General features: G+C 37.8%; 3 protein-coding genes and 1 long non-coding RNA gene across 5 annotated transcripts; 3 read left to right on the forward strand and 1 right to left on the reverse strand.

Annotated features, from left to right (window-relative positions):
* Positions 1–57,418: 57,418 nt before the first annotated feature.
* On the reverse strand, positions 57,419–113,838 carry LOC132092553 (transcription factor IIIB 90 kDa subunit-like). Its single transcript, XM_059498834.1, has 19 exons — positions 113,632–113,838; positions 112,860–113,060; positions 105,385–105,465; positions 103,170–103,343; positions 100,658–100,689; positions 99,443–99,515; positions 91,591–91,740; positions 88,163–88,256; positions 87,804–87,930; positions 87,153–87,192; positions 86,692–86,787; positions 86,242–86,532; positions 76,154–76,218; positions 75,581–75,662; positions 75,151–75,203; positions 74,225–74,496; positions 61,467–61,521; positions 58,998–59,181; positions 57,419–58,629 (listed from the first exon to the last, which is right to left on the reverse strand). Exons 2-19 carry the CDS (start codon positions 113,038–113,040, stop codon positions 58,592–58,594), a joined length of 2,088 nt encoding a protein of 695 aa, XP_059354817.1. The 5' UTR covers positions 113,041–113,060; positions 113,632–113,838; the 3' UTR covers positions 57,419–58,591.
* LOC132092554 (BTB/POZ domain-containing protein 6-B-like) lies at positions 93,980–98,353 on the forward strand. 2 transcript variants are annotated; one of them, XM_059498836.1, is made up of 5 exons: positions 93,980–94,156; positions 95,677–95,962; positions 96,051–96,141; positions 96,232–96,350; positions 96,916–98,353. In XM_059498836.1, the coding sequence occupies exons 2-5, from the start codon at positions 95,766–95,768 to the stop codon at positions 97,946–97,948; spliced, it is 1,440 nt and encodes a 479-aa protein (XP_059354819.1). In that variant the 5' UTR covers positions 93,980–94,156; positions 95,677–95,765; the 3' UTR covers positions 97,949–98,353. The 2 variants fall into 2 exon arrangements, with proteins under 2 accessions (XP_059354819.1, XP_059354818.1); XM_059498835.1 differs by lacking the exon at positions 93,980–94,156 and having other exon boundaries at positions 95,190–95,962.
* Positions 105,809–110,885, forward strand: LOC132092552 (uncharacterized). Its single transcript, XM_059498833.1, has 17 exons — positions 105,809–105,916; positions 106,013–106,077; positions 106,156–106,245; positions 106,330–106,451; positions 106,579–106,722; positions 107,056–107,127; positions 107,244–107,417; positions 107,701–107,797; positions 107,895–108,118; positions 108,204–108,369; positions 108,612–108,820; positions 108,905–109,022; positions 109,109–109,314; positions 109,547–109,664; positions 109,747–109,916; positions 110,543–110,640; positions 110,750–110,885. The coding sequence occupies exons 1-17, from the start codon at positions 105,894–105,896 to the stop codon at positions 110,868–110,870; spliced, it is 2,217 nt and encodes a 738-aa protein (XP_059354816.1). The 5' UTR covers positions 105,809–105,893; the 3' UTR covers positions 110,871–110,885.
* Positions 110,981–112,261, forward strand: LOC132092555 (uncharacterized). Its single transcript, XR_009422234.1, has 2 exons — positions 110,981–111,932; positions 112,060–112,261. It is a non-coding gene; the product is annotated as an uncharacterized LOC132092555 (long non-coding RNA).
* Positions 113,839–138,835: the final 24,997 nt, after the last annotated feature.

Raw genomic sequence — 138,835 nt, forward strand, 5'->3', positions numbered from 1 at the left:
TATTCCAAATAAATAGATTATGATCCACAAATAAATGTAACAAGATTCACAAAAATATATCAAATTCACAAATAAATGTACAGAGTTTAAAAAAAATATATAAAACTCACAAATAAATAAAATCAGATTTGCAAATAAAAATATATATATTTACAAATGTGTTTAATGTCACAAACACAACTCTACCTGGTATTTATTTGTGAACCGCTGTCTGTGCATTTGTAAATCACTGCACGCATTTGTGGATCGGTTCCTGTGCATTTGTGGATTTGAAACACTTCTAGCGTCGACGTGCAGATAAATCCACAAATAAGTGGACTCCACCCACCGTTTACTCAAGCCAATCAAATAACGGCCACATTGAGCTGACCAATCGTAGCACGTTATCGCTTCAACCAATCACGTTTTGGCTTAAATCCAGGGGGGGGGGGGCGTCTTGCCTGATCGGCCATGTTATGCGTACTTGTCTGTAACGTTACTTGTGGACTTGTGAAATGTCATCAGTCGCTGCCCAAGTACTGTTTCCCTTTTCAAAGTTCACATCTAGCCAAGTCCAGTTCAAATCCCCGGATGTGTTCTTGCTCCGCTCCTTTTACCGAGGATGCATGGAGAGGTGACTTGTGCGGACTTGATACGGGCCATAACCCAGAATTCAGCTCGAACCAGGTTAGCATCAATGGCGGAGGAGAAAACTCACAACTGTAAGTTATACATTTCGAAATACTATTGTTGTTTTATCACAAAATGTAACGTAGTTCTAAGAGTTTTGATGCCAGAATGTTGTTTAAACTTCAAAGCTACCGTCGAATTTTAAGGAACTATTTGAAAATTTGCTCAGACGATTTCGTTACGAGTTGAAAAGTAGCCTAACCCTCGACAAGTCCTCCAAAAAAGTAGCTAGGCCCTGTAACATTTTGTAAAATATGGGGCTGCCTGTGTTGATTCTGTAGTGGATAAACATTTGATATATTTTGCTTTGGGTATATCTAATGGCCAATTGTTTTGCCTGAGGGAAAAGTTTCCTAACTAACGTTTGCCTAACGATACTTATATCAAATGCAAACCTTATTTTAGAGTGCTCTTGTCATTTTAACCAAATAGTTTGCTTGTCTTTATTTAAATTTTTTTTACAAGTTCTTTTATAATTGTATTATTTTTCATCAACTTAAATTAAGCATTATTTTTTATCAAGGGACTGCTGAGGAAACTCGGGCCTTGATAGAGTGGCGGGCGGCCAACGAAAGGCTTTTCACCGGGAGGCGCAATTCCTCCAAAAGTTGATGGGAGTGAGTATTCATTTTGAGTGCTTGTATAATTCCCTGCATGTCTGAAGGTTTGGAGCTAGATTTGGACAGTCTTCATCCATAAGAATGAATACGTTATTGAAGTGGAATCATGTAAATCTTTATGGGTTTGTTTTGCCTATAGGCATTTTGTTCCACTTCTGGTTTGGCCATAACTGCCAAACAGGCAAAGAAAAAATTGAATAACCTAAAAGATAAATACAAGGTAATCTGCCTGTTTCTCTACTTTCTGTTACTGAAAGAGGCTTACCAAGATGTGTGTAAAGACTTTCCGGTCATATTTGAAACCTAACATAGATGCATTGGCCCTTACATTTTATTTTGTAAAATGTAGTTTACTCCGTTTACATTGTTTACTCTAAGACTGTAAAAAGAATAGTTCACCCCAAAATGAACATTCTGCCATTCACCTACAATTTTAAGTTGTTTCACACCTGTATACACTATTTATTTATTCTTTTTTTTTTTTTTTTTGCTTTACACAAAGGAAGAATATTTGTAACCTAAGAGTTCTGGGGCACCACTGACATGTGTAATTTTTTGGTGCCTCAAACTGTTAGGTTACAAAAATTCTTAAGAATATCTTTCTCTGTGTAGAGCAAAAATAAAAAATGTCTAAAAGTGTGGAACAACGTGAGGTGAGAACATGACAGCATTTTGCTTTATTTCAGGAGCTTAGGGACCCACCCACAGGAAAAGGGGTAGAGGCCGGTAGTGTGACTGCTGCCACCTGGCAGTGGTACACTGCAATGGATGCTGCACTCCAAGGGCAGCACTCGGTTACTATGCCCGTAGTTGTTGCATCAAACCCACTGCCACTACAGGTGGCTCAGTCAGCACACCAGGTTCTACCCCTTCTGTGGAAGCCAGGAGTAGCCAGCAGTCAAGAAAGAGGCGACGGGACAGCCAGGCTCTTCTTGAGTTTCTAAAAGAACAGGCAGAGAGGGAAGAGAAGAGGGAGAGAGAAGCATTGGCGAGAGAAGAGGAGAGAGAGAGGGCAGCAACAGCCAGAGCAGAGACATATCTGTCTCTGTTTGAAAAACTTAATAAATTCTAAATTAATGTTGTATTTAATGATAAATGATTTTATATAGATTATTTGAATAAAAAAAAAAAAAAAATGAATGTTTCAATTTCAACCCTGGCAAATCATTGTTATAGCAACAGTGTATTCTTTATATTTACAACAAAAACACAAATAATATAAAATAATGTAATATCCAATGTCTATAGTGGTATACAATTATTTACAATCATGCAGTTAAATCTCAAGAAGAACATACCAAAATTAAGAAAACGTATAAATGTATCTATACCCATCTACTTGCACATTTATTCATACCTATCTTTCTAATTAATGTCATAGCTATTTCAACTGTTTATGTTGCTCTTTTAATGAACATGACAACATCTGGAAAGGTTTACTGTCTAGATGTAGTACTGTTCAGTTAGACACCCAGGCAGTTCCACGGGAGAAGAAAGCTGCGCAGCCAGACGTCCTCGGAGATGGTTCTCTGATAGGTCCCTCTCACCCACTGCTGCATTCTCACCATCCTCGCGGTCTTTTTGTCCTTGGCTTTCCTCCTCCTCCTCCAAGAGATCACCTCCCATCACACAGATGTTGTGGAGGATACAACAGGCACCAATCACCTTTGGGGCGAACAGTGGCCTGATCTCCAGGGCCCGCAAGAAAATTGCACGCCAGTGAGTTTTTAACATCCCAATCATCGAGTATATATATCCCATCATCGAGTGCGCTCGATGATGTTCCGTGCTTGTGCATAATGCCTGTTGTATCGGGCTTCAACTTGGCCTGTTAATCAAAAATCGTGTAGAAAATGTGTAGTGTATTGCAAATTCATAACAGTAAAAATTTGGTTTATCGTGTGTGTCTGTCTGTCTGTCTGACATAAAAAAAGTGTTCTTACTTGCGACAGGCTGGCGGTATGGGGTCATGATTGCAATAGGATGCTGCAAGCAAGGGTATCCCCCATCTCCCAAAAGATAGTATCCAGCTGGTGAATACAGAGCCTGCTGGTACATTGGTGATCTGCGCAGCACAAGGGCATCGTGTACAGAGCCTGGATTGCCAATATACACATCTATAAATATGCCTTTAGCATCACAGGTGCACTGTAGAATGATGGAAGGGGAGATCTTTCTATTTATGTAGCATCTTTTTTGTGGCATTGCAGGAGGAACATTCCTGATGTGGCACCAGCAGCACAGCGGAATGCCTCATGGCCAGCAAGGTGAGCAAAGCCACCCCCCACCTCATCCATTTCCTCTGCTTTTGGAAAATGAATAATTTTGTGGAGGATGGTCATCATCTCCTCCACAACATTGTGAACAGTCCTACAAACTGTTGAAAGTGGCATGCTGAAGTCATCTGATGTGACCCTGTAGGATGCTCCACAGGCAAGCCAATAAACCGTAACAAGTACTTCAATTTCACGGCTCCATCCATGGGCTTTTTGACGGGGCAGCATCTGTACCAGCATGTTGATGCTGTTCCTGGAGAGCCTGAAAGCTGGCTTTAAATCCTCTCCAGAAAAAAACATGACCAGGATTGGTACCTGGTCATTGATCTGTGAATACCTGCGAGTGGGACTTTGTTCCTGTTAAAATATATAGATAATATATTAAGAATGTTTTTACTTTTGTTGTATTATGTATTTGTTATATGTATTGCTTTTAAAAAGTTGTTACTATATGTACTGTCGTTGCATTGTATTTATTATATTTTTGGATTTAATGTAAGCTATATACTCAGTTGTTTTAAGGATTTTGTCTCAAATTTACTAAAATCTGCCATAATTAAATCTCCCTCTAACATTTGCTCTTTTCGTGAAGTATTTCTTTATACTCTATTTCGGTTTCATTCATTTATTGATAAGCTCTAGCACAACATTCATCCCAGAGTCTAAAAGTTGTAGCCTATATGATTATTATAGATATTAAATTGTCCTGTTTGTGTTAATGCAGTAATATGATGTGCACCTAGCTATATAAAGATGATAAACTATAAACTTATTTGAGCACCACAAAGACAAATAAAAGGTGTGTGAAGTGTAAGCTAGTTAATTTAAATGTTATCAACTGTCAAACCTATTGTACTTGTCAGTTTATTTGGTATACTGAAAAATCTAATGTAGTCTCATTACATCCCTGCAATAGTTTACATAACTTTTTGTGAGATAGTACTTTGTAGTCTGTAAATAGGGTGCCTATATGATACATTATAATACATTTTTATTATGACTTTTCATTTGGATATACCTAACTAAGTCCACATAAGTATATGGGCAGTTTATGAAGAAAGAATAATTAGAAAAACATACAATGCTAGAGAGACATGCTAATATGGCACCTCTCTTCGCCATCCTCCGCTGCATCCTGGCTTTTCTTTGAAGGATTCGTCTCCTCCGTTCGGCAGCCTCCTCTTCAGCATCTTGATAAATAGCAATTGCAATGGCAATCCTAAGCTGTTCCATTTTGATTTACACTTATTTACAATTGATTTACACCTTTCAACCGTTTTTCCCGCTTTTTTATTTAAATTGTAGCTGAGTGGGTTTATTGCTAGATTGTTCTTAATGAAAAGAGGCAGTTGTTTCCACATATTTTATTTATTTTGAACGACGTAAATATAATCACAGTATTGATGTTACCTGAACCACATATTAATGTTTAATAGTTTTTAAAATAAAAAAGAGACAGTCGTTTAATATTATATTCAATTTCATTATAAATATAAAGTGAAAATAATCAGAGTAGGTACATATTAGTTTTTTAATACTAATATATTTAATATATTGAAAATAAAAAAGAAGTTAATTCAAGTAAAACATGCATGCTGAGTGAAGCTATCAAGTACGCTGCCGTTCCATTTGTAGAATGACTGGACTCGCGTCCTCCCGTCCTCGAGAGTTCGTTCTTCTGAGTCCAACTTGGCATGTCCAAACTCGGAAGGACGGAAGTCCAGACTCTGCGAACTTGGTATTGAGAAATGCCCTGACTGTCTGTTGTTGGTCTCAAGTTCGGTGTCTATTCCCGCAGTTCCCCTGGCTGTAAGCCAAAACGTGATTGGTTGAAGCGATAACGTGCTACGATTGGTCAGCTCAATGTGGCCGTTATTTGATTGGCTTGAGTAAACGGTGGGTGGAGTCCACTTATTTGTGGATTTATCTGCATGTCGACGCTAGAAGTGTTTCAAATCCACAAATGCACAGGAACCGATCCACAAATGCGTGCAGTGATTTACAAATGCACAGACAGCGGTTCACAAATAAATACCAGGTAGAGTTGTGTTTGTGACATTAAACACATTTGTAAATATATATATTTTTATTTGCAAATCTGATTTTATTTATTTGTGAGTTTTAAATTTTTTTGTGAAACTCTTTATATTAATTTGTGAATTTGATATATTTTTGTGAATCTCGTTACATTTATTTGTGGATCATAATCTATTTATTTGGAATAATGCAACAATTCTAACCCCATAAATAAGGATCTCCATCGCAAGCAATGGCCTTTGCAGATTTGCTTTCAATTCAGTGCAGTTCCATAGCCACGTTTTCAACGCTGCTGATGTTAAACGTTACAACTCTGAGTGAACCACTTCAGACGCTCAGCGCGTGCGGCAGTGAACTGAACGACTCATTCAAACTGATTCATGAACCAATTCACTCGTTTGCCAATTGGTTTGATCAAGCCTTTGAACAGAATTGACTCAAAAGAATGAATCATTCGCGAATGGGCATCGCTCATTACCCAGAGAAAAGTAGACGGCGCGTTTGGAATAAACTGAAGCATTTATAACATTTATTGCATTAAGATAAAGTAACGAGAGGAGCGTCGCCCACAGTAACGAAGTAAAAGTACAGATTTTTCCCCAAAAATTTACTCAAGTAAGAGTATAAAGTACCCATCTTTAAATATACTCCGAAAAGTATTAGTTACCCCAAAAAATTACTCAAGTAAATGTAACGAAGTAAATGTAACTCGTTACTACCCACCTCTGATATCAGGTTACACTAGCTACCAGTAGCTGCTCACATCACATTCAAGGTACTGATGCTTGCCTACAAGACGACCACTGGCACGGCACCTACTTACCTAAACTCATTGGTTAAATCTTATGTGCCCTCCAGAAGTTTGCGCTCTGCAAGTGAAAGACGCCTTGTGGTGCCATCCCAAAGAAGTTCAAAATCACTCTCACAGACCTTTTCCTGGACTGTGCCCAGCTGGTGGAATGACCTCCCAATCTCAATTCGTACAGCTGAGTCTTTACTCATTTTCAAGAAACATCTAAAGACTCATCTTTTTCGCCTGCGCTTGACCAACTAACACTAGCACTTTTCCTTTTCTTGTCTTTTCATTTATATATATAAAAAAAAAAAACCTGGCTGTGTGTTCTGTATTAGACTAACTGAGACTTGTCATGGCACTTGTATACTGTAGTTGTTCTCTTGTTGACCTGACTGCTTCTATTGTTCTCATTTGTAAGTCGCTTAAAAGCGTCTGCGAAATGATTAAATGATTAAATGTAAATATATATATATATATATATATATATATATATATATATATATATATATATATATCTTGTAGATTAGCCTACAGCTTCTGCTAAAAATATCAGCATAAACAAATGGCCTAACAACAAGACAACAACATTACATTACATCTGTAATCTAGAGCTGAAACAACTAATCGATTTAATCGATTAAAATTGATTATTAAAATAGTTGTCAACTAATTTAGTCATCGATTAGTTGCTAAATAACTTTTATTTGCCGTAAGCGGCTCATTTCGTGCATATTTCAAATCTGCGGTGACCAAAGTGTGGCAGTAATGAGCCACCGGAGGTTTTACTCAGCCAGTACAGCAGGAGAAGTAGCGAATAGCCAATAGCTGGCCTCGTTTTATGTCACGTGCTTCCCGAACAGCGTCTCTGCCATAGACAGTAAAAGTTCAGCGGGATGAGTAAGTACTTAGTGATGGCAAAATCGAGGCCTCGTGAACCAATGAAACAGTTGAACCAAATGTGCCATATTGTTTCGAGGCTTCGAATCAATCCGACACCCGTCTCAACGGTGACACCTAGTGGTCACTTGCAGGTGTTGATCTGAAACAACCTTGACGAGCCATTAAAAAAATGTGTTGTTTTTTTATTATTATAATGTTCTAATATGTGAAGCTTGTAACCTATAGGCTCCTCACTGTGCATAATGTTATTTTGGTTATGAAAAATGAATATTAATAAAAGAAATCAAGCCACAATGTCTCACTTTTTTAGAGATTTTTATTCAAAAATATTAATTTATCTGCTGTGGAAGGACTTAGCCTACTTCTTTTTTTACAGATAATTTCTCCAGCCTTTGAAAAAATCCTCTCACAAGGGACACTTGTTGCTGGTATACAAAGATATTTTTTTGCAAGGACATACAAATGAGGAAAGATTACTGCTCTCTCTTTCCAGTGGGTTAGTGGATCATGAGTTCTGGGCAAATACGCATCGTTGATGTATTTTTTCACTTCCACTGTGGCATCAGCTGTAGCATTGTGTATCATCTTGGTTTGATGGATGCGAGTATCAAAAAGTTCCCATAAACTGTCCTGTGTTTCTACTGGTGTTGATGTTGATGGTGATGGTGATGATGATGATGATGGGTGTGATGTTGACATTTCTGGGTCTGAATAAAAATGAAAACAGCAATTAGTAACAAATCCTAAACTGACGGCATATATGAAGGATATATTATATTACATGATTCAGATTACATAACATAACACAGACTGAAACTGCTCACCAGGATTTGTGTTTGAACGCATCAGTGAAGCACACTCCAGTGTGATATGCTTTTCAGCTTCCTGGGCTTTGGCAGCATTTCCAAATGCCACATTTTTGAACCTTGGGTCCAGCAGTGTAGCCAGTGCCAAGGCTCTAAAACTCTCATAACCTCCACATCTGGAGTGCAGACCTTCTTGAAGATGTGAGCCTATGAGCCAAAACAGGAGAAACACATATTTATAATAATGACAATAATATGACAGTTATGGCCAATCACATGGGAAGTATGGTCATTGTGGCCTACCTAATTGAACAGTTGATTCCTGCGTTGCATTTCCTTTCTTCTGTGCAAGCTTGTGCTGCAACATCCTGTACAGTGGTATAAGCTTTGAAGCAGACACTCTCTTTTCCTCTGACATCTCTGTTGTTGCGAGTTTGAATGGTTGCAGTATTGACAATGATTGTTCAATAATGTCATAATCAATACTTGTCAGGGGAGCAGTATCATTGTTTAAGTTGGAAAGTGCAGCAGCCACTGGTTCACATTGGTCATACAAGCGCTGTAGCATGTCAAATGTGCTGTTCCATCTCGTGTCAACCTCCTGTATCAGTTTCAGAGTTGGTCTTCCCATCAAGCTCTGCATCTCCACAAGCTTGTCCTTTGCTTTGCAGCTGGATCTGAACAACCCCACTATCTTTCTGGCCTTCTGGCGTATTTCATTGATAACTGGGGTTTGATCTAGTGCCTTTTTCACAATCAAATTTAAAGTATGAGCAAAACATGGGACATGGCGAAGGTGGAGTAGCTGGGCACTTAGGATCATGTTAGATGCATTGTCAGTCACCATGCACTGAACTTTGGAGGTTATTCCCCACTCAGCCATTAGCAAGGCTTTAGCCTCCATGAGATGCTGGGCTGTGTGGGTTTGGTAAAACCTCCTTACACCCAGTACAACAGTTGCCATTTTTGCCTCTGGTGTTATGTAATGGCAAGTCACACCAAGATATCCATCCATATTAATGGAGGACCACATGTCAGCTGTAAGGCTAACAAATTCGGCCTTTTGTAGGTCCTCCATTGTCTTCTCCTTGGCTTTGTTGTACTTTTCGCTGACCATTATTTTAAGCACCTTCCGGGATGGGAGGACATAGCTTGGATCAAGCTTGTTCACAAATGCCCTGAATCCCTCATCGTCCACGATGGTGAAGGGCTGCAGATCCTTCACCACCATGTTTATAAGAGCCTCATCCAATTCCCTCTGTCTGACTTTTAAAAGAGAAGACAAAACATACTTTCAGACAAATACATTGGAAAAATACAGCTTCAATTAGTGCACATTTATTAAAAGTATAGCCTACTGGTTCATTATTTGGAAACCTTCCAGTGTTTATAATCAGTCCTTTATATAACTTATAAACTTTATAAACAGTGTCCCAAAAGGTTGTAATTATATTTCAATTATAATTATATCCCAAACAATGCATACCTTGCTTAGATGGCCCAGCAGTGTCAGTAGCAGGCCTAGGTACATTTACATTTACATTTATTCACTTAGCTGACGCTTTTATCCAAAGCGACTTACAATTTCCACATATGTCAGAGGTCACACACCTCAGGAGCAACTAGGGGTTAAGTGTCTTGCTCAGGGACACATTGGTGTCTCACAGTGGATTCGAACCCGGGTCTCTCACACCAAAGACATGTGTCTTATCCACTGCGCTAGCACCACCAGGTACAGGGGGAATGCCATCCTCTGCACCCTGCAAAATGGCAGGATGAGTGCTCCTCAAATGGCGCATCATGGATGATGTATTGTTGCAGTAGGCTAGCTGCCGATCACAATACACACATCTCACTTTATTTGGGGTTTCTAAATGGAAATGCTCCCACACCACAGATGTACGGCATCTCTTCTGGGGAGCTTCCATTTTATCTATCTATCCAAATCTATCTATCTATATATGAATCGATCTATGTATCTAGATATGTATCTATAATCTATGTATCTATATATGTATCTATCTATAATATATGTATTTATATATGTATCTGTAATCTATCTATATATCTATCTATTAATCTAGCTGTCTATATATATTTATATCTATGTATCTATTAATGTGTCACTATATGTATACTCTGTCTGTCTCTAGCCTCTCAGTCAATGTGTTGTGTAAATTTAAATGTAAGTCTAAATTGCCTATAACTAATCAAATCGCACTATGTCACTATATCACCAAAAATCCGCTATCTCAAAGTCAAACTCCTCTCACAAAAACCCACGAGGTCAAAATGCGTTTATTTCACTTTTATACAGATGTGCGATTGTGTGGTCTGTTCCCGACCGTTCCAATCAAACGCTGATTCGGCGGACCACACCTGATGAAACAATTAGTGAAACACTTCGAGGCTTCGTTTGGTCATAGTCACGTGACATGGGTGTTTCGAATCACGCTTCGGATCAGTGTTTCGACACATCTGCGCTTCGGGATCTCGCAAAGCTTCGGAACGACTGTTTCGCTTCAGCCATCCTTATAAGTACTTTACTTTGAGCCATCAAAAAAGAGGATTAACCTGTAAACTCTGCACTACTGAACTGTTTAAGGGGCCGTTCATATATCGCGTCTTTTTCATGCTCAAGTTCCGTTATTTCCAATGTAGGCGCGCGGTATGCGCGCTCATAATGGAAGTTTTTCCAGGCGCGTCCGCACTGCATCGAGTTAAAAACATCTCAACTTTTCAGAGAGCCGCAAGCGCAACGCTGGTGCGATTTTTAGAGCTTATCCTTTGCTGAAATGTCTGCCTCTTCATGGAGAGAGCACGTCATGGTTGCTTAGCAAAGGCAGACGCGCTTCTGCCCGAGCGCTTTGGAAAGAAGGAGAAAGCGGTGCGCCTAGCGTTTTCCACACGTTTTTAGGCGCGATATGTGAACGGCCCCTAAGACTTTTATTTGTGCAGATTCTCCAGTACAATGTTGTTTGCAAATGTTTAGTCGTAACAAACGAGTCGTCATTTTAACAGTTAACATTTGAAGCTTTACAAACACGTTCTGTGATCAGTCTGTCGTTTACCAGTTCATAATTCAGTCTTGCAGCCTAATTATGACTGAATGAGAGAGGTAAATGTTTAAAGATATTTTAAATGCACTTCTCTTTTTCACACAGCAGTTTTTTGTGTGTCCAATTTTTTTTTTCTGGACAACCTTCTGATCGATTTTACTTTAAATTGTGAGTTCCATTCAGGTTTCATGCCATTGGCACTTTATTCGAAGGATTGTATAGAATTTCACAGCATAAGCTATAAAGCTGTTTCCCAGTAAATAATAAAATGCAATGTACTGCAATTTTATTCTGTTTCATCCTTCTTCGTGAAAATATGTTCTGAAAGATTCCTTAAGCTTTGTTTGGGATGTTAAACTACTTTAGGAGCTCTAAGGACTGCCATGGTGAAAACATTATTTGAAATCTTCTTGTGAAATTTGCTAGAGTATGGGTCAGTGTTTTGATTGCAGAAGAGTTCGACAAAGGATTACTGACACATAATAAAACAACTCCAGGTATATTTTTGATGAGGATATGACAATGCAAAATGGTTAAAATCTCTTAAAAATCTATGCTGAATGATAAAGACCCTTTATTAATAATTTACTTGGGGGAAAAGTGGGCAAAACTAAAATATAAGTACATAAACCGATTAACCGATTAATCGTAAAAATAATCGACAGATTAATCGATTACCAAAATAATCGTTAGTTGAAGCCCTACTGTAATCCAAATAGGAAAAATAGGATCCATTTTTCTAGTAGTTGGAGTAGGAGTAGTTGGTTAGCTAGCTAGCATCTTTAGCCACAGTGTAATGTCTTCTTCTATTTTAAGTTTTCTTTCATCACACTCTTTATTCTTCTGATTAGAAAATTAACTTTGTATGATGAATTGATATAAAAAGAGAAGGACCACAAAATGGCATAAGAAATAAATAGTTTAGCAGTCATTATACAACATTTTTTGACTGTTCAAAACTGTGCTTGACTGATCAGAATTTAGAAATTATTTGATTAAAATTCAGCATTCTGTAATTACTTTAACAACCCCACAGCTGTCCTAGCTTAAAAATTTGAAAGCATAAAAACAGAAAAAAAACATTTACTATTGCGCTGTCCAACAATGGTATTACATTTATTAATAACTGAAAATGAAGAACAGAGATGTTTAATGGTAGAAAGTCTCTTAGAGGACCCTGAAGATGTGTTACATTTTGATGACAAAAAAAAACATGATATTACAGTTAGCACAGGAATGCAACCAGCATTACAAAGACCAACAAAGCATCATGGAGCATTACCGGTTATAGTGCAAGTGACTAATGCCTCACGTTTCTTTGCAAAAGGTAATTTTCAGAGAGGGAAGTAGCTTTTATTATTTTGTTTACCTTATCAGCAGTTTGCGCAGTGTTGGTTGTTTGGAAACGGACCTGAGAGTGGATTGTCAAACTTGATATTAATAGTTAATATTTCCTAACTAGAGATAAGATATAGCTTTTATTATTTTGTTTACCTTATCAGCAGTTTGTGCAGTGTTGGTTGTTTGGAAACGGACCTGAGAGTGGATTGTCAAACTTGATATTAATAGTTAATATTTCCTAACTAGAGATAAGATATGATTTTATAAGATAGGATAAGAATCACAAATCAAGTTAAGATTTGCTCCTGTAATATGAATTTCTTAAAAAATCCTAACTTAACCTATGAAAGTGAAAGTGACGAGACATACAGCCAAGTATGGTGACCCATACTAAGAATTTGTGCTCTGCATTTAACCCATCCAAAGTGCACACACACACCGTGAACATACACCCGGAGCAGTGGGTAGCCAAAAAAATAAAATCTTCTGATATTAAGTTAAGACCAAAGATAAGAAACTTTCTGTAATACGCCCCCAGTTTTGCACACATCTCAGGATTTTGATCCACTCCTCTTTACAGATCCTCTCTAAATCCTTAAGGCCAATTTATACTTCTGCGTCGAGGGTACGCCGTAGTGTACATCGTAGGCTACGCACGTAGGTGACGCCGTCGTGAGCATTTATACTTCTGCGTAATGTCTGCGTTGCTCTGCAGTTGCACCGCCGAAACGCTAGTTGGCGGGGGCGGGTTTTAATGTTCCACTGTGTTTAGATTCCTTGCGGGTGTTTTGAGTTTAGGCTACTACAACAAGCAATGGCGACTGAAAGAGAGCGGATCATGTTGGAGTTGGAGCTTATTGAGGTTGAAAAACAGTTAATTTTAGTGAAATTACTCAAATTAAAAGGCAGAAACGAGAGAAGGCGTCAGAGGAGATGGTACGTGCGACCCGTGAACCTGATGAGGCAGAAGGAGGGTGAATTTTCTGTGCTTGTCCGGCCACTGAGAGACATGGACGAGGAAATGCACTTCAGATATTTCTGAATGTCTGCAGGTAGATTCGACGATTTAGTTCGTCGTGTGCAGCCATTTATCGTACATCAGTGTACGCACAGTATGCCTGTAGACATTACGCAGAGACTGGCAGTCACCCTTCGAGTTTTAGCTTCAGGTGGAAGCCAACAGGCTGTAGCAGCTAGCTACAAACTGTCGTCCAGCACAGTGTCTTCCATAGTCGCCGAGGTATGTAAAGCTTTGTGGAAAGCACTGCAGCCAGAGTTTCTTCCCTGCCCTTCAGTCGCCCAATGGGAAACTATTGCTGCCGATTTTTGGCGACTGTGGAACTTTCCGAACTGTGTTGGCAGCGTAGACGGAAAGCATGTCAACATAAAAGCACCACCGCACGCAGGTAGCGACTACTACAACTACAAGGGTGCACACTCCATTGTTCTGATGGCTACCTGTGACGCCAGATATCGCTTCACCATGGTGGATGTGGGGGGATACGGACGGGAAAGTGACGGTGGTGTCTTCAAGGAGAGCCGATTTGGTTCTAGGCTTCTTGAACACAAACTGAACCTGCCCCCACCAGCCAATCTGCCTGGAACAGGAGTCAAAATCCCACAAGTGATCATTGGTGATGCTGCATTTCCCCTACACAACAACCTCATGCTTCCCTTTCCAGGTATGTCACAGACAAGATTTATTTAATGTAATAGTACTTCATGTATGTGTATATATGGTGGTGAATTCAGGTTGAGTGGGACACTTTTTGCCATTGAGATAACTTGGAAAAAGTGTCCCAATCAACCTGAATTTATATATATATATATATATATATATATATATATATATATATATATATTCATTCCTGATCACAGCTACATTGACACTCAATGATTGCCTATCAATTAATACTGTTTTATTTTTCTACATAGGGATGAACCTACCAATGGATAAGCAGACCTACAATTACCGTCACTCCAGAGCCAGACGCGTGATTGAGAATGCATTTGGCATTTTGGTTGCAAGGTGGCGAATCCTTGGACAACCTCTAGAATGTCTGCCAGACAAAGCAGTTGATATTGTGAAAGCTTGTTCTGTTTTACACAACTTCCTGGCCTACACAGATGAGGTCAGCACACCTGTTAGCAGATACATCCCTGCTAATTTCACAGACACTGACACTACAGGGTCACCTCAGCTCGGGGAGTGGCGCAGAGTGGTGTCAGGGGACACAAATCTTTTGGAACCACTAGATCCACGTCACCTTTCAAGGGCCCGCTCCACCAGAGCTGCAGTTGGTGTACGGAATGACCTGACGGCCTTCTTTCAGTCACCCCACGGAATTGTGCCATGGCAGAACAACATAGTGTGTCGTGGTCAACTTGGTCAGTAAATTGTACTGGTGTAAAATATATACACCAATAAATGACATGCAACCATGTAAATAAAGACCAGTTTTAACTGTTCACGTTGTTTCTTCTTTAATTACAGTAACCTGCACAATACAATGTGCAAACTATGTATAAAATAATGTAACATGTAAAGGTGCAATGGTCTAGAATTGTTTATATTAAATATAGATGCAAAAGAGCAAACTATACACAAATAAATACTGTTATTGATCTTAATTTGCTGTAACCTGAACCATACAATATGCATACAGCAGGAAATGACATAATTGGTTTCAAACTATATATACAAATAGGTTAAAATATGTAAAAGTGCAATGTATAAAGGTGCAATGGTCTAGAATTGTAGATTAAAAATAGATGCTAAAGAGCAAACACACACAAATGGGTAAACTATACATTAATCTTTATTTGCAGTAACCTGCACAAAACAATGTGCAAACAGCAGGAACAGGCAATTTTTTGTATGCAAACTATATACACAAACGGGCATACTATGTACAAGTTAGTGCAAAGTATTAAGGTGCAATGATACACTATCAACAATAAAAATGCACGAGAAAACTGTACACAAAAGCTACAAACTATATAGTATAACCTGCACAAATAGGTGCAAACAGACAAAATTATTAAAAAACAAAATGCTAAAGTGCATACTATTTACAAAAATGTGCAAACAATAAAACCTGCACAAATAAGTGCAAACAAGCAAAATATGAATAAATGCAAAAGTGCAAACTATATACACAAATGTGCTAACAGACAACTTACTAAAAGATGCAAAAGTGAAAACTATATAAAGATGTTGTAGAAGTAGGCACAATTGTTTATTTTTTCTGCTGCCATTCAAACAGGACCTTGGACACATCAAACATTGCCTGCGCCCTGTGCTCCTCCGGCACCCTTCGCAGCATGTCGGCAACAGTGTGCCCAAACCGGTCGCTCTCGTCATTTCCATGACTCAGTCTCTGTTGCAGCTCGACCCGCCGTTCCTCCAACTGAGCCTCCAACCGAGCAACTTGCATTTGGACCCAGTCCTCTTGTTCCTTCCTCTTCCTTTTCTGTGCCATCCTTGGACTGGGGGACTGAAGAGATGTCTGGGGGGACTGAGATGTCTGGGGGGACTGAAACGATGTCTGGGGGGACTGAAGCGATGTCTGGGGGGGCTGAAGCGATGTCTGGGGGGACTGAAGAGATGTCTGGGGGGACTGAAGAGATGGCTGGGGGGACGGTGGACATGCTAGTTGGTCGTTATTGGCTGAAGGTCTCACAACAGCCGAACCATTGGAGTTTGAGCTTGAATCGCTCCCATCCTGCGATTATGAAAGAAATAGCAAAGAGTGTAAGTTAGTCTTTTATATATAAAAGCTGATGCATCCAGTGTTAATTCACAGATAAACAGAGCTATGAATACTGCATATTCCTACATTGCAAATGCTACGTTGTTGCGTTTGTATTATCTGCAAGCCCAATATAATTACAATCTATTACATATAATATAAATACAATAAAATTAAAACCCATTACACATGCTTTTTGTTTCCCAGGTATATTATTTTTGCACTAATCAATAACGTTACGGCGTGGTAGCATTGCTAGTTAAGTTAGCTAACCTAAAAACAACAGAGGTTCATAAAGGACGTGCATTATTTACCTTATCGTCAAAGTTTGACTCCGTAAGCCGGTGTTTCACATGAGGTGCCAGCCAAGACAGGAATAAATAAAACGCTGGGACTTTTTTCCCTCCTGGATCCCCGCTCCTTGTGGCGAGCTTTTTACGGAGGCGAACGTACTTGTCTCGACAGTTCTTCCATCTCTTCATACAATCCGCTACATCCAAACCGACGTTGGAGGAAATCTCTCTCCACGAATTCGCTGCCATCTGGCAGTCTTTGTATTCTGCAGAAGACGAGTCATACAGATGGCTGTATTTCCGCACTTCTTCCACTAATCGCTCGGTCACTTGGTCCATTTCCATTTTCTTCACTGAACTTTCACCTGAACTTCTGAATTTAAAAATGGCGGGCGGTGCAGAAGAACACGCCGGAAATGCGTAGCCGGAAATGCGATGCTACCAAGCCGACCAATCACAGATCTTGCGGTCCGCGTCGCCGCGACGCGTAGTTATATTTTTGAGGAGGTGCGCGTCAGGGTACGGCGAAGGGTACGACGTATGGTACACGTCAATGCGTATGCTACGCCGTACCTTCTACGCGCACCCGACGCAGAAGTATAAATTGGCCTTTAAGGTTTCTTGGCTGTCATTTGGCTGTCTATAGGATTCAGGTCTGGAGACTATCTAGGCCACTACATGACCTTAATGGTCTTCTTCTTGAGCCACTCTTTTGTTGCCTTGGAGGTATTTTTGGGATCATTGTCGTGCTGGAAGACCCATCTATGACTCATCTTCAGTGTTCTGGCTGAGGGAAGAAGGTTCTCACCCAAGATTTTACAGTACATGACATTTCATCCATTTTGCCCTCAATCCGGTGAAATCATCCTGTATTTTTAGTAGAAATTAAGCCCCAAACCATGATGTTTCCACCTCCATGCTTAACTGTAGGGATGATGTTCTTGGGGTGATAGTCAACATTCCTCTCACTCCAAACACAGCGAGTCAAGTTAATGTCAAAGTGCTCAATTTTGGTCTCATCTTGTCCACATCACTGTCTCCCAAGCCTTCTCTCAATCATTTAAATGTTCTTTGGCTAATTTTAAATGGGCCTGTACATGTGCCTTCTTGAGCAGGGGGACCTTGCGGGCGCCGCAGGATTTCAGTCCATTGTGGCATGTTGTGTTACCAATGTTTTGCTTGGTGACTGTGGTCCCAACTGCCTTAAGATCATTAACAAGCTCCCCCCTTGTAGTTCATGGCTGATCCCTCACCTTTCTCATGATCATCCTTACTCCATTAGGCAAGATCTTGCACAGAGCTCCAGACCAAGGTCAATTTATGGTTGTTTTGTATTCCTTCCATTTCAGAATAATCACACCACCAGTTATCTCCTTCTCACCAAGCTTCTTGCCAATGGTCTTTTATCTCATACAAGCCTTGTGCAAGGTGAGAGTGAGAGAACATGTTTACCTCTCTTCCTCTGAGGAGGTTGAGGCGGTCAGCAATGGCTCCTGGGCGGTAGCAGTCCCAACTCTACCGTATTCCAGCTACTCATGCTGATACTCCACAGAGTCTAGAGTCGAGTGGTGATCCCAGGCCAAAGGCGGTTCTGTGGACCGTCATTATTGCTAGATAGTCTTCATCTTAAACATCCTGACACCTAAGGCCTAGGACTTTCTGAGGGCCTGCTCCCTATGGGCAAGAGCTGTGTACACCGCATTTAATGGTGCCTGTCTATCCTCAGTGCCCTCAGGAGATCATTCTGCCAACCCTGCCGGGGGGGCAGCGGTCTCCAGCGAGCGTTTCTCTCAGTTACTGCCCAGAAAAGTAGCGGTACTAAGAGGCTCGCTACCTCTACGGAGGTCTTCAGAGCAGCTAGTACGGTCGTCCCCTGCTGGTCCGCCGCTTCAGGGCACTGAGCTAGCCCACACGGCGGTGTGGGAGCCCCTGCCAAGTGTACTTCATTGAGTCCTGCCCCAAGCAGGCTCTGGTCTAGTCTTCCTAGCAGACAATGTGGTTCTGAGGACCGTTGTTTTTAATAGGAGACTTCAGCTATGAGAGTCCTGATGCTGTGGCTCAGGACCTTGGAGGGCAGGCCTTCTGGGGAAGAACAGTGTACACTGCATTACACAGTGACCGCCTCTCCTCAGTGCCCTCAGGAGATCGATCTGCCAACCCTGCCGGTGTTCCAGGGCGCAGTGGTCTCCAGAGTGCTTCTCTCAGTTACCACCCGGAAACATAGTTATGCTAAGAGGCTGGCAACCTCCACGGAGGTTTCCAGAGTAGATACTTCAGCTGTCTCCTGCCAGTGCGCCACTTCAGGGCACCGAGCTGACTGCTCTGATGACACCAGAGATCAGTCTCAAAAGGCTGATTCCCTCAGCAGACTATTTGGCAGCATGAAAACTGCTGCCAAATGTGTCTCAGTGGGCCTGCACATTGTAGTGAGAGGCCACACAATCCAGTTCGGTTCTCTTCCGCCTCAATTCAACATGGCCTTTCCCACCCTGGTTGGCCCCAAGCAGGCTCTGGTAATGGAACAGAAGTAGACACTCTCTGAGGACGGAGGCCATTGAGGTGGTTCTTCCTTATGTTGCAGAGTCCTGGTCCTACAGTCGATCATTAGCCCAGTCACGACAGTCAGAGAAGGCTGGTCATTCACTGTCAAGCAGTTCCAGACTGATGGGTCTGATGGCAGCTGCGTCCAACGTGAAAACTCTTGGCTTGCTGTACAGTCGTGGTCAAAAGTTTTGAGAATTACATAAATATTCGTTTTCAAAAAGTTTGCTGCTAAACTGCTTTTAGATCTTTGTTTCAGTTGTTTATGTGATGTACTGAAATATAATTACAAGCACTTCATACGTTTCAAAGGCTTTTATCGACAATTACATGACATTTATGCAAAGAGTCAGTATTTGCAGTGTTGCCCCTTCTTTTTCAGGACCTCTGCAATTCGACTGGGCATGCTCTCAATCAACTTCTGGGCCAAATCCTGACTGATAGCAACCCATTCTTTCATAATCACTTCTTGGAGTTTGTCAGAATTAGTGGGTTTTTGTTTGTCCACCCGCCTCTTGAGGATTGACCACAAGTTCTCAATGGGATTAAGATCTGGGGAGTTTCCAGATCATGGACCCAAAATTTCAACATTCTGGTCCCCGAGCCACTTAGTTATCACTTTTGCCTTATGGCACGGTGCTCCATCGTGCTGGAAAATGCATTGTTCTTCACCAAACTGTTGTTGGATTGTTGGAAGAAGTTGCTGTTGGAGGGTGTTTTGGTACCATTCTTTATTCATGGCTGTGTTTTTGGGCAGAATTGTGAGTGAGCCCACTCCCTTGGATGAGAAGCAACCCCACACATGAATGGTGTCAGAATGCTTTACTGTTGGCATGACACAGGACTGATGGTAGCGCTCACCTTTTCTTCTCCGGACAAGCCTTTTTCCAGATGCTCCAAACAATCGGAAAGGGGCTTCATCGGAGAATATGACTTTGCCCCAGTCCTCAGCAGTCCATTCACTATACTTTCTGCAGAAGATCAATCTGTCCCTGATGTTTTTTTTTGGAGAAAAGTGGCTTCTTTGCTGCCCTTCTTGACACCAGGCCATCTTCCAGAAGTCTTGGCCTCACTGTGCGTGCAGATGCGCTCACACCTGCCTGCTGCCATTCCTGAGCAAGCTCTGCACTGGTGGCACTCCGATCCCGCAGCTGAATCCTCTTTAGGACACCATCCTGGCGCTTGCTGGACTTTCTGGATGCCCTGAAGCCTTCTTTACAAGAATTGAACCTCTTTCCTTGAAGTTCTTGATGATCCTATAAATTGTTGATTTAGGTGCAATCTTAGTAGCCACAATATCCTTGCCTGTGAAGCCATTTTTATGCAACACAATGATGGCTGCACGCGTTTCTTTGCAGGTCACCATGGTTAACAATGGAAGAACAATGATTTCACGCATCACCCTCCTTTTAACATGTCAAGTCTGCCATTCTAACCCAATCAGCCTGACATAATGATCTCCAGCCCTGTGCTCGACATTATTCTCACCTTAACAAGACGATTACTGAAATGATCTCAGCAGGTCCTTTAATGACAGCAATGAGATGCAGTGGAAAGGTTTTTTTGGGGATTAAGTTAATTTTCATGGCAAAGAAGAACTATGCAATTCATCTGATCACTCTTCATAACATTCTCGAGTATATGCAAATTGCTATTATAAAAACTTAAGCAGCAACTTTTCCAATTTCCAATATTTTTGTAATTCTCAAAAGTTTTGGCCATGACTGTACATGAGACCCCTACAGTGGAAACACACTTTGCATGTTCAAGATCACAGGGAGGTGCCTACGTGCCTTAGACATGTGGAGGAAACCTTGATTCTTGTCTCAGGGCCTGGTGCTGGGTGCTTCTTGTCACCACGTAATGCTAGTGATGGATGTATCCCTTACTGGTGGGGGTGCGGTTATGAGTGGCCACCCTGCCCGCAGTCAGTGGATTAGTCGCCATCTGACAAGGCATTTAAACTGCCTGGAGATGCTGGCTGTGCTTCGAGCACTAAAACACTTTCTTCCAGACCTAAGAGGTCACCATGTGTTGGTGCACACAGACTACATAGCAGTGGTCTCTTATATCAAGCACCAAGGGGGTCTGCGCTCATGCCGTTTGTACAAACTAGCGTGCCAGATCCTTGTATGGTCCCATGGGAAACTCCTCTCGCTATTAGCAGTTCAAATCCCTGGGAATCTGAATATGGAAGCTGTTGAGGCAGGGGCTGAGGCCCGGGGAATGGATGCATCACCCCAAGGTGGTAAAGCAGATATGGAGATATTTGGCCATCACACTGTCCCCTCTGGTTCTGTCTCTGACTCATCCAGCTCCACTGGAGCTCTGGAGAGAGTGCGCCGGGAAAGGGTCCTTCTGCTGCTAGTAAGCCCTTTTCTGGCCGGGCAGAGTATGATTCTTGGACCTGATTTCCCTCCTAGATGGCTCTCCAGGGGAGATTCCTGTCAGGAGGGACCTCCTCTCACAGGCAGAGGGAATACCTCCACTTGGAGTTGGAAGTTATGGGTATGGCCCCTGAGGTTGCTGCGACCATCCTTCAATCCAGAGCTCCCTCCACGAGGAAACTTTTCACCTCCTAGTGCAGAGACTGCCAGCTCGACCCAGTTGGTACAGTTCTGGAGTTGCTGCAGGGCCTTCTCTCCGCAGGGTTGACCCACTCCACCCTAAAGGTCTATGTGGCAGCCATTTCAGCCTTCTGCGCCCCTCTCAGAAGCCAGTGAGTGGGCAGGCACCCTCTCATAACATGTTTCCTCCGCAGTGCACTGAGGCTGAGACCTTCTACCAGAAGAAGCTTATGCTAAGCTGTGGATCAGGATACTATCCTAAAGCCTTGTGTCCTCTGATCTCCCCTCCCCTCAAGTCTCACTCCTTCTGAAGTTTGGCCATTGGGCGTGTTGTCCCCGATTACTTGTCAGGCCCCTGGCTCCTTCTCCCTGCTTTAGCTGTGCTCTTCCACAGTAGGCAGATTTTAAAGTCTGGCTGCGTGGGCATAATCACTTCCAAAGCATCCTCTGACGCAGCTCGAGTTCCTGAAGAGGAACGTCTCAGGCTACGCATATAACCATGGTTCCTCAAAGGGACGATATGCTGTGCCTCAGGGCCATACTTCTGGCATGCCTGCCGGTGCTTGCTTTCATGGTTAATTTTCCTTTTTCTTGCTTTGGTTTCTCTGTTTATTTCTTACACAGAAAGGTGACTGCAGTGAAGGAGAGACAAGCTGTAATTAGACAGTCTGCTCACTCTTCACATGAACTGTGAGTGGCCCCCCCATTGGGAACAATTGGCCCAAAAAGAGAAGTTGGTCTGCAGGAAGACCTTCTGAGTGACAGGCAACCCCAGAAACACATTCTTCTTACAGACCTATTAATAAGGCTTTTCGATTCATCACAGGGCTGACAGATGCCTCTCCAGAGGCAGAGGAGGGTTTAGACCCTTTATTCATGAGGCCAAGAGAACAGTATTGATTAAATAAGGCAACAGAGCTGCTAACATAATTATTACATCATTCAGGGGTTACATAGGTCTGTCAGACTATATATATAGTCACAGTGTGAGTTATTCACTAAAATAAATTATCTTTATAATTTAGCCAAATTTCAACTCAATATTTCCAAGAAAGCTCTGTTTGTGTCCTTGAAATTTACACAAAGTAGTTCAAAAGACCAAAGAAGTCAGGGATACACCTCAAATAGGTATATGTCCCGCTGTGAGAAAGCATCAGCACACATTATCAATTCCCCATCCCTCCCTGTCTCTTTCCCCGTATCTCCGTCTCTCAGAGGCTGGCTCACATACTCAGTTAAGAAGATTAACATCAAGCAGGAGGGCAAGTGTGTTTTGAGTCTCTGTGACTGGCTGAGAAAAAAAGGGAGGAAGGAGCAAGGCCATTCACTCTGGAGAAAATCAATGCAGCAACACAACCCGAGTCGCAAAGAGTGCAGGGCGATACCTATCAGCTGAAGTGACGGCCACGCATTACAAGAATGATGACACTAATCCTTTCCAGCAAACTGTTGCAAGTAGAGGCTTTTAGAGAAAAGACACCCATGAGCGAAAAGGAAATAATTGTGTTTTCAAAAAAAAATCTGTGAAAAAAAAGTAAAGATGTCATGCCCATCCCAATGCATTTCCAGAAGGAATAATCTGGTAAACATAAGAACACTGAGCTGAAAAGCTGCTTTTCTGTGGCAAATACTGTATGGTAAATATTGGCCAAGCATGTGACAGTTCCTCAAAATATCTTTCAAATATTTTTTCCTGGATCAAACCTTAAAACAGCAATGCACTGTATAGTTAAAGATGACGTTTCCCCAGCCACTACAAGGACCAACAGAATACAAAAAAATAAACACAGTTATCAAAAAGGCTGCTGAACACTCTCCCCATCTGCCATTGGTTGAACAACAACAACAAAAAAGTTCTGCCCCAAACCACTGTTTAAGTCAGAGATGCTGTGTAGGTCTGTTCAAGATGTTCAGAGTACAGATGTAATATTAAAACTCTTGCCAATAATTATTTTCATATTATGGCCCATAGCTAATAAATGACTGACAATACAATTCTACACTAATTTGTCTAATAAATACAAATAAAAAATATGGTTATAAGTGGTTATCAGCCCCAAGATGAAAAATAGATAAAAATTCTGAGATTTGCTAAAATATTCAACATTTAACAATATTTAACAATATTATTAAGTTTACAGATTGAAGATTAATTTACTACTAAATGATGCAAAAGCAATCTAAATGTAAAAAAAGAGTAAAATAAGCATGCACAACAAAATATTAATATATATATATGTTTAAAACACTATTTATATATATATATATATATATATATATATATATATTATAATTAATATTATTTTATTTTAACTACATAAAAAAACAGTATAAACTATATACATTTATAATTTAGAAACATAAATAAGTAAATATAATAATTAAAACAATCACTTCAATCAGTCACAATGTATCCCGCAAACATCATGCATCATTAACAGTGTCTAGTCTTAACAGTAGGAGTGCACATGCTAAATAAAGTTGGTTTGTTTTGATTTCATCTGCGCTCTTCGCTCCTCTCATTGTTGAGTATCAGAGAAGCGGGTGTGAGCTGAGAGCAAAGGCTAATTGCAAATCAGTAGGTTGCAGTTGTATCTTACGATTAGAGAGTGAAAAAACAAGCTTTCGGCTTCACCACGTGGCAGCTAGTCATGTGAAACATCCATAATCATCTCCACCCTTGCTCATCATGGGGAATTAAGCTTTGGATCATGGAGCAATCCTTATCACCCAAAGACCCATTAGGCCAAGGACAGCCACACACATGCACACTTCTATATAGGCTTTCAGTATACTGTACATTTAAATGGAAAACATAAGATGTGATACTAATGGATAGCTAAAGGGGTGATTGGAAAATGAAAGTGTTGTAACCCACAATTCATCACACCACATGATCTTTGCTCCTTTTATGTATACATTATGTGTTGAGAATATGTTAAAGGGGCATTTATCACAGAAAATCTGTCCGTTTCGATGTCTGCTGCATGAAGGTTTAGTGCCTACTGAAACTTAAGCACAGATCTCATGTTAAACAGAGGACTTTATTGTGGAGTTATCTTCTTATGAATGTTAATTACTTAATTAACTTAATTAAATTAACACTTAATTACAGCTTTTTTTTACAGGATAGAGTGGAAAGGAGCAGTATAATCTCTCTAGCTGTTGTGTAAAGAGATCCAGTTACACCATGGAGAACAGCATTTGTGCAAGAGCTTGTATTTATAGTTAATGGTATTTGGTAGGGATGTACTAATTATAATTTTTGGAGGCAAAAAAACAATTAACTTATAATTATTTTCACCATTTTAAAATGTATACTATTTATATTATTGTACCTAAATAAATCACTAATTTTTTTTTTTATATAGCATTTATAAAATGTGAGTAAGAACTTGGTCTTTTGCTCACTTAATTTTACCGGGGATTCATTTACAAACAATGTACAAAAGGTGACCCAGAATTTTCAGAAAGATTGAAACTAAAAGATGTAGGCTGTCAAACATACAAAACTGTTAGCCAATTGTAGTTTATGACCCCTTTAATTCTAGTTAATGCTTATCAATAAAGAAAATACAATTGTTAATTTTGTTCATGTTAGTCCACGCGCTTTACTTTTAAACGTTACAACTTGTAAAAAAAATTGTTTTATTTATAAATGTATAAATTAAAATAAATTAAGATTATGCTGTAGAAGTTTTTTAGCTCATATTAACTAATGTAGTAAAGTTAGCAAATTAAACCTTATTGTTAAGGATTAACAAAAATTATAAGTCAACACAATCACAACATCATAAAGTATGAAAATATATTAGTTTCAAGATTTTTTTTTAAAGATTACATTTGACTGATTAAATTATTAGTGCTTTGAAAGATAAACTTTAAGTGAGCATTCAATGAAGGCAAAGGTCATCTTAATGTAAAAATAGCAGAAATGATCATGTTCAACTAAATATCTGATATCGGACCAAACGGATATGGGTAAAAAATATCTAATATCGGCTGATAACCAATAGGTGTCACCAATATATTGTGCATCTCTAATAGAATATATGCTGTTCATTGTAATTGTTTAAGAATTGCATGATTTAAAAAAATGGTTAAATGCAAACTAGAAAATGTAAACATTGGTTACATCATCCTTATTATGTAAAACACATTGCTGCAGCTGCTGCTCTAATCACAGTAAGCTAATATCGAGCAAAATAAAATATCAGAAGTCCCACAATGACATGCCCACATTTTTACATATTTCACATGCCTTTTACATATTTTATATAAGATAGTTTGTCAAAGCACTTAAATGTGAACTAAGCAGTAATTTGTTCCACTTCAAATTTGTTCCACAAAATGAGCAAAGATGGCAGTACTTCGAGGGACGTCATGCATCAGCTGACCAACTATTGGTTGCTGACGAAAAGCTTTCTTTGAATATTATTCACCTCCTTTGGAAAGGAAAACACTGCACCTTAAAATAAATCTATGCATGTACCAGTGTTATTTTAAAATTATATATATGCTATTAGGGCATTTTAAAAATATTTTAAATTAGGCGCCTCAGTCCGCAGATTGTGACAGTGTCACAGCAAGTTGCCATGGAGACAGCCTTGATCAGGTCCCAGACAGAGTCAACAATCAACAGGTGTCTGTGGAAGTGGGGGGAGGTACGCAAGAGCGTCTCACTGCAGTGCTCCTCTGAGAGAGTTGTTATTCCAACTGGCCAAGGCCAGCGCTGGTAAAGGGAGCCGAAAGAAGATAAGATACCAAAGATACCAGGGAAGGCAGGGAGGAGATGGAAGAAATGCGTCCGCCTCCTTTGAGAGCCAAGAAGAAAAGCATAATATTTCTTTTTAGATTCAATTTTTTTTTTTTTTAGTTTTAGTAATTTTAGTACTCCAAATTAAACTTATTTTGGTTCAGTTTTAGTTTTTTATCTGATATTCATATATTTTACATTGACAGGGTCTGTTGTGTAATTTCTCACCAAAAACACAGCATTTCTTCCAGCTTCTATTCTCAAAAGATTTCTTTTAACACAAACATAAAGTCAATAATCAACATGAAAAGTGTCATTAATATAATTTACTGCAATATACTATATCTAGTGATCAAGTCGATTCCATATTATTGCATATAACAGATTGGCCTATTAACATACGGCTTGACACTTTCAGCCTTTTATAGCTTTACTTTTTTATACAGGCAGTGTCCAAATGTGTTCTTGATGGATCTACTGTACGATCAGCTAGTAAGATTCATTTATTTTATTGTTTGGTTACTGCCTGCACTGTTATGTGTATCTTTTAATTTCATATTTTTTTAATATTTAAATGCTTTTAGATGCTACTTTTTATGGCGCTATATGAAAAAAAGGTTATTATTATTATAGACACATTGGATTACACCAAATAATTTTCTTTTTATCAGCATCATATGACCCCTTTAATGTTACACAAAGCCAAGCTACAATTACACTGTTTAGGTCTGTTAATCTTCAGAATCCAGACTGATATGAATGATACAAATAAGTAAACAATTATTTTCTTTCCACCTAATAATAGCTCTGGGATCAGAAACTGAAATGTCTTAAGTTGTCCCAACCTGATGCCTTTTTCTTCTCTGTTCTACAGAATAATTAAGAACAGCTGTTATAGTAAAAACTATAGAAAACGCTTGTGCCTCTACATTTTCCTCTTTCTCACCAGCCTCTGTCTCCTGGCTTGCTGTTCCCTGCTCCCTTTCTGTCACTTGTGCCTCTACATTTCCCTCTTTTTCTTCCTCTGTCTCCATCTCCTCATCTGGGGCCCGTTTCACAAAGGAGGTTTAGTGAAAACTCTGAGTATGTTTACCCTGAAATGAGGGAAACTAGGTTTTCGGTTTCAGAATGGGAGGTTTGTCAAACCTGAGAAAGCATGGTAAGTCAAGCCGTTTTCTGAAAGAGAGGTAACTTACACTCAGAGTCAGTTACCATGGTAACTTACACTATGAACCTAACCTGGTTGGGAGCAGGTTTTCTTCGATAAACCCAGAGTTTATGTCGGTCTCCTCCCCCTTTTTAAACACTTCATTAATGCACTCTGGAAAAATGCTCTTCTTACTAAGTGTTTTTTTTTTCTTCTTTTTTTGCCCAAGTACAAATATAAAAAAGAATTATAAAATAAAGATTGATTTTCTATATAAGAAAATGATATAAGAAATTTTTTCTTGTTTCCTGGGGGGGGATCTAAATTAAGTGCATTTTACTTAAGCAAAATTATATGCCAGTGTGGTAATAAAAATAATCTTGTAAACCTTATTCTGCGGGTCTATTACTAAGTGCAAATCTACTGTAGCTCCGCCTTCCATCGACACATAAGGTTAAATATGACACATGTGAATAACGGCTTCAGTGGTGTAGGCACTAGGCAGTAATGTTTTTGGCACGGAAACTAGCTTGTAACGTGATTGATTGGGTTAGAGTCCAGCTTTTGCAGAGCACATTCTTCTCACTTTACCCATCACATGTCACATTAGAATTTATTTTCAATAAAAATGAACAAAATGTTCTAAAAGTGGAAGTAAAGTGCCTAACGAGTGTTTAATAATGATACAACTATTTATAATTGTAATAAATATAATCATTTACAATATGTTATTATTGCATCCTGTTAATGTATAACAATGCTGTGGTGCAAATGTATCTGCCAGTATAAAGTATAACTAGCATTTAATTATTATTTACACTTAGCCTGTTGCAAAGAACTGCTACTTTTACATGGTAAATAGAATATATCACGATTTTCACTGTACATTTTTTTCTGTAAATAGTATCTAGAGCTACTTGCACTTAGCCTACTGTAAATAGGATCTATCGCTAAGAAAGTATGTTAATTCCACTTAGTGTAAATAGCCACTGCCGTATTTTTCTTACTCTATTGGCAGATCATTTGTAAAATTAGAAAAATACACTTAAAATATTATTATTAATATGATTATCTTATATATTTTTTTTGCCCATGAGATACCATAAAATGATTAGCTATTAATTCATTAATCTAATGTTCTGCCAGTTTTCACCTGTGATATTATAACACTGATAAGAATAACATTTGTATCGAGTCTGAAGTATGCAGATGTATTTTTGGCGGGAGCTGTTGCCATGGTGAATCGTAATATCGGTGCTCCATTGATACTGGCTTTTTGTAGTAATGGTGCACGCGCTTAACTCAGAGTCAATCAATTTAGAGTTGATTAAACCAACTCATTTCAGCTGTTCTGTAACCGAAAACTCAGAGTTTCCCATCTCAGGGTAAGTCAACTCAGAGTTCAAGTTTAAACCCAGAGTTGGTTGAACCTCCTTAGTGAAAAGGGCCCCAGCTCTATTACCTTCAACTCTCTGTCCCTTTAGAAACAAGGCATAATTTACTATTTCAGCATTAATCTATTATTTTAACCATCACTATACTGTCTACTCTTGCATCTAATCAATAAGTCCACCTTAAATATTGATACAAAACATTAAACAACTGATACACTGGAATATAGTGATTAATATTATTATTACTTTTGTAGTTGTTGTTGTCTAAAATTGAACACCTTTGCAATGTAAACAAATGACAGACTACAAGTTTTATTCATCTCCTTCACACTGCACTTTGATGTCAGGTGTCAGATGTCAAAATATATATATATATATATATATATATATATATATATATATATTTGTGTCACATTTAAATATAATTATATTTTAAATCATTTCTTAATTGTTTTTATTTTTGTAATGATAATTCAGAGAATGAGAAAATCTGAATAAACCTTACCATTGTTGTGATAATTATTTTTGTTAGCAGAGTAACTCACGCAGACAACAGGATTACTGTTTCACATCAACCAGTTTTGTTCAGACTGGCGCACTTTTATTTAAACAGAAACATGTGCATTCATTCAGTCACTGATTAGGTCACATGACATACACTCTGCAATATGATTGCCTGGTTCAAGGAAAATAAATAAAAGGTAAACAAACCAAATATAAATGACAGCACAATATTTATAAATCTCAACACCCCCAATTGCTCTCACATTTCTATTTCAACATTTCCAGTTCATCATCCCAATACAAGTACAAAATTCATACACCAAACATAAATGAGTTAAATTTCATTAACTTGAGCTTTGTTGCTGGTTTTGTTAGCACATCTGCAACCATATCACCAGTTGGACAGTATTCCAGACTAATTCTGCCCTCCTTTATCACAGATCTCACAAAATGGTACTTAATGTCCACATGTTTACATCGTTGTCTATACACAGGATTTTTTGCTAAAGCAATGGCACCCTGATTGTCCTCATACACTCTCGATTCATATTTCTGACCATCAATGTTTTCTAACAATTGCTGTAGAAATAAACACTCCTGTACAGTCGCAGCTAAAGCCATATACTCTGCTTCACAAGTCGACAGAGCAACATTAGGCCGTCTTTTGGTCGTCCATGAGACCAGTGGACCATTTTTGTTTAGGCTAATACAGTAACCTGTGGTACTCAGTCTATCAGTTACATCAGCTGCCCAATTCGCATCGCTGTACGCATGAATCAAGTTATCATTTTCACCTTTTTTGTAACACAGTTCTTTGTCTTGTGTCCCTTTTAAATATCTTAAAACATGCTTGACAGTGTTCCACTGTTCTGTGGTTGGTCTAGTAAAATACTGTGACAGTTTGCTGTCGGTGTGGTCTTGTGCATGTTGCCAGGTAGATTAAGCTACCTACAACCTCCCTGTATTTTCTGACATCACTCATTTCCACAGCATCATCAGTGTAGTTTAGTTTCTGTTCACATGGAGTTACTCTGGACTTACAATTCGGCATGTCAAATCTCTCAAGTATTTTCTTAATATACCTACGTTGAGACATTGTAACACAATCAAAATCTTGCTCATAATCAATACCAAGGAAATTTGTTAATTTTCCCAAGTCCTTCATTTTAAATTTTGCACTGAGTTTCTCTTTTACATGATTAAGCACATACATATTGTTGGCTGCAATAATCAAGTCATCAACCCATATGATTATAAAAACTTTCTCAGTTTCTGTAACCTTCGTGTAAACACAATGATCAGCTGGGTTTTGAACAAACTTCATTTCACAAAGATACTCATGCAACATTCGGTTCCAGTTCCGGCCCAACTGTTTAAGTCCATACAGTGATTTTTTCAATTTATACACCAGTTTTGCAGTACCTTGAGACTTTATCTCGTAACCCTCTGGCTGTTTCATATAAATGTCACACTCTATTGGCGCATGTAAGTATGCAGTGGTCACATCCATTTGATGAACAATCAAATTTTCCTGTACTGCCTTCTGTATCAACACTCTGATGCTTGTCATACTGGCAGTTGGAGAAAAAGTCTCATCATAGTTCACACCTTTCTCTTGACTGTAACCTTTGGCAACATATCACGCTTTGTATTTGTCTGTTCCATCACTATTTTTCTTAATAGCGTAGACCCATTTACCCCCCACTAATTCTTTACCTTCAGGTAGACTGGTCAGGGTAAAAGTTACACTTTCCTTTAATGACTACATCTCTTCATTCATAGCCTTAACCCATTCATCTGCATTCACTGATGTTACTGCTTCTTTGTATGTCTGGGGTACATTACATACAAGTCTGTAACAATAATCAATGTTAGCTCCGTCACCATCCAAACCACAAACATAATCACTTAAATATCCTGGCCTTTTCCTCTCTCTGGCAGGATTTCTCCCTGTTTCAGGTTTATGATCTTTTTGTGTTTGGTTTTCGCACATTTCTGGCTCTTTTACTGTGACTGGTTCTTGAGAATTCTGCAGATTAATTTCAGAACCTTCTCTTTTCGATTCTCTAAGATTATTCCCAACCCCAAAATCGTCATAATCATCATCAATCGAAATCTCGTCTGCCTCAGCACTCATTTCAGGTAAAAACTTAACTAGTCTGCGCTTCTGTATTTTCCTGCTATCAGGATAGTAGATCATATATGCTGGACTATTCTTGTCATATCCCACAAAAATGCCCTTCTCACATCTAGAGTTCAGCTTACTTTTCTCATGTTGATAAGCGTAACACGGAATACCAAACTTCTGCATTCTAGAAATGTTAGGTTGCCTGGCTGTTAACATGAAGTAAGCTGTCTGTTTAGTTCGGTTATTAAAACATCTGTTTCTAACTACAGCCGCAGTCTGGACTGCATAGGTCCACAATGTCTTTGGTAACCCACTTTCTATTAACATGCACCTAGCCATGTCAAATAATGTTCTCCAGTTACGTTCCGCAGTGCCGTTTTGGTGTGGAGAGTATGGTGCAGAGGTCTCATGTCTAATACCGTTTCTACTCAATAATGCCTGGTACTCCCTTCCTGTGAACTCTGTCCCATTATCAGACCTGATGCATTTAACTCTGCCATATGGAGCCATATCAGCAAGAAATTTCTCTGTGGCAGTTATTGTGTCGCTCTTGTTTCTCAAAAAAATATACAAACACCACACTAGAATAATCATCTGTGAAAGATTATGCATATTTATGGCCGTCTTTGGACATTGGGTCTATAGGTCCTGCTAAATCGGTATGTACCATTTCTAGAGCTGCTTTGGCTCTTGCATCTGGCTCTCTGTTTCTAGTCTCAATAAACTTGCCTTGTATGCAAATCTCACACGGTGGGGTTGGTTTGTCTGCTCTATTCTCAATTTTCATACCGTCTACAACATTCTCGAGCTTAATTACATCCCCATAGTTTCAATGACCTAATATCTCATGCCATGTCTGCAAGTCATAACATTTTCTACATTGGTCATCACACTCGTTGTCTTTTGTGTGCAAATAGTACAGTTTATTGTGCACGTGTATGGGGAATTCAGTACCGTCTTTATGTAGCAGAACGTTCTTCCCTTCTCTGAAGATCACGGTTGCTCCATTCGAGGTGGCTGCCTTCACAGAGAAGATGTCCTGTGGGTACGTGGGGATGTACAGCGCGTTCCTTAGCGTTGTCTTGAAACGTCGTCCAGTGCTGTCCACCAAACATACTGCTGCGTCTCCTCTGTTCTTAGCGACTCCGTTGCACCTCGTGCCGTCAGCCAATTCCACACAGTGTGTGTCAGCCTGGAAACTGCTGTCAAACCACTGGAACTTTGCGATGTCTGTGATGATGTGTGAAGTTGCACCTGCATCCACCATTAGGCCCTTTCTTTCATCCTCATGCCTCCACATCTCAGCGTCGCTTGCCCGAAAAAAAACATATTCTTTGTCACCCGGCTCCTCGGACACTTTTCTTGCGTTATCCCGCGGCTTTCTCCGTCTGCAGGTTGCATCGCGGTGAGTGGTATTTTTACATTGGCTGCACCACTGTTTACGTTGGCATGTCCTTGCTTTATGGCCTTTTGTGCCACACCGGTAACAGACAATGTCAGCACTTGCAGCTGCACAGTCAGCAAAAGTGGATTTTGTTCCAAACTGCGCTCTTGCTTTCATTACATGTCCCCGGACGCAGTTGTATTTTCAATGTCCTCATAACTTCGAAGTCTTGTCTTAAATTCGGCAAAAGTCATTTTAACATCACTCTGAGTAACAAGGATAGTAAATGGCTTAAATGACTCTGGAAGTCCTTTCAAAACCATTGCTGTCAAAAGTTCATCACTCAGATTCTCACCTGCATTTCTAAAGGCATTGTGTTTGTAGTTTCAGCTCTGATGACATATTCCGCAACACTCTAACTCGACAATTTTTGGAGTGAAGTTAGCTCTGTGTACAAGCTTATTACCCGGGGCTTCCCTTTGCCAGCATAATATCCACGTAAAATCTCCAACGCCGCACGTCCGTCATCTGCTGCTTCTCTCATGACCAGCGACAGGCTTTTGTCATCCAGGAACTGTATCAGCTCAGCATAGGCTTCGGCGTTTTTCGTCTCGTCTTCCTCATCTTCGACAGAAGGCTCATTCAAAATAGTCTCTTTCAGTCCTTGTAAACAAAGGTGACCCAAAAATTTCGTCTCCCATAGCTCATAATTTTTCTCATCTCCGTCAAAGACAAGCCTTGACCAGCGGCTCGATGATACCGCTGCTTTTGTCTTTCTGCTCATGTTTGCAGCCTCATGTCATTTCTCTTACAAACTCGGGTACACGCAGTTAAGTTTTCGTTGCGACTATTACCCAGCGACTTAACACCCGTATTCTGGGCCCATAACCTGTTAGCAGAGTAACTCACGCAGACAACAGGATTACTGTTTCACATCAACCAGTTTTGTTCAGACTGGCGCACTTTTATTTGAACAGAAACATGTGCATTCATTCAGTCACTGATTAGGTCACATGACATACACTCTGCAATATGATTGCCTGGTTCAAGGAAAATAAATAAAAGGTAAACAAACCAAATATAAAGGAGAGCACAATATTTATAAATCTCAACAATTTTTAAGGCACTCTATGTTTTAAAAAATAAATAAATACTGTAATATAATACTAGTTTAGTCAAATAACATAAAAAAGACCATACCCCTAGATGCCTGAGAAACCTTTCACCCTCAAACAGCACGCTAACGTTACTTCTACACTACAGGCTACACACAGCAATATAAACAACATATCTGCATGTTCTCACATCACATCGTTCTTGTAAAATAATAATAAGTAAATAAACATCAAAATCACTTCGCCGAGAATGAAACCACTTACCAGCTGCCGCGGTGTTAATAAAATCCTCTAGCAATTAAAAAATGCGCGTGCAGCTTGAGAGGAATCGTCCCGCTCGGAGGAGGTCCGCGTCGTCAGGTTAAAGGTCATCATGTGGGTCATTTTATTTACGGCTAAATTATTATTAATACATTTTACTAATATTTAGATTGGGCATGGGCAGGCATTCACAAAAGGGCATGTTATTACAAAAAATTTGAGGAAAATTTGCTTTGACAAAAGGGCACTTTGGGCACCAAGGGGCAGGTGCTCAAGCAAAAAACAAATACAAAAAACAAAAAACAAATACTAGATGGAAACTTCAAGATGTGCATAAAATCTAAGCACAGTTGAGGAGGAAAGATGTTTTTATTCTGATAAGAAAGCTTACTTAATAAATTTCTCACTGCACAATATGAGTGCCTCAACAGATCATGTGATTGGATATCTGGACTAACCAGCAAACCATTCACATTGCACACCATCTCAAACAGTGTTTTAATCATTCTGAAATAGAAAAGAGTGCCACACTCTTCCCCGTTTGCAGTACACTCTTAAAAAAAAATTCTAAACAGTACCAGAAAAGGGTTCTTCAGCTTGTAACAATAGCAGAACACCTTTTAGTGCTAAATATAACCCTTTTTATAGGGTTCCATAAAGAACCATGCTTTGAAAATGTTATATAGGACCTTAATGGTGTTATAAATAAAAATTTTAATGATAGTTCATTTTCATTAATATTAGTATATTAACATATTTATATCATTATTAGTATTATTTTTATAAATTATTTATTAATATTGTTTTTTACTCCTCTAGCTATCTGATATTACAATATCCTGCAGTGTCTGTTAGGGTTTTACTTTAAAACAACAACAACAGCAACGTGTCAATTAGGTACTTTTATTCTTTAATGACATATGAATATATCCCAAAAATGACAGTGCTCTAACAACAGTTATTAGCAAAATACATTAATAAATTGACAATTGACTTTGAACATTAATAAATACTTCAAGAAGTAAAACAAAATAGAAACTGGAAATAGGACAAAACAAAAAAGGACCATAAATTAAATATATTTGTTTCTTACTTATTGGTGAAGAGGATAGAAGTATATCCTTAACTGAACAGGGCTGGTCACACTTGCATGTTCTCTTAAACTAAAAAGAGAAAAATACATGATTTGTAAGAAACCAGTTAAAATTTGAAAGTTTAAAATTATAGACATTTTAAAAAAAAAATAATATACCTGCTGAGAGTGTGTTGAAAGTCGGTGTAGTGGGATAGCTGAACTCCAGAAAATCTGTATCCAGAAACTCCAGAAAATACAATCTTTTTTAGAGTGTAACCTCTGTTAGTAATAAATAAATGTAAATTTGCAACTTTGGATTTAAACATAGCTATGGTCAGTTCTTTCATGGTACAGTGCATTTCAAAATATTGACTGATCAACTAGCATGTACTGTACATTTCAAATATAATTCTCACCAATGAATATGTTCACAAAAGAAAAACAGAGTGATAGAGATTTTTAAGTGTAAGAATACCAAATGGGCTCCTCAACTTCTGGAGCAGCAGTGTTTCACCACCTTCCAGAGGCCCAGCAGATTCATCGGTTTCAAGCTGTGATTATGAGCACATCATGGGAAACAGAAGCAATGCTTTTCTTTTGGGGACAGCTAAGAGAAAAGAAGCATGATAAAGAGATACAAAACACAAACACGCAGCGTTATTTAGATATTTTCTTTGTCATTTAGAAATTTAATGAATGTTACACAACATTTGGCCACAGAGATTTATGGAGAGCATCTGCCTTGATGCATCTGAGTAATCTGTTTAAATAAGCCTTAATTTATTTTATGCAAAATTAAGTGTTGTTTGACCCATAGAAACAGACAAAGCAATCAAGGTAGTTAAAAGCAGTCTAGATCTTCCATGAATCATACTAGACAACCCAATAAGGTACAAAAATAGAAAACAAGAAGAATACACTGCAGACAAATACCATTAAATTTTGTGAAACAAGGAGGCCTCTTTCTACCTTTAGGTTTTTATTTTCTAAATTTTTACATATTAATATACCCAGGGCTGGAAATGGGGGGGTGGGGTGCAGGAGGACAAAGTGAATTTCAAGGGGACTGCGTTTCATTCCAACTGGTTAGGTTTATTTAGATATTAAAGTGATTTCTATATTTCATCCATTAAAAATACTATGAAAGCGATGCCAGTGCTGCACATAAATCTAGCATGATATATTTGTGTCTATGGTTTGCTGTGCAATGCTGTCTTTTTTGAGTTGCCATAATTCCTGCAGACAGCAGGATATTTTTACTGGAAAACAACAAAAATAGAAAGAAAAAATGTTTGCAGTGTATATGACACAGGCAAATCTGCAAAACATTTCCAGCTAAATCCAGCAAGAACATACTTTATAATAAGATCAACATTTCCATTCAGTCCACTTAGAATAATATTTTCTATTTTTTGCATTATTAATTATTCAAAATAGTTTCTCAGCTTGTAAAATAAGATGCCACTCATCAAAAAGTCTCTGCAGTGGGCAGGGTCCGTCTCACACTCTGTCATCTGTCCTATAAAGCTTCCTGGCATACTCTTCTCTCTCCATCCTCAGAGCCGTAGGGGGGAACAGTGGACGTCTTAGCTCAGGCGTATCATGGTTAATGCCACATGTGGTGATGCGGTAGCCCTTGCTGAATTGAGAAAGAAGAGAGAGAGAGAGAGAGAGAGAGAGAGAGAGAGAGAGAGAACGAGATGGAGAGAGGATGAGTTCTGGTTTAGTGGAGCCTGGGGAGCTCTGGCATCCCCATCATGGGCAAGTCTCCGTGTGCCCTGCTTCAACATAACTTTAGCAGCTTTACTGAGATTTGCTCTCCACAGGTTTCAGCTCATTCATGCCCAAGAATCCAACACCCCTCTTGTTCTGCTGCAATGTCAAGAGGTTGGGACAGAAAATTGCCTTGTGGTGAGAGACTCTGGGGTTTTGCCACGAATTCTTAGAGATACTTTTGTGAGATGAATGATCCCTTCATCATGCAGACTTAAGCAACTCAGAGTTTCTAGGCTCACTGTGTGGACTTTCTGGATCAGAGATACCCAAACCAGGGCCTGCTGGCCAAAGTCCTAATTTATTTTTTTTTTTTTTTTTTTTTTTACATTGAAATGTAGAGACTTTAATTTATTTTTATTTTTTAATTGATTTTTAATATAATATAATTGGATGTAATACAACATTTATTTTTTAGCCAAAAGCCATTTAATATATTTTATTTTTAGCCCTTCAGAGTAAAAAATATGAGCACCTTTGTTCCACATCATAAGCACCCAAGTCATTACTATTACTGCAAAACTTGCTTCTGTTCTGATTGGTCAGTCTGCAGTCAAGTTCTTTCCCCCAAAGTTAGAATCTTGAGAAATATTGAATATATAAATTGAATAAAGAAATATTAAATTAGAAATAACTAAGTAAATAATCTAGCATGAATGTGCCTCCATTTTTAAGGGGTGTTCACACAGGATATGCTTTTGAATTCCATGGTGCTACTCATCCATTGTTTTTCTATGTAAACGTGCCAGACATACATCTTTGACTATCACATCTTTTGTCGTCTAGCACATGACATGGTGTTCCAAAAACACGGTGCTCAAGTTCAGCTTTTAAAAAAATGTGTCAGAGCCTTGCAGTTTTTAATTCTAATTCCATTTTTAATTCCACTGCCCTACATCTGTTGTTTTTAAATGCAAAAATGTGTGATTGGCTCCTTACACTGTGCATCGTTTGAAATCCGTTAAGCTATCTGGTCAGTAAAAATTAATTCTAGCCGCATTTATAGAGGTTCTATTTTTTGTTTGTTTTAGAAACATTTAAGATTTGTTCTTGATTTTTTTTGCCCAGTTGTGTCTAATGACCAATGCTGAAAACAAGTAATTAAACTGTGTGATCATAGTTTTGTCCATAGAAAGTTAAATAAAGGCCCTGTTCACACCAAGCTCGATAACTATAAAGATAACGATAAAGATATAGTTCTAAAAATCGTTCTCAATATTAAAGAATAGCAGAGTCCAAACTACAACTATAACAATAAAGGCATAGAGAAATGGTATCGTTGGAATCATTTTCAGAACGATTTTTTTCCAGCTGATGAACGATACAAACTGACATCCAATCAGAATCCATCCTGCTATAACAAGCTCGAGGATTTAAAGCGGCAGACTCATGTGCACTCAGAATAAACAGACGATATCGTTCGCTGGTGTGTACGCTAATATCGTTATCTTTATACTTATCTTTATAGTTATCTTTCTTGGTGTGAACGGGGCTTAAGACAGATTTCTTCCTCTAAAACCATGCTCTTGATCTAAATCCCCTATAAAAAGAAAGCAAACAAATTCCACAAGCTGTATAAATAATGTGTTGCCATAAGTGAGGAAATCTGTTGTTTAACCTCCAAGGAAGAGTTAGCATGAACCAACTTCTTATCACGGTGATCTTGCCCACTCAGGCAGTTCAACTTTCCTGCAGGCTGTGCACAAGGTGGCAGCCAGGAGGCTGTGTGAGGAGGAGGCACTGGAGGGCACTGCTGGCATTAGAGAGCCAGGCAGATTCAAGTCTTCAGTGCCCAAATGTCGCCCCATATTGGTGTCTGGCAGTGGAGTGGCAGCAGAAGGTGGCATGTGAAAGGCAAGCATGTTTGTCGCCACTCTGCTCCACACAACGCAGACAGATGTCTTCATTATAGTAAGGAATAATTATGAAGGGTTTGGATTATGATCTGGCAAATAAATGGGAAAAAAAAATATGGATACGAGCAGGAAACTGAAACATACATGCTCTCCGTGGTGTGCACAGACCTCCGGAGGGGCAGGGGAGAAGTGGCGTGATGAGGGCGAAGGGTTCCCCTTCGGTATACAGCATGGTCCAAAAGGGCACTTTAGCATTGGCGATTAAAGGGGCAGGGGCTCGAACCCCTGACATTCCAAATCATTTCATGTTTACTTCAGCCATGATACAGAAAAAAAATAAAAAATCATCTGGAGGACTTGGATGGATTTATTTCAATGGAAATAAAAGAATGTGCAGACTTTCTCACTAAAATGAAATGAAATGTGTGGCCAGTGAAGTGTACTGTAAAAACAGCAGAGTGAGCACCATTTCCTGTTCAAGTACACCGATGGTCACAATCTTTCTTGTGCTTCAGTGTTTTGCAACCTTTATATCTGGGCGTCTGACAACCTTACCAAAATGATGTCCCTTTTCTGAATCTATCCCATTTTTTTTAAAGCATAAATAGAGTGATTAGTGTGTTCTCACTTAAAAATCCTAAAAAGTAAAAATGCACTTCAAATACCCAAATGCACTTATTTATTTAAAAAAAAAAAAACGACATTTGAAATATTGGACTCTTCATGAACTCAGCTGTCACAGATTTTAGTACATACTTGAAGGGCTATCAGATGCTGATGTTAGATGACAAAATAAATTTATATAATTTGTAAACTAGACACTAGAGTACATTGTGCATTTAGTAAGAATGTGTAGTATGTTATTTGGGGACAAAATAAGGCTGCATCTTAAATTAGCTCCTATTATACCCCACAATACCTGTTACATTAGTCCACTAATAAGGTCTGCCGAATGCGTAAATTCAGACACTGTGGGTGCCTGAAGTGCCGCAGATGTCATCTTCATGGCAAGATGGCAGGAATTCAGTTGATGTGATGCTCACAGTGTATCATTATTCTCTAGCTAGCAGCTAGGTGTTAAGTGTACATCAGTTGTGTTTTGAGGTGCAATGTGGGACTGAATGAGTGCACTTCACTATGGACACTATTTCAACTAAAACACATTTCCATTCTTATTTCATTGCCTTTATCAAAGACCCTTTCACGGATAGTTCACCTACAAAATGCAACTAATTTACTCATACTCTCTCTCATGTCATTCCATTCTTTTATGTCTTAGGGTTTTTTTTTTCCTCCATACAGTGCAAGTCATTAGGGTTAAGTGTTGTTCTGGGCAATCTGAAGGTGAGTAAATGTTGGCAAAATATAAATTTTTGAGTGAACTGTCCTTATACGTTAAGACAGTTTACTTGGCAGCCATCTTGTTTTTCACATTTAAGTAGTGATTACCTATAGAAAATGAACAAAATGAACTGACCTGGAGTGAAATTAGTTAAATACTAAACCATTTTCTTTGGATAATTGCTACTAGAATGGGGGGAAAAATCTCCACTACCGTTTGTCAGGATTGTTTCAATACCATATTGCAAATCAGCAATAAAATGAAAGGGGTGGTGTTAGCGCAGTGGATAAGACGCATGCCTGTGGTGTGGGAGACCTGGGTTCGAATCCACTGTGAACTGCCAGTGTGTCCCTGAGCAAGACACTTAACCCCTAGTTGCTCCAGAGGTGTGCGACCTCTGACATATATAGCAATTGTAAGTCGCTTTGGATAAAAGCGTCAGATAAATGTAAAATCTCAAATGTTTCTTCTTTAGCTCAAAACAAACTGATCTATTACATCCTTGAGGCTATTTTAACTAAAAGGCAGGGTTTCCATTTCTCCTTTTTGTTTTTCTATGAGTGGCTAGTCTTCTCCGTCTTATAGACTCTCTTGTTCCAACTGTAGACAGCATCCGTTTCCACAGTGTAATGTGGAAGTGTGTCAGGAGGAGACCCACAGAATGCAGTATGGGGAGAGGCCATCTGCTGATCTGCACCGTCTCTTTATCCTCAATTAAACACTCACCAATACATGCACATTTACAGATACCCGTTGAAATCTGAAACACCCTGACCTTAGTTGGGATGCCATTCAGCACAATTAGCAATGTCAGTTAGTCTGATTCCATGTGTTCCCCATGAGTCAACTCAGTTAATAATGAGCCATATCATTTGGCAGCAAAGTGACTTTTGCTGAATACCAAAAAGACCTCTGTGACCCTGGATATTCATATTCAACACCAATTATACTGTGATCCAAAGTGTACTGGAGCACTGGTGTCTCTCATAAATGGATAGATCACCCAAAAATATTATTTCATTACCATCATTTATTCACTGTCATGCTGAACCAAACCTGTATGGCCTTCTTTTTCTGTGGAACAAAAAATTATTGGAGTGCCTGGACATGGATTATTTTTGTGTCTTGCAATGGGATCCACTTTTTGTTAAAAAAAATATTTTTCAAAAAATTTCTTTGAAAATGGTTTTTAATATGTTTGTTTATTTTGCCCATTCAAGTCATTGGAATCCAGAGTGATTTTGGAGCCAGTGAATATCATTGTATGGACAGAATATATTCAAAATATCTTCTATTTTATCTATCCCTTTAAGGGACATATATACATAAAACAATATGCAGTGTCTACAAATCATTAACTTTCAATGTGAATTTTTGATTGATGAGTAGAAATTATAGAAAATATTATAGAAGTAACTCCCTTTGTTTGTGTTTTCAGCCTTCAGCAGCTTTTAGCTTGGCATAGCATAAATTATCAAGAAAAGTTATTTTGATTAGCTAGAACAAGACATCTCAATAACACTGTTTCTGATCAGGCAGAGGGGATATTATTTGCCTACTTGTAACCAATAGCGATCTTGCCATCTTCAGCAATAAAATCATTGTCAGTGTAAACAGGGCATTACAGTGAGCGAGCACTTCCCTCTCAAAATTTCATTCCTTCTTTCTTTACATACTGTTAACAAAGAACAGCAGATTGTGGCAGAGAACTAGGCTGACAGCTGGTACTGTACATCACATCATACTCTTAAATAACAAATATAATCATGTCAGCACTGAGGAAAATGTTAACCGTGCATACAGAGAACAGAGAGCCCCTGTCCATGAGTAAAAAAAAAAATTTTTTTATCATAGAGAATAATATGACATGAAATCTGCCAGTGTCATGCTTGAAATTTTCATTTAACCTGCAAGTCTTATACAGGTCTAGCGTTCCTTAATTATCCTGAGACCAGGGGAACTGACTGGGGATCAAAATACAACACCACATGCCAGGTGGAAAACACAAGAAAAACCCTTCACATAATGAGCCGCCATATATCAGGGACATAATCAGTTAATTTGAGATTTGGGGTGTGTTTACTCAGAATTGTCTGAATTGTGAGATTTAAAGTCACCATTACCTTTTTTTATCCCACTGCAGAAACAAGCTTACATAATATACAATACATATATTAAAGGGGGGAAATAAATAAAACGAATGATCTGTCAAAAAATGAAACAAATTGTTTTTTTCTTTTGACATGAGCAGTCCTGGGTTCAAGACCCTTTTACAGTAATAAACCAAGCAAAATTTCTACTACATATAATTAGATATAGAAACTAAGTGCATTTGAACTTTAAAGGAACATACAGTAAATGAAATGGCATAATAAACAGCTTTTCTAGGCACTCAAAGCGCTTTACATTGTCAGGGGGTATCTCCTCATCCACCACCAGTGTACAGCATCCACCTGGATGATGCGACGGCAGCCATAGTGCGCCAGAACGCCCACCAGCTTACTGGTGGAGAGGAGACAGCGTGATGAAGCCAATCAGCGGATATCGGGATTGTTAGGAGGCCATGATGGTCAGAGGCCAATGGGCGAATTTAGCCAGGATGCCGAGGTCACACCTCTACTCTTTTCGAATGACTACAGAGAGTCAGGACCTCGGTTTAACGTCTCATCCGAAGGACGGTGCTTGTTGACAGTATAGTGTCCCCCATCGCTACACTGGGGTGCTAGGACCCACACAGATCACAGGGTGAGTGCCCCCTGCTGGCCTCACTAACACCTCTTCCAGCAGCAACCAAGTTTTCCCAGGAGGTCTCCCATCCAGGTACTGACCAGGCTCAGCCCTGCTTAGCTTCAGTGGGCAACCGGTCTTGGGCTCCAGGGTGATATGGCTGCCAGCATTAAATAAATAAATAAATAAATAAATAAATAAATAAATATGTCATACATACAGTTGTTATACATTACATAAATGAATTATATACATGTGCACAAAGCTTTGTTCAAACGCTTTGTGCAGACTTTCTATAAAAACAACATCTAGCATTTGTGCCACACTATCTGCTCGCTCATTATATATGAAAGTTCTCAAAGGTGATCCATGCATTCTTCTGCTAATATAATTGGTTGGTATCTCAATAATTAAAGAGCCATTAAAGGTGCAACAGTCCTTCCTCTCCTCATTAAATGACACAGTAAAGTAATGATGTAGGTTTTAAAAACAAATCTGTAATATGGTATCATAGTGCTACAAGGTCTTTATGGTACTATTAATTATGTATTGGCATCACTGAAACATCACCTATCATTTCTGAAGCAGTATGTCAACCATGGAGGCAAATTTGTCTACTGCACTGCATTAACATTCATTTTATGTGATACATGCTATTATTTATAAAATGGAATCACTGTATACTTACTGATATGGCTAAAAATAGCATATATGCATGACTCAGACGGTTGTGTAAAAATATGAATGGTTATATGGAGGGTGCAAATTGTGGTGAGGATTGCGTAGTAACAGCCTGTCAGCTATGATACAAAATGAGTACCTGATTATATGGCCTATTTTTTCTGTGCATAAAAAAAAAATTTATTACTGTACTTTTATACGTTTTTATATAGATTTTTTTCCATGACCTTAATATCTGCATATATAAAATATAATACACAATAAAACATTTGAACACACAAAACACAACACTGTAAAAAAACATATTTTGAAGTACATTTTAAAAGAAAATACTGTCTGGTGACATATCTTTCTACTTCAAAATGTCATGTTTAATTCAGTGTTACTTGCCAATTATGTATTTATTGGTAGAATTTACCAGCAATTGATGAATAAATTTATTTCAGAATAAATCCTACAAATGTTCTTTTGTTTTGATTGTTTAAATGAGTGAACTGTTCACATAACATTTGGCTCATTGCCAATTTAGCCCGTGCTGGTACTGCACTTCTTGAAAACTACAGACCGGTATCCCTTCTTCCATTCATTGCAAAGACACTTGAGCGAGCTGTGTTCAACTAGCTTTCTATGTTCCTTGTACAGAACAACCTCCTGGACAGCAACCAATCTGGCTTCAAAAGTGGCCACTCAACTGAGACTGCTCTGCTCTTGGTTACTGAAGCCCTAAGACTAGCAAGAGCAGCTTCAAAATCCTCGGTACTCATCTTACTGGAACTGTCTGCTGCTTTTGACACTGTTAATCACCAGATTCTCCTGTCCACCCTCAGAAAGATGGGCATCTCTGGAACTGCACTCCTGTGGGTTAAGTCCTACCTCTCTGACAGATCCTTCATTGTGTCTTGGAGGGGTGATCTTTCAAAGTCACACCACCTTGCTACTGGGGTTCCTCAAGGCTCAGTACTTGGACCACTTCTCTTCTCCATTTACATGACATCATTAGGATCTGTCATTCAGAAGCATGGCTTTTCTTATCACTGCTACGCTGATGACAGCCAACTCTACTTCTCATTCCAGCCAGATGACCCGACGGTAGCTGCTCGCATTTCAGCCTGTCTGAGTGACATTTCTAGCTGGATGAATGACCATCACCTTCAGCTTAACCTTACGAAGACGGAACTCCTGGTGATTCCAGCTAACCCATTGCTTCATCACAACTTCTCTATACAGCTGGGCTCATCAACCATTACTCCTTCGAGGACAGCCAGAAACCTAGGAGTTGTGATGGATCATCAGTTATGCTTCACAGACCACATTGCTACAACGACCTGGTCCTGCAGGTTTGCCTTATACAACATTAGAAAGATTAGACCCTTCTTGTCAGAGCAAGCCACCCAACTTCTTGTCCAAGCTCTTGTTCTCTCCAGACTGGACTATTGTAATGCTCTCCTGGCGGGCCTTCCTGCATGTACTGTCAAGCCTCTGCAACTGATCCAGAATGCAGCAGCGAGGGTTGTCTTCAATGAGCCAAAAAAAGCTCATGTTACTCCTCTCCTCATCAGGTTACACTGGCTACCAGTAGTCACTCGCATCAAATTCAAGGTACTGATGCTTGCCTACAAGACGACCACTGGCACGGCACCAACGTACCTAAACTCACTGGTTAAATCGTATGTGCCCTCCAGAAGTTTGCGCTCTGCAAGTGAACGATGCCTTGTGGTGCCATCCCAAAGAAGTTCAAAATCACTCTCACGGACCTTTTCCTGGACTGTGCCTAGCTGGTGGAATGACCTCGTACTCTTTTACATATAGTCGGCCAAATGTTTGGAATAAATACAATTTTATAATGTTTTTATGTCTTATGTTCACCGAGGCTGTATTTATTTAATCAAAAATACAATAAAAACAGTAATATTGTGAAATATTAATATTATAAACTGCTCTTTAATTATATATACTTTAAACTTTTTAATTGTAGTGTAGTCCTGTAGGCTATATACAATGCAAAATCTAATTAGTAAACCTTAATTAAAAAAGCATGCAATCTGATTGTTAAACCAACAGGTAGCGGACACTAGAGATTAAGGCTTATAAAGTTTTACATATGGATATTTTTCTTACACAAATGTGTCACTTCACTTCAGAAGGCTTGTATTAACCCCTCATGTGGAGTCATGTGGCCATGTGCAAACTTTTTGTGATGGATGAATGCACTTTTTTGGGCTTCAAAATCTCGGCCACCATGCACTGACATTATAAAGCTTGGAAGAGCCAGGACATGTTTTAGTATAACTCAGATTGCAATCGTCTGAAAGAAGAAAGTCATATACACCTAGGATGGCTTGAGTGTGAGTAAATCATGGGGTAATTTTCATTTTAGGGTGAACTATCCCTTTAAGTAGACCAAGTAAGTGCAACTGCAGTCAATGCTTTTTAAGCCACACAGTCTCATATATGGTGTCCAGCAGAACCCCTGTAGAGTGTGCCCATCTGTTGCATCCCACCCTCTCTGGTCTCTCTGGTCTGTGCAGGGCTCACCTCTCCACCTGTACTTCATAAAAACACTCAATATGACCTCTATTGTTCAATTTATGTCAACACAGGGCAGAGGTTCAAAGTTCAGCCTAGGTCACTAAACCCTGCTCTCAGGAGAAATCTGAGAGGCCCCACATGGAGTTGCCATGGAGCTAGACTGATCAGAAGTGATCAAAACAGACACGGTGTGTTTATGAGGGTGTATGATTAGAGTTTAGTGTCTGGATCTGAGGATTTACCCCATCTAGGATCTGGGGACCAAAAGGGGCACAGTGAAGTCAATGGCCTCAGGGGGCATTTCAGCTCCGGGGCTCTTAATCTATTAATGAATTCAATAATAACAGCCACAGCATGGCACAAATGGCTGAGAGATGTCTAACTGGCCCAGAACTTTACCACAGAGATTGATGCATAATCAGGATTCTCTTTCCCCAACAACCAACAGGAAGGGCAATGTCAAAGACTAGCGTTAAATAGTATATTTAAAACACACACACACACACACACACACACACACAAACTTATATATATATTATATATATATATATATATATATATACAAACCCGATTCCAAACAAGTTGGGACACTGTACAAATTTGAATAAAAACAGAATGCAATGTTTCAAATTTCAATATTTGATTCAGAATACAACATAGATGACATACCAAATGTTTAAACTGGGAAAATATAATTTTAAGGGAAAAATAAGTTGATTTTAAATTTCATGGCATCAACACATCAAGTTTAGGAATAGGAATGTTGTCCCATTCTTGTCTAATAAAGGCTTCTAGTTGCTCAACTGTAGGTCTTCTTTGTCGCATCTTCCTCTTTATGATGCACCAAATGTTTTCTACGGGTGAAAGATCTGGACTGCAGGCTGGCCATTTCAGTATCCGGATCCGTCTTCTATGCAGCCATGATGTTGTAATTGATGAAGTATGTGGTCTGGCATTGTCATGTTGGAAAATGCAAGGTCTTCCCTGAAAGAGACGACGTCTGGATGGGAGCATATGTTGTTCTAGAACTTGGATATACCTTTCAGCATTGATGGTGCCTTTACAGATGTGTAAGCTGCCCATGCCACACGCACTCATGCAACCCCATACCATCAAAGATGCAGGCTTCTGAACTGAGCGCTGATAACAACTTGGGTTGTCCTTGTCCTCTTTATTCTGGATGACATGGCGTCCCAGTTTTCCAAAAAGAACTTCAAAATTTGATTCGTCTGACCACAGAACAGTTTCCCACTTTGCCACAGTCCATTTTAAATGAGCCTTGGCCCAGAGGAAAAGCCTGTGCTTCTGGATCATGTTTAGATATGGCTTCTTTTTTTACCTATAGAGTTTTAGCTGGGACTGGCGAATGGCACAGTGGATTGTGTTCATTGACAATGTTTTCTGGAAGTATTCCTGAGCTCATGTTGTAATTTACATTACAGTAGCATTACTGTATGTGATGCAGTGCCGTCCAAGGACCAGAAGATCATAGGCATCCAGTATAGGTTTCTCAGCTTTACCCTTACGAACAGAGATTGTTCAAGATTCTCTGAATCTTTAGATGATATTGTGCACTGTAGATGATGATAACTTCAAACTCTTTGCAAATTTTCTCTGAGAAAGTCCTTTTTAATATTGCTCCACTATTTTTCACCGCAGCATTGGGGGAATTGGTGATCCTCTGCCCAGCTTGACTTCTGAGAGACACTGCCACTCTGAGAGGCTCTTTTTATACCCAATCATGTTGCCAATTGGTTGCAAATTGATCCTCCAGCTGTTCCTTATGTAGATTTAACTTTTCCGGCCTCTTATTGCTACCTGTCCCAACTTTTTTGGAATGTGTAGCTCTCATGGGGAAGTCGTGGCCTAATGGTTAGAGAGTCGGACTCCCAATCGAAAGGTTGTGAGTTCGAGTCCTGGGCCGGCAGGAATTGTGGGTGGGGGGAGTGCATGTACAGCTCTCTCTCCACCTTCAATACCACGACTTAGGTGCCCTTGAGCAAGGCATTGAACCCCCAACTGCTCCCTGGGCGCTGCAGCATAAATGGCTGCCCACTGCTCCGGGTGTGTGCTCACAGTGTGTGTTCACTGCTCTGTGTGTGTGCATTTCGGATGGGTTAAATGCAGAGCACAAATTCTGAGTATGGGTCACCATACTTGGCTGAATGTCACTTCACTTTCACTTTCATGAAATCCAAAATGAGCCAATATTTGGCATGACATTTCAAAATGTCTCACTTTCAACATTTGATATGTTATCTATATTCTACTGTGAATAAAATTTAAGTTTATGATATTTGTAAATTATTCCATTCCCTTTTTACTCACAATTTGTACAGTGTCCCAACTTTTTTGGAATCAGGTTTTTTATATAGTAAAATTAAAGCATACAAATTATAATAATAAAAATACTATAGTATCTCTATGACACTGAAATAACTCTGATATGGGTGTAGCACTATAACATACTCTTGAGTGTTTTTCGCACCTGTGTGGCTAAACTAGATTGCATGTAGCTAATGAAAAAGATGCAGGTTTTTGCAATGAAATAGTGCACAAAAAGAAACATAACTGTTTCTGAATTCACACTTGAATAGTAACAAGCAAACATCACTTAGCTCAGCCTTTTTCAGCTTAAGAGAACATCTTGTTATCTTAAAAAACAGCTGACAGAAAACACATGAACCCCACAGGAAGGGCAATTTTTGCACAAAATCTGCCAACACAGAATTTATTCTCTTGGAAATTACTCTCAGACCATAGGGTGGTGTTGAGAGAAAGGGTAATTTAAGAGTGACAGTGCAAATGGATGAGAGCTGATCCAGGCAAAGATGGAGGCACTGATTTATGAGACCTGAGGGGGGGAATCAACGCTAACCTCTGCCAAACCTCCCTACTGACACCACAACCACCAGAGCATCCCTGAGCCCTTACACTGAGGTTAAGAAAGGGATGAGGGGAAAGTGAAAGTCAATGCTGAGTGAAAGTCAATGGATGGAGGAGCCAGTGCCAATCCAGGAGAGATGTCTCTTTCATCTTGTTCTCCTCTCATATTATTCCATCTATGTTTCCAAACACTCACACACACAAGCTGGAATGCATTTCCAACATGCACATATGCTGTTATAAACATGCTTAATATGCAGTGACTATAAAACAGTCTTTTAAGTGTCTCCTTTGATCTATAGCATTAGTCCTCTAAGGAAAGTCATTCAAATCCTGGCAGCTGATTTATTGGCCCTGCGCAGGATGGAAAAAACAGCAAATGCCTGCCTGTTGTTTGAGAGGTGGTGAAAAAATTCATATTTTAGTAGTGGGTTATGTAATGTTAGGTGCATCAATACATGAGTAAAATATAACATTTTGAGCTAACACATCATAGCATCCAATTCCATCATACGGACAACAAGAATATGTTGTAACAAAAAGCCCTGAAATTTTCCATGAAAGCCAATCAATTTCTCAGCATACGTCTATGTTCATGTTGCATATTGGCATTATCAGGTTTAATGCAGGAAGGTTGTAAACATTTTAAGTTTTAAAGTACACCATGTATCAAAAACTAAAAATAATTATCATTTGTTTTGTTTTGTTTTGTTTTAATTATATTATATTATATTATATTAACTAGGTTTTTCTGAGAAGCAAAGTAAGTTAGGGTTAGGGTTATAATTATTCTATTATATTATAACCCTTTTTGTCATTTGTAGTTTATTTTAATTAAGAAAAAGGTTTTTTGACAACACTTTTTTTTAAAGCTACACTCTGCTCAGTCTGTATGTCACAAGACTATCATATTATTTTTCTACAGATTTTTTTACTTGCAGTGACACATGCTTTTATTATATGGAAAAGAGCAGGGAGAACATTCATTAAAACATCTTTTGTTTTCCACAGAAGAAAGTCACACATGTATGAAACAAGGGAAAATTACAAAAGTGAAGATTGTGAATTGTGCTTTAACTGTATCCTTCAACTGCTATTCATTCATTTAATGTACACAAGCCATGCAAGACCACTAACTGCTTTGATATAAAACTAATTTCCATGGAAAAAGGTTTTTATTCACACTCAATGATGCAGGTGAATTTGGACTAGAAGAGGATGATAATTATGTATTTTTGTTCCTTGTATCTGAGTAGACCTTCAGGTCAAAGAATAACCCAAATCAAAAACATCTATTTTATATCTCCCGTACACATGCTCATTATTTGCACACATCCTCAACGAACCATGAAAACGGCCATCACAACATTTTGTGAACAACAGACAGATGACACAGTCAAAATGAAGCACTTTTACCACATGTTAGAAATGTTCCTTTCCACACACAAAATGAAAAGGCCATGGATGTGTTGTTTCTATCTGATTAGACTCTTTAGGGACAGAGGAGACAGTAATAAATAACTATGATGAAAAACAGCATCAATCATGTTTAAGCATATGTACAGATAAAAGCTGCACACTTGTTGCCATCATTTACATCAGTTTATCAGCACTTGGGACTTTTTTTGCTAGCGTGTATATATATAGATGTGTGTGTGCATGTTTGCACTTTTGTGACTGAAGGGTGATGATGTGTTATGACTGAAGTGACGAATTGCCCTAAAATTGACCCTGATTCTGATTATCACATGGAGCCACACGCAGCTGAGCTCCTATTAACTAAATTAATGGTGTTCTGGGTGGGCTGTGTCTCTTACAGTGCTGTTGAGGTATCTCAAAAGGAACATAAGAAATAAGTATTGGTAGGCATATGTGCAATCCTCCAGAGAGTCCGAACACAATAAGTGGAAAAATAAAGCAATCCACAAGAACTCCAAACCAAAGATTGATACATGGTGGGACATGAAGTGGTAAGTATAAACACACAAATGAATGTCTGATGAAGTAAAACAGACAAAAAGGAACAAAAAAAAGATAAACAAACAAGATTTGATATGAAATTCTGCAGTTAGTAAACAATTTCATGCATACAGGCAAATAGATTTCAGCACTGAGCCCAAAACCGACTAAATTCTTCAAATATTTATATGGGAGAAGTAGTCTGTCTTTTTTTTTACATAACAGTGGAAACATTTTTAACTTGAATGTGTGAGTCTTCCAATGTTGGCCGCTTCCAGTTATTTAAGCTGTACAAAAACTGTTCATTTTACTGCTTGATGTTGTAAATTGTTTTTTCTTATCATATTATTTTGATTTATTATCATAATCAAGAACACTAGTTTGTAGTGCAATACTTTAAATGTTTACTGCACTGAATTATTCTAGTTATTTACCTATAGGGCCTAATGAATTGAAAGTCTTACACATTTAAAGGAAATAGCTTACATCTGCATTAAAAATAAGGTACAGTAGATAATATATCAGTTTCTCATTTAACATAAAATCACTTTTCACTGCTGTTAGTCTTTGCAGAGGCTAAGGACCAGTGTGTTTCACATTCAAATTCATATTGTTTTATTCGATTGTAATGTTAGGATTCAACAATACTCGAGTATCCTACCGAGTGCCAAGCATGACTCTAAATGTGAGTGGGTGAGACAATTAAGTCTGCTCAGAAGTGCGCTGAACAATTCAAAGTCAGGTTAAATGAAGTGTGCTACAGTCTAAATTGAATAGCCAGACTGAAACACATGACTTCCTAAGAACTCTCAGTAAGTTTAATATCAGCCGAACATTTGATAATTTTATCAGCTTCCCCCTGTGGTCCTACTTTAGTTAGGACACTCAGGCATCTCTGTTCAGCTCTGAAATAAAGCATACAGTACCTTTAGGCTTTCTTTAACTAAAACAAATAACTTGATCCAACAAAACGTGTTCTCAGTTTAGCGTGTCAGGCATATATTTCCTGTCTTGTCATGGTTACCTTGTCTTGATGATAAAGAAACCACTGTATCATTTACAGGCTACAAGTGAAGAGTCTGATGATGAAGAGGTTGCCGAAGGCTTTGATGATCAAAAGCAACATTATGTCATGATATTATAACAGATCATGGGACTTTCCCAAAATGTTTCCCACATAGATGGTGCTGTTAGACATATGACAAGGAAGAGCACTAAGACGAGGTAGGCCAAGGTAGCCGAATTGCATTGATTTTATACTATAACGAAAGGTTAACCATCATGTTATGTTTTTGTCAGAGACACCAAGTTCATTCTGCTTGATCTAAAATATACTTCGAAAAGGATAGTCCTCCCAAAAACGTACATTTTGTCAAGATATACTCAGTGTTACTTATTTTGGTTACCAAAATTCTTCAAAATATCTTCTTTTGTGTTCAACAGCAGAAAGAAAGGCAGGTTAGGAACAACATAAGGTTCAGTAAACAATGACAGAATTGGACATTTTTGGGTGAACTATCCCAAGTGTTAGATTGATACTTCATGGCTTTTCATAATTTTATGAAAACTGATTATACACATAATTTCAATACATTAGCAAGTTATAAAAAAAATACTAAATTTGGGGTCTCAGATACTCTAGTTATAAAACATAATAGGCCTATGAAAGATTCTCTGATTTATTTCGTCTTTTTTATACAAACTATTTGTGGCAGGGTCAAAATGACCAAAAAAAGAAACAATTGCTGAAATGCATACCAGCTGCAATTTAGAAACAAAGGTGCAGTATGTCTACATTGTGGTAAACCAAAATATAAAAAGTAAAATATTAATATAATCAAAATGATTTCACCAGAAAAACAAGTCAACCCTTAATGAGCATGAAATGCACATTATGAGAGAAACCAACCAAGATATAATTTGATGTAACAGATGTAAAAATAGATGTGGAAACATTGCTGATTTAATTTGCAGTCTTTTCATTTACAGACTGCTGTAGCAAAGTACATATGCAAACTGTTTTGACATTTACATGTTTTTAGAGAAGTATTTTTATTTAATAGCATTACATTTTGTAACCATGTACAATTGTGCAGTGACATTGCAGCTAATATCACATGTTGTCCACCGGTGTGTTATTACACTGCTTAATGTGCATGTAACATTTTATTGTCCACATCTTTGGGCTTTTGTACATAATTAAGAGGCCTCCCTTAGTGTAACTGTTTCCCAGAACAGCTGAGCAGTTACAGGATGCATGGAGCACTGCCCCATCACCAGAGCGTGTTAAATTTAGCAGACAACAGCACAAGACAACTCTGCAGGGAATAACAGTGCAGAGGATGTTTTCTACATAGTGTACAATTACAAGACGGTGATCATTTGGAGACGTTACAGCATCTCTGTGTGTCTGTGTGGGACAACCTCTGAACAGTTACATAATTGGTGCACTGCAGGAAAATAAGAGATAGGTTGCATATTTCTCTATTTCAGGCTGCAATAACTCAAAGAAATGTAGAGAGACATGAAGAGTATGGCAGAGCTAGGGCAAATGAGAGGACGAAAGGAAGGAAATTCAGATACTTACTATTAGAAATGGTAAACATGACTAAATACTGATTAATTAGGGGTCGTTCATATAGAACCTTTCGATTGCGAGTCCGATTTTCTAACCATTAGTGCACAGTTGAATAAATTTACAATATTAACATGATACCACAAGAAAAAATTAAAAACTAAAACACTAAAAATGTCAAAATATGTCAGCATTTAAAAAAGATACAACACCCCATTGATAATGTATTTTTGTAGACCAAACCTTAAAGTTAGCATTAACCTGATTCCCTTGACAAAAAACCTAATAGGATTTTCCAGTGCCTATTGGATTATTACAACAAATGAGCTATTACAACAAACCAACAAAAGTTTGATTCTTACACATTTCTTTGTTTATGAATTGTAAATCCTATAACTGCCAGAAGAAAAAAAGTCTTACATTTTTTATTTTATTTTTTTGAAGGTGTCCTTGTTACAATGTAATTATACATATAAGTACTGAGTAATATTAATTAACTACATGCACTTACTGTATGGTTAGGGTTAGGACTTGGGTTTGGCTTAGGGTTACTCGCAAGTAATTATACATAATTAATCGTTATTATAATAGTAATTACATGTTACGTGTTACAAGGGCACCTTAACATAAAGTGTTAACGAAAGAAGCTATAGGCTATAACTGAACTTCACCAGTTGCATGACTTCATTGTCACAATCATATAGCCTTCAACATCTCTTACATCCTTCATATTTTCCAAGAGTGATTATGATCATTTATGACGGACTGCTGACTTGTTAAAAAAATAATTCAGACTCCTATTAGCACAGAGGCTGCATTACCACCAACGGCCCAAAATCATTTATTCCTTACATATCAAACTTATAAGTTCAGACGTTTTGTAAGCATGCATGAAGTTTCTAGACTATTTTTTAGTTTATGTGGAATTTAGTATCAGTAATTGTATAAGATGGTGTGTGTGTGTGTGTGTGTGTGTGTGTGTGTGTGTGTGTGTGTGTGTCTGTGCGAGCTTTCCTTTCATATCCATGATCACATTTTTTATTTTAGTTTTTTATTTTTGGAGCTGTACTGTATATGCTTATGATAAGTTTATGTGTTGGCCTGGCCTGAATAAACATAGTGAAGATCAGTGAGGTCATGTTTACTCTCACCTGAGACCAATGGAGTGACTACAGTCAGAGGAGACAGATGAGCTATCCGCCAGCACACAGGAGAAGCGTCATATTGTATAAATCACACAGCCCTCTACCCTCAACCAGGACACAGCTGGTCTGTGGCTCACAAGAAAATGATTATGCACAATCTACAGACTTTACCGTAGCTCGAGGCAAAGAGCAACTCAAAACAGCATGTGTCTAGGAAGGGTGCAAACAGCATGATACGTTGCTTTTGCTGTGAATTCTAAAGGGACTGTATTAATCACTTACTGTATTCATCACAATCATCATCACCGTCATTGTATGTAATGAGTGTCATAAGACATTATCATCCATTATTTTCCACTTAATGTCTACAAGAAGCATCTGTGGCATGATGTCGATTACCAAAAAGATTCAGTTCAATTCATCCCTCAGCTGTAGTGAAGGACAAAAAGAAGCACATGAATTCTTAATGGGATAGTTCACCTAAAAAATTAACTTTTGTCATCATTTACTCACACTCATGTTGTTACAATCCTGTATGATATTGTTTCTTCTGTGAAGCGCAAAATAAGATATTTTAAGGTATGTTGGTAAACAAACAGTTTTGGTTCTCATTGACTTCAGTTACATGAACAAAAACAATGCAATGCAATTAAAGTCAATGGGAACCAAAATAGTTTGGTTATCAACATACTTTAAACATCTTTTATATAACGAAAAAAAGGAAGTTATACAGGTTTGGAATGACATCAATAGCCTCATAAAATAACATTTATAAAATTCTAATAAAAAAAAATATTGCTCTCACAGAATAAATTTATCCTAACCTAAAATTACTGAATAGGGTGTTTCTGTATTGGTAATTGAAAACTTTTGCATGATGATACATCCACACCACTAGGTGTCAGTATAACTGATGTGTCATTCACCAAAACATAGAAAACTGAGTGCACCGTTAATTAAAAACATGTTGGTTATTCAAAGTTACCTAAATCGCCTTTTTAAGTGGCACTACATTTTCAGGCAGACAAACTACGTTATCCGTTCATTTTTACGAACCTAGGGACAAAGTCAAACCTACAAGAAATTTAACAAAGAAAATGCACACCAACATCATACTAGAGAGTTGTGGGTGGTTTCCTGGGTGGTTGTTTAATAGCCCATGTCAAAATACCCTACTTTCTGTTCAACATATCCCTCGCAATTATGAAGCACAGTCCAGTGATAACTTGCGGTTATCTATGGGATGTTAAAATCTCAATGTTGATCTTGCTCTGAGAGGACTGTGTGATTAATATACCAGCCTGACTGAAACCAGAGTCAGTCTGCAGCCAGACAGAGTGGGAAGCTATTTGAACACAATGCTTTGAAGAACTGAACCCGATACAGCTGTAGTACAAGGGCATCCTGAGCCTGCATGGTTAGAGAGTCGGACTCCCAATCGAAAGGTTGTGAGTTCGAGTCCCGGGCCGGCAGGAATTGTGGGTGGGGGGAGTGCATGTACAGTTCTCTCTCCACCTTCAATACCACGACTTAGGTGCCCTTGAGCAAGGCATCGAACCCCCAACTGCTCCCCGGGCGCCGCAGCATACATGGCTGCCCACTGCTCCGGGTGTGTGCTCACAGTGTGTGTGTGTGTGTTCACTGCTCTGTGTGTGTGCACTTCGGATGGGTTAAATGCAGAGCACAAATTCTGAGTATGGATCACCATACTTGGCTGAATGTCACTTCACTTTCACTTTTCACTTTCATCTGTGGACGAATCAAATCAGATGAGTGACAGGCTGCAGTACTGCAGAAGCAGACATTATAGTGTCTTATTACCTTTCAGTCTGATCAGCAGAGCGGGTTAAATGTGCTGCAGACTCTCCGTACTCTCGAAAGCAAACACATCTTAAACCTCCAGGTAGCTGCATGCTGCTTTGCCGTGTATGAATACGGCCTTTCACACAGAGAGGCTGATGGTGGTTTAGGGGTAAATGGTTCAACTTGATCTCTCTGTGTCATTCTAATGATTTATCTGATGATGAGCTCTGTCAGGGTTTATGAGCCACAGGCAAAGGCCATCGCATTCATCTGACCGCAGACTCATAAAATATATATATCATTATCCCTTACAGTACTCACAAATGAAAACCGGTTTTGTATGTTGCAGCTTTTGTGGTTCTTGAATGCTCGGATCATAGTCACACAAAGACATTAAGCTTGATTCCTCTAATGTAATTCAGGAAACACTGATGAATCGAAGTCTTAAACCACCTTGACCATGACTCCTGAACAAATCTGATTTGAGACATTAGCAATTGTATCACAGACGTGTAGCATGTGGGAAGTGAGTCTGTGTAGACATGTAGCATACTGTGGTTTGTCAAACTAGGGTTTGTGAAGGAACTGCAGGTGGTTTTTGAGTTAAAGAAAAGCTAATACTAAATTAATTTAGTTATAAAAATTACAATCAATTAAAAAATCTAAATAAAAAATGCATTAGTTTACCTGCATGTCATGTGACCATTAACCAACATCAGAGAACTGTAAACATGAGAAAGTGTTGTTTAATTATTTAAATATTAATATAAAATCTTGGGGTACAAGCTTCAAGTAAATATTTCAGGTCAAAGGTGTTTGGCTGGCAAAGAACATTTAAGAATTTCAGCTGTAAGGAACTACTGTACAGTACTTGCTTGACATGAAAAATATAAGAACAAACGAGAAAGGAAATATTCCGTAGGAAAAACATCTGAATAAATGAACTGAATTCACAATTTAAATGATTAGTGCTACCACAAATGTACAATTCTGTTGTCATTTACTAATTTATAGTCATGTCGTTCAAAATCTGTATGACTTTCTTCGAATTTTTTGAAGACACTGCTGTCATTCTTGTCCATTGAACTACAATGAATTTTAAACTTCAAAATGAAAGCAAAGGCACCAGAAAACATCATTAAAACATCCTAAACATACATTAATTTATTTACATACACATTAAAATTAGTTCTTAGTTGTGTACTATGGAATCCACATCTGATGAAAACAGTTAAAATGAGGGTCATAACATTGCTGTAAAATACATGAATATTTATCATAATCCAATACAGATGAACATTACTTTTTCATGGAATTAGGAAATATAACAGTTCATCTAACAAAATACTATTACATGTACATATATACAGACATAAAATCGCAAAAAATAAAAAGTTAAAACACTAAAAGTGACAATTTCACAGCTTCCTACTGTTTATGTACAATCCTGTACAACAAGTGTAAATTTACAACAGATCGCTATTACATTTTCCCAAAATGCATTCAATATTATTAGCAAGCTAAGCAGACATCAATATGCTCACCTTTGAGGAATTACCAACAGGTTCAAATCCTGCACCCATAAAACAAATTCTCTGAGACATTTGGGAAACTCCTATAAAGTTTCCAGTCTCTTGAACTTTTAGTGGAACACTAACAAAGTGCTAAACTGGTTTTATGTTCTTCAGTCTAAAGCTGCCAGCCACCTTCTTCCATTGTAGCTCATTCATCACACAGATGCTGCAGTTTAACCAGTCATATAAAGCACTGTCAGGGAGAATGACCTTTCATATTATAGGTGTCTCAAATGTGCCTCAATTTCTCCTCTCCTCACTATACAGAGTGGTGGATAGCGGATAGGAGGATGAGAAGAAGTTCGGGAACAGACGGCAGTCTAAAATACCTCCTCTTCTTCAGCCTCACATCCGTAGTCTGTAAAAAGAAAGGTTGTCATGAATAGTGTTGTTTATGGATACATGTTGAAAAAAGAGAACGGTAAAGATGAGATATAAATTTTATTGGTAGACTGCTGCTAGGACACTACTGTGATAAGCAACTATTTGTAGATGTATGACTTGCAGAGGAGAAGAGATAGGAGCAGTTTATCAAGATGATAAACACTTCAGATGTAGTCTACCACGAATGCTAGAGTTACAGCACACTTAGCATTACACAATTTGTCAAAATGAAGAGTCAGACCTTGGAACTTATCTAGGAAACTCTTGATCACTGAACCCTTGAGCCATGACTTCTTTATCCTTCTCAGCGACATGACTACAAATTCGCTGTGACATACTGACCATTTCCACCAATCAGCTCCATGGCGCTAATGCAAGACACCTCTGCCTCTTCCTCATTCTCCTCTTCCTCCTCAGCGGGTTCATCATATGCCACAGGCCCACTTTCCAACACGGGGGGAGGGGTGGGGGCTGGAGGGGGCTCTGGGGCTGCAGGGGGCAACATCAGGGTGATGCTGGGAGTGACCTGAAATAGATAATGTTTTAGAACAGGACAACATATTAGTTTATAAACTAACAATGCTTCCCTGAAATTCTACTTTCAGATATAAAATGTGCTTGCGTTGGTGATGCCAGTTTGAATCTGGTCTGCAATCTTAATCCCATCTAACACATTGAATTGTACTGCTCATGTGGGTAATGCAGATTTGAATCTGGCCTGCAACAAGTCCCGATCCTATTTGCCCAAAATAATTTCCATAATAATGTTCAATATACAGATTCTTAGTTGGCACCATAGTGTGGTGACTAGAAAATATGCCCCTGACGTGTGAAATCATGTTCATGTCAATCATGCTCATGTGGGAAATGCAAGTTTGAATCTGGCCTGCAACACATTCCAAGCCCATTTCCTGTTTTTCCCAAATAGTTTACATAATAATGTTTAAAAAGGATTGTTAGACAGCACCACAGTAGCTACAATGTGTGCATATAACATAATAAATCTGCTCATATGGGTAATTCAGGTTTGAATCTGGCCTGCAACAAGTTTTTGTTTAATTTCCATTTTCCACAATCCATTTTCCGATTCCAATTTCCACAATCCAATTTAAATGCTGTTTTAGTTAGCATCATAGTGTGGTGGCTAGCATACATGCATCTGACATGTTGAATCATGGTGCTCATGTGGGAAATTAAGGTTTGAATCTGGCCTGCAACAAATCCTGACCCCCCCCACTTAATTTTTTTTCTTTTTTTTTTTTTTTACAAATATTTTCTATAGTAATGCTCAAAGCTGATTCTTACTCTGCACCATAGTGTAGTAGCCTGCATAAATGCATCTGACATGTTGAATCAAGCCTATGTTGGAAATGCAGGTTTGATTCTGGCTTGCAATGTGTGCTGATTCTTTTCTTCTCCATAATAATTCCATCATTCTCGACTATCTTCAAAAAACTAAAAATAGTGAAACTACACAGTCAAGGAAAAAACTAAGATTAAATCGAAAAAGAACGAGCCTAAGTGAATCAGGGCTACATTTCTCAGCAGGCATCTGTGTAAGGAAATACAGCTCAGGGGAAGCAGAGGCCTAAATCAATTATCATGTTGTGAAAACGAGGAAGAGCATGAAAGTCTCAGTGGTAATTATAGCAGAGACTTGCCGCTGTACTGTGAGGCCACTCTTCAGGCAGTGCCAGTTAAGGGCAAATGAGCAGCAGTGGGGTTCTTGTAATAGGGGTTGCAAAAGCTTGGCAAATGCCTAGAAGACTCCCTGCAGCTCACCTGTAGGTTACACCCAGAGTGAGTAACCCAGGTTGGGATCACAGACAAGCAGAGGCCTAATGAGTATAGAATCTAGGCTGGGGCATTAAGGATCTCATTAGGAACAAGAAAATTAAGGAAAAGATAACATAATATTCCAGCACTTTTCTGTGTAATGCTGTATAATTTCATTCTATGATTCATTAGTAATATTCATGACATCTGAACTAAGACCCCTTACGCATGTCTAAAGCACTGCATGAATTCTCTGCTCTTGTTTTGTGGGAACAAAGGGAGAATGGCTAATGTTTCTTTGTTAAGAATGACTCTCTTCTGAATCACTGAATCAATATATAATACTGATTTATTTCAGAACATATTGGCAGCAACCTGGATGGGGCAGAGAGCAAAGTTGACCCGTGCAATCATTTTGAGCGTGATTTTTCCCCAACAGCTATTTTGTCTGTTTGTACACACACTTCAGTATGGTTGACTTAAAGCCACATTGGTGCTTAATCAAGCCTTGAAGAGAGACACTAAGACCCAGCAACCACAGAGGCAATCCATCAACTTGGCTTGAACGTTATCACAAATATTGACTTTCAATTAAATGTATATGCCATATCAACCCTGTGTTGTGAAATATGCCGGTTCGCTATTTACTGCCGTGACATTTAGCTATAAAGTATTTGATTATCATGATGGATTTACCACTGAAGTCAAGCAGGATTAATCAAGTGAATTTAAGCTGATATTCATGAATTATTGTTCATTAGGTCAACAAGAAAACAGACCACAAACAATTCTGCACTGAGATGCCTTTCAGTAATCACATTAGATCTTGGGTTTTGAAATAAGGTGCAGAGTTCAAAAACATAAGAGAACATTTTTGCTATATATTTTGTTTTTAATGTCCAGGGCTGTAGGTCCAATCGAACTGGTTGCAACAAGAATTACCATAGTAATGTACCAATGCACCAATGTAAAACAAACTTTAAAATGGAAAATAAAACATTAACAGTAATAATACAGGGCTCTCATTCAACCTACCGGTTTGGCGGCTGTCCTCTTCTTCTTGGGAATGGATGATATTAAGGGGCGGAGTCTAAAGAAAGCAAGGCAGAAAGGTAAAATAATTGTTTAGTGAATCTTCAGTGGCATCCACCTTCTTCAGAGCAGCTTACACATTGACATGAGCTCAAGAACTCATAACCAGCCTAATTTTTCTTCTAATAATATGAAAATATGAAGCATACTTCCTGCCCCCCTCTTTTACTCCCACCCCACAGCAGATTACTGAGGCATACAGTATCTAAAGCAATAGATTTACACTGAGACCTGCGCTACTGGGGCTAAAGAAGCCCTGTGGTGCTGTTGAAATCCTTAGCTTACACTTCCCAGCAACTGGATTTAAACATCAAACACCAGCACTATTTTGGGCTAATATTAAAGAGACCAGTATAAAGCATTAATTAGTTTGATGGGGGAAGGAGAGAGAGGAGGAAGGCAACTTTCTGAAATGAGAATGACCTTGATCTGGCTTCATATTAGTCCAGTGTAAACTGTGGAGAGAGACTGTTATTTATGTCACAATTATGATAAGCTGGTTTAGAGCTTAAAGTGGTACAATTGCAGTGAAATGTTTAGTTTACTTCACGACTGTGCATTTTTATACATATAAGAGAGAAAAAGAATATGCAGGCAAGTTAGTGGAGTACAAAATAAGTATATGCATATATAATTATATGATACATTTATATATTTCATTTGTATAGCACCTTTCGTAAATAAAAGTATAAATCAAGAGGAAAAAATTTTAATATAGTAATATGTCAATACATTAATCATTATGATAATAATTTTATAATACATTTGTATGGCACCTTTAACACATAAAATGCAACTCAAAGTGGAGGAAATATATTAATAATTAATAACAATAATACTCTTATCAAAAGCTAACAAAAAGATTTGTTTTCACCTACTTTTTGAAAGTGTGAATGCTTGGAGCTGGCCTCATTTCAATTCAATTCAATTCAATTCATTTCAAAAGTTTTAGATTTGGAGGCATAATGTCTAAAAGCAGTTCTACCCGATCTTATACGGTTCACATTACAGTATGCCAAAAATCAGCAAAAACAGACTTTGATGTTCAAGGTATCTGTAAATGCTGAAAGGTTCACCTGAATGTGTTAGAATGGCAGTGCATAAAAAACAGCATTATAACTGGGCAATCACTTATATAATTTACAAAACAGCACTGACTGTTGATAGAAGGTTTCCTCCAAAAGATTAAAGGTGCTTTTACAGTAAGTTCCACTGAAATTGCAAACAAAAAAATCCACAAATTTTGGAAAGATTTACTAAGACAGACATGATTAATTCTGTTATGTTGCAAATACATTTTTATGTTTACATTTCTGGTATACTTGTAAAAGTATTGTTGAACGCTGCATATGCAAATACAGCTTTCACATAGAGTCTCAATATTGTCTGAATACACAGAACAACCCACACAAACACTCACACAGGCATATAGACACAAAGTAAAGTGCAAAAAAAAGATGGGCAGTGACTGCGCCTCCCTGGTGAGATCTCCCCAAGGACTTAGTGAGAGCACTTTGTTGGCTGATAAGGGAAAGAACTGCTAATTAATCTGCTTAAGGAAAAGAGGAGAAGGAGGAGGAGGAGAGAAAGAGTGAGTGAGAAAAAGAACATACTGAGAAAGGGGCTTCCTTTGTTGTAACTCATTAGGAGTGCTGGCCTACATTAGCCATCTGCAGCATGCTGGCCAGACAGAGCCCGGTCGAGTCTGTTCTGGCCAGATCTGCTCCATGCACCAGTGTCCTGGACCTGGCACACATCCTCAACATAACTCCAGCATTAGGATTATCCAACACATTACTGGAAAACACAATCACCCCCAAGCGGCCTCGCAGAGTGAATAGTCTTGGGAAGAGGCGCAGATCTACAACCCCAGTGTGACTAATACACTTACAAATCTTCAGCCATGGAAGTGAAATGGCCTCCAGTTAAATCTAGAGCTCATATTGTGCATCGGATCCCTCTGTTTGTGGGGATTGAGAAACGTTGATAATCTTACAATACTGAACGCACAAGCTCAGCTGAAGTGAGTGAGGATGCTGCTAAAAATGAGCCAGACAGAAGACCTGAGCAGAGAGTTCAGAAAGGTTGTTTTTCTTTCTTCACAGGCAAGTCAAAAGTCCCAAAAATCAAATTTTGACAGTAAAAAAAACATCTAGATATTTATAAAACAAGAAATATTAAATTGAGAAGCAAATTATGTAAAATAAGACTTTTTTTTCAGAGAATATATATGAAACTAACTTCCACCACTGAATTAGACCACCCATCTCTACAAAGTCCTGTCCTCCAAACCCAATGTCAGCTAACCTGGCTGCTCAAAATGACTGACAGGTAGAGAATGTGTTCAGATCAAAATTTTTGGTTAGATTAATTTTTGCAATTCACATGGGCTGTCACAGAGAATATCAGTCAGCTTTCAGTAATATCTGTCAGATAGTATTATGTGTCCATGTTAGTCCATAAAGCAAGATTCACTTTTCTAAATGGATCTTTCACTTCCCATAACATAACTTAAAACCCAGTACAACAGGGTTGTTTCAAACACTAGGCACCAAAACTGAATCCTTGTTTTGACCAAAATCTAAGGCATCACTAAATATTTTAAATGAATTTTATTCCATATGACACACTTCCACAGTTATTAACACTGTTATTCTATTTTTTTATATATTCATTTACACACACACACACACACAAACACACAAACACACACACACACACACACACACACACACATATATATATATATATATATATATATATATATATATAATCTTATTTATTTAAATTTTTATAATTTCACTTTGGAATTTAGCTACAGAAAATTAGTTAACACTGATGCTTGAGTATTTCTTATTCAACAGGTGAGGGAGTGCCAACAAATTTGGAATTTGCTCTCTTCTGACCAATGTAATCAATCTCTCAATATTTCTTCCTATTTTGTAAAGTCATAGATATGCTATCATGGCTTTATTCCTTTGCTATTAGTGCAAAATGGGAATGTAAAAAATACATTTATTGTAGTTTCCATTCCATGATGACTTCTGCTTCTAAGAAATGTGAAATGGGTCTGTTGTGGGTAAAATCTTGCTGTGCAAATAATCGTTATAAATCAGGATGTTGCCTAACATGTACTAAACAGATGTGATACAACAAATAACTGGCCAAATAGCCAACTGGAATATATTTAATGAGCAATGTGCAGTTACGTTGTAACCATTGTTACCATTGTGATTTCACAGTCAATGGTGTAGAAAAAAAAATATCTGCAAATTTGGCCATCGTAGCATGCCCTGGTTGAAACAAAACTTAGAGTTAAGGTGCTATAACATTTACATGTATACAGTGAAATTGCAAGTCATTTTAATAGGAATCCACAGGATTAAGATTTTTTTGAACTATTAAAATGTTAATTTATTGTTTTTACCAATGGAATGCTTTTTGGTGTGGAAGTAAGTGAAGGAGTGTTTAATGCATCACTACACCACTGACCATGTAACTACTTGTGTCTACAAAATTTCACTGCAGTTTCGCTAATGTGATGGCACTATTACATGAAAGAGATTAGAACACAGTGTTTTTGAAAGCAGCAGCCTATGAAGACAGCAGACAGCCAGGCAGCTCATCAAGATTTGGATCCGAGCCATTAGCTCACAATCTGATGCACATGTCAGACATTCCCACTCGAACACAGACATACACTGGCTCCTGAGTACAGTGAACACTGACCCTCCCATGGCCGCCGCTATAAATCACTGTTGCAATTTATGACAGACCGTCTGCTCTTCTCCAAACAATCAGCCGGCTAGGCACACAGACAGCACGAGGCCTTTTAACCGGGCAGAATTATCAGCCACAACTCCAGTGTCAGATGGGCAAAACACTGTAAACACATCCAATTATTTTTCAAGATCTCTTTTATGCCTTTAATAGCGGGCATCTGCAGTCTGGTGATGTCAGATCAGTGAGTGGCAGAGAAAGAGAGAGAGAGAGAGAAAGAGAGAGAGAGAGAGAAAAATACAAGATGCAGACAGAGAACCGTTCAGATGTGTATCTCGAGGACAAGCTCTAAATATGACCGTTGAACTCTGGTCTTTTCTATCTCTGTTTCCACAGCACTGCTCCTTTATGCCCAGCAGGGGATGACCACATCACAACCGAATCCCCCATAAGCCTCCTGGGCACCACACTCACATATTACACACATGACTGAGAGTGACACTGAGCTGAACGGCCTCTGGCATGTGACCTGGGCCACTGGGTCCTGTGGGGGCCCTGCATGCATTTGGAGGTTAGATGTCAAAAAGGGTCCTGTATAACCCCACATTCAGTTTTGTGTGTGCATACTCTGAAAAGTGAAGGGTAAGTGACCGATGATGTCAGTAGGTGTATGTTTGCACTGTGAGCTAAGTGTGATTTACAGTGGAGTGTGATGCAGTGGTGTTTACTAATGCACCTTGCTGGGCAGCTGGTCTGCCAAAAGCAGGGGTCACATTAAGGCCACAAACCATGTATGATATGAGATTAAGAACTAGATTGACTGAATTTACAGTCTTTTAATTTAAATTAAATTCCAGTTTTTGTATGCTATGTCTCATTATTTACCTATGAATTAGAGTATTGTGCATACCAATTTGGGTCCAGGCAAGGGTCTTGATTCTCTGTACACTGAGACCCTGTTGACATTAAAATGTTACCGTCGCTTATCAGCAACATCACTGTAAACCACTGTTCAAAGGATTGGGTTCGGGAAGATTTTTTAGTTTTTCTTTTTTTTTTTTTTAGTGTCTCTTACGCTCACCAAGGCTCTCAGCCTCCATGTCTGTTTGTTTGAGGCTGAATAAACATGATGGCAAATCCAGTTGGTGAACATATGCATATTGAGTATTTTTTAGGAGTGAACAGGCTGTGAGATCTTCTTAGCTAAGACTTTGGTCATGACTGACAGCACCGACTGGTACAGTATTTAAAGTCTTTAGAGTCAGTGTTCATTCTGACATCCAATTGAGATGATGACTGTGATATTGTTAAAACTTCATCTAAGACTAAGATATTGTGAAGGTGATTAATCAATTTGCATATGTGAACCAAAGCTTTCAATTCTGTCCTAAGGCAAAATGAATCTTTTATGATCTCCGAAATGTCCCTTATTCCACAATCGTGGCAAAAATCCCATTGAGCATTAGTTCATTTGCAGAATAAAATTTTCTGAAAATTTTAACATATAAATATGCATATAAAAGAAATATATGTATATATATTTATATGTATATAAGAGCATTACATGGAGAAAAATTCAGTAATGTTTTCCTCAAATACCTTACCTTACAGAAAGACAACATCTAACATCTTGGATGGAATGGGGATGAGTAAATTATCAGGAAATTTTTATTCTGGAAGTGAACTAATCATTTGAAGAAAGAATGATCTTTCAGCAGGACCTAAACAGCTGAATCTGAATTAAATATGACAGAACAGAAGGTTCTATTTAATACACTGGGAAATTAATTTAATTACACTGAGATAAGTCTAGCAAAATCAAAGTAAACACTGCATTATCTTCAGATATACTGTACACAGGAGGTCTGAGGTACATTCACACACTAATACATAAGGAAGCATCAGTGCATTGATTCCCCCTAACAGGATTTTCACAGGTGCCTGGCGCCAGGCAAAAGTGTCAAGTCAAAATTGGTACATCTGCAGGACAGAACTTTGACATCTTAACTGAAAATAAATCACCAGAACCAGATGGATGACCTGCATTATTGAACAGAGTGCTACATTTTGGGTGTCCCTTTTGTGACCTCTCAGAAGGAGATAAAAATGGGCGAATCAACAGGTCAGAAGGGTGCCCTCAGGGCTGAATGGGTGAACCTGGTGAAGACGCCCAGTCCTTATGCCAGGCTTCACACTCCCCCCGGCAGCCTGCTCCCGCCCTGGGCCAGATGGTGAATGAACTGGCTAATGGAGCGAATTCATGCAAGACAAATTTGCCCACTTAACAATCAATCCTAACACTGCTCTGTCATCAATAATTTCCTAGGCTCTCCCAGGACTCTTTCAAAGGCAGAATGAAGCACTGATGTAAACTCCATCAGGTCTATGAGAGATAAAGCTTTGAATAAACTAGCAAGCAAACGGATTATACAATTGTGCAATATGCTGTCCAAGAAATGTTTTCAATAATATATAAACATAGTTGAACCTGGTTGGATTTATTAGTTTAATGTATTAACTTATAGATAGATTATTATTATAATTGTAAACAATTTTATTTGGTGTAAGATTGTTCTGAGCATTGATTTCTATAATCATGCCACAGAACCATCTACTCAAGCTAAAATCTCTCATGGCTTTCTGCTTTAATAACATAGGATAAAAGCTATGATACTAATTTACACAGTTGCTTCCTCGTCCTACAGCTACAGATTAAACATTTATGTAATTCTAGTAACAATGTACAGTATAAGTATTTGAGTACCAAAGCTAACAGTCTATTCACATATAACACGTTGAAGGCTGTATGGCAGAAATCAAACACTTCCACTATTACTGGTGTGTTCTTATGTGCTTTGTAGCTAAGCAACATATTTAAATGGCTCTTAGTGTGATGTCATGTAAAAAAAAAAAAAAAAAAAAAGAGGCTGGCCCATTTCAGAGGGAGCACTTCTGTTCTGCCGGGCCGATATGCCAGTCTGTCAATAATGCATGTAGATGAAATCTGACAGGGGGAAGTAATATTTCTGTTGAGCCAATATCATACAGCAGCTGGCTTTCTGTAAATAAATCTAAGGGGGGAGAGATATGTAATGGGTGGAGGCTCTCCACCAGCTTCGGGTGCCACTATGCAGCTGTAATCCCTGCTCTTCAGCTGGGGGTAGAAGCATTTAAGTTTAAGTTGTGAATTATTACTGTAGGGGCAGTCGGAGAGCAGATTGAGGGGTAGGTCTAAACATAAAATTCAAATATTCATAAATAATTCAAATTTAATGAGCTAAAATATACATTTTTTAGGGCTCTTTAATGCCGCTAGAATGATAACAAAAAGCCGTAAAAAATAAAACACACCAGCATTTTGAACACGACATGAGCCATAATGTCTGATTCACAAAAATGCCCGTATTGAACCAGTTCTTTTAATTAGTTGGTTTAAAGGTGCAGGCAAAAAAGGTACATTGTGTGTCCTTTGAAGAAAGAAGCTATACACTCAATCTTTATAAGGCAATTCTGTAATTCTTTGACTTAAGAGTCATTTGGCGGTTTCATTTTAAAAGCCAAATGCTTCATCATCATTCAACAGCCCTGTTTATGCATTTATGATGCTCAAAACAAATATAAACCAAACCTTAAACCTTTATTTGATAAATAGCTTCTAGCAGAAACACAAGAAATATTCCCATAAAAAAGGTGAAAAGGTGAAGGATAGAAGGCATGTAAACAAAACCAAACCATCAGGCAATGGGGTTCAAATCACCGTCTAAACTACTTTACAGCTGGTCTCCAATGACCTATAATAGCCAAACCCACTATTACTCCTTTAGGAGTGAACCTCATTCCTCCTCAAAGTGGTTGCACAGCTAGAAAAATATCAGTTGTAACCATTAAATATCACTGAACTCATATAAATCAGTGGGGAAGCGTGCACAGAGTCTGTCTGCACTGAGAACAGCAGTAACACATTCCAAAAAAAGCTTCCCCTCAAATACTCACAAAGCATACTCTTTTCTGAAGGACAAAAGCCATTATGCATTCAGCTCCTTCTATCAGATCTAGGATGAGGGAGGAGAGACAAAGGAAAGACATGCAATCTGACCCTGGAGGAGGCAACAATTAGGGCCCAGTGGTTTCTACACCTCGTGGTGACAAGGCATCTTATCACACTTCCTGCAGGCCACTGAGGAAGGGCCCCCAGGGGTCTGACTCGGGGACAAGGCTTTGAGAGAAATAAAGATCCATGGAGGAGAAGAAAGGTGTGATTATCCTACTTATAACTCACCCTCCAGCAGTCCAGAGCAACAGAGAGGAGGTGGGATTTGTCCCCGATTTCACTATTGTGACTTTGTTCAGCATTGTGAGTGATTCCACCATGTCACACAGGCACAGAACTTGTAAAAGATAAATAATAATAATAATAAAAAATATCTAGATAAAAAAATTCAAATGTATATATATATATATATATAAATGATTAAACTACTAAATAAAATTAGCTTTAAATGAATGAAAAGAACTTTCTATTCATCAAAGTTCTTACTGTTCTTACTGTTTTCTGTTCAAATAAATCCTGCCTTGGATTCTGACCCTAAACTTTTTAAAAGTAGTCTATACATTTTCAACAGACACCCAAAAATTACTTATGCAATACATGCACAGTATCCTGTAAACTGCCTCCAACACTCATATTATTCACAGTCACCAGCCATGGCGCTGTTGAAGCGACTTCTTGATCATTGCCTACCACAAAACAGTGTGTGGGAGTGAGAACGCCCTGAACCGAAAACACACGAAGAATGTGACATGGAGGGAAGCCTACATGGAACAAGTAGCAATTTTCTTCTCATCAAAGGGACCGCTGCTTAGAAACAGCTTTCGCCCAAAACCTGTAGCGCTTTGTGTATGACTAGGTGATCAAAACCTGGCAGTGGCAAGGAAAGTGCACAGGAGGTTCTATCACCTGCAATCACAATAACATCTGTGCTTGCACATCTGCCCCATGGCACCAAGAGAGAGAAGTTTCCATTAATGGCTTTGAGTCAGTCACAGGTTGAAAAGTGTACTGTGACTGTGTCAGTCTCCCTCTGTGACTCTAGTGCACATGGAAGGGAATAGTAAGAGAGCTCGCAAAGTTGTTAACATGGCCTCTCGGCATCACCTGCAGATCTCTGGCCTTGTAACATCTGCTGAAGTGAGTGATGGGTGTGGAGGAGAGTCGGCGGGAGGCCCATAGAGCACAACAGGCAAGTTTTGAAAGGAAAAATCTCATTAATTTTCTACATATTTTAACAGAAACGCATAAACCTTTCAAGACATGAGATATGAGATTATTAAGATTATATATACACTACCGTTCAACAGGTTGGGGTCAAATAAATTGATTCAAATAAATACTGTTTTTTTATTTTATTTCTTTTCATCAAAGAATCCTGAAACTATTTTCAACATTGATAATAATAAAGAAAAGATTTCTGGAGCAGCAAATCAGCACAGAATTATATTTGAAGGATCATGTAACGTGACACTGAAGACTGGAGCAATGATGCTGAAAATTCGGCTTCATCACAGGAATTAATTATCTTTTAAAATATACAGTATTCATATAGAAAACAGTTATTTTCAATTCTAATAATAACTTTTGAATGGGAGTGCACATAGATGGAAAGAGTCTGTGAGAATTGTTTTTTATTTTTTATTTTTTAAATACTGTGGATAATATTATGGATAATGTGTATAATTTCTATGATAGTCTAAGAATTATGAATTTCCCTCCCTTATTATTGCGATTTCATTAGAGCCACTCTAAAATCCAGAGTTATTTTTATATTAAATGAAACAATCCAGCTGCTTCGCCTCGACCAAACAAGATTCCCTTCAGCAGGATGTGGCTCCTTTACTCCCACAACCAGACATCCTCAGGACTAACATATCTTAAACCACTGATGAATGGCATCCTCAAACAATGGAGAACTCCATGCTGAGAGACCCGGTCCAAAACCCTTTGACCAAGCTTAGAGGTTGAGAAAGAGGCACAAGATGAAACTAGGAGGTCCTTCCTACCGTCTTATCTCACTTAAGCCTATGAGTACAACCACAAAGTCTTTAGAGAATAACTTTTCTATACAGCCAGACGGTTCCACGCTGGTCCTGTGTCAACGTGACCATGCTAGAAACAAACAAAATGACTCATTCTGATGTTTTTGTTGCTAGGGGGTGGTGAAGGGTTTATGGCGACAAGGAGCTCCATTGACACAGACCAAATGACACTTCACAGTTGGTTGCCTTGGTTTCCTGCCCTCTAGAACACAAGTCGATAGGGCCAATTGACAATCGAAGCCTTCTCCTTAACAATGAGCGAAAAGCCATACTGCTGGAAGTGGACTAACGTTAGGGTGGAAACAATGACATTTTCATTTTGGAAACTGAGTTGGGTCATACAGAATGGGAGGATCTGCAAAATGCATCAGGGGCACCCAGGCTCATAGGCTATTTCCGGATGTGCCAGGCAAAGTAAATGATAGGCGCTGTGAACTTTACTCAGTGTAACTTTACTTAGGCCTGATGGAAAGCACATCTCAGGAACAACTCTAACTCATACAGTCTGATCTTAAGCTAACATTTACAAATCAATCTCCACTCATGTTGTCAAGGAGCTAAAAAAACAGCCTGGACCTGGTAGACAGCACAAATATTTATACTTCTACACTCCCAAATCCTCAGGGTCGATGCTGCTCCTCAAATAATGTGTCTGATTTCAAAGCGGTAGCTGTTACTGTAAAATGGGGATCAGAAACAGGATCAAGCAGCACGCTGGAGCTGGGAGGTGAAGCGTTCTGTCGGGATTTCACTTTTTCTGAGGTATGCCGAGAAGGGAATCATAGACAGGTCATCCTGAAGCAACAAGATCAGATTTACACTTCAAAAAGCAAATTCCAGCAGTTTTAAGAATGGCAAGCCTTTACCAAAAGACAAGGATATAAAAGGAAAAGGTACAGATGAACAGGTTAAAAAAAGGGGGAAAGAAATGACAGAACTTGAAAGCAATTATGTTCGTATCTTATAGGAGGAGTGCTTCACCGTTTCTGTTAGTTTGGAGGTCATGCAGAGGTTCAATCTGGCAGCTGGTGTGTGAGGCTGGTAAAGGGGGAGGGGAATTATCAAATTCTACCTGGTTAGCAGAGCGTCTAGAAGGGGTCTGTTAGCTAGTCAAGGCAGTGAAGAAGAGCAACAACAGGACCCATATAGACAAATATGAAAATATTTGAAAATATGTTTGAAGAAATGTGCTTTGATCAGTTGGAGTGCGAGTTTTCTGACAGAGAGCACTGCATGCATTGTGAACTACTGTATGAGCAATTGGGCAATTGTAGACATTTATTTCTACAAACTTAGTCCATCCAGTAGAGAAAAGCGGCTACTGGCTCTTTTGAACCATTTATCTCTAAGAGTACTGTGTAAAAAAACTTAGACAGTTGCTATTTGCAAGTCATGGTAACAAAACTAAAACTCTTTGCCCCCCCCTATGACAGCTCATTATAAATGTTCCCATGTTTCAACAGGAGTGGGAGCAAGCTCTTTCAACTGAAGCTGGAACTAAATTCAAGTTTATCGTCCAATTTGTTCCACAGTGTCAGCAACCTATGATGATTTAATATTTTTACACTGGCCTCTGCTAGTCTGCCTGCTGATGGTGAGAACAACAGTTCAAACTAAGTGACTACAACACTAGAGGATTTACCTGCATTTACTGACAAATACTGGCATTGAATTAACAAATGAAGTAAAAAAAAAACTATAGAACTATAAGCCTAACATACTGTACAATCTTCAACTCGGAATTCCTGAATAAAATAAGGAAAATACCATCATTACCGTTATATTTGCCACACAAATATAACACAGCAGAAATCTTTTTAGTATTGATAATAATAAGAAATCAGCTTATTAGAATTATTTCTGAAAGATCCTGGAGAAAATTCAGCTTCTGAAAATTCATCACAGGATTAAATTACACTTTAAAAGATATTCAAATAGAAAACTATTATTTTAACTATTATTATGTATTATTATTTAACTATTATTTTATATATATATATATATATATATATATATATATATATATATATGCATTATATTATATAATTTATATAACAATTAAAAAAAAATTGCAGTTCCACCAGACAAAGAAAGTGATAACACTAGCCGACTAAGTTTTTATATCTTCAGTATATTCACTACATTTATATTTCAAAAATCTCAAAAGTAATAAAAGAAATGTGAGAGTTGTATAGTTTGTTTCAAACACATTCATGAATATTCGATTGAAAAGAAAGGGATCAGTAAATTGCCTTTTGGAAGCTTGAGGATATGAGGTCTACGACAGCGCTCATATGTCTGATTCATCATCATCTCACCATTCAGTATGAAATTAGTAATTATCATTAACGAAATGGACTGGAGGAAAGACATCACACAATGAGAAATGATCTTTCAATGACAAAGTGTAGAAGTCATGATCTTTCGCTCCGTCTGTCGTATATTCATTACTTCTCTCACAGGGACGTTTGGAGCCCCGGAGGACTATTAATCGGACAAGGGGCAGGCTCCCAGCATGCACTTCAGGGTGCCAGGTGATAGTAGACAGACAGTCCTGGCACCGAATTGATGACAAGCTTTCTCCTGATGGAAAAGACTGTGAAGGTCAGCCAAAGGAGCAAAGCAAAGACAAAATGTTGGGAGGCCGACAAGAAGAAAAATGTAGTCCTCCCAGGGCAAAGGAACAGCCCTTTTGATCATATCCTTTGTCTGAGGAACAAAAGAGTCTCTTTGCCACTTGGAGCAGGTCCCTGTTACTACATAAAGACAGACTTGGAGGTTTCACAAAGTGAAAAAGTAAAAAAAAGTTGAAAGCGCACTGTGAGCCAACAGTAACCAAGTGAAAAATAAAAAATAAACAACAGATTCACTCTTCACTAAATCCTCACCTCTTGCCCATGAGGCTTGCAGGTTTAGCGAGGCCAAGATTGCTCTTGTTTGGCTGCTTCTTGCGGCGGGTCAACTTCTTGCGGCCAGAGCCACTGGCAGGCACATCCTCAGCTTGCTGGGTGGTGCTGCTCCCACTGCCTTTGCTGTTGAGGTCCCGCAAAACATCATAATTGATCTTACTGGAGATCTTTTTCTGCTCCAGCATCTTCTCAATGGCCTCTCCCGCAGTGCTGGCCAGGATTGGTTCTCGCTTCTTGGATGACTTCTTTGGCTAGACAAATGAGAATAGGAGTTGTTCACAGTAAAAAACAAACATTGGAGTCAGTGCTTGGATGGCTCTTATTTATAGAGAAGAGTCCTTTGGCTTTCTAAAAACATTTCTGAAGGCTAAAAGCATACTGGTAATCACTTTGGGCATCTGGGTATCATTTAAACAGTGCGTTTTCCCTACTAGGCTTCGATATAATGATGTCAGGCTAACAGCTGTCAACAATAAAGTGACAGAATCCCATTAGTAGCCTGGGAAAGCTATCAAGACCATCTGATCTGGTCACTGCTGACCGTGTAGTAAAGAGGAACAAGTCTCTTCACAGTCAGCAAGTGGACTAGTGTACCTGAAATTGCTATCAGGCTCAAGGCACCTCATTAGAGGTGCAGAGCAGGGCCAGTTAATCTAACCCCGACTGGGAGTCACGATGCAGATGTCAGACAGCAGACAGGTTAAGGACAGGCAACACTGAGAGCCCGGGGTGAAACCAGAGGAGCAAATGAAGTTAAAATGGAAAGTATGCGGTCTCTTAGGACATGCAGCTGCTGAGTGTCTGAAGACCCAGGCATGGGAGGAAAGCTCTTGTTGACAACATAAGAAAAAGGCAGACGTGCATTTACACACACACACACACACACACACACAAAACTTGCTCACCTTCTCCTTATAGGTCCCTTCCTCCTTCTCTTTAGCTATTCTCTCCTCTTTTTCTGAAAAAAAACACAATGGCTTAATCAAATGGAGTGTTTTAGACTAGACACAAAAAGCACATAAAAAAATAAAGGGCTTTAAAAACTCAGAACACTTGTTGAGCAGATTAACTTTAGGAGGTAAATCTTTTATTTTTATTTTTTTTAAATCAAACTTAATTTAGCAAAGTTCAATCATGGGATGAAATTGCAGTAAGTAGTTCACTGTGCCAGTATTAAAATAATAATAATAATAATAATAATCCTTCCTTACACTGAATTTTTTATCTCTGTGGCTGAGCAGTCCCTTGGTAGGACACATGCCTCTGACACCAGCATAGATCACGTGAATGAGCTTGTGTTAATAAATGCATTAATCTCTTCTCCTATTCGCTTACCTTTCTGTTCCCTCAAATACTCTTCATTCTGTTTCATCCACAGCTCTGTCTTGGCCTTCACCTCTATCTCGTTCAAAATGTACTGCAGAGAAGATAACAGGCCCATGCTGATAAGTAAGGCTAATAGGTGATAATTTGTAAATCTGGGATGCAGAACATCAGACAGTTTTTTGACCTTCACATAACCTGCTGAAGTTCAACCGAAGTTTCAAGCTCCATTTTCAGAAAACAACACAGTAATGTGCTACACTGCAAAAACTTTCTTTCTTTTCATAAGTATTTTTGCCTTGTTTTTTCACAAAAAAAGGACTTATTTGAAAAGCAAAGCTACCGTACATAAGACATAACACATGCTTTCAGAGATTATTATATTACAAGCAAAATATTAAGCACAAATCCAACATTTTGTGAGATTTATGTCTTATTACCTAGCAGACTTTTTCAAGTAAATGTGTCTTCTTATAAAGATGAAAGTAATTGACAGAAATACTGATTAAGAAAATAATTTTTGCAGTGTAAGTGAATATAAAAGTTAACCCACAAATCCATTAATAACTTACATACATACTGTACCTTTTCAATCTCTTCTTCATCAATCCCATCCAGATCTAGTTCCCCATTTTTTGATTTATCTTCCACTACAAAAAGACACAAAAATTAATAAAGTGAGAAAAACATGATAACAAAGGAGTCTCATTTTTGGGGGAATCAATAGCATGCAAGCTTTTCAGGTAAATTTCCCGTCTCAGAATTAAATTTGTCCTGCTTGACTGGAGTCTACAGATGTCTGATGGTGCACTACACAGAAAGTACTTTGGCGGTGTTCTCTCAATAATGCACGCACTGGCAGCTCTTTGTTGTGTAATTGCCATTAATAGGCTTAGCGGTGATGTGAAAGGATTTTGTGTTCCTCAAATACTTTCCCAAATTGTCTTAAAATCCACAGTGTCACATTTACTAATCCCTAAATTAAAATCTCATATCGAGGTAAATATGAAGAGCAATGCTACTGTATGCTAATACAATGGCCTGATGTAACCTCAGATTCACATGTGTGTTATAAACACCACCATATGTCTGTAGGAATATATAAATATAAATAAGATCAGGGAAAGACGAGATAGACATGATGAAGGAAAACGATCACAAAACAAAGCGCATCTCTGCCTGTAAATGGGAATCTAATGGGTAAAAATTAAAAACATATGTACATTTGGAATGCAATAATCAATAGTGTTTACTCATGATGGATCAAGAATAAACTATCTAGATAACACAAAAGAAACACTCTGATGCTGATTATCATTTGTATCATCTGATTATCATCAGTTTTGCGTGATATGCATGCTAACATTTTCAAAAACCTAGCCAAAGGATTGAACTAAAGCAGACAATGACACACACGCAAACCTTTCTCTGTAAGCGACTTGAAAGATGGCTTTAGTATGAAGACAATACTTTCTCCAAATGTAAAGAGCTGAAAAAGACAGCCTGGGAAAAGTGTGATTGGATTGGTGGAGCCTCTGTGGATCAAGACCAGATGTTGATTGACTGAACATAGAGAGATCTGAATGCCTTCTCTACTGTAGCCATCCGATTCACATTCATACGCTTTGACGTTCTCACAGCGAGACTGGCCAGGGAGAACGGATTTAAATATCTGAACTGAGACAAGAAAATAGGTCACAATCTGTCCCCATCTCAGATTCTTACACTTCCATGTGTGAGGTTTAAGACTCTTCACACTATTTCAAAGCCTGTAGTGTCCAGTATCATTTTAGTTGGAAACATCAGAGGCACCTTCTAAAATGTATAAATCTAACATTACTTCAATAATAAAATATGATCACTTTAAAAAATGTTATATAGTATTATGAAGAATATAAAAGCATGTCTTTATAAACAGTATGTTGTCTTGTTATAATATCATTATTAATTTCTTAAATTGGTCATTATACATGAAAATATGCAGTTGCCTTTATATTTTAGTTAGTGGGTACTTCATAAAAGGAGCACATTTGTAGGGTAAAAACAAGTTTAAAGACCGATTAAAAAGATTAAACTGTTGACAAATGTATAGCTAGCTTCCTGAATAACAACACATCCAGTTTAAAGGCACATACATCGGAAGGTAAATTTGTCCTCCCAATGTTGGTCAAGCAAATGTGTACATATGTACTTATGTACATGTTTTTGTCCTAACTCAAAATTTCAGTAAAAGGCCAGTTACTCATATCAAATGTTTGTGGTTTTTCTTGCTGCTTTCTTCATACCGTGTATTACATCTTCTACTATCTCCAACAGCCCGCTCCTCTAATACCTGGTTTTCAACTGGGAGGTGAATTCTAAATCTTTAGCAGGACATTAATTGAATCCAGGTATCTCATCCATAAGACGGATATAGGGTACTTGCTCAGGCATGGGCATACTGGTCTAAGAGGGAATCAGGCTTGTTTGCAGGCAGCTTGGAGTTGCTGTCACATATCAAACCCAGTGGAGCAAATCACAAAGTTTCCCCAGAGTGACTGCACAGCCGGCTTGGATAGAAGGGAGAAAGAAAAACAACATGGCGAGATCAAGTTTCTGCTCTTTAGAAGGTTGGAGTATGGCTGATTGCGATTGAATAGATGATGGTAGCCTCTTACAAAGAGCTCCAATTTCAAAGGAGTTGAAAACCGTGAAAGGAGTCACCCAAAGGTCACACAGGCAACCAGCAGGGAATGGTTATACAGCCCCAAGTCACCAATTTTAGTAAAATTTTGCAGCCCCAAAATTAAATAAATAAATCACATTGTCAAAAAAATTGTCTGGAGAATACAGAAATACAGAATGTAGCACTGTTCAGTCACACAGAAGTTACTTTCGAACTAAGCAGCTTTCTGTTTGTAATTGTTGAATTTGCGTGACCAACTGACCAAGCTAAATCTGCATGGGGAACTTTTTTGCCTTCACACTAAACTCCCAATTCCTATTGGAATGACTGGATTTCATCAGTGACATTTCACATGAGCAATGGTTTTAAATGCAAACCTCTAGGGTTAAGCATAATGTAGCTTTTCTCCAAAAATAAACAATCACATTATGTCTTCTTATGTTCATGGCAAGTAAGAAATAAGAATATTTTAATAATTAAACATTTTCCATTCATAGCTCTAAAATTGCAAAATAGTACAAAGCAACACGTCAAAAAAAAACAAAATTTATATACTGTGTGTACGTATGTACTGTATATATATATATATATATATATATATATATATATATATATATATATATATATATATCACTCTATAAGTAACAAAAAGTTAAAAAAGTAGTCCATATGAATTTCAAAGTAGCTATGTGATGAATAAACCGAAATGTAAGTTTTTACTGGTTCTCATATCAATTACGACATTTGTTAATGAGACGTGCAATCCAATGATTTGATATTATTCATGTCCAACCTGTGGCACCATAATTAATTTTCATTTTTTTAAAGAAAACCTCAAAAAGTATCAACTTTTGAGATGGCATTTATCATTTTGGATCATTTTGAATAAGTATGCAAAACAATAGCTGACATTTTCTTAAAAATTCTCCCTTTGTGTTCCAAATTTTTGTGTTTAGGGCAAACTGCCCCTTTGCCTTCTTCGGAAATGTGGCATTTTGTTTGCGTGATGAAATTAAGAACTCAAAACAAAATCGAACGCTCATAATTAGAGTTTGGAACCGAGAACCGGTTCTTATTTAGAACCGGAACTGTGAGCAATTTCTACATTTAGTTTCCGAAAAAGGTTCTGGTGCGACACCTGACTAAGCGCTGTGAGCAGTCTTGCGCTGGTGTTCTGATGATTCAGCATTTCCCGTAAAGGATGTCACAAACTGAATAACAGAAAAGTCACCCAGCCTCTTGAATTACTGAGCACATTGTTACCAATTCCAATTCCAAGCACTCCACAGATTTGCTGCGCCTTTAACTGCCGAACACGTTTTTTGTATACTGTAATATATGTTGAATTTGCCAACCTTTAAATTAAGTTGACAGTAAGTAATAAACAGCATTGAGCATTGAGTAGGTGAGTATTGTGCATTTTTCTTTACCAATATTTTTTTAATAGTTGTTTAATGGTTTTAATGGAACCGGAATCAGAATCGGAACCGTTAGGTGGAACTGGAACCAGAAAATGTTTGACGATTCCAAACCCTACTCATAATGCAATATGCTCCAACATATTTCAATGAGAAACGAGCCTCTAATATGAGAATGCACTTGACTGAACATAATCCAGATTACATAATGAATCATATGAATCATTATGCAAATGAACAGATCAGCTTGATGCTCCACTGTGAAATGCCACAGAGATGAATGAATACTGGGAGCAACATTTGCATTTTGAGTTTGAAAGGATGAATGTTTGTAGATTATTTTATAAGTCATTATATTATAAACTACAACCTGTGAATTGCTGCAATAAATAATAATACTGATTATTAAAAATAATATATATATTTTTCCATTTAATCAAATTAATTTAAAGTACAAATATTGTTATAATTTAAAGGATGAATTACGACTATGTTATGAAGACCCACTGAGATTTACTCTAGATGTAAACTAACTTCTTTTGCTCAAAGCTTGAAAAATAATTGAAAGATCTTGTGGACTGAGCATGTTTCAAGCTCATACAAAAACCAGGACAAGATGGGCAAAAAAAACCTCTTGCAATATGGCAAGATAACCTCTGAGGGCCTTTTCCAACCTCACCACCTGCTCACTCTGACTGTGCCATGGGCAAGCAGGCCAAGAAGAGAAGAATATATGTGTCTGTGTGGGTATTCTTGTCTTCGGGTCAGCTACAGTATCTTTTAAATCAGACTCTATATCTGCCCTAACACATTGACATTCTGCACATGCCGTTAACTACAGATGTGGATAGACTACAAAAGAGCCTTTTGCTCTCCGCTATCCCTCAGCATGTTTTGATCATGTCAAACACATCTGCTTGAAAGGTTAAATGCTGTATTTGCCAGCAGAAGCTGTGCTTTCCCATGCATCATTCAGTGAATGTCCTCCTAGACTAACTGTCATCTCCATCTACTCTGATCCCCCAAGCCATTGGTCAATCTAAATCAAGCACAACTGTCTGACTGCATTCAGGCCATTAGATCGATACTTTACACATGCAAGCAGGAGTGGTATTAACAGCAAAGAGAGGGAGGGACCGCGCTCAGAGCGCACTGGACCATAAGGCAGCATCATCACAGCCGAAGCTCAGTGCAAAACAGGAAATGCAGTGAAGCAATGCAGTATGGGACAAGTTGCAACCAGGTGTAATAAATCAGTGTCCCTGCTGCAAGTAAACTCATGGCATGCCCCTCAATACATACAGACAGGAGAACTTCACTTTTTTACCCCTGGAATAGCCACTTTAAACTGTAAGTTTTAGGGGCTGTTTACTTTATCTGTTTGTGCTGTTTTTTAATGTTTTTATGTAATCATAAACCTGGTTCTCACTGGTTTTTCATAGACTCAAATAAATGCTGTGTCTATTAAAGGGCATGTAATATTAATCTTATGGCTCTCCTGAATATGCCTGTGAAGTTTCAGCTCAAAATACCATACAGATTGTTTATTATAACGTGTTGAAAAATGTCTTTTTTGGGGTGGGTCTAAAAATGGCTGTTTCAGGGGTATGTTCCCTTAAATGACTTCCTGCCCGACTCCAGAAGGGAGCGGAGCCAAGCCGTCTCTACTTTGCATATGGCAACAAACAGAGAGGAAAAACACCATGAGTGAGAGTGAGACAACCGGTATTCAGCCATAGATGTACGAACCGGACTCAGACCCAGAACAAAAAGAGACTACAGCAGAAGAAACAATGCGAATGAACCAGAATGTCTCAGAATGTTAGTTTGAATCATTTATGTACTTGTAGTTTTTCACAGCCGCCTTGTAACGATGGATGCGACACAGCCTATCGCACGCAGACAAAATAGAGGACATGGCACAACACACTGAGAACTGAAGTTATATTAATACACACCTGTAAGTCAATAGCGGTGGGCTATTCTCAATATGATGTCATATCGCAGACAGGATCCAAACAGCTTGTTTTTTGTGCCTGGTTTGGTTTTATGAAGATTAAAAAAAAAAAAATGCTAGATGGATTTTTTTAAAATAAAATGTGTACACACAATTCCTACACACATTTCTGTCCAAACTACTTGTAAAGGTGGATTTTGCAAAATGGGCCCTTTAAAAGAGGTTAGAAAATTACACAGCATTTTAATTTAAAGTATGAAAAAATTTTAGTATTTAAAGTATGCATTTTGATATTTCGTAAGATTTTACTTTGAACAAGTGTTTATAAAGATAAATTAGTGTTAAATGACGGCAAAGCAGTGCTATTTTAGTGTTAGTTATCTACTGTTATAGCACTTAATATTTTTAATAAACTTTCATTTTTCCTTTTAGTAAATGTGCTTTTGTCATTTTAGTTTTTAATTATTTATATCTAGCTTTAATCTATTCTATAACAGTTTTAGTCATTTTCACCTAATATTTATATTTCATTCTATTTCAGCTTTATTTAAACAAACAAACAAAAAATTGTATTAATAGTTTTAGTTTAAGTTAACAATGATAATACAGTAAAAAGGCAATATAAATGTACAGATTGTACAACACTCAATTAAATATTTAGATATCGGCCGATACAGGGTAAAAAACTCTAATATTGTCTGATAACTACTATGGTTTCTATTATATTATAAATCCCTAGTAAAAATGCATTGTGTGTGAACAGCCTGCTATAAGTCCACGAGGGGCTGAGGAAACTCATTAGTATGCTTATTATAAAGCCATTAGTGTGCCACATACTAATTGGGTTTAAACCTACAGAGTCACATAACTGTCTTCAGTAAGATCAATATGTGTCTTTATTTTTCAAAATTTTATACTAGCCTTTTTTCCACTTACACTGAGGAAAAAAAGAAATGGAGAACAGGATTGTTAAATGTCACAACCTGGATACAAACTGTTTTGCCTACATGAGCACCATAGGTCAGCATATGAGCATGTTTGCTAACTGCTTGGTACCAAAACAGTAACAGTAGCCATTGATGATTCAGAGACATTTAGAAAACTTGATGAAAAACACGTTGTCCGTGCAGCGGAAAATTAAGATTCTTTTGAAGCCAGAGCGTTCAACTCTCTCCGTAAAAGCTGTCGGTACTGAGATTCTCAATGCTGCAAGATTGCTAAATAACCTGGATCCAGGAAAACTTTGTAAACTTCTCATTTGAGGAAAGTTCCTCTCTCCTCTCAAGACATGTTGGATAATGCTTGGCATTTGAAATGGCAAAGTTTAAACAAGGTTCATACAACCACAGCAACCCCAAGGGAAAATCTTTCCCGTATTTTTATCTTTTCTTTCTCTCTCTCTCTCTCTCTCTCTCTCACGCACACGGAGTCAATCTGAAATGCATTACCCAAGATCTGGTGGCCAGCTCTGTATGGGGTTGGAATATACTAAATAATGAAAAATAAAAATTGATAATATTTTCCCAAACCCCTTTATCATCATCAGAATAAAATTCATATTTCACTGCCCTTGCTGCTCTGGAAAATATATATGGATTAAATAAGCGGGACTCCTCCGATGCCTTTGGAGGGGGATTTCTGGGTTAAAATGCCAGTGGGAAGTGAACCTGTGTGGAACAGATGCTATTGATGGAAAGGAGGCTGATGAATTGGCCAGTCGCTCTCTTCACTGCACTGAAAGTTAGAGAGTGAAAATCTCATGTATCCCCAGAGAACTGAGGAGACAGACAGTCTGAAAGAGTGAGACACTTCAGTACCGACAGCCTGTCAGAGTGAGAGAGGCATCTGCCAGACCTCACACACACACACACACACACACACACACACACACACTCACATTCTTGGTCACTTGTTTTCTACCTCTCTCACTCACTTTGTCTCTGTCTGTCTCATGTGTTCCCTATTTAGAGAACACAAAATGTATGCAGACCTGTATACTGCAGCAGTTACTGCTGCATTTCAGTTCCTACTACACTGGAATATGCCTACTCATAATACAATTATAAATACTTAAATAAGCGACTTACAAAGTAAAATGAAATAAAATACAATAAAAATAAGATTGGCTAACTATCCATGGTGTTTCCCTGCCTGGGGCCCCAAATACTACGTTTTTCCGCATCTTTCCGTTCACACACAAACACATATTCACAACCCAAAATTCAGAGTGGCCAGCAGTGCATCTTTGGCCTTCATTGTCTGCTGTGTATTGTTGTGAGTACTGAGAGTCACTCATGTTGAGTGGAACCCCATAAAGCCGTCTTTATGAGCGACTAAGAGGCTTTCACTCCTGCAGAATCATCACCTTCTCCTGCAAAAGGACAATGATGATGAGGGAAATGTATCAGCAAACCGCCATAGCAGAAATAGAAGACAGAAAGCCGCGCAGACAGCATATCACATTCTAAAATGCTTTAAAATGAAGCAGCTCGGCTCCAATCTCCTAGGCTGGCCGGGTGAGACATATGCTGCATTCAGATAAACCACTGCTGCTTGTCATTTTGAGCTGCAGGGAACACCTAGGTCAAGGAGTCGTCAGGGGTCAGAGGTCAAAGGTTAAAAGGGAATGGCCTGAGTTCAGCTAGCGAGCAGGTGCTGAGGTCAGAGGAGTATTGCTGAGCCAATCTTGTGATATTCTGTTGGGTCCTGTGACATTTTATTTTCAGAGTTGTCTTTCAATAATCTGAAGCTTTTGGCAAATAAAGTGATCTGCTGCAGACAGCTGCAGCCATTGATTGAATGCATCCTGACCAAAAGATGTTCTTAACAATGGGCTCAATGTTTTCAATACTTTGAAGATTAATACTGCTTAACCTCACTAACATTAAAAAATAATAACAATTAAGAAATTAATACTTTACATTCAGCAAGAATGAATAACTGACACTGAATATGAATAAATAACATTGATAACATTAATAAATATTTCTTGAGCAGCAAATCAGATCATGCGACACTGAAAACTGAAATGAGATCAGAATAAAAACACTATAATGAGAAAGTACATCTGTGGCTTTTGCTCTGCCATACAGCTTGAAGCAGACAGATTGGAGCAGCTCTTATAAAATGTCTTAAAAGGATTTCAAAAAGCTCTCAGTGATTATGTCTGGCAGACCCTCCATCGGAGCGCTGACTTTCACAATAGGAAAGGGTTAAAGCTTTCCTAAAGATTAAACATTCACCACATTTTCTACAGTCATCTATCTTATTACAAAGAAACCCAGTGACTTTGAAGAACTAATTCTGCTTGATATAATCAGGAAACATTTTGTTTCATCAGACAAATGGACCACAAGAGTTTGGACCTTTATAAAAATGGGATAAAATATTATTCATAATATAATATTGTTATGAAATAGTATATCAAGCAATTCAAATCATTCATAAGATCATATGGACCCATATGTTTTATGTATTTATTTCTTAATATTTAAGTCAACGTGAAATGGAAATTGAAACATTTTTCCCCCCATTGTGAGACGTATATCCAAATGAAAAGGCATAAAAAATGAGAAAAATAATGTAAGACAGGACTTAATTTAGTCCATCGGGAATTGATTTGGACTGCGATCATTCCATGTGAGTGGCAGGTTGCTGGAGGGGAGGGACGGAAACTTGGCTGGCTATTGAGCCACTATTGGCCACTCATCTTGGCTATTGGTTATTGTTTTTGATGTAAAATTACAGTTAGTACGTTTTTTTTTTTTTTTTTTACTAATGATATGCATGCACTGATGAATTCTTTATAATAAATGCTGCAAATTCCATAAAAAGAAGAACTGTCAGTTTTACTTTCATGATGAATTTAAATAATGTTGCTAATCTGATGACCAATAATCATACATGATTCCTGACCCCTAAATATCCATTAATTCTTCAGTCGTCTGTGACCAGAATTAATTTGGTCTATTTTCAAGATTTTTTCATGACCCTTTGAGAATTTAATAATTGCTGTGTGCTAGGCCAAAGCAAGTCAAACTCATATTCCTGATATTTCCACGTTTTCCAGTACTGTGGGAACCCTGGTAGAACTTTGAGCCATAATCAACAACTTTTACTACATTTTCCCTTAAAATGCTAACAGAAAATGTGAAAAAGGTTTGCAGATTTCATCTAGAACCTTGGTTCTAGACTTTCAGAGGGACCCGCAAATCATTTCAGTCATAAAAGTGGATGAAAAATTAATATATATTAAATTATTCTTAATTAATTTTGCCAAAAGCACTAAACATAAATATGTACAAGATTAAACTGACAGCCTATTTTTCAGTTTTTTTTTTTTACTTTATTAATACTAAAATAATACGATCAGTTTAGATAAATGGGTCTGAACAATGTCTTGTCTTGGGAGTCTCTGAGTCAAAATGGTTAAGCTACTGTACATTTGACTAAACAAATTTTTTGAAAAAAAGCATCATCATTAGAAAAACAGGAAATGCTGAAAGTTGAGTGTATACAGTACATAGCCATAATTTATCATATAAAACTGCAAAGAAAGACACAGTATGTTATAATGAATGCTTTGTTTGGCCAAAGAGAACATCATACTGTCCTGAGGAAGTGGCACACTCACTGTTTGTTGTGTCTTCTTCTGTGATGCATTCCCGAATGGAGTCTGTTAGACCAAGGCTGGCTGCACTGGGCAGAGGGCCGAGGAGGGCTGTCATTGGCACGTGTGTGGCTTGACTGGAGAGTGGTACTGTATTCCTGCTCTCCTCTTGATCCTCCGTTCCTCCCTGGTCCCCCTGCTCAAGCACCTGACTGAAGAACTCGTGGCTGAGATGTTGAGCTGCTGCCTCCATTTCCTCATCCTCTATGTCTTCGTCTCCAGTCATCCCAGAGTCCAAAGACACACTGTCATCATCTGAAAGGGTGTTACAGCATGAAACAAAAAACTATATCTACACGTGAATCAGCATAAACCACACAATACTCTCTATTAAGAACAAAAGTCATCAGCAAACAGTGCTCAGATGACCCTAGGTGTAATAAATAATCATGCAGAGCACTTGATTTGATCTACCTTCTCTTGCGTAGGAAGCATAAATCCCTCTCAGTTTGGTTCTGCTGCTCGCTGCCAGCTGTGTCTCAATCTCATCGCGGTATGAGTTGATCTCACCTGCAGACAACGTACACACACATACACATTAGCTTGATGTCTCTGATAGACAGTTTGATTTCTTGTCTGAAATATATTCAGCATTTAACATTGATTCCTTGGTAGAGTGTGTTCAGTGTTCAGATCATGTATGCTAATGGCACGTCAAGTAATGATATATAGTCCTGAAATATGGAGGTGTTTATGGAAACAGCTGCTGTCAGTAAGGTGGGCACTCTAAACCACAAGGGAACTTGACATTCATAATAGTCAAAAAAATCTTGAAATGCTTAGTGTAGCCAAGATAACGCACTACAGATAACATTCAGATGCCATGTTGAGTCAATAGCGAGAATCAATATCTTATTCCAGGAGGACAGACTAACCTTGGTATTCCTCAAGTTTCTTGGTCAGCTCCTGCTCCAGCTGAAACAATGGCATTTCAATTAAGAGAACCATTTATCCAGAGTCATATATGGCTGAATCTTATATTCATAGCTTCATATCAGACACACACACACACACACACACACCGTTGTATTGGGCAAGTAAGATTTTGTAATGTTTTTAAAAGACATCTTTTATGCGTACCAAGGCTGCATTTATTTAATCAAAAAAATGTAGTAAAAACAGCCATATTAAAAATAGCATTTATTCATATATTTGTTTTAAAAAGTAATTTATTCCTTTGATGGTAAAGCTGAATTCACAGCATCATTACTCCAATCTTCAGTGTCACATGACTCTTCAGAAATCATTCTAAGAGTTTACTTCTGAAGAAAAATATCTTATTATTATCAATATTGAAAACAGTTGTGCTGCTTAATATTTTTGTGGAAACGGTGAAATATTTTTTCAGGATTCTTTGAATAGGAAGTTCAAAATGTCAGCATTTATTTAAAATAGAAGACTTTTGTAAATTTATTTATAAATGGCTTTTACTTTTGATCAGTTTAATGCCTCCTTGCTAAATATAAGAATATGTTTTATTCAAAAATAAAAAAATAGGTTTAGCAATGTAAATCCCCCATGTGTACCTGCTGCATCTTGAGTTTTTTCTTTCCTGCAACAAAAGACGGAGGATCACATTCTTTCTCAAGGTCCACTCGCATGAACTCATCGATGGTCAGAGCACTGGTGGGGGTCTCCTCAAACTCTGTCAGCCTGATTGACACAGTAATTCAATTATATATAATAAAATACAAGATATATCCAATATTGACTGATACCAATATTGTACCGCTATATAAAATGTACATCCCTAGTTCTACTGTGACATTAAATGTGAGGTATTTAAACATTACGTATCAAACATTGGTTGGGACACTATTTGTCCTTGGGTGACAAAAGCAGTCAATTTCTCTAAAAATATGCTCAGATCAGCCATGATATTCACCTTTTTCTCAGCGTGGCCTCGCACACCTTGACGACAGATATCACCTCCTTCACCGTACGACGGAATTCATGCATACGAGCAGCTACGAGCAGAGCTGGAAGGACATGGGAGAGGAAATGAGGATAAATGTCAATGGACAAATGTTGCAAAATGTCCCAAACAGTATTGTTCTCAATTTGTATGACATTTACATTTACATTACATTTACATTTATTCATTTAGCAGACGCTTTTATCCAAAGCGACTTACAGATGAGACACATTGACACATTTCACCACTGTGCAAAATATACAGTGTATCTACCATACAAAAGTGTTGAGAGTTCATTTTCTATAGTAAGGGAGCATTTGTAAAAAGAATCTCTGAAGATACTGAGGTGTGTTGTGCAATATAATAACCTGGTTAGTAGACATTATGTAAATTGTGCTGCGGAGTTGTGTTTAAGAGAAAAACAACAAAACAAGACTATACAATCCCATTTGCATTCACTGTCAACATAAAACCAAATGCTCATCCAATATATTTAGACAATAATTCTATAAGCAAACAATATATTAATTTACTAACACTTGTGTGGGATCTTTTTTAATCCTAAAAGCACACAAAAAAAAACATTTTTTCAGATCACCTAGTAAAATGTTTACTAACATAAATTAAATTTAAAATAAATGTATGCATTTAGATTTAAAATGTGATTTTATTTTAATAGATTTCAAAATTGTAATTTATTCCTGTAATGCAAAGCTGAATGTTCAGGAGCCATCACTCCAGTCTTCAGTGTCTTTTAGAAATCATTCTAATATGCTGATTTGCTGATCAAGTAACATGTGGAAATGGTGATACATATTCAGGATTTTTTGATAAACAGAAAGAGAATGGCATTTATTTGAAATTGAATATTTTGTAAAAGTTTGTACTGTCAAATGAATCAATTAAATGAATTAAAGTTAATTGTATCAGGGGTTAAAGCAAAAAAATAACTTTTTTTTCTGAGGTCGGGGCAGGGCGGGGCGGGGCTGGGCAGAACATGCAAAGCATGTAATGACTGTGGCAACTTTAACATTTGAAACACTTGAAAAACTTGCTTTCTTTATTCAAACTGATTTTCTTTTTCATGAATATATGGTTGACCTGAAGAATGAAAGCTGTATCATACACTTGGAAAATTATGAGCTATATTACCACTTATCGACACTAGGGGTGTGACTAATGATTATTTTGGTAATCAAGTAATCTACTGATTATTTTAACAACTGAGTAATCAGATTTTTCTTTTGTAACAAACCAACCTAAGTGAAAAACAGGCTTTAGTATGATTATTTATATATAAACTAATGATGAGGCAATAATAATTGGCTTAAATAAAATATCAAAACCAAAAACAATTACATGATTATACTGAACAACACTGTTAAATTACATAATTTTATATGCCTATACATAATATAAACATAACTTAAGTACATTATCTATTAAAACAAATACCTTCACAGAGCGCCAACAGCCTGGTGACGTTTCACTTTCAGCGTAATTAAATGATGTTTAAATCCATTACATTTTAATGTTTGGCCACTTGTAGAAACCTTTAATTTGAAATAGCAATGTGCAATACATTGGCAGATTTAGACATAGGTTGATGCATTCTCCTGTGTTGGCAAAGGTTTTTAATGATTTACTTAACAAATTTAGTGAAATACTGCACACAGTTTTCCCAGAACAATTTTTTTGAACGAAATTCAAATGAAGAGTTTAGCCCCTTTCACACATACAGTCTTCACTGGTAAATTACCGGTAAGTTACTGTTAATAGATCATGTGTGAACAGGACCTTTTCAAAAATCACGGTAAATATGTTCTGCCAATAATATCATTTTAATGGAGATGACAAGATTACTCTGAGCTGTTTACAAAGATTTACTTCTTTTTAATTAGTTATTCTATGTAAATATGCACTTTATGAACATCTTTGACCATTTTGCCTCATAGCTTTTTGTCGTGCTTCTCCATTCATCAGGGCTGCGACTCTGCAATTGGATACTATTATGTGTGTCTCGTGTTTATAACAGCAAAGCATTCTGATTGGCTAGTCATGTTAGTTGGGTTGAGAGTGAAAGCTGCCCCTCTCATACCATTTGTAGGCGAACTCATGGACTCGAAAGTGATAATCAACAAGTTTTTTTTTTCCATTTTTTTAAATGTAGCATTATTTTTTTTACGCAGCCAAAACGAGCGGCAACCTCCCGCACTCTCTCGTGAAACCAACAAGGAAGTGACTAAAACTGCAATTCATCGACTGGCCGCTTGAGGCTGGCTGCAAAAGAGAGTCCGTCCCATAGACTCCCCATGTTAAAATGGCAAGCTTTACAGCAGAAAAAAAACATAAAGCCTGGTGCAAAAAATGAGTTTGGTCTATATAGCAAATTTTGCCCTTCATGACAACTGTGAGGGGGATGAACTTTTTTATAACTCATCCGTTTAAATTATATTAAGCCTTAATATAAACACAAACACAAGTGCAAGAGGGCTTTTTGCTTTTATCTTTGTTTTTGCAGTATTCACACTTAGCCAGAAGGTGAAGTGTAGTTGTGTTTACTCTCCTCGCTCTAAAACAATCAACCTCAATGCAGAAAACTGACATTTACACTTACCATATTCCCCTGAACACTGTGAATGATTAATGATGAATTTTCAATTATTCAGATATTGCAGCAGCGGATGTTAGATGGGAAAAATGAGACAGTGAGAGAGGGCTGAACTAGAGATGCAGTAAGGAAGTTTGCCTTCTATTCCTGAGCAATCAAGGGATCTTGCTGACGAGAGTCTAGAGAGCAATGTGTTCTGCTTCAGATCGAGGGCACTGGTGGTAAAGCACTTGCCGTGATCTTGTTTTTATGCTTGTTCTAGAACTCGCTGCTCCAGTTCCCATGTCAATCTTTTAGCACATTAAGGGATTTGCTTTATGATCTGACAGATGTGCAGAACTGAAGACTGAAAAAACACATAGACTATTTTCATTTTGAGCTGACAAAGATGGCTTAGTGAATCTTTTAACAACTCAGAGATTAATCCGAAACAAAGAAAGGACTGAGGTTTAAACAAAAAATGAAGATTATGTTATGATTCATGGTTCATGTTTAGTGGTTTGATTCAAGTCTTCTTAATTTGATTTAAACCCTGCATTCATAAGAAGATGAACAAGGATTTCACTAGGACATCACAGACTTTTATTGCATGGATATAAACAGTTGAAACATTCTTCAAATAACTTCTTTTGTGTTCCCCAGATAAAAAAAAAAAGAAAATCGTACAGGTTTGCAATACCATAAGGGTGAGAAAATATGGATTGGAATTTTTATTTTTGGATGAACAAAATGTTCAAGAGACCTCCAAAAACAATAGTGTTTATCATTAGAACATTAAACAATTTACCTGCACCACACAAGCCTGATGGTCGCCGTCCTGTGTGCATCCAGTCTCTTTTCATCCTCTGCAGCAGTCTGAGAGCAGTCATCGAAACCTCATGAGTCTTTTCACCGAACTCCAACATGTGGGCAAATCGTGGAATGTACAGACATGGATCTATAAATAAAAAAATCAACAGATCTGTAATCAGTGACTGGACACGAACCTGAGAACATAACCTAAATTTGTACCTCCAATTTAAAAACTGAGATTGAGTTTATTACAACTAATGTCTTTTCATCTCTGTGCACCTTGTTTAGATGATGCCCTTTCAAAAGATTTAAAAAAACCAAATTCTTTGGTTGTTCTCCATGACTCGATGTTGAATCTAGAACACAGTCCTCCTATGGGAACCTTTAAAAGAGGCCTGTCTTAGAGTCACTCTGTGGGAGCAAATATCCCTCACTTCCACCTACTTCTAAGTCCTTGGGTAAACTCATTCTGCTGGCCCAATAAAGCCCAAACATCACTGCTGTCCTAATAAGAAGGAAATGAGCTCAGCTAAGGAAAGCGGACATCTCCAATCCTATCTAAGTCTACACTAAAGGACTGCACCTGCACTTATGAGACATAGTAGACACTGTTTCAGTCACTGGCCTTTTTATACTGCTAGGCAATTTTATAATAAATTATCATATTTGTTGATGCAGTACAAGAGCAGAGCAGATGACAGAACAAATATTCAGTGCTGTCTGTGAAACAGGAAATACTTTAAGTCGTTTAAGAAAAATTTAATTTTCTCATGTAATATTCTTTGGAATTATCCATACTGCTCTGAAAAATAAATTGATTTTCAGACTTCTATTTCAGTCATGGCTGTAAAATGATCTGATTTGTGAGACTGTGGCTGTCAGAGCTTGATTAAGGGAAAAGTGACAAATGAATACAGGGAGAAATAATCAATTAGATCTGTGAGAATTGTTGGTGGGGATGGGAAACGTGGCTTTGCAGAAAAAGATGCCTCTTGGTGAGGGTTGTAGACAGCAGTACATTGAGGAAAAATCCTTGAGAAAGCCACATTCTGCATATTCCAACAACAGAGACCCTACTAAAGCAAATTTATGGAAGATGCTTGGTGCTAAAATAGGTTCTGATCTAGGTTGAACAATGACATCCCTTAGAAGGTGCATTGAGGGATCAGACGTCTCAAACTCATTCTCTGACCTTGTCTTTCACTTGTCTGATGTGTCTGTAATTGTTAAATCATCATTTGCTTGGGGGAAGCTTGATTCTGACACAGTGGGAATGCTAAATTGAAAGCGCTAATCAAGATCTTTTGAAAGTAGCACATGGCAGAAGTGGTATTTTCAATATAGTTAGTTCTGCAGCCCAAAGTGGAAATGTATAAAAACCCACATAAACTACAGAAATGCAGAGAACAAAATTGAATGAATACTACACAACAAAACTAATAAACAATGACTATGAAAAAAACGATCATCTAACAGTAAACTGCCAGTATTGTACTGTTAAACTATAAATAGTTTTTATATCATACACTAGAGACGTGTATACAGTATGTGAACAGAGTAATGTCCAAATTTACAGTATTTACAAAAGAGTAGGCGAAACGTTCAGAATGACTTACTACTTCCTGTGAGAGTTACAGAACTTCTCATTCATTTCTATAGTATCTGACAACAGTAATAAACTGTCACATTAATGACTGTTGCTGCTACACAGCTGCCTATTGTGCTCCTTTTTTGACTAATTTGGTTTGAGTTTTGTTCACTTTGAGCGTTTGCTAAAAGCGTTATATCCACCTAATATTTAATCTAAGAGTGGGTGCAGCCATTAGTAAATTGAATGTGCAAGGCTTCCGGTGTCTACTTCCAGTTATTTTTAGCTGTACAAAAACAGCTGTTAATGTTGCTTGATAATGCAAACAATTTCTTATCATATTATTTTTATCTATTATCGTAATCATAAACACAATGTTTTTGTGCAAATGGTTTTAACATGCAATGCTCTGTGTTGTTCTTCAAGTTATTTCCCTTTACCAGTATACACTGCCATACACAACCAACACAGCAGTGTCCATGAGTGGACAACTACTTCATGTAGAATAAACACAGCTTTTTATAAAATATGGATATGATTGGAGCTGTCATCTTATGTGAGTTTATGTCATTTCAATCATACTTTCTCAAAGAGGTTATTAAATTCCTAATGGTAAAACTTTTTAATTAGCAAAACATTACTCAGTGCACCTTTAAGACCTAAACCAGCTTCTCTGACCCAAAGTGACTTACTGGAAGTAATTTACATGTTTCACGCACTTTGTCTGGCAAAAAAAAAAAACCTTAATTGTATAAATTGTGAGAGATAGATAAGCCGCTTATTTTAGGCGAGGGATCTAGTTTCCAGCGCCGGAGCCCTCTGTTGGAGATCCGGGAAAGCTGTGCAAGCCCAACCCCTTCTCTCTCTCTCAATGCACACTGTAGATTAACATGGCTCCTGGCTGCCAGCGAGCCTTCAAACATCAAATCTGAATGTATTTTCCGTGCAGCTGCTCTTCGGTCGGCTCAGTAAGGTAAAGAACGACTAATGATGTGCTATTTAAGTTCCTCTCTGGTAACTGTTGTAATGAATCGCGAAATAATAATTCATATTACTTCGACTAAAGAGTCCGTTTCGGTGGACAAATCAATGCTGACAGTAGCTCTACTCTGCTGCTACTTTTTCTCTTTAAAACGGTTTGTACAGATGTTAATTGTGGACGCGGACGTTATTTCTACCGACCACATCAAAGATTTGCTTAGTAGGTTGAGCACTTGGTTGCAGATGTTTATCCCCTAATGAGACATTAAGGCTGCATCAGCAAATTGACCGATCCTATGAAGTTGAAACACTGCAACTGAAGCTGATGGTTGTAAAGAGTTCTGTATTGTGCGTTGGTGGAAAAAGTTACTTTATGAAATTTAAAAAAAATCACTTCAAACCTTTGCGCGAGATTTCATATTAACCTGATCAAATCTAGCCTCAGGTCATGATGATATGTAACGTTATATAGCACTGGCAATGCGATACATTTTGATTTTTTAAATCAAAAATTGATTTTGATTAATTAAATACCACGTTGTCATTTAAACAACTCCGTATACAAATATTTCGGTCTCACAAGCCTTAAACATAACACATTAGCAGTTCGTGCTTTATTACATGAAATTAATAACTTGCGAGTCAGGTTATTTGAGTAAAAGGCTGCTATTGATTCGTAAATGTTTTGATACATGAGAGCCGATTCATCAGAATCGTTCGATTCATAGTCGGACTAACGTTACCCTGGACGCGTATGCTTTTGATTCACTAAAAAGAACCAACTCGTAAGAATAATTCGTTTGGCAATCAACAACGCTGATCAGCGTTGCGCTGATCTGTAAAATAATTCGATTCGTTTATTTTTTAACGAAGCGGTTCTCGGTTCCTATCCCTAAAAGCAACGGGTTAATTCGTCGAGAGGGGGGCTAGCGGGTCGGCTGTGGGAGGCGCCTTTGGGTCACTGACGTCCGATTTACTCGTAGTTTGATTTGTCATCAGAGAGCTGGGCGTCGTCCCCCGTCACACAAAACGGGCTTTACAACACTGAGTAGAGACGCTTGAGAGGGGATACACACCAGATATGTAGGATGACAATGACCACGTAGCATATTCCGTGGTCGATTCCGGACCTCTTGATTTATTTAACCGACCGTAGTTTGCTTTACTTGCATCCTGTTACATTCACTGTACAAGTCCGAGATGAAGGATCGCGAGGATGAGATGAGAAAGAGGGAAAAAGGCTTCGAGCTGGAATATTTCTGCTGGACGGTTATGTTTGTTTTTTGTAAATGTGTCGAAAATGGAAAATATGCTCAGGAAGCGCGTGTAACTTACTTATGACTGAGGCTTCTAATTTCTAATTAAATTTAAAGGGAGCTGTTTTTTCCCACTACACCTGCTTTTTAATTACTCTGCAGACTGGTGGATAGATAGACTTGCTGATGCCAACAACGCCAGATTGCCTATATGGCAGGATCATGAAGTTTTTGACGTTTTTCCTTTTGCTTCCAGAAACCATAAAAAGGACAAGAAAGAGTGGGAAACAGCTCAGCAAGCTGCCAGTATGCTATGAAATTGTGACTTTGTCCTTGAGGAAGAAGATGGCTGCAGAACTCTATCCTGCCAGCATAAATACCAACCTTCCCAACACTAACAGCACAGCAGCCAGCAAAAAGACCATCGTCCAAGTCACTCAAACGGTGACAACGTCTACTACAACTGCCTCTCAGCAGAACATCAACAATAATAACATCGAGACTGCCAGCTGGCAGTCCACTCCCCCGACGCTACGAGAGAGGTAAGGGCGACTTCGGCTTGCTTTTCGAAGCATCTACGCTGTTAAAGGTCCATAAACGAAATATTCTGTTGCATTTTGTTCTCTTCAGGAATGCTTTGATGTTCAATAACGAACTCATGGCAGATGTCCATTTCGTTGTGGGTCCGCCTGGCGCAGCCCAAAAAGTTCCAGCACACAAGGTGAGCGAATCCTACCGAGTCAAACGCATCTCCAGTGCCTCTTTCATGAAGCGTCTGCTTGACCGCTTTTCTTTGGCTTTGTGCTTCCAGTATGTGCTGGCAGTGGGGAGTTCTGTTTTCGGTGCCATGTTTTATGGAGATCTAGCAGAAGGAGAACCTGAGATTCATATTCCTGACGTGGAGCCTGCTGCTTTTTTAATTCTTTTGAAGTAAGTTATGCACTTAATTTATGTGTCATTAATGTGACACTCATTTTCTTCCTGTTATTAATTCCTGAAATTTCAAAATCATGGATTTTTTTTTAACAACTGCTTATTAATTTTTGGAAAACTTTTGTCCAGCAAAAGTCATTTGGTGAAACCACTGTGGAAGAGAAAAATGTTAAATAGTCCCTCCTCGTGATGATAATTATGACTCAATAATTTGATGTTTTCTTTCTTTTATTTAAAAATTAACAAAAAAGTTTTTTTTCATATGTATTCAAGGTGTAATGAAATGTTATTTTTACTTTGTTACACCACATGACATTTTTCAGAATTAACACAGAAAATTTTCTTGACTGTTGGATTAATATGGTTTAATACGAATACAAAGAGCAGATTTCTAAGATGCATTTCATCTTTCCTCATGCAGTATATTTATTTTTTAATCATTTGTTGTTGACCCATGACCCCATGTAACTATAAACTCAATCACTGCAAAGCTTAATGCTTGTATAACAGCTATTAGAAAAGACATTGTTGATTTCTAAGTCCTTTTTCTATTCACTTTCAGGTACATGTACAGCGATGAGATTGAACTTGAAGCGGACACAGTGCTGGCCACTCTGTACGCTGCAAAAAAGTATATAGTGCCTGCACTGGCTAAGGCCTGTGTCACCTTTCTGGAGACAAGCCTGGAGGCCAAAAATGCCTGTGTGTTGTTATCCCAGAGTCGACTGTTTGAGGAGCCTGAGCTGACCCAGCGGTGTTGGGAGGTCATTGATGCTCAGGCTGAGCTGGCGCTTTGCTCTGAGGGTTTTTGTGAGATTGATCTTCAAACGTTGGCGATCATACTAAAGCGAGAGACTCTCAACGCCCGGGAGGCGGTGGTCTTCCAGGCGGCTCTCGATTGGGCTATTGCTGAATGCAAAAGGCAGGGACTGGGACAAACCTCTTGTAACAAAAGGGCAGTGCTGGGCAAGGCTCTCTACTTGGTTCGTATCCCAACCATGACCCTGGAGGAGTTCGCCAATGGAGCCGCACAGTCAGACATTTTAACGCTGGAAGAGACTAATGACGTCTTCCTGTGGTACACGGCTGCCAATAAACCTAAGCTGGAATTCCCACTGCAGAAAAGAAAGGGTCTGACGCCACAGCGCTGCCATCGTTTCCAGTCCTCTGCTTACCGTAGTAACCAATGGCGCTACCGTGGACGATGTGATAGCATCCAGTTTGCAGTGGACAAGAGGATCTTCATTGAAGGGCTTGGCTTGTACGGTTCCAGTGGTGGAAAGGCAGAGTACAGCGTCAAGATTGAACTCAAGCGCCAAGGAGTGATACTGGCCCAGAACCTAACAAAATTTGTTTCAGACGGATCTAGCAACACCTTCTCTGTATGGTTTGAACACCCTGTCCAAGTGGAGCAGGACACCTTCTACACAGTCAGTGCCATATTGGATGGGAATGAACTTAGTTACTTTGGACAGGAGGGTATGACGGAAGTGCAATGTGGAAAGGTGACCTTCCAGTTCCAGTGTTCCTCGGACAGTACCAACGGAACTGGAGTACAGGGGGGTCAGATCCCAGAGCTGGTCTTCTATGCCTGAAAATGTCAGGACGTCCATATTGCAGTGCATTCCAGTCACTGGAAATAAAATTGATTGAATACAGGGTCTCGTGAGGCTCTTGCCTTTTATTATGTAGCAGCAGTGAACTTGATGGTAATGGCGCTTTAGAACCACAGTGGACTCAGATGGAAGGAATGTTCTTCAGTTTTATTTTTTGCAAAAATTATATATTTGATTTAATTATTGATGCTGCAGCAAGCAGATCTCTCTCTATATATATAAATGAAGAAAGTTGTATTGCTCTGATAGTTGATGGAAGCCATTAGTGTGTCATGTTTTGTACATAACCTATTTGTTTTCAGCTTGACGCTGACTGACAAATAAAATGTCTTGTATTAGTGATCAGCTTGCTGAACTGCAGATTATAAATGTTTTTGTGACTCATCCAAAGTTTGTTTTCATTAATTTTTCATGTAATGATGTTATTCTGTGCAATCCCAACTTCAGAAACGAGGGAAGTTGAACTGAATTGAAATTTTAGATTTATATTCATATTTATTTATATAAGTGTCTTATATACACTTTAAAATAAAGCTATGTAATGAGCTATGTAATAAGATGAATTATGTTCAAACTGAAATCCAAAAAAATTAACCCAAACACCACAAGAGCAGTGGTGTAAATGAGACCGTTATTGTTAAATGTGGATGAAATATTCATCTTGAAAGGTCACAAAAAGAACCTATTATATCCCCAGTGGGCTGCATGAGGAACTGAAAAGGGAGTCTGTTTGAATTGAGCCCATAGTATCTGCTGCTCTACCATTTGCATTCTAATTGGGGGCTTAGCAAACATGGAGCAGATGCAGTTTGGTAAAACAGCAGATTTTTTACCTAAAAAAAACCCCACACAAAAACAGATAAATGTGGATTTATGACACATGGAGAGCTGCTAATCAGACTGCAATCTTGGATTATGCCCAGTATTTTAACATTGGGATGCTCCCTGGTGTACAGTATGCTTGAATCATTTTGTCTCTGATTCGTGTAATTAGATGAGTCTGTTAAAAAAAATTGCAGACCTGTTCTATCCTCACAGTCTGCACAGAAGGTGGAAAAGAGTTGTGTATATGATGGACCATAATGGATTTTTGGACATGTAGCAGTGCCCCCTAGTTACATCTGGTTAGACTGCAACTCACTATGAATACAATTTCCAGGTGGGCGAAAACATTTTCAACCTTTCCCTGAAATATCTTAAATTACAGACTACTGCAGGAAATGTAGCTCAACGTGTGGATGAGGGTACGATAACAGCAAATCTTCTTCATTCTGATGCAACCAGGAATCCATAGGCCAAATCAGATGAACAGATTGAGTATACTTGTATTGATCTAAGCGCAGTGTATTATTGATAACTAATTTAGCAAATGAATTGTTTTGAGAGATCCTGCCTGTTTTATTAATGAGGTTCATTCAAAAGCACTGTTCCGGTCAGCTGAATTACATTAGAGATTTCATGAGGGAGACTTACCGACAGCTGGAGCATTGATACAGAGCTCTCTAGCCAACAGCAGGAAGGTCTTTCCCAGAATGTAAACATTAACCTACAACCATAAGAAATAGAACGAAAAGGTCTGAATTATTCAATGGGAACAGTTTTCGATGTTAACAATAACTGATTTAACATGTTCCATAATTAGTCTTTAAAACAAAGTCGGTTTGCGGCCTCTTATGCTCACAAAGGCATAAACAAAAATACAGTAAAAAAAAAAACATCAACATCTTCCCCAAAATATTTGAACAGTAGTATGTGTATATATGTACACATATATTTACAAATACACACACACACACTAAAAACACCGTAACCTGTTAATATGTGAACTTCAGGCACCCCTAATAATGACGTGGGGGTATGACTTGAGCATTTGGTCCCTAGTTAGCCTGGCATCTAGGTGGGATAAATTGGGGTCTCGTCAGATTTGGGTGTAGCAACACTTGCTAAAGATTCATGACATTTTTGAGCCTCTGCCCCAACCATCTAGTGTCTGTTCTATAGCAGTTCTAGCTCAGTGGACAGCTGGGGAGTAGAAAAAACATTACACCAGTGCTTAAGCACAGACATATCTGGCCATAAAAGTAGTAAACATTACTACTTGTAAAACTATAGAGGCATAAAGACAGTATTGTGTATTGTTTCACAACAAAATGTAGCCTCCTATCACCTACTTGCTGTGTTAAAAGATGTGCATTGCAGAAGTTTTATGCTCTTGATGTAAAATCACTGTACCGTAGGCTTGAATGTCTTAGTGATTTATTAAATAATACATAATTCTATATGTCGTTAAGTGTTAGCATAATAAAATTGTACATTAATTATCCAATCAGATTTAAAACATTTTATAAATCACAACTACCTGCATTTATATCTTTATAAATCACTTAAATGTTAACAAGTTTGGCCTAATAAATGATAGAGAATTTATGCTAGTATATGAGATGAACTAAAGCTGGAAATATAACAGAATTTCTCACATTATTACCCAACACTGACATCTGCTTACCTGGTATGTCATATGCAATACCTCATACAGTATTTCTTCCATATGGTCATATGGAGGGTATAAAATATTATTTCAAGGTTTAACATCATGTGAGTTAGCACAGCCGCTTAAGTTGCATCATGTTATTCAGAGTAAGTATTGTGGAAAAAATATGAAAGGAACTGAAATGAAAGAAAGCCAACCTGTAAAAGATCGCTGAGGTCCAGGAGCATGTCTGTACATCAAGTTAAGGGAAGAAGAATACAAAACAGCTAGATTTTAAAAAGTGTGATAAAGATCTAAACATCTTTTTCTTACTATACAGCTAACAGTAATAAGTCAATCTAGCTCCTAAATCAATCCCGGTCACAGTGATTCATTTAACACGGACAGCTCAGTAACTGTTACTGATCATCTTCACATCAACGGGCTTCGGCATGCAGGATCTCCTCATCTCTGCAAGAGATTCACCCTGACAATCTTTTATTGCTCACCTCAGCAGCACACACACACCTGAGGCATGTGTCTCCACAGTGACTAATGCCCCCTTTAGCAAAGAGATTAGCATCACTACAAGACAAGCTAACCCCACTTTATCAGGAGTCTGACGGCCTTAATTACGGCCTGCCGTGAAAGACAGAGTATTTATACTTATATGACTGACATCAGCCTTTATCTTTTAAATGCTACAAGAACAGATATGAACCACTGTCAAAAACAGCAGATATACTTTAATTCAATAAAATTATATTGATAACAGCATCATTAAAAAAGTAATACAAAACATAATATATATATATATATATATATATATATATATATATATATATATATATATATATATATATATATATATATATTATATGTTTATGTAATTTATTTTTAGGACATTTCTTTAAAGAGGTCATGAACTGAATTTGATGTGATTGCACCTTATTATTCCTGATTAATGCTGTTGCACTTACCATTGGTCAAAACCTATGAAATTATGAAAAGCTTTTATCATGCTTATGCACATGGTACTATGTTTGTAAGATGCATGCATTTTAAGGGATCCCTGTTTTTAGAACTGGGCATTTATGTAAGAAATGTACCACTAAGCAAAAACACTAAACAAAAAACAAGAATCTGATGATGAGCATCTGAAATCATAACCTGTCTACCCAACAATTGTCAGATCAGGTCAGTGAAGCTCGCTGAATCAATGTTTGCAGAACAACAGCCAATTTTCACCTTAAAGGACCGGTATAAAGTAAACAAGCTGTGAGCCTGCTAGAAACACTCCAAAAATATGAAAATGGCTAGACTGAACAAGACAATTCAGAAATTGAATGCTGAGATATTTTAATAAGGCTCACATTAAATAATCCCAATATTTAAAAGAACAAGTCAAGATACTATCTATAAATACTTTAGGAATTTAGAATTATTTTTAAATACTTAAATACTTAATTTAGTTGAACACAAAAAATTATATAGTTGTCCAAAAAAATTGTGTTTATTACATCACAACGATATGATAAATGCAAGGATGTTTGATGAGGCAAAGATGAACAGTACACGTTTAAAAATAGGACAATATTTGGAATGGGTTTGGCGGTCTGTAAAGTACTGGACTGTAAGCGCATCAGGACTTTTTGTGTCTGCTCTTCAGTGTGAAGTACCGTATCTTAGCATGCATCTGAAAGAGCCCCATCCAGAGACAGGTACCAATTCTCCTTTGGCAACTCTAAACGGCACACCAGGTACCCGGGCAGGCCTGACGCTACACAAAAGCAGAGTAGAGATCTGGGTGTGACTCCAAACAGACACATAGGATGGTTCATGTCGTGTGTTCATGAGAGTGAAAGCAGTGCTGTAACACTATCCAGATGCTCAGATGTTGTAACACAGGTGTGGTGAGTCTCAAACACACATAATCTGAGGACAGAATTATGACAGGTTGGAGGAAAAACTAAAATGTGGGACAGGGGAGTGATATTTCCTTCAACTATCACTTAGAATTTTACTTCAGTCTCTCAAAAAAGTTTCACATTTTCACAACAGTATTCAGAAGGAATTCAACTTGGGTCAAATAAATGTCACTTCAGTAGCTGTTGTACACAACCAGGACAGAGACAGAAACTGAAAATCTGGGCTGTTTTCCATGATTTACTCCAGGGAACATCCTCTGAGATTCAGAAAGGTGGAGTAAACATTCTTCCCCTTCCTCTCTTTCTTCTCTGACAGCATATTGCAGCGCTATTGTTTTTACATCCTGACATCTCTACATCTCTTCAGACACTAAACCAGGTTTTCCCTAGGGATAGTATGGACTGATAAAAAAAAAACTATCTTAGAGCAGCATGAATTTCTATGCTGGTCCAGGTTGGTTTATGCTGGTTTGGTTCTGGTCCAACCTCTGATGAAACTGGCTAACCAAATAAATCTTGCTTATTAATTTAGTTGCTTATAACAGCAACCAAAACATTTTATTACACACACAAACACATATATAAAGGTATATATATAAATTTCACATTTTATTTACATATATTGAACCCATGACTACAGGATTGAGCTAAAGGATTCTTGCTGTTAAAGACTTGAGATTTACTCTTATTTAAGATAATGGGCCTAACCTTATTTCAATTGTGCACACTTTCTTCCATGGATTATCATTCACAAAGTGTTTAACTTGGGTTTCACACCCTGGGGATCATTGTGGAAGGATACGTGGCGTTCCTTCTGTCCTGCAGACCAGGTAGAGGCAGGCGGCTATGACATGTGTCATCTTTCGCCCTCTTGTCAAGTGCTTGCTCACCACCATCTTGAAGAAATTAAAGGCGGTGTCCAGACAGTGCTGGTTCAGCTGCAGCTGGCTGCCGAGGTTGTGTATCTGTCGTTTCCCTAGAGACAGGACACACATATGCATCAGATTGAGCAAACATACACAGATCCACACTTGCACGTTCACGCACCAAGGCATGACTTCACACACAGGTGTTTGGTTTTCCAGTAGCACTGATGTCATGAGAACGGTGCACAGCCAGACAGGCTTTTAATGGAGCCTGGAGGTGAAAACGTGAAGAAAGACAGCTGTTTACCGTCCCATATGAGGCCACGTCCCTCTCTTCCCTTCTTTCACAGTCACTCATACATTTACTCCTTCACAGAGGATCTCAAAACAGGTCAAGTTGTAATTCATTGGACACAGAATAAATCAGTCTGCCCTGAAATCCCACGTTGGGCTAGGATGTGTTTAACATATTCAAATCCACAGTTCAGTGTGCTATCTGGCAGAGTTCTGTTTACTTAACACATCACTTAGCAAAAGACATTGTTCACCCACACAGTGGAAGTTTCCCACATTGTAAACCATGAGAATGATTTAGACTGCTTTACCATTTTATACATTCAAAGTTGTTTTGCTGGGCAGAAAGGCTACAGATGTGATGGAGTTGATGAGTTTGATATGTTCCAGTCATTCATTATGCTTGAAACTCCACATGTAGAAACAGCTGCTTTCATCAATCTGTCCTCTAAATGTGCAAATTTGTGATAATGAGTTTAGCAGATGCATAGGTGCATTAAACTTTTTACTTAGCCCAGGGATTTTCAAACTGGAACCCAATGATACCCAGCCGGGGTGGCAAAGAGGTCCTTGAAAACCTATTTGCCTTATTTTGCTTTTATAGATAATGTTTAGGAATAAATTTAGTTAATTTAATTTGTAAACAACAGTCTTTATAATCACACTTGAACAAACTTTCGCTTTGCTTTTTACCAATGGTATAAACAGAAACACACATGTTAAATTGGATGTTTGACTTTTTTGTTCCCCAACTGCAGAGCCCAGAAGCTGCAGTGTCAAGTGTCATGTTGGCAGGCCAAAAATAACTCTAAAAGCTTTTAAGAGCGTAATCCTTCTATTCTGTCTAATACCAGAGTTTTTTTTCATAGAGCACATGCCATTGGAGTATCAGCCAGGTCACTGAATGACAGCAGAATTACATAACGACCACAACACTGCAGGAACATGGGACACCTTATTTAATGAATGAAATCTTGTGTTTGTGACCACAGGGACACTTTCAGAAATCAGAAATCTTTATCAAAATCTTTTAAAACTACCTGCCAGACAAATTCATAAGCACTATTATGTGTCACTCATTTAAAAAGTTTTTGATCTGTTATGAGAAGCTTCTGTGAGTCTGAAATTGAATCATGTGTTTATACAGTTGGTGACCTTGATTCTAGAAGCTAAAATAAAGCCCAAAAAATGCACCAGGACAGAGAGCTGTCATTGAGCAATGTTTAATATAATGCTACAAAACTTATTTCTCTCAAAGCCCCTCTGATTCATATACACAAGTACATATTTATACAATGCTATGCATTATATTTGCTAAATCAACACACACCTGGAAACCAAAGACATTTATCAGGCAGCTCTATGAAAGTGCAGATGCATATTATGTCAATTTAATTAGCACTTGAGTTGTAACTAGGTCAGAAATTAATGTAAATGATTTACTGAAACATAATATTAAAGGAACATGCACCCACAAGAATACCATAGCCTCTGTAATGCATCTAATGGCACTATATTTGATGGTAATTTAAATGATAGTCCATCATATGCTTTTGTGCCAGAAGATAAAGAATTTAATGCAAGAGCCATATGGGCTATTTTATTTTACACTTATGGTCCTTTATTAATTTTTGGTGCTTGCCAGTTCCCATCCTCATTCACTTTTATTGTATAGAAAAGAGTGGACAGGACAGGACATTCTTTAAAAATTCACCTATTTTGAGTCTAACATAAGAAAAAAAGACCTTTCAATTGAGGATGAATTGTAATCTCTTTAAGTCAGCAAGTTTTATAAACCATGATCATTCAGTGACTGCACCTACACTCCACTGCTGACTAATATAAAGCTGTGCCTACCGTTCTGGAGTGTCTGAGCTCGCGATTCTTTTCCCAGACTTGTGTGGAACCCACTGCCCAAAACTGGAGCTTTGGAAGTACCTAAAAAAGAAACAAAACATACAATTTATTGTGTAAAAGATGAAGGCCAATCTGAAATAAGACAAGTACATTAAATATGAATAGTTTTGGTTTATAGTATATAAACAGGTGTATAAATAAAAGCCTATGATTTACCAATGACATTTTGAGGCTTTAAATACAGCTCTAGCGCACCCCAGAGGATGTCTGTGTAAAAACAGCATTATCATTGTATGGTTACTCCAGTGACACCTATCGGGTGCCAATATCTCTACACAAGTGTTCCTATAGCAGCCAATAGAGATTGATTGACACACCTGAGACTGATAATCATGTCAGGGAGCTCGGAGGAGAGTGACAGGACGATACAAATAAACCACAACACTGCTTGCTTTCCTCTTAGTAGCATATTGATCAATTATAAAAAAAAAATAGTTTTTTGTCAAATCATGGATGTTATCTTCTGCTTTGGGTAACTTTCTATGACCAATTTACTGCACATCAATATGCAAAGATGTAAAACATGATGTTGAATCTCAAAAACTGACATGCCGAACTGATATCACAGGCTTCTCTTCCTGTGCTTTCAACTGTGCCAGATGAACAGAAGTTATATTACCACTGATCCAAAAGGTCTGTGTATAGTGACATTTTAACATATTGTGGTACATCTTGTTAAAGCCAGAGCTGTAATGAATTTTAATGCTTCAGGTGCCATTGAGACCGACTGTCGTGATCGATATTTCTGGGTGTCTGTTGATGTGGGCTTTACAGGCCATGTCCCAAGATTTGAGGCTGTAGGTATGGTGCTGTAGATTGACCATGATCTCTACCATAAATGATCACTTTAGATTTTAATTCTCATATCAGCACATATTTTTTAAGTTGAAAATGGAGTGCAAATTATTAATGAGGATCATGCATCCATGTGTGGCTACACGTTGAACTACTTGAATGGCCTGGCATCTCTGAGAGCTTCCTATTTCTCCTGCCACACCGAAAACAAGGCAAGAGTTTCTTTAAAAAAAAAAAGTCCTAAGACAAAACTGCATTGATTAGTTCTAGAACCATCAGATCCATGTGTCTTGATTACGTCTTCGAGAACATCGTTTTCTGTTGTATGATGTCTTGTAGAATGACAGCAACTTCCTTTTCAAGCTGAATGTTGTTTTGACTGACCAAACGGGGAGAGAGAATAAATACTCTCTCACAGAGAACTGCACACTGCTGGTTGACTGGTCCTCAAAAGAGATCCTCTGTGAAGAAAACTACATTGAGGTAGGACTGTGCAAAGCGGTGTTGTTGTTAATTAAAAATATTATGATTTCTGTTCTTTATTAAATAAAGCTGGAATAAAATAAAATATATATTTGATGAAACGCATAAAAGAAATTTTGAAGAAAAAAGGTTCAAGTTAAAATACTAAAATTACTTAAACTCAAAAAGGTAAACAGGTATTAAAAAATAAGCACATAGGAAAATGACAATCTTAAATTGAAATGAAAACTGAAAATGCATAAATAAAAGCTCATTCAAAATATTAATAAATACTACAGTTGTACATGAATAATACTAAAGCTGGTCAACAATATCTGGTTTTCTCTAATCTAGGTGACTGTGGCGAGAGATGCACCCTGCAGATCTGATAAACACAGCACTCCCTGGCTGCCTGCTCTTGCTTTCGTAAGAAATCTTGACGTTTTATATTTATTTAATTAGTTTTTTATTGACACTATAATTGCGTGTGAACTTTTGCGAATTTGAATTTGTTATTGCCAGCTCTGCATCTCCACATTTAGGCCCAGAGATCTGCCATCTCCGAGTGGCAGATAATGTTCCTGAATCAGGACTTGCAGAGCTTGGATGCAATGTCTATTTCTGACGCCAGGCGAATGGGATACATGCTGGATTCCACTCCAAACAGGGTGGTCTTCCGTTCTGCCTACAATCAGACACATTCAACGATCACAGAGGCAGGTGAAACTAAAAGAGATAGTTGACATCAAAACATTCTGTTACTATTTACACACCCTTAAGTCATTCTAAACCAGTATGACTGAAGTTCTTAATGGAATACAAAACATATTCTGAAAAATGCCTGAGTGTGTTGTATATTCTACCGTTCAAAGATTTGGGGTCGGAAAGATTTTAAGTTTTTGTGTACTGTCCCTTTAAATGTTAATTGTGCAGGTTACCTCCATGATAGTATTTTGGTATTTTAAAAAATGCAAGCTAAAACCAGCCTTGTTTCCTTAGATTGACGGCATTGCTGTAGAGGTGATTCACGCAACCGTGTTTTTCAGGCAGAAATGGGCTGTAGTGATGCTTGACGCGTCTGCGGCATGTACGATAGGTAACTCACTGGCCATGTTCAATCTGAAATATTCTAGAAATTATTGTTAATGAAGTAAATGTGTGTGTGGGTGGGTGTGTGTGTGTGTATCTCCTAGCCCCTAGTTCATTTGATGGATTGATTTTGCACTGGAGGACTCCTAAAGTCATGACACCGCTGGTGCAGGCCTCCTCTAGGTTTGTAAGCAGGAGTATTGAGCTGGGTGTGCATGCTCAGCTTTTGGACGAGGCCACCAGGAAAACCATGGGTTACTTACTTGGAGAGGATGGGCAGGTGGTGCACGTTTCAGTGCCTTTTGGTGCACCTGGAGGTTACAGAATGGTATGTACTGGACAAACCAATAACTAATGTGTATTTATGCAAAAGAAAAATTAAGAAAATCAATATTTTGTCATGCTTGTTGCAGAGCTTAGTTGAAAATAATGTCTATAAAGAGAGTTACAAGGCTTTCCCGTGCTATGAGCACATCTATTCGCATGTGTTTCTGGATGATACTGAAATAGAGATCAGACATCGCCAGCTACGAGTTATGGAGACACCACTAGTTCCTCGCATTCCTTTCACTATAGATGGTGAGATTATCATCATACCATTATAGAATAGGCTGATATTGATTTTATTACTGATGCAGATAATTTTTCTGATAACCAATAACAGCTTGGTGACATAACTAAATGACTTATTATAACATATAAAAAATTTCATGTGTGTGATTTAATAACACTTTTTATAATTTTTATTCGATTGTTTGATCTAGATGATTGCAAGTGTATTTTAGGTGTTATTTTAATTTAGTTTTTTTCCCCTCTAATAGAAACTTTGCCTCGTGAAGAAATGTTCACTGTATATCTTGGTAGTTTTGCTTCGGATGTGGAGCTCATTGCAATCAAGCTGAATGAGAACTGTCTGTCAGTAGCAGATGCCATTCAACAGCATTACTTCATCACAAAAATCCCCCACATCAATGGGACCCACGGCTTCATCGTTAAGGTTCCTTTTGAAGATAAATCTGTTAACAAAGTGGTGAGGGTTTTTCTTTTATTTATCATTCGCACAGTACTACTGTATATTTATCCTATTATTAAAAAAAATCTTTCTAATTGACAGTATTTGGGTGAAGGACTTCTCCAGTACTCTGTAGAAATTAACTACACTCTAAATATCATCAAGCGAAACGACACATTTTTCCACAATGTCTCAGTTGTGGCAGATGTTAATGATGCTTGTAAGTCTTAAAGAGTTAATGACCTTAAATTACATAAAATGCAAGTGACCGACAATCTAAGTTTTATTTGTTGCCCTCTCATTCAGTCCCTCCGGATGTCAGTGCTTTCTGTACTGCACAGAGCATAATATTCAGAATAAATCATCCGAAGCAGGCTGGACTTTGGGAGGTCTGTGTGGGGCATCAAGCTCTCACATCTGACTTATCCAGACAGGAGGGATACATACTGCAAAATGACAGTCAGAGTATGACTCTGGAGGTCCCACTCTACACATCGGGCTACATTTATGAGGTAAAGAAAAACTTGCCGTTCAAATAATATGTTGACTTTAACAATGTCATGGCAGTCTTCATTAATATCTCCTTTTGTACTTAACATAAATGCATTTTTTGTAAATGCATTAAAAATTGAAGTTTAAATAGGGTTATTTATTTAAATAATATTAAATAAGGGCCTCAAAAATGATTATTTAAAACCTAGAACATACTTTTAAAGCTAACATTTTAGGTTTCTGTTTTTCCAGAACATCACATTGAGAAACTTTGTTGGCTCTTTTGAAATTCTTATAAGAGACTCAAAGACTTTGGAGATTCACAAGAGAACGACAAAGCACTGTTACTTTCAGAGTGAAGAACTAACAGGCAAGACACCATAAAATGCCAACAGGGTTTATAAGCTTTAAGATGGTATCTCTCTAATAAACAATCAATTCTATTGTTCTAGTGTGTTCCACAGATGGACTGATGACTGTGGTGGCAACTACTTCAAAAACCTGGCCAACAGTGCCACCTAACAGCACAACCCTTCTAGACAGAAGCTGCAGACCCAAGGCAACTGATGAGACACGGGTCATCTTTTCTTTTGGTGTGGACACATGTGGAACTAGATTATTGGTAAATGCATAAATTGACATATACAACCAACATACAAAAATCTGGGCTTGGTAAGATTTGTTTAAACGTTTTTAAAAAGTCTCTTATGATCATCAAGGCGACTGAATTTATTTGATTTAAAAAAAAATACAGTAAAAAAAGTGAAATTGACATTTTTATATTTGCATTGCTTAAATTTATTAGACCACCACCACACAATGTAAGGTTTGTGCCGCAGCTGCCCTAAATTAACAGTATTGGTGACGGATAAAAAAATATCTTATCCATGAATTTTCAAATTTACTCTTTTACAAGAAAGGCAGAGGAAAAAAAATCGTAAAACACTTTAGAATTTTTCTTTTTTTATTCAGATGCATATATAAATAAATGTATTAAACACCTGTACCTATATTTTAAAATGCATTTTATTCCTATGATGGCCACAAAAAAAAAGTTCAAAAGGACAGCATTTATTTGAAATAGAAATATTTTGTAATTATAAATGTCTTTACTGTCACTTTTGATCAGTTTAATGTGTCCTTGCTGAAAAAAAGTAGGAATAAAAAAAAAAAAAAAAACCTTACTGACTTTGAGGCAGTAGTGTATATCTGTTCACTGATGAATATGTAATCTGCATCCTTGTGTAGTTTGGTGATGGCTACATTGTGTATGAAAACGAGGTCATTTCTGATGGAGGTGTCATAATTGACCAGGATTCAGCCATTACAAGGGAATCAAAATTTAGGTATTTGTCAATATATGAACATTTTAATTGGGCTAAATACGATTTGATCTTTGAAAACAAAAAAATTCTGATCAGTTCATTTTTTCCTTCTGAATTTTCCGAATTTCAGGCTCACTGTGAGATGCTTCTATGCACTTGACTCTGTTAAAAAGGTTTTTACATCCAGATTGTTTGAAGGACGTGGATTTGGTTCGGTCAAAATCACAGACGCTGCAGGTGTAAACGGTTAGTACTAACACTTTCTATTACAGGAAAATTCACCAAAAGAATTGCTTTAATTTATTTTTTCTCTTTGTATCTCTGTGTGACCTACAAGGAAACCTTATCTCTCATGCAGATAACCTTCCTTATGAGCCTGTCAGAGGCTGCTGTTCTACAGATAAGACACCATTTCTTCAAAGAGGACTTCCACACCGTGCAGATCCCTCACCAAACCAAGGCAGAAAGACATCAGAACAGAGATGCCACGCCAGCAATATTCCCGATCCACACCAGCCTGGTGCCGGATTTAACCCTCAAACGATTATCAAACCCACTCCATCTGTGACACCTGCAGCAGGCCAGCAGAACTCTTTTGATGGCTTGTTTAAAGACTACAAATCTTTCCTGGTTGACATCCCACAGAAAACTCCTAAGAAAAGGAGTGGTCAAAATCAAGACAATTTTGTGATGATTGCTGACGACGGTTCTGCTTCAGCTTTCTACAGAGGATCAAAAAATGCATCAATCGTCATAAAAGAAACCTTGCCTTCCATTTTATATTCTCTCATTGCCATCAGTAATCCAACAAACTACAATCCAAATAGCAATGAAGTGAGTGACCAGTTTTTCCTGAAAGACTACATGGACAATTACAGTCCTGACGGTGATTTTCAACACTCCCCTGATCATTTGAATGAGTTGATTAACAATCCATCTACAAAAGATTCTTCTCTCTACACCGAAAATATTATTTCTAAAAAACTTGAAGAAAGTGAATGGGGCCAAAAAAATTTGCAAAGTCACATACTTGCCACTGAAAGCAGTGCTCAGCCATTTAAAAAGCATGGATTGGAAAAAGTAGGCTTTTTAAATGTAGTAGAACAATTTCATGTGTGAAGATTACAACGATAATTCAAAGAAATTATCTTTTTTGCATACTCAACAGCAAAAAGAAGTTGATGATGGTCGTATTCTTTGTGATGATAAGCTTTTGGCGGTAAAACCATCATATGACAAATTGAGAGGGACCCTGTTCTTCCCTGGTAGCAGAAGCCGTTATGGTTCCAGCATTCATAAAGGAATAATAAAAGGTAATTTTCCATTGCTAAATTATGTACAATTAAGTAACATGATACTACAGTAAATAAGCAATTTGTTAACAATTTGTCATTTTAAAAAGTTGACATTCTAATACTGAAACCACACATTATTTTCTAGGATGACCATTGAGGCTGTAAAAGAAAATCAATGTTAAATGGTGAATCCAAATGATTAACATTTTTGTTTCTTGTCATGATGAGGAAAGTACAATGAGATTTGACAAATAACATGATGGTGCCAGGTGGAAAAATCAAGCCCATTCAATCTGCAGGAGTCCTGGCATACTGCTTTTGCAAATAAAATGCATTGTGATCACTAACTATCAAATAAAGTTGCTTTTATTTTTCCTTAGTTAACAAAACAACAACAACAAACTTTTAAAATCAGATTAGTACAAATGCATGCTTAACCAAAATGCTATCTCATTTTACACTTAAATGAAGGACTTCTAAATAACATTGACCCAAATAATTTACAACCTTGGAACTAATCAACCTGGTGCTGACCTGGAAAAGTATTACATTAAAAAGTTTTTGAAAAAATCTCCAGTTGCTCTTTTTGTGGTAATTGTGGTTAAATTGTCTTTTTTGGGGATTTGTCCATTTAATAAACTACTTAAGAAATTATTTGAAGTTTAATTGATCGTGAGTGTGCAATTTATAAGGATGTGGTGGCCTCTGCTGACTATGATCAATCTGAAAAAGAACATTTTTACATAATGTGACCCTGTTGCTTGCCAAATTCCACAGACCCAGGTTTGTTTGGGTTTTTTTTTTTTTTTGAAAGAAATTAATAATATATTACATCAGTTAAATTGGCTAGCAACGAATTTTTTTTAAGAACATCTACACTGGTGCCCCTCAAAAGGTGAATGATGCGATCCCAACTGTGTTTAGGTTAAAGAGAACAGCTCTTACCATCAGCGGACACGAACTGGCCGACGGCTGAAGACACCCCTCCACTGTTTTCCACAAACTGAACCTCAGATACGATGATATTATCCTCCAGAACCGAGCCACAGGCTGTGCAGACCGCACTCCCCCGGGCCGGGTCTGTGTCGATGTCTGCTCCACCACAGCTCTTACACTGACGACTCATGCTGGCAGCAAAATTCAGACCTGAGGAAGACGACATGAGCACCTTTACTGAACAAGAAACATTTGACTAAACACACATTATCTATTTGGTAACGTCAGTTTATTATTATTCGGATATTACATTAAGATACTTAATAAAATCGAAGAGAAACTGGTAATACATTCGTAAATCATTTAGTAAACAACACAAAGCGTCGAGAGCGGGATTTGAACCCGGGTCTCCAGATCATAACCTTCCCAAACATTCCGCTTTGCCACTGAACGATACTCTGGCCGTTCAACACAACACTGACTTGAGCCTGTCGTTCACGTATTTTGTTTTAACGTTATATATTAGGATTATCTTTATATTAAAATGATCTCTATTGTATATGTCTAGTGTCTATAAATCTTGCTAAGATAATGTTTTGATATGTGCACATATGCTACCAAATGAAAAGCTAGCTTGCATAAGAACTGTGATACAACTGTAAACATAATACAAACAGTCCGTTTTATACTTTTATTCTTTATTTCATATCATAAAGACGCGCATACATGTAACATTAACTTTAAGAGATTAACGCTAAACCTTAAATAGCAAACCACTCACCGGTCAAAGGAAGTAAAGACTTTAGATCAAACACTGACTATCAAGCAGCATATAGTGTACCCAATCCAATTTATTCACAGTTTTCACAAACTGCATTCATTGAGCAACATGTTTAAAAAGTGCTAAACTTATTTTTTTTATGATAATATATTTCATTTCATTCATAACACCTTACGGTCTTGACTGTCTATCAAACTGCGAAACAACATTGCGGGCTGCTCTACAAACGGAATATAGAGGGGTGGCCGCTACGCCACAGTTCTTCTTTTAATTGTTTTAGCTTAGTCTGTTCGTCTAATATGTGTCCTATATGGCAAAACACAGGTTTTGTGAAATATTAATGATAAATGTATATTTTATAATCCCAGTTATTAGACTTCGTTAAAACACTTTCATTAATGGCACCCCCATTTTTATAATGAACTGGGCCGGTGGCAGACAGCGGGTTTAAAGCGCGGTTATATGAAGGGAGTGTGTTAGCGCCCTACAGGCTATCGCACTCTTTCTTTTATTGGCTTGATTAAAAAAAGTATTGTTCGTAATATTTGCAGTCGCTTATCTGTCCTTAAAATATAAACAGCACTAGGTTAAAAATAATAAAACCGTTAATCGATGAAATTTAAGACTTTGATTTTGGCAGCGTTGCTGACCGGGAAGTAAATGTTGTGCAGTTCAAAATGTGTGAAGATAGTTTTAGTGAGTTAAAATAACAATAAAAAGTTATTTTATTAACGTTACGCTAATAAAATCTTGTGTAATATAATTTAATTTTCAGCCAGTGAGATCCTCTGTCTCTGGTCCAGATTTGCAGAGGCTGACGCGCTTCTGATGTACAAGTTTTTGAAGCAAAACAGTATATATATATTTATTCTCAGCTTTACAGCTCATATCCTGATGTGTCATACTTTTTTTCTTATTTGTTACAGAACAGAAACAAACTGTTTGAAAGAATCTAATATCCCCTGACTAATTTACTGAAATTGAAGCATATAAAAACATATGTTTTAAAAATGTTGTAATCTAATTCATTACACCATATGCTGATTAATAAATCAAATGACTCTAAAAGAATGAAATTAATTAATTAACAGCAAATTGCCTGGAGGGGGGGTGTCTTCTGTGATTGCATTCGACCCCTCAATAAAAATCAAATAATTTTGACAAATTTCCGCTTAACTGATTTATTAAATAACATTTTATATGGTAATTTAACAGGTGCACTGAGGATTCTTTCCCTATCAAAGACTAAGGCCAGCTCTGATCCACAGTCAGCGGTTTAGCGACAACATCTACATTGAGCATGCAGCTGACCTGGTGAGACTGGCAAATATTTATAATAATAACCAGTTAATAACCATCAGAAAACACTTTCTGCATTATTAAAATGTCTGATCTTCATCAAATTTCCAAGTATAGAAAAACACGATGTGCTCAAGATAACAACACATAATCGACACTAGTCTTTTATTGAACACATTCCAGAAAATATTCACAGTGCCTTATGGATATTGTGCTTTTCTGTACTTGGGAATTTGAGATAGATCAGATTACATTTTATCACCGATTAATGCAGAACACTAACCAATTCCAATGGGTTCACATACTAGTTCCTGCCACTGTATAAAAGCTCAGCTCATTTCAGAAGGTTTGGTGTTATTACAAAACTGAACCAATCATATTTTGAGCTTCTGAAGCTGTATAATAAGTATTTTTTAACTTCTTAAACACAGGTTGGTGGGCAGGAAGGTCCTTCCTGCATTGGGCATTGCTTGGGCCAATCAGGTAATGGTGAGACTCATGCTCAGGAGACTGGCGGGGTAAGCACAATCAGACAGCTGTATCAGTGCTCCTCAAATTATAAGTGGTTTTGCTAAATGCTTTTGAGAAATGCAGCCCAGGTTGTTTTGTTCTCCCATATCAGTAAACAAAGCAAATTTCATGTGTTCTTTCTTGAGTCCAGCCACTCTTTCTTTCAATCTACTGACCTACAGTATAACACATCCAAACAAGGACAGATAGCCTTAGTGGAGACTAGGCTATGATAAACAGAAAGGTAAATACTGCATTTTCTTTATTTATTTTCCTAGACAAATGGACTGAACATTGTTTTCATGCCATGGTGTGCCCTATTGGTAAATGCTAAGAGTGTGGCAAAAAGGGTCATGTGACAATGGAAAACTCAAATTTTGTCACTTCAATTTATTTATTGTTGCACATGATCCCTCTTAAGTTGTTAGGAGTCACTTGTGACTATTTATGTTGTGTTGAAAGCCGTTCCCACCAGCAGAGGGGGCTGAAATCCAACAAAACTCCCTGTGTATGTACATGCCACATGAGATTACCCTAACACAGGGTTTCTCAAATCATCACCTCATTAGCTATGTTAACCCATTAAACCAATTAACACTGACTGCCATTAAAAGTTCACATGTATCCATATAAAATACATTAATGTTCAAAAGTTTGGGGTCTTGGGTTTTTTTTTAACTCCCCAATGCTCACCAAAAAACAGTAAAAACAGTAATATTGTGAATTATTATTATAATTTAATATAACTGTTTTCTATTTTAATATATTTCCAAATGTACTTTATTCATGTGATGCAAAAATTGAATTTACAGCCTCATTACTCCAGTCAAAAGTGTCACAAGATACTTCAAAAATCATAATTTGCTAGAAACATTTATTATTATTATTGTCATGAATATTATTATTATCTATATTAAATTTAAGTGAAATTTATTGTTATTCCACTATATGTGGAGACATAAAAAGGAACAAATATTAAAAAGCTGTGCTGCTAAATATTTTTGTAATAAATCTTTATATTAATAATTTTTTCTTTTTTCAGGATTCTTTGATGAAAAGAAAGTTTAAAAGAACAGTTGTTATTTGAAAGAGTAATCTATTTGTAACATTATAAATGCCATTTAGTGCATCCTTGCAAAATAAAATGATTTGTTTCTTCAAAAGAAATCTGTCTGACCCCTTCATGGATTGACTTTTGATCAGTATTGTATATACACTCATATTTCGATGTTTTACGAGTACTCAGTTTGTTTATGGAGCTCCTATTTTTTCCTCTGCTGCCATTCACATCACATCATCAATTGATTTATGGACATGCTGGGACTTATGAGAGTACTGATCCAACACTGCGGTCCAAACCAGACTACAGATCTGTGAAAACCCCCAAGTCATCCAACTACTGGTACATTTCACACTGCTTTTCACAGTACATTTAAAACAGGATTTTGCAATGTACATCCTCTTCAGTTGCTCATTTCAAGATGCTTCTAAAAGCTTAAGTGCAAACAAGCAAAAATGCTTGGCAGTGATTAAAGTCCAGCTACACAGAAAGGGTTTTTTGAATAGGCTATAAGCTACATAACACACACACACACACACACATTGAGCTAGTCTCTTTATCAACATCAGAAAATAATGAATATTAGTACACATAAACAAACACACTCGTATGCAACTAAATGCTGTGAGCAAGTACACTGCCTTTGAGCTCATCCTGTCACCATGGCAACAATCACATGGGCTTTGTGTCCCAGATGGTTTGACCACCCCCACCCTCGACATGACAAGCTCAATCTATCGCACTGCAACCTCAACTAAACCCCCCTCCATCCACTGCTGCAAACACACACACACACACACACACGCACACACACACACACACTTTCCTCCTTCCACTCAGCTGTTTACTGCTGTGCTGATGAAAACCTTGTTGTGTAACTCTCCGGGTCTTAACGGGCTACACACACACAGGCTTTCAGAATACATAACCGCCCACATCTGCCACCGTCTTCAAAAAAATGACTGCCAGGCTTTGAGAGCTCCTCACACATCAAGCAGTCTTAACCCGGACTCTGGTTTGTCTGGCAGGCGTCTGTTAGTATGCATCCCACGTCTACTCGTCTCAGCCAGGACATCAGAGAGATGGATGCAGTGACTGCAGGCTGCAAGGCTCTCTCTCTTTCTGTCATACAAAACATGCATATACGGCCATCTTGAGGAACAGGAGAAAAATTGATTCTTGTATTGGCCTGAGGAGAAATGTGGGGCATGTTTATGTGGCAATACATGCTGAATATCAAAGTAAGACATAGGAACACAGCTGCAAAAACATAACACATACCTATGAGGTTGCACACCATGACATTACACCCCCAGCCTCCCTTTTTTATGAATATATATTTTTATATATATATATATATATATATATATATATATATATATATATATATATATATACAGTAAAACACATGCCAATGCAACATAATAAAATGCACTATCAAAAGATTTTTTTTTTTAATTAAGCCAATGTGATGCATTGAGATTTTCCAAAATTATTGATTTTTCTTTTATGCCAAAAATCATTAGGATCATATATATATATATATATATATATATACACACACACATAAATGTTAGACTATACTCTCACTATTTTTTTTATTTTTAAATGCCTCATGGAATATATTTTTAGGGGAATATTTACAAGTCTTTTTTCTGTCTTGTATCAAGTTTTTTCTTGTACTAATTCTCTCTGTTACCTACAAAATCCAAACAATACTGTCTTTCTTTCTTTCTTTTATTAAATTTTTTTTTTTTTTAAATAATAACTTTCACTGTTTAAAAGGGGTCATCGGACACCCAATTTCAACAAGTTGATATGATTTTTTAGGGTCTTAATTAAAAATCTGAGACATAGTTTGGTTGATATTAGGTTGATATTGGTTGATATTGAAGTTGATTGTGCAATTTCACATTTTTTTTATTATATATATATATATATATATATATATATACATATTATTGATAGAATAAAGTATGCACAGTATGTGTGATGAATATGAAAGACAGTGATTAGTACAAAAGTCAAAAAGAATAACGAGAGTCTGAATGGCTTTTATGGCAGGAGACAGGCAGCAGCTGGTCGGTTGCTAAGACAACCAGGATTAGTGCTGAGTCACAGACTATTTCTCCAGGAGGTCTGAACTCCATCTCACCTGGATTACAATACTTCTGCCTCAACTCAACATTTATATAATTTTTGTCAAAATATACACATTTCATGTAACAATTATTGTGATAATGCATACTGTACCTAAACACAACTAGATAACAATATTGATCTACAGAAACAGAGAACCGATAACAACTCAGTGTCTGGCATAAGAGAGAAAAAAGTGCTTGCTGTTTCAACATATTAGTCATTTATGACACTGTAATAGAGAAAAGCAAATGTAAACAACCCGAGAGGGAAGGACAGGAGAGTATGACATCATCAGTAGTGATGCAGCAGGGTGCAGTAGCAGAACGCCACCACAGGGGGAGCAGTGGGTTCAAATTGAGAGTGATGACAATACAAGTTACACAATTCAAAATAAAGAGAATTTTCCCTAGCCTAGAAATCTAGACGCACCCTAGCGGCAGCAAAATGTATTTCGCAGCCTAGAGTACAGTCTAGCAACTCTAGCAGCAAAAACCCAGATTGGGTCAGGCCAATCACGTCGTGTATAGAGCAGGCGGGGCGGGCTTAACATATGACGACAGAGAGTTGCGACGGCTGCCACTTGAAAACAAAGAATGGCGGCTGCAGCTGTCGAACAACGATCTTTTGAATCGGCTTTGGCCGCGACTCTGGAGGACTTGGAGTTAAGTTTCTCTTTAAGAAAAGAGCAAAGAACGGCACTTAAGTCATTTTTAAAAAAGGAAGATGTGTTTGGAGTTTTGCCGACTGGATACGGAAAAAGTTTAATATACCGCTCTGACTACGTCACCTTCTTCGTTGCTCTGATTGGTTGTAGCGCTATCCTATTGAGTGCAGAGGGATTTTGAGAGACAGCCGTTTATCCCGCCCCTCGGAGTAAGCCTCGTCTATGGAGAGTTTCCAGACTAAACATCTTGATGTAAGTCTGGCTGGCCAGGCTAAATTTTCACAGTAATGCCATAGAAGAACCTTTTTGGATTCCCCAAAGAACCATTCAGTGTGCAGTTCTTAAAAAAAAAAAATCTTTAATTTAGATGCCCAAAAAAGTCTTCTTTTAAAAGTGTTTTAATGCTAAACATTTAATCTTTTTCTTTTGTTACTTGTTATAGGCTTTAAAGTGCTGTAAAGAGCAAACTCAAATACACTGAGCCACTTACCATTGCCTACATAGAGTATCTGTCACTGAAACAGCACAACAAGCATAGCTAAAACATTTATGACACGACAAACAAGTCATTCCAGCCTACTGTGTCAATCCAGACAAGATTCAGGCAGACTAAAAGAAGTCTGCATTAAAACTGACCTGTTCTGCTGCTTTCTTTTTTCATATTAAAAAGCAAACAACTAAACTGGTTCCAGCATGTGAACTGGCATATGAACTACTGACTGAGAGTATTGTCCAGTGGCAGATGAAACAGTTTCAGATACACAGTAGTTTAATTCAGAAAAGCAGGCTGGGACGACCCATTATGCAGATTTTGTAGAACGAGGGGGTTGCACTCCGAGACCCTCGTTACTGAACTAGGTCACACTTTGTCATAAAAGCAAAGAATTTCATTGAAAAGAAAAGAGAAATTAACAAACAACACTGTTGGCAACTTGTGCATGTTGGACAAATAATTGATTGAGTTGATACTGACTATGCACTGCTTGATAGTCCAAAATATATTGAATCCTCTTTCCTTAGCTTAGATTATCCCTCTGTTTTGTTCTCTGTCACACACTCACATTGTCAGGCAAGACCAGACTTCACTTCCAGGACATTTTGGGAAGAATCCGTAATGAGACAGAGGCATTGTGGAAAGGAGGCATCTCCATGGTGACAGGAAGCCAAGCTGGAAAAGACACACAATAGTCAGCAGCAGTGGGAGGTAAACCTGAGAATACACAGAGAGGGGTTTGTTGGTGCGTGAACAATAAGTAAAACTGATGCTGAGCTTCAGAATATCTTACATTATAAAATAATAATGACGGTAAATGGTTGTAACAGGATGGTCCATGTTGTTCGGATCATAAATACATTTATAAAGGCATTTCACATATAATTACTTTCCCTCTGAACACCTCTTCAGTGATGTTTTTATGTTTTTTTATGTTTTCAATTTCTGAATTCACCAAAGAATGAAATACATTCTGCATTATAGGTTAATTATCAAGTTTCTGAATTAAATTATTTTAGATATTTTGGGGGGGTCATAAAGTAAAATGTCAGGATGATATAACTGTCTTGATATCATGGTGAAGAAAAAAAGCCTTAGATATTATAGTAAAAAAAAAAAAAGCCTTAAGAAACATTAAAACAATGACATTCTTGAAAATAATATTTTATTCTATTATTTGGCATAATCATATTATATCTTACATTATATTAGACCATGGAAAAATGTTAGCACTCTAACACTTGTGAGAGTGACACAGGCTGCTCATTTGTGGAAATCGGACTATGCAAAGGACAATTAAAGCAGAAGGTAAAAGTACATTTCAGGTCAGTGCCTGCGTTTAGCAACGCCAGGATTATTCTAGACTGACTGACTCCATCCTGCCTGTTCCCAATTGTGTTATTTAATGTAATAATTTAGCATTTTTATTAGACTTACATATCAAAACGGCATTAGGAGGGAGGGATGTCAGTGATCCTGACATTTAAATATTTGGAGATATAGGGGTAGTATGTTTTTTGTATTTAATTATCATATATAATTACACTGACTCTAGTGCACTGAGGCCATTTCAGTGTCACAAAGGTCATTTCATTACTGAAAGCCAATCACAGGGGTGCCATAAACTACAACATGATGACTGATGTACTGCATGAGTTAAAAAGGGCTCCAAATTAAACGTCTAGCTTTTGTGTTTTTAATATATTGGATTGTCCATGATTGATTAGTTCTCTGTGGATCCTGGCAAACCCATCATGCTTTATATGAATTTGACCTGAGGAAACCTTGGAGTATCTGCTCCAGTGTAATGTTGTTGTTTTTTTACATTTGTACACATTTTGTCCTTCTTCTGTTCTCTCTTCCTTAGCCTGTTAACTGTCATCCCTACGTTTACTTCACTATTTTACCAATTTTTTTTTTTTTTTTTTGTAAAAAATTATGCAGGAAACGTAATAGATTAATTTAGTGCACCTAAAAAACCTCCATCATAACAGGAGTTCTGACCTTTGCAAAAAAGTCTTCTTTGTTGCCTTTTTTCTATCACACTTTAGAAATAATCAGAAATTATATATCACTTGAAAACTTGAAATCTCAAAATTCATCCTTTGAAACCCATTTTAAAATCAAACATTTCATTACCATGAAAATGGTACATCAATTTCATGTTATAAAAAAAAGAATTTCAGTCATGAATTATAAAACTCAGTTAACAGGTTAGATAATACCTTCTGTTTTAACTGACCTGGGGACAGATTTTTATATTATTATGCGTGGTGAAGGTTATACCTGGAGGATAAGGTCCTATTAAAGGAATAGTTATCTCAAAAATGAAAACTCTGTCATCATGTATTCACCATCATTTGAAAACCTTTCTTTATTACATTTTTTTCACAGCGATCCCATTTATGAACCATTTTGAGTTCCCCAAACAAGCTTTCACTGAAGAAAAGAAACATTTTTAAAAGAACCTCATTGGCACAAAAGCAGCTGTTTAGTGAAACACCAAAGCTGCTCTTTTCCATACAGCGAAAGTAAAAGGTGACCACAGCTCAGACATTCTGCTAAACATTTCTTATGTGTTCTGTGAAAGTACTGCATTTGATTACGTAACTCTACGCTGAATCGAAGTGCCATCTGCCAGAAGAGGAAGGTTTACTGCTGCAGTAAAACACTTCCAAACCTAATTACTACAATTTGACATTGATTCAGGCTTAACTCCCCAAATAGAATGACGTGCCACCAAACTGCAAAGACTAAGTACATCTGACCATCAGCCGGATGTTTTCAAGGACTAGCCATTACTGTAAGAGATCCGCCCAATAATTACGCTCCCATTGAGAGTGAGTGTTTCTCATAATCCTAATTACACACAATAACAAACAGATACATCACTGCAGTCTGTTACAGTATGTGAGAGACAACGACAGTGATTACTGCGAGTCCTGACTCAGGAATAAACTACCAGACAACAATTCTGCACTAGCAGCATTTCTGTTTGCAGTAATGAGTTAAACTGGTATTTAGGTATCAGGTATCAGGCTCCAAAATTAGTACTTGCCCAGCTCCCAACGAGAGCCCATGGTTTGTATGTATATATCGGCAGAATATTAAAATGATTTCTGAAGGATCATGTGACACTAAACAGTAATGGCTACTGAAAATTCAGCTTTGACATCACAACAATAATTCACATCACATAGAAAACAGTTATTTTAAATTGTAGTAACATTTCACATTATTACAGTTTTTATAGTATAATAAATGCATCCTTGATGAACAGATATTTCAGATCAGATATTTAAAACACTTAAAAAAAATCTCACCCACCTTTTGAATAAAATATATCTTCTTCTATTTAATTATGTAAATTAGGCAGACAAACCAGACAGATTAACCAGTCAGTAGTTAGTCATTCTGGGTCCAATCAATTACAGTCTAGGTAGTGATGACAGAGTACCAGTCTTACATTGTCATAGCACATTTAGCAGGGGCCAAATGAGGTGTTTGCTAACAGTGCGACCGTTTCTCACAGGACCAAATGCAGGTTAGGAACAAGTTAAACTATTTGAGAGCAACTATTCATTGACTGAATACTAAGAGTGTTAAGCATATAGAATAAATGTTCAGACAAAAAAAAACCTGCCTTTCATTTACAACCATTTTTTTTTCTCCATCAAACTGTGTTCACACATTCACAGGCTCAGAATCTGTCCTTCAGCTCACATCTATCAGTTTATTCATGCGTGTTAAGGGGTATCAAAAAGCTGTTAGAAGAAGTGAGATAAATCCTTTGTGTCTGGAATGAGGGGGGGGGGGGGTGAAGCAGACAGTCTGGACATCACAATCAGGAACAGACTGGGCTGCTTTGCATCTTAAATATACTCCAATAACCTACAATAACTTAAAATTAGAAAGACATTTATTCCACCTCAGGACATTTATTTTTTACCACGTCTGTACCTAAATACATACATTTAGAAGCGGATGTTGTGGTACTGTGTGCATTTTTAACATGAGTGTGTTTGTGCGAATATAATACCACTCTCAGGTTTGACTGAAGTGTTTATTAAGGGGTATGTGGGTCGGATTGAACTTCTGACCTCTTCAAGTGTTTAACACCCCAGCTCTGCTATAGGATACTGAACATAAAACAAATTTATATTTTCAGATACGGTACATAACCTGTTTGGTGGGGGGGGGGGGGTCTGTGAGTAGTATAAAATTAAGCAAATAAAACATATTTTTGTAAGTAGTTTGTAGGTGCATTGACAAAAAATATTATTATTATAATAACACTGCTATACTTCGATGATTATAAATAAAAAAATGTCATTACATTTTAGTAGGAGTATGAGAATAATGATTTAATGTTGTGCGTATTAGTCTACACATTTGTACACATGTGAATACCATACACATTTGCAAAGAAGTAATGTAGTTAACATTTACAAAAAATATAGATTATAGATGTATATATAGAGAGAAAGAGAGAGAGAGAGAGAGAGAGAGAGAGTATAAAAACAAGTTTGACACAGATCATATATTTCTGATGTCTAAATGGACCATGGAGTCTTACCTCTATCTGTGAGAAAGGAAAGGTGTTTGGAAGAGAATTGTGACTCTGTACTGACCCCTGAGACTGATAAACACAGTCCAGATGGGGACAGAGGGGCCGCCCAGCAGGACTGACCCGCACCCCTCAGTCAGGGCTCCATCCTTCCCCCTACAGATACCTCTCAAGTGTCCTCTATAACCTCTCTCCATTTTCCTCCCACAAAGTCCATATGCATAAAGTTTTGAGAAAAGCATGAAAACATATGCTCACATCTCAAAAAGAGAAGGTTCTGAAGGTTTCAGAGAAGTGTGCAGATGGAAAGCCGCAGCTATCAGCATGGTCATGATAAAGACTTTACACAGTGGCAGGCGAGAAGTGATAAGAGCTCTTTAGAAGGGTGATAAAATGCTCTCTTTGTTTGAGAAGTATGTGATGAGTGCTAACTGTGTGCAGCCATCAGAGCATTCAAAGCCAAGTGTGCAGTTTAACATTTCATTTACATGTATTTTTCTTGTACTTCCATGAAATGCAATTGTACAAAAATAAATAAATAATAATAAAGTGAGAGTTTGGATGAAAAAAGAATCACAAAAATAAAGAATATATGAATGAAAATCATGATCAATAAAATTCTGTGCTTTTAATTTTGATCTCTGGTTATGGATATTAGGCTTATGAAATGTATTTAATGTTATTGACACTCAAACCAGCTTAAGCTATAATAATAATAGACCATGGCAGTGTCTGCATTAGTGCATCCTGGTGTGATGATTTATGAATAATGTAATGTCAAATTGACAAACCACCCCACTGCCAGTCCATCTGTACACACAATCACTGACACACATTCACGTAGCATTAAAGCAGCTTTAATGTGATCTTTAGACATACACCGACCATCTGTCCATCATATACAGCCCATTTTCATTCTGCTTCCCCTACGCTAAGACATGTGAAGGACTAAAAACATCAATTTTATGTGCGAAAGAGAGCTATAGTGTTACGTAAGCCCTTGAAGTCTTGAGAAGCGTCAGTAGTATTCATCTGTGCCATCAAAGAAAAGTCCTCTCTCTCGCTCTCTCTCTGTGGATGATTGTGCTGTTTCAGCTGCCTGGAATCTAAGGCAAGCTCCACAGCGCTGCATCCAGGGAGCTATTTCTGGCATGCCTCGCTAACTCGCATTGCTGATGACTCTTTAATATGTTTGGTCACTAAGCTCTTTCCAGGAAGCTTTCTGAATCTTAGTCTTTAAAGAGAGAAAAGGCAGATTTCACTATTCTATTATATTCTATTCTCTGTCAAAGAACCTAAAGAATAGCTTAAAATAAACAACATACTTTTATAGCTCAATATTGTATAAATATTTTATATATATTATAGCTTGAACATGAGACATACTGGTTCATAATATATTTTAAGAAATCTTTTATAACATGTGAGCCTGGACCACAAAACCAAGTCAATAGGGTAAATTTTTACCCTTTTTTATATCTATATCTATGAAAATACGGAATCTGAGGGTGAAGAAAAATCTAAATATTGAGAAAAATCACCTTTGAAGTTGCCCAAATACTAATACATTTTTTTAAGTTTTAATATATTTAAAGTAGGACATTTACAAAATATTTTCATGGAGCATGATCTTTTCTTAATACCTTAATGATTTTTGGCAATGTAATACAATGTATTTTTGGCTATTGCTACAAATATAGCCCAGCGATTTAAGACTGGTTTTGTGGTCCAGGGTAACATATGTCTTTACGGTCACTTTTGGTCAATTTAATGAATACTATGTTGAATAAAACAAAACATTTTTTCTAAAGCGACAAGAAGCTGAGGATCTGGCGTTGCTGGTGACTCTATTACAGCAATTATTATTATTATTATTATTATTTTAAGTAATTAATAACATTAATTTACACATTGTGTAATACATAGATACAAGTGGGTACAGAAAGTATTCAGACCCCCTTCAATTTTTCACTCTTTGTTATATTGCAGCCATTTGTTAAAATCATTTAAGTTAATTTTTTTTTCCTCATTAATGTACACACAGCACCCCATATTGACAGAAAACACAGAATTGTTGACATTTTTGCTCATTTATTAAAAAAGAAAAACTGAAGAAGATATGTAAGAAGATAAGGCGGGTGCAGAGCAGCCTTCAGACCAGTGTTTTGTCTCGTGGCTGCACTGCAGACATCCCAATCCACTTTACTCTCACCCGAACACTACTGTATTACATATATAAGTCACTAAGATCAGGTGTGCCCAACTTGCTGCACGCCATCTGTGGATTAGCCATGATGTGTGACTGAGAGGTTGTTTACGTCATTGAGAGGAATGTGTAGGAAATTGAAGTGGTGAAATTGCATTCCGTCTAATCCTATGATCCAAAAGCTTGATGCAAGCTAATCGTCAATTAAATACAAATGACATACATTTAAAGAGATCCTTTCATTTAGCCAGGATTATAGCAATTAGTAAAAAAAAAAAATTGTTTTAATCAGTTAGCATCAGTGCTAATCTGCATCCTATTCTAAAATCGACATTAAATAAAATCTATTTTCTAAATGCATATTATAGATCTTGTGAACAACTGACCTGTACATATTTTTTCACTGACCCCTCTATCTGTCACGGATCGGTGTGTATGATAAGCCGCAGGCACGATGATCCAAATGACAGGAGAACACTACACATTCACGAATCCACAAACTGACGAGACCAGACGTACAACAGAGACAAGAGGGGAGTGTAAGTGCCCAGAAGGTAATAACTTAATTAAGGCCAGGTGAAACAGATCAAATCACGACACATGAGGAGAAAACTAGGTCATAGAAGACACAAACACAACAAAACCGTGACGTCCTTGCACCAACAAAGAGTTTAGTGTGGAAGACATCAGTGGGTGAAGAGATGGCGACCAGTGACCGGAGACAGAAAAGACAGGATTGGGTGAAGAGAAGACAGGAGATGATGAGGATGGAGCAGCCAGGACATTAGTAATAGTAAACTTTTGCGTGATGCTGAATTCACAACTGATGATTGCAATGCTATTGATTATCTTTCTCTGGAAATGGATTATATGTTCATTTAGTGGGAAACACACACACAATAGTCAATAAATCAAAGTTTTTGACAAAGCACTTTGAAAGACTAGAAAGGAAATTAGTAGGCAGGAAATAAAACAGAAGGGGCCTTAATGAAATGATGTGAACATACCAGTGTTTACAGTAATGACATAAGAACATAATTACTGAGTCATCTTTTTTGGGCTATTTTTACAGCAGATTACAGGCCTCACCTAGTTTGCTTTCATTAGATTAATATTGTGACTTTTAATTATGTTTTACAGTAAAATCGTATTGGGAAACGAAAGAGGATTAGGGCTAAACAATAAAAAAAACCATCTTGAGATTAAAGTAATTATAATGCAAGATTAAACTCACAGTTTTTCAAGAAAAAAAGTTGAAATAAAATGTTAAGTAAGTCAATGTTTTCACTTGGAGTAAATAGCATCTATTGCTATTTTCACTTATTGTAAATAGCTGCTAAACTAAATCCATACAGAATTTCCATTAATGGCTGTACAGATGGATACAGTCGTTTCATTCCATAGATGGAGGCATACACATTTTCTCAAAACTGTCTTTTTTTCTCATAATTTCATGAGTTTATTCTCAACATTTTATTTCATGTAAATTAAGGGGATATTTCACTTTCAGTTGCTGGTCCCCATTGACTTCCATAGTATAAAGAAGTAAAAAAAAACATGCCATGCAAGTCAATGGGGACCAGCAACTGAAGGTGAACTATCCTTTTAAAGAGTTTTTCTAAAACAGACTTACAGCAGAGGAAACAAAACATCTTTAACTGCAGTAAGACCCACACAAACACTGGCCCATGAGTCCTCACAGCACAACACAACCTGTCTGGTGTTAAAGGCTGGAAGATGAGAGATGACGCTGATGTGGGACATGCTTCACCGTTTTCAGAGGCTGTGAAATCCTGAATGGGAGTGATGGAGACACTGAGCCTGTTGCTGTGGTAACAGGGCAGCTTTTGAAAAAGGGACTGATAGCTTACTCAATGCTGGCATATAGCCATGCAACGGGCCCTAAATTTGGGGAGACCTGGCAAGACCCTGCGTTCTCTTCAGATACACCACTGTCTCAGCTAGGAGAGATTGCATTGGCATTGGAAAAGCATTGGAAAACATTCTCTAGGACTTTCAGATCAAGGCAGAAGCTCATTTACTTCCAAGAAAAACAAATGAAAGCACCAAATCTAGCCTTTGTTTACACTTGCATTTTAACAAAGACAACTGGTATTTTTTGGATTTTATTCCATGTTTGTCCGTTTTTGAGAAGTTTCACGCACAGAGGTTGTCAAAACAATCCCATTCACATGGATCCATCCATTTTCGCTAATTGGCATATTTTTGTTCAAACTGAGACGATAACGACATTGTTTTCAAAAACTTGCACTTTGAAACTCATTTGTAGTTGAAGACAGTGTCATGTAAACACACCCTTAGTGTCATCTTGAAAATATTCACTTGTATTGAATATGTAATATGAAATGTACAGTCTTTTTCTTCTGGGAAAAAAAAAGTACTCATCCTGCAATACACAGATTTTTGTCCAATCAGATGCCTAATGAGACTGTCCCGCCCCCAAAACCAGAAAATACAGGAAAAAAACAAAAATAGAAACTTTAACTGTATACTTTGACTTAAAATGTATAATATATAATAAATATAATATAAATGATATGTAGTATTTTAAACACACACACACATACACAAGCATACACATATGCTGTACTTACAATATTATCACAATCTGTTAAAGGCCAGTGAAGCTTCTCTGAGCACAAGCCATTTCTGTTCAAAAGGCAAAAATTCAGACCAAAGGATGACCCTTTGACTGAGGTAAAGCAGTGTGGAGCACACACCCCTCCATCCACATGCCTCCATTTTGCTGCTGAGGCTGTTTCACATGAATGAATGAGTCTTGCAGAGCTGCAGTGAGACCACAATGTGCTGCAATGACACCTGCAATAACGTAAATGTAATATCAGCTGCTGTATAACATCACATACGCTGTTGTGGGTTATTTTACACCTGCACCCAACTGTAAACCCAAAAAACTAAAAACCAATTCAGAACCTCTATGACATTCTTTCTTCATGAACACAAACAAAGATTGTATTGGTAACCAGATAGTTTCAGTTCCCACTGACTTACACTGTATGGACAAAAACACAATAGAAGTCACTGGGAGCCAAAACCGTTAGGTTATCAACATTCTTCAAAATATCTTCTTCAGTGTTCAGCAGAAGATAGAAATCCATACAGATTTGGAACAACATAAGGGTGAGTAAATAAGGACAGAATTTCCCTTTAAAGGAATTGATCACCTGAAAATGCAAATAGGGAGAGAATATAAGACAAGAGCAAAAGATGTAGAGCAGATGTGAGTTGATGAAGGGCACCGCAGCATATATGTGTAACGGGAGAGTGGCTGCAGTACTTCTCTTGCTTGTCACTGCTATTAAACTTTAATGTAATCAGAGTGGCACGGCTGGCAGTGAATGGCCTTAGACGCAGGCATGCATCGGAGATGAGACTGGTAAAATGGAGTAATACAGGAAAAGCTATAGCAGAAGAAATATGACACCATGTCTCCTCTTTCACTCTCTCAGTTCCTCTGTAATGCTGACTTGTGTCAAGTGCCTCCTTTGAATGTTACAAGGTTGTTTTGACCCTGAACTATTCAGATTGGAAAAAGCTTTCCGCTGCTAATATCCTGAAAGTTGTGGTTCATCTCTCTTTTATTTTAAATGTAAAGTCTATAATTTCTGCACAACTAATCTCATTAAATGGAAATAAAAAACAGCTGTTTTCAGACAGATTTTCTGAACACCCCTAACATCCTCATAGCATTTATCACGCCTTGTGTTATAAGTTGTTATTTATTTATATACATATTGTTTATGAGCTGTTTATATATTATCATATTATTTATATTATTTTAATTGGTTATTTTATATTGCAAAAATGTACACAGCCTTAATTTATAGATCAGTGTTTTACCCTGTTTTATCCTGCATATATGTAGGCAATAGACAAAAAAGCACTGTGTTTTAGAGTTAACAGAAATGTCCGTAAAATTAATGGATAATGTCCCAATAATGAGCAGCCAGTACTTTCTCTGTTACTATACGGATTAAATTTTTACACTGCAGTAATGCACTACACACAGTATGCAATGCAGCAAAGCACAGTTTAAACTGTGAGAGCGCTTGTAGGTGGAAAATGAGCAAAGACACTCAATCTTTCAGACAGGCAGGCTGCAACCTCCCCTCCTCTGCCCCAGTTCCTCAGTTCCCTCCATCCTCATAGCCTTTTATCCAGAGAGAGAGGTGAAAGTGTGTAGGTTTGAGCACAAGCACCATACAGCTAAGACCAGGCAAGACCAAACTATAATTACAGTCAGCAGACAATTGCTCCCATGTCCCTGAAACACTTTAGCAAGCCGTTGTGAATGCATCTTGTCAACGGTGCTTTGAAATCCTCTGCTTTTCCCATGGCTCGGTGGTAGACACAGGTGTCCGATGAGAGAGACTTGAAAAGCATCTTGCTTTGAGAAAAAAACAAAACAGCATTGCCACACAGCCTGTTCATGTGGGGATGAAAGCCACAGTACAGTGTTCCTGTGTTAAACAATCCCAAAAGGGGCAGCAGGAGCTCCAGAGGTCTCTGAAAACTAAAGACAGGTGCCAAGCCAAACAATTACACCTGATCAGCATTGTTTGAATAGACGCTCTTTTACTCAAACATAAATCATGATCATTACCTCATCAAGATGCTGCATTATGGTTGGGATGAAAAGTTAAGTTTGGATGTTAAACCAAAGTTGGATATCTGAACACAGATCATTGTTAATTTTTCAAAAGAATTAATTTTAAAGGGTATGCAGGCATAACTCCAATATGAGAAGTTTAGGTCAAAAATATATATATATTTATTTATTTTTTATCTATGATAAATTATATGAATATAGGAATAAATTACATTTTAAAATATATTAAAATAGAAAACAGTTATTTTAAATTATAATATTTTTTTCTGAATATTAGACTTTTTACTGTATTTTTAATTAGATATTCACAGTATTTTTTTTTTTTGCATGAGAGACTTGCTGACCTCAAACTTTTGAACAGTAGTTTAAGTCAACTTTTAGGTTTTAATTTGTTTTTCACAGAGACAAGATACATCATTCACACAGCCTGTAAAAATAAATGAGGGTACACAGGAGAGCCAATCAACTTGTGTTTTTTAATAGGAAGATTTTTAGGAGGAGGATGCTTATGACAGTGATGGATTCTGGGTAATACATGTCCTAGAAGTTGTTAGACTAGAAAGATAAATGAAACTGGGGTGGGGGTGATGTTAGGGTTATGACATATTGTCAGGCCCTTCAGAAAGTACACAGAAATTCACATTAGAGCATCAAGAATGACCTTTTTAATATTTTTAATAGATTCTGTACACCAGTGTATAATTATTTTCGGGGCTGTTGGCATGTTGTGCTCAAGCAGATTATCTGCTGTTAGCATTTTAGCATTGGGTTGGTTGTTTGGCAAAGAGCTCTTAGCTCAATCATTATACAGAGATGAAGGACACTGGCATTAAACATGATTATATAACACTCTTATGGAAGTGAAATTCACTGCATGGTGGGATGAGAGAGGAGAGTGGGGAGAATGACAGAATAAGTAAGAGATAAAGACAAGCTTTACACTGCACATTCACTGATGTGGAATAAATCTGCGTGAAACTGCCCAAAGCCCCACAGATGTGTAAAGCCAGTTTTCTGCATCTAGAAATGCACCAATATCAAAATTCTGTCTTATAAATATACTTAATGTCTGGTCAGTAAGTGATAATTAGCCATTATTAACATTCCATATTCAGTCTAAATCATGGGTTCCCAAACTTTTTTGTTAGGCAAGTCCCTTAAACATAAAACATTTAATTGAAGTTAATATTTAAGTAAATTAACAACACATTCTGATATTCACTGTTCTCTGATGACAGATAATGGCAAGATTATATGAAAGTAAAAGTAAAATGTTTTAATATTTTTAGTACGTGTTTTTATTAAAAACAATAAAGGAATTCTTATTTCATTTTTAACTAATTATAAAAAAATGAAGACAGAAATATATTGTACTGCACAATTGTACTGTAAAGTAAAAAATATATATTTAATATTAATTATACCAATAGTTAATTAAACAAAAGTAATGTTTGTCCTAAAATCCTTTTTTTTTTTAATTTTGGTACTACTCTGTAAACTTTGGTCTTCAAAAATGTTGAAAATTATGTACATTTCAGTGTTTATCCATTTTAATTTTACATTTGAATTAGCTTTGCATCAATTCACAAATACCCTCACAAACATCATTGGGTTTTATGTAAATACATCAATTTGCTAAAATATATTGTGCATCACTTGCCCCTCAATTGCATAAATTTGCAACCTCCAACAACATTTCAGTCTTTTGCCACTGTAAGAAAACTCAATACATGAATCCAAGCAGGGCAATCAACAGGGCAACCAAGCCAAAACGATTCTATATTGCATGTTTTTTCAAGACCTTTTGAACAATGACATGAATCGGTTTAATGTGCCATTTTCCAACATTATGCTGAACGATTATGCGCTGGCATCCAGTCTGTGCAGATGCCTTCACTCATAATGAGCTGCTCCATGAGCCTGCTGTGTCCTCTCAGCTAATCTTCCAGTGTGAAAGGAGCACAATGACATCATCGCCACTTTTGTTCTCATGGCAACAATGGAGGCAATGTTTCATTAATACAGTTGCCATGGCATTCATATGCAAAAAGGAGTCTGTGAATGAATGTCCAGCACAGTATTCTGCACTGGTCTAATGATAGCTCGTCTGCAGGAGACAGTGAGAACCACAATAACATGTAGGCCACAGGCACAGAGTCCAATTTTGTCTCCTAGCCCAGAAATCAATTATAGCGCAGAGAACGGAGGAAAAATAACTCTACAGTCTTGACGGGACCACACAGCCACAGGGAAAACCAAATGAGGAACAAACAGATGAAGGTGACTGGGTTTTCCCCTCTCCATCATTGTCTCTAATAAGTGATTTGGGGGAACAGCAGCAGAATGCATAAACACTTTTTAAAGATGCATAACAAGATAAATGAGCCTTTCCCTTTTACCCAATCCAGATGAGACAAATCCACTGGAGCTGGAGGAGGAGGAAAGAGAGAGATGAGAGAAATATAAATCAATGTTAGCCATGTTCCATCACAATGAGGAGTGAACTGAAAACGCCAGAATTAAAACATTACAACCATTATAGAACAGAACAGACTATAATTAAGTAACAAAGATAAACTCATAATTATTTTCATGCTATTCATGTTGTTTATCTGATAAATTGCAAAAAATAAAATCCTATACCATTTTGGTCTGAATGAATAAAATAATAATAACATAAAATTGTTAAAATCAATAGTTTTTTTAAATGTTACAAGTGAATTTGGACATCACAACATTACAATGTACAGCATAATACTCATTTTTAGATTTAATAAAGTTTACATTTAATGGTGCTATTAAATGTTTGTTTCAGATAAACATTCAAATATATAATTAGTGACGCATTATAAGCTTTGTTAACATTAGTTAATAACATTGGTTAATGTCAACTAATAATGTAAATTCTTCGAAAGTATTTATTAATATTAGTTGTTTTTTTTCAACATTTACTAATACATTATTAAAAATCATAAGTTACTTTTATTATTATTGTTAATATTATTATTATTATTGTTAATATTACTGAACATTATTTAATGGACCTGAGCTAAAATGAAATATCAATGAACAGTCGTATATTTATTAAATTACATTGAGATTTCAAAACACTGCAACAAATGCTCATTGTTATTGTTAATTCTAATGCATCAGACTTCTTTGTTGTTAAATGTAACCAATTTATTTTTTATGAAGTGTTAGATAACACCAACTTCACAAACATAAATTTAACTTTACTTCTTTAAAAACAATGATGTCCCAGCCGACGTCAAAGCAAAAAAAAAAAAAATCAACCAAAACAAATCTCCTACACGTTTTTTGTGATGAACAGTCACACACAAAACGTAGATTGTTCCAAAACATTCACAGCATTAGATGAGGTCTGCTGTATACAATGGAAAAACTAAATGCTACGCCATCAAGCAAGTAAGCTGAGCTGTCATGCAGCGTCATATGCATGCCTCCACATGTGACCAGCATAGACACCAGCAGAAAACAGAGAGACGAAGACCCCACCCACTACACTCCTTATGAAATTTAGATCATATTTCACATCTCACAGCAAAACACGATTATCGTGATTGATACTGATTTAGGGGAGAGCGGGCGTTCCCCTTCCTCGGTGTATAAATATGCTACACACATCTTCTTCTTTCGTGTGTCGTCATCAAATGTCCAGCTCAGTAGAACTCAGCCACGTTCTCATCTCAGGTCCCACGTCGAAGAGGCCGGCCTCCGACGGTGGTTTATACAGTGGACAGGTGGTGATTATGTGCTCAGCGATCTGCTCTGGCTCCACACACTCACACACTGCTCTGTCCTCCAGGCCCCACTTCCTCATCGATGCTTTGTAACGTACAACCCCAGTTCACAGGCGGTTTAGCAGAGTCCATGGCCGGCGTGGCAGATCCTCTCCTTCAAGAGCGCCTCCAGGGTCATAGATGTAACGGTGGATTCGTGAGGGCCCTGCTGACTCCCACTCCTGCTTCCAGGCTGCCGCGAGCCATGCCTCTGTAGACAGGTCCTCAGGGATGGACCTGAGCAGGTCTTGTGCCGCCTTGTTGTACGGGTGGCGGGACTTCAGTCTATGAGGAGGCAGTGCTGTTGTGGTGGTATTGTGCAGGATATGCCAGTTGTATCTTTGGGCTTTCCTTGCAAGAGCGAGGGTAGCAGCCTCTCGTCGGAGGCCGGCCGGGGCAATTCCCGCTCATGTTGGCAGATGGTAGACAGGGGTAGATTTCAGGCAGCCAGTTATAGTCCGAAGGGCGGTGTTTATGGCAATGTCGACTTTCCTGGCGTGTGGGCTTCTGCACCAGGCTGGGGCACAGTATTCAGCTGTGGAGAAGACGAGAGCTACTGTTGATATTCGAAGCACCTTGGCAGTTGCACCCCAGCTAGTACCAGCGAGACGTCGAATTATTGCGACCCTTGATGACACTTTGGCCGTCACTTCTTCAAGGTGTTGTTTGTATGTTAAAGATCTATCCAGGCGTACGCCAAGGTACCGTGGGGCTTGCGCGGTGCCAGACGGTATCGTAAGCGGCTGTGAGATCAAGCAACACTACTCCAGCCTTCTGCTGGAGTACACACATGCTACACACATGATATTCTCTGATACACAAACCTATCCTGCTGCAAAGCCCATGCACGGATATCCCTGTGATGTTGCATGCTGTGTGACTCAGTGTGTGTGTGTGTGTGTGTGTGTGTACAACTTTGTATAATAACAAGGGTATGACACAGGTATTACAAGGAGAGGGTGATTTATGAGGACATAACCCATGTCCCCATTTTTCAAAACGCTTATAAATCATACAGAATGAGTTTTTTAAAGAAAGTAAAAATGCACAGTTTCCTGTGAGGGTTAGGGTTAGGTGTAGGGCCATAGAATATACAGTTTGTACAGTATAAAAACCATTACGCCTGTGGGATGTCCCCACTTTTCACAAAGACAAACGTGTGTGTGTGTGTGTGTGTGTAATGTCAGCGAATTAGACAATATGGGAGTGTGTTATTTAATGCAGTGTCTGATGCATGCTCCATCCCATCTGCAACTGAGAGCTGTTTTTCGGTCAGCTACAGTAAATGCACTACAGTAAATAAATCATGTCTTTCTAGAACACTAAACAACGTACTGTACATGTTATGGACTCGGAAACAGGTTACTTTTACTGCAGAGCTCTTCACAAGCACTAAGCGTAATGCCTCTCAAAGACTGAAAGTCTTACATTCACTTGTGATCCATTATAAGAGGGGGTCTGAGTACTTAATGGGTTAATATGTGAGTCTGGTACTAAAGAGACCAGCAAAGCATGTTGTTGCACGGTGCTTTAATCAGTCCTGGCGTCTACAAGGAATATTTCAGGTTTCTCACCTTAGAACTTTTTTAGTTGTAAACAAACTAAAAGTATTTTTTTCAAAACAAAAGGCAAAATGATGTTAAAGAGATAATTATGATATTAAAAAGTCAAAATGACGAAAAGTCATACTTTTTAAATAAATAATGACAAAATAAATCATAACTACAACAAGTCAAAATTATGAGATACTCAAATTTATAAATCATGATTATGACAAAGTAGAGATTATGACAACAAATAAATATGAGATTAAATATAGAAAATGATAATCATTTCATCATGACAAAATAGTCAAATTAGATAAAAGTCGCATTTTCATCATAACATGACTTTATCTTTTTTTATACTTCTATTGCTAATATTTAAATACAGTCAGTAGTGCTGAATTCTACAGTGTGCTCTTGTCCAGCTTCAGTCTCTCAGCTGAATACACAGTTGATTGGCGCAGCAACTGAAGGGCAGGCTCTCCACTCAAGGATGGGCTCTGTCACAAAAGGAGGGACAGCAGTCTAGATTTATTACTCAAGATAATTAAGCTCTTATGAAAGCCGATGCTGACCTAAATTCATTTGGCTGGTTAAAATTTAAATGGCCTCTACCACTGCCAGCCTCGGAAAACTTGGGCAATCTGCCATGGGTGTACAGTTGTTTTCCAGTATTACATTATTATATTGTCATGAACTAGTTCTGCAAATTTTTATTACCTTAGCTATTTATTATTCCATATACAATATCTTTTTATTGTGAAGTAGTTCAGCTTAACAGGAGTCCCTAAAAGTGCTCTATTCGTATAAATGCGACTAACAACTATAATATGAATGAGCTTTCTATATATTCTAGTGCAATTTTTCAACCAATGCTGCAAACACCCTTATCTTTACATTAAGGGACTTTTATAGTCACAATGCTCATTGGTTCAAAAACTATGTGCCATAGTTTGTGCTGCTGGATTGGGCAATAGAGAACATATGGCTGCTGAGTGGTCAATGTAAGTGGAAGTCAACGGAAAGCAATATTATCAGGGGTTTTTATCCCTAATCAGATTAGCTGCTATAGATATCTTTAATCTACCTGGCTGGGATGCATTAACTAAAAGTGTGGAAAACAGCCAAGCTGAGGAATCCTGTTGACCTTCAGCTCAATGTCACTGCACACATGAGCATTCTGAGGCAGGCCAGATAGAATGGCTTGACTATCATTTGAAGGCGATATGTAATATATGATGTGCTACGTTGACTTATCTCACTCCTGTGAATTTAATTAGTCCTGGTGGTGTGTATATGCAAACATTATGCAAAATAGCCTTTGACAGACATTAAAATTAAATAAAGATTATTAAAGTAGACATATGATGCAATTACACGTTATGTAGAAAAAGCTGCGGTTTTAAAAATAACTGCGTTCATGTGGACAGGACATACGACTCGTCCACACCATCCTAAAATGCCTTGTTTAAACACGCCCCCACATGTCTACATCACTGTGTGGGAAGATTTCCATAACACCGCCCAAATGTTCATGCAAATAAGAAGGCATAACTTTGATTCTTGCTGTATTGTTACCGCCCCCACCATGTCAAGGAGACGCTGTGTGTTTCATTTTGAAAGCAAAACTACTTTGTTCCTCTAAAGGCTGTTTCTTTGTGAAAGTGGGGCAATTTCAACTTTGCAAGGACAGTCTGGCACTTTTGACCCACAGCCTGTAATTTGCCAATGATGATTCAAATGCGACTTTTGAGCAATGTAGAGTAGTGCTTGCTGCTAGACGTTTCTCCAGTTACATATGCAGACATGGTTTTATGTTTATGCAGCGCGATATGCAACACGTAAAAAGACAGTATAAGTCATTATAATCGGAATCATGTCACCACTGGATGCAACAAATGCCTTATTTGTAATGGGTTTTATTGGTTTTGTCTCGTCGCGCCGGGACAAGGCATCACAGTATGTTAAGGGGCGTAACATTTCTGTCACACGCTTGAGGTATTCGATAGCTGACCAATCAGCGTACACGTCGCTTTTCAGAACGATGAGCTTTGTAAAAATCGACGCGTTTCAGAAGGCGGCGCATAGAGGAGAAACAATAATGTACAGTATATGGAACATAATGTGTTTTTTTTTTTATACTTTAAACATCATACACATTACATTTCACCAAATACACAAAATAATGTTATTTTTAGCAACGTAATATGACCCTTTAAATATTGTCATCTTTATCCAACAAACCTCTATATTGCATGCAAAAGTTGG

Source organism: Carassius carassius, chromosome 18 (genome assembly GCF_963082965.1).
Source record: "Carassius carassius chromosome 18, fCarCar2.1, whole genome shotgun sequence".
Taxonomy (NCBI): domain Eukaryota; kingdom Metazoa; phylum Chordata; class Actinopteri; order Cypriniformes; family Cyprinidae; genus Carassius; species Carassius carassius.

Coding starts and splice junctions, on each gene's coding strand:
- LOC132092554 (XM_059498835.1), top strand. CDS start 95,607: ATGCCAACAACGCCAGATTGCCTATATGGCAGGATCATGAAGTTTTTG. Junction 95,963..96,050: donor CCCCCGACGCTACGAGAGAG/GTAAGGGCGACT, acceptor TGTTCTCTTCAG/GAATGCTTTGATGTTCAATA. Junction 96,351..96,915: donor GCTTTTTTAATTCTTTTGAA/GTAAGTTATGCA, acceptor ATTCACTTTCAG/GTACATGTACAGCGATGAGA.
- LOC132092552 (XM_059498833.1), top strand. CDS start 105,894: ATGGATGTTATCTTCTGCTTTGG. Junction 105,917..106,012: donor GATGTTATCTTCTGCTTTGG/GTAACTTTCTAT, acceptor CTGATATCACAG/GCTTCTCTTCCTGTGCTTTC. Junction 107,418..107,700: donor CACATTCAACGATCACAGAG/GCAGGTGAAACT, acceptor TTGTTTCCTTAG/ATTGACGGCATTGCTGTAGA.
- LOC132092553 (XM_059498834.1), bottom strand. CDS start 113,040: ATGAGTCGTCAGTGTAAGAGCTGTGGTGGAGCAGACATCGACACAGAC. Junction 86,533..86,691: donor TGCTTCCTACGCAAGAGAAG/GTAGATCAAATC, acceptor ACACCCTTTCAG/ATGATGACAGTGTGTCTTTG. Junction 59,182..61,466: donor AGAGGACAGCCGCCAAACCG/GTAGGTTGAATG, acceptor TATCTATTTCAG/GTCACTCCCAGCATCACCCT.